Consider the following 144,179-nt stretch of genomic DNA (forward strand, 5'->3'; position numbering starts at 1 on the left):
TAAAAGAAATTGGCTTATCATGGGCTGTATGTCTTCACTGTAAGGACTATTTTAGCGATGCCGAAAAGAATAATTGTCAATCTGATGTTATTACATGTTGTTATAAGGTTTTGGAAATAAACAAAATGTGTTAAGGCACAACATAATACCTAATAACAAATTTGTTTGCATGGCTGTTATCCGCAGCAAGCATGGAAATATTCGTTTTGTAAATAACAAACGCCTTTTTCTTGCTCAGGTGCATTTTATTTGTTCCAGACGCTTGTGGCCTTTTACTTCAAGGCCTATTTAGTGGAATCGAGAATGATAAAGTTTTGTTTTAATATGCGATATTTGTAGATTATTTTAGTGACCCGCCAGGTTAGCCGAGTGCGCTAATGCGGTGCTTCCTGAACTCGGGTAGCCGCGCCGGCCCCGGATCGAATACGTCTGGCGGATTAAAGGTGTGCCGGCCAGCCTGGATGTGGTTTTTAGGCGGTTTTTCACATCCCCTAGGTGAATATCGGGCTGGTCCCCATGTCCCGCCTTAGTTACACCACTCGCAGACATCTGAACACATTCACACTATTCCATGGATTACACTGGATGCAGACAGCTGGGGTACAGTAATTCCATTCTGGGGGGTATGGGGTGGCGCCAGGAAGGGCATCCGGTCACTCCTTAACATTAAACTTGCCAAATCCGATCCTAACCATGCCGACCCTACGAAACCGCGGGATATAGACGCAAGAAAAAGAAAGAATTTGTTGATTATTTTAGCAAACACTGTCTTAAAGTCGTAAATACTATGTGTTCAGTTTAGGACTTTTCTTATTTGGTTTGTTTATGTACATGTTTTCCAACCTAATGAAGTGTATGCTGAAAGCTAATGTCTGTTCATGTCTCTCTCTCTTTCTCTCTCTCTCTCTCTCTCTCTCTCTCTCGAACGTGGTAGTCTTCAGAGGTTGTTTGAAAGTTTTGGTGTACAGCTGATCTGAGTTTTGATCTAAATGTTTTGTGGCTTATTCATGCAAGAGTGAGGAGAAAGGGGTTGGGTGCTAAGATTCTCATAATAATAACCTGTTGAAGCGTTATTCTACTATTTTATTTAGTCATGTAAACAGTGAGTTTACTCTTACATGAACCCTTCCACAAACGCCGGCCGCGGTGGCGGAGTGGTTCTAGGCGCTTCAATCTGGAACCGCGCGACTGCTACGCTTGCAGGTTCGAATCCTGCCTCGAGCATAGATGTGTGTGATGTCTTTAGGTTGGTTAGGTTTAAGTAGCTCTAAGTTCTAGGGGACTGATGACCTCAGATGTTAAGTCCCATAGTGCTCAGAGCCATTTGAACCTTCCACAAAATTTTAAACGAGAATTCAAATCATCTGAACACCAAAACTTTCAACCACTCTCTGACAGCTGTTGCATTCACATAGAGCTTTCTACAACTGACAATAAATAACCACGCAACACAGATACATTGCGAACAGAAATGAACAGACGTTAGTTTACAGTACATATATCATTGTGTTGGCAACATGTACATAAACAAAACAAATAGAAAGAGACATAAAGTGAACACACTGTAGTTATAACTGTAAATCACAGTTTTCGGTAAAATGTCTACAGCTAGTGACATAACAATAATAGTGCTTCTCAACAATTAGCACAAAGAACATGAAAATTATGAAGAAGAATTTTTGTAACTGAAAATGTGCTTATGTCTCGTAAGTAAAGTTACAGATTCCTTGTAAGTAGTCACTTATTTACGTAAAAAAATAAGACGTGAACTACTTTGTAATCTACAAATGTCGCATATGAAAACGTCCGAACAAGACACAGCTAGGGCAAAAGCACCACAGGCGCAAGGATAAGAGATGGGGTCAGTGCCATAGAAACTCACCACCTGCACGAGTTCCACCAGCGCCACGGGGGGCGCTTTGGATAAAGATATCGACCTCACCTCGGCCAATTGCCGGCCGAGAATAATCCGCCAATGACCGGATGACAACGGACAGAAGCCTACTCGGAAGGTAGAAGAGCAGCTCTCGCCCACTTGGTTATAGATTATAGTCCAGGGCTGACTTAGACAGAGAATGTAGTTTAGTGAACTCTTAGAAGAGAACATACAGTTGTAACTGTATTTTCTATTTACTCTGAAGTTTATCTAAGATTATTTTCACTCAGACATTGAGGGCCGTTTTTGTCTTATATTACGAGCAGTGTTTCAGACTCACATTTCAAGAAGTCAGAAAGATATGTTATCATTTTTAACTCATTTTTGTGACTTCGTTACTAATTTCTTGGAGTGTTGTAGAATCTTCGTTCTTCTATCCTGTTACCCAACCCTGGGGCATAGCTGTATAATAGTGTTAGGGAAAAATTGTCTTAGCGGTGTACTGCACCAGAAGCCGTTTCACGAACTCGCAAACTCAGCCCCACAGCAATAGCGTCGAGGCCTTTACAAAACTGGCTGGAAAAAAACCGAATCATTCTAGATTCCATTGAATACGCCTTAAAGTAAAAAAGCGAAACACGTCTGGAACAGATAAGATACACTGCAGAAAGAAAAAAAGGGTTTGTTACGTGCAAAACGAAATATTCAATATTTGTAGAAAATTAGCAAATTACATCTTTTGACATACCAGCAAATTAGTTCGGTTTAACTTCTGTAGGTCTGTATAGAATATTGTAAATATTAATGTGTTCTATGTCACTATACGTCTAATTTCACGTGGTATGAAATGTCATTTCTAACAGTTTGTCGATCCAGTGTGAAAAAGTATAGTTACTTTTACATCTAGATAGATAAATAGATTTTGCATACTTATCATGCGTCAAAATGCGTGACTCTTTACGAGCTATCATTTGCAATAAACCACGTTTAGATATCTCGAACCTTTTATGAAATCTGGGTTTGACGTAACCACATGATCTACGGTGAACAACGGTATTGGTCGCACCGCGCGCAACCCGCGCGTGGTGCAACCGCAGCCCTTCCACCGACGAGTCATCCAATATCACCAGAACGGTAATAACTATCTGTGGTGTCACCGCCAGACACCACACTTGCTAGGTGGTAGCCTTTAAATCGGCCGCGGTCCGTTAGTATACGTCGGACCCGCGTGTCGCCACTATCAGTGATCGCAGACCGAGCGCCGCCACACGGCAGGTCTAGTCTAGAGACTTCCTAGCACTCGCCCCAGTTGTACAGCTGACTTTGCTGGCGATAGTTCACTGACTACATACACTCTCATTTGCCGAGACGACCGTTTAGCATAGCCTTCAGCTACGTCATTTGTTACGACCTAGCAAGGCGCCATATTCAGTTACTATAATCTGAACAGATAATATTGTGAATCATGTACCGTCAAGAGCGACGTTCATCATTAATGGATTAAAGTTAAGTATCAACTAGCTACGTCCGTTTTCTGAATTCTAATTCCTTGTAATGTTCCAGACCTCACGTCAGTATAGCCCTTCCCTCCTCACGCCAGTCTGCGTGAGCTAAACGCGTGCATTTCGGCCTCCAATAGTAACACGGTGTTGGCTCTTCAGCCAACACAACACTATCGATCTGCTTTCAACTTTAGTTTCGATATGTTGGCTGAATTTCATACGCAATAATGTATTACCTAAAATTAACCATACGCAGAGTCTACGCAATGTGTTTTTATCCCTGCACACTCAATAAAATTTCATGTAGTGGTTTACTTTAAAGTGATATAGGAAGTAGCCACGACGAATAACGAAAATGAATTCAGTCCTTTATCGAGCGAAAATATCAGGCTGTAAGATGCAGAAGAATCAAATTTTCTCACCAAATAGTTTCCTCGAAATCGGATGATAAGTATTTCATAACTGCCGCAGCGCCCACGCCAGCGCTATGACGTATGTTCGAATAGCTGGGGGTTCTGCAGGGTCTTCGAGATATACAGGCTCTTCACTGAACTTGCAACCTCACATTGGTCGGCTTGGACGCCACTCTTCGCGAACGTTCAGCTCCCAGCGGGGCCCACGGGAAATCGATATTTAATTGGAAAGATACTCTCTAAAGGCCTTAATTTTGTCGTGTGCTGTAGAGAACTTGCATGCCTTGAAACATGCACTCAAGAATTATTAAACTCGTCTGAAACAGTTACTCGCTCTCCACCGGAGAAGGCTGCTGGCACTAGTAAGATCTGTCGTGTCATGTACTGTGATGTACGCGCCACGGTCTGTCTTTCTCTTAGGCTAAGGAGTTCTGCACCTGACGTCACGCTCAGCGCGTTCTGTGACTGGCGGCGCGGACTTGCAGCGCGGCACGCAGCAGCGGTCGCGGTTTGACAAGGGGAACGCGCGACGGCGTTTCCATGGCAACCAATGCCCTGCCCCACAGCTTTGCCACTCGGTAGCCCTAAAGCCGTCAGCACACGGACCTTGCTGTCGAACGTTAACGTTGAGCGTGCCAAGTTCAACGTGCTGCTGAACGCTCAGGCACGATGCGACTTGTGCGTACGGAACGTAGGTCCCAACGTGGTATACGCGATCGTAACGCACTCCAGCGACAGTTGAAGGATGGCTCAAATGGCTCTGAGCACTATGGGACTTAACATCTGTGGTCATCAGTCCCCTAGAACTTAGAACTACTTAAACCTAACTAACCTAAGGACATCACACATACCCGAGACAGGATTCGAATCTGCGACCGTAGCGGTCACGCGGTTCCAGACTGAAGCGCCTAGAACCGCACGGCCACATCGGCCGGCGTTGAGGGATGTTTCTAGTTCGTAAATTACACTGTTTACTCAAAGGACGCGCATAAAATTCCCACGTTACCTCTATTAAAACGCACATTTCTTCCATCGTCCACTAAAAGGAAAGTACCATGTCCAATCAATAAGGACATAGGCTTATAAAAGTTCCAATACAAACATTTTAGTAAATCCCCAAGGTCAGTCTTACTTGATCACTGTTCCTATCCAGTAGCAGAATCTTTGCAACATGTGAATTACGAAGCGTAAAAGAAGAAGGAGCAAAATATCTTTATACAAGTAGCGCAAGCTGTCCTTTAGATTAAGTCAATCGAACAAAGTCATACATAAAAAATGGTGAACTTGTATTTACATAACATCAAATATTATAGTCTATACTTATATTAAACTAATAATAAAGTATCAGAACCTAATAAAAACGCGAATGTTAGGGGAAAAAATTGGTTGTGTCAGGACGCGAACCAACGCTCAAACAAAAGAACTCATTGTGGGACAGTGACGCTATTCATTACGCTAAACCAACATCACATCTTTAGTATCTAATCATAGTATCTTACCGCTTGCTAAAAACCTTAATCGTAGATATGTTACTAACTGAAATTTAATTATAACAAATTGTACCAAGAACAATGCGTTTTGGGTGGATCTTCAATGTGTTGCTGCCTTCAAATGGCCTACTCTCATTATATGCAAGTTACAATAATTCTTTTGCCACGAATATGATGTTTCTCATTATTTTATTGGAACGAATCACACAGTTAACAACGGGTTTTGCAGTGATTCTCAATTTGATGGTGCTCGGAACGGCATGTATACATACAGGCTTGAAATGAATGCCAATATGGCGCCTCACAACTCTGTACTGAAGGGAGACGGCGTGCGTGTGACGTAGGTGGCGTTGTGCCATCTCATTGGTCAACGCTCAGACGCACGCTCAGAATATCTGACATGCCAGATATTGCACTGCACGATCGGAAAGACTCTCGAGCGTTGTATTCCATGCTGTGACGTCAGAAACTCGGCACGCTCAACGTTCAACGTTCCGAATCACGGTCCGTGTGCCGACGGCTTTATGGTAATCGGGCCTGACAGCGATGGCGACAGCGATGAAGGAAGCGGGCGGACAGCTGCGGCGGCGGCGGCGGTGGCGACAATGGAAAGACACCTGAACACGAGGGCGACGACAACGGTGACAGCGAGAAGAAAACGGGGACACGCAACATGATGACGGACACACACACACACACACACACACACACACACACAGAAGACAGCCTCAATGACACAAGCAAACTACGTAGGCGAACACACGCGGACGCAAAGCTTATGGAAGTCGCCCCTGGCAGTCTATGTGCAAGAAGAATAGCACCAAGAAGCAGATGCTTTCAGTCGGTTGGTATTGATGCTGTGTCTTTACTGTAAGAAAAACAAATAATACTGAAAATTAGTTTTGTTTGTCTTCTATGTTTTTCAGAAATATCAAAGATTGGCTGCAGTTCTCGGCGTTGCTCAGGATGTTCATCAGCCACAAGAAGTGACTCGCCCTGTGCCTTTTATAATACTCTTAGCGAATGCAAGCTGCATGGGAAACTGCAATCTCTGTAAATCGAACAGGGTGGTCCAGTGATAGTGACCGGGCGAAATATCTCACGAAATAAGCATCATATTTCTTTACTTCCTACACGAATATGTAATAAAAAATGGGGGTTCCTATTTAAAAAAAACGCAGTTGATATCCGTTTGACCTATGGCAGTGCCATCTAGCAGGCCAACCACAGTGCCATCTGCTTTCCCCCTTCAGGCTAGACAAGTTTCGTTCTTAGTAGTTTTTTCGTTTGACGCTTATTTGTGAGATATTTGGCCCAGTCACGATCAATGGACCACCCTGTATATTTGAATCACTTGGTGCCAGAGGAATGTGACCAATGAAAAGATGATTAGTTGCGCCTATCTGTTGTAACATTTTACGTTAAGTGCCTTATGTTTTGGGAGAATTCGTCTTATTTCAGTTTTGACTGTTTCAAGCAGGACTGTGTTTGAGCACGACTCGAACAGTTCACGTCGCAGTACGGGAAACATCCAGTTCTGTTCGATTTTTTGATCAGCCCTTGATCTAGTGACTTTTGTTGGTACTATATCCACGACCTGCCTTAGCGTTTGTATGACGCTGTGGATTTTAATAATAAAAAAACTTCAAACACAGACTAAAATGTCTTCTAGGATTAAGTTATATGTAAAAATGGCAACTAATCAATAAAATAGTTACATATTTCAATCATGTGTCTGTTAAATTCTCCAGCTGTCACTTGTTCCGCGATCTTGTGACGTCAGATGGTACCACCTCCAAGAAAGGTATTGCTGATGTAATTTATTCTCGGGATGGGAACTATAGTTAGTTTACCACAATATATTTCGTTTGTCCGGCTATAATTTTTTACTAATTTTTTTCATTGTTTCATCTGCATGTAGAAATTTGAAGTAACATACCAAGAATTTCAAAGTAAATCGGTCAAGTACTTCTTGAGATGTTTGGTAACAACATTTCTCCTAGCCTATGTCCACCCACATTTTTCAATAGGGGATTGTGAAGAAATTTGAAGTAAGTATGCAAACTGTATTCAGGGATGGAATAAAACAGTAGATTTGTATGAATTACAAACAAGCAAACAGATACTCTTATATATATATATATATATATATATATATATATATATATATATATATATATATATAGACGAAACCAAGTCGTATAGATTCTGGCTGTACTGCCATTTAAATGCACCTGCCGCCTCCTCACGCTACAGCGTCATGTAGTGGTGGGGGGAGAGTGCACCCAGAGGAGAGAGCTATGCACGCTTGCAAGAGCACTCATCGTGTGCTAAACTGTTGGCCATTCCTGCTGTTGGGGAAGACAGGACACTTACGACAAGTAACTGATGACGCTGGGTGGAGGTGCTACTCTAAGATGAAGAGGTTGACTCAGAAGTGAAAGTGACGGTGTGTCTCATCAAGCCAATCAGAAGACTGGCGACCCAAAAGAAAGCTAGATCCCATATTTTATGTTGGGATGTTGAAAGCTGACCATCTGTTCGTTAACCTATACATGTAATTGCAACGCAATTGGAACTCACCTCTTCCTTCAACCTGTACTGGAATAATGGACATTGACGAACAGGTATTCAGGAATCATTTACATACGTAATTTAACGCGCTTTGAGGCTGTGTTGCTAGCAATGTACTTTGACGGTTACCATCTCTATACTGTGACTCACGAACAGCAGTGAAGCCACTGAGTTTCGGCAGGCACTTGGACTGCAGAGCAGCTGCTGAAAGACGGCTGCAGAAAGGAAGGCGAGAAAGTTTGGGGCGTCAATTACTGAAGTTCATGGGACGTGGCTTAGGTGCACTGATTCTCCCCACGAACCTCTCTTCGCAGAACGGCGCTTTCTAGGAGATATTGCAGGGAAGTTAAGCTTGAAAACATTTAGGTGTGCTCCAGAAACCAAGCTGGGTTCCAGAAGTATAGGATCGCTGTCGATTGCAGTGGTCTGTAATGAAGACTGTGGCTGCATGTTACATTCTGTGTAGAGAGGGATGGAGAATACTTTTCCAACAGTTTGCTGTCTGTCTCTGTCCCACGTCACATACTCCATCCATTATCTTCTTTGATAACTAGCAAAGAAGGGATAAGTTCTTCACAGGGCCAATGTTTCTGCTTCTCATTTTCCTCATGCTCATAAAACCATAACTGTAGATTCTTATCGTAATACATTGCCTGTGTGCCTTATGTCGCCCTACAGTGGCTAACACTCAAATATCCAGAGGCCAGCCAGATCGGTACCAAACGTTCTATACGGATAGAGTATCAACCAAAACACCAATATAGTTTGCACTATCCGTTGCCATCCATTAGAATGTGGATAAACATTAAGTAACACCTGACTTACAGAGCACAGGAAAAGCACACTGTGAGCGTCTGTCGGGCAGAGCCCCTGTGAGGAGGTCAGTAGAGCATTAGTTTGTCGTAACAAGGGTGCCCCGTTCGAGCCCTAGTCATGCCAGTTTTTGTACTATAGTGTGAATCTATAGATCATTGCTATAACTCTGAGCAGACCCTTCACATGTCAGGAACAAGTTGTTCCTATAGGAGTTTCACACGTACTGCAGTACAACTACTAGCGTGACTAGGGCTCGAGTGGGGGACCCTTGGTACGACAAACTAACGCTCAACTGGCTTCCCCACTGGAGCTCTGCACGAATGACGCTCGCAGTATGCTTTCCTGGTCTCCGTTCGTCAGGTGTTATTTGTTACTTACTGTTCATATGCATCCTACCGGACGACACATGCTATATCGGTGTACAATTTCTTCCTGTGTTATTGACTCGAGTGGTCTATTATTTGTGAGTCTGCTTTCGTCGTTCGTCTAAGCCTCGCGCCTCAGTAGTGTGTTCACATTTTGCGGCGTGCACTGCAGCTGTAGCGGTTATAAGCTAAGTATTGACAAACTTATTTGTGCTTTTTAATACAGTTATTAAATTTAATAGATTTCAGCGGTGTTGCGTGCCGTTTGTGGCGAAATAACGACTTAATAAACTTTTGTAATCGTTCGCTCTCTGTGTTTTATAGAGTTTTCAGTGTGTTGAAGTCGTTTAGTAAATTTCGTGCTTTAGTTTTCAACTGACGTTTCTAGTGAAATATTTCAGTAAAATTTTCATTTAGTGTTTTAACTTCGCTTAGTGTTACAGTGGTCGTTTTAATTTTTTGGTTTTAACTAATAATTTTGTGAAGTTTTGCTGGTATTGGTATCGGCTGTGTTGTAGTAGGATTAATACAAGTAGCTGCTTTCTTAGTAGGCAGAGAATTTCGAGATCATTATTGTTAGTTCTTAAATAGTTCTACAGGTGTAACTGGTGAACTTTGGTAACGTAGACGTATAGTTTTTTTCAGTAACTGTAAAATTTTATCATGAGTGAAAAGTGTGGGCTCTGTCGTAGGTTTGTGAGTAGCGGATTACGGTGTGGGATTTGTTCAAAGTATTTTCATTGGGGGGAATGCAGTGGGGAAGCCAGTGGTCATTTTAGGGAGATCCTCTCCTGGGAATGTAGAATCTGTAGTAGAAACAAGTTAATAGAGGAGCAGGAGCGTAAGATCTGTGCCCTTCAGGTGCAGTTACAATGCGCAAAGGAGGAACTAGATAGATTGAGGAGGGTGAAGGGTGGTGGGGAATGGGAACTGGCAGTTGGCAAGAAGGTAGCTAGGAAGAGGAGGTATTCAGATAGTTTCACTTTGCATACATGCAATAGATACGACCAACTGTTAGAGTTGAGTGGAGAGGAGTCTCGTGTAGCCGTAGATGTAGGTAACTTGCAGCAGTCCTCAGCAATTAGGAGGCCTAGGTTAGTTGCAAAGTCTAGCAGAAAGAAGGTTCTGCTGCTAGGTAGTTCCCACGGTAGAGGTGTGGGCCAACAGTTGCAGGAAGTGCTTGGGAGTAAGTACCAGGTCACCAGCATTGAGAAGCGTAGTGCAGGGTTGGCTCAGGTGACTGAAAGCATAGGGGAGTTATGTAAGAATTTTACGAAAGAGGATCAGGTGGTGATAGTGGGTGGAGCAGGGAACAGTCTCGATAGGGACGGGGAATATGATGTCAGTGGTGACTTGGTTACAATAGCTACTCAAACTGGTGGCACTAATGTGCATTTCGTGCAACTGTTTGAGCGTCATGAACGGCCTCACCTTAATGCGGCTGTTAGGCGCGTTAATGTGGGGCTGGGGAGGGCACTGATGGCGGAGGGCATGGATCACATTTCAGTGGTGCCAGTTGGGTCTACCAGTAGATGGGGTTTCACTAGGCATGGCCTGCACCTCAATAGGTATGGGAAGGGGAGGCTGGCTAAGCTTATAGGTGACAGTGTAGTGGGTGGTGGTGGTGGTAGTGGTATTACTCATGGAAAAATTCCTGTAGTAGTTGGTGTTAGAGCTGCACCTTTTTTAGACTGAAGTCAGCTGATAGGTATACCTGCTTAAAGGAAGTGCCTCTAATTAAGGGCTCACCTCCAGAGGATGTAATGCTTCCAAGTAGAGAAGGAATTAGCATATTTCATCAAAATATAAGAGGTATTAGAGATAAAGTTAGTGAACTGCTAATAGATGTTAACTCTGAAATTATTGGTATATCAGAGCACCACTTAAATAATTTGATAATTCAGAGGCTTCCTTTACCAGGCTACAGATTAGCTCGCTATTTCTTGAGGAGTTCCTTGCGGGGTGGGGGAGTGGCTCTGTACGTAAAAAACAGTATCTCATTTGAGTCCATAGACGTATCACGACACTGCACTGAACAGATATGTGAAAGTTGTGCAGCATTAGTTGAATTTAGTGAAGCTAAACTTTTAATTGCTGTTGTTTATAGGTCCCCTAACTCCGACTTCAGAGCATTTTTGCTTAAGCTAGAGAGGGTTCTTGATTCACTTTGTAGGAAGTACCAGAAAGTAGTTATATGTGGTGACTTCAGTATTAATTTTGTACATGATTGTGTAAGAAAACGGATGTTGGTAGATCTCCTAAATTCATATGATCTGATGCAAACTGTGTTTTTTCCAACTAGGGTGCAGGGGAACAGTAGCACAGTCATAGACAATATTTTTATTCATTCTTCATTACTAGATGGGCATTCTGTTAGTAAAAGGGTGAATGGCCTTTCAGACCATGATGCACAAATTTTAACACTAAAAGGTTTTTGTGCTCAAACCAATGTCGTATTTAATTACAAACTACGTAGGAAAGTAAATCCAACAGCAATAGAGAGTTTTTCAAAACTTGTCAAGGAACAAGAGTGGCAAGATGTTTATAGTGCCGATAATATAGATGATAAATACAATGCTTTCCATAACACATTTCTCATGCTCTTTGAGAGTTGCTTTCCATTAGAACATTCTAAATGGCGTACTAGCAGTAATGGACAGCCCGGCTGGCTGACTAGTGGGATAAGGATATCATGTAGAACAAAGCGGGAATTATATCAAAATGTTAGAAGTAGTCACAATCAAGCTACAGTAGCCCATTACAAACAGTATTGTAAGGTGCTTCAAAAAGTTATTAGTAAGGCAAAAAGTATGTGGTATGCAAATAGAATAGCTAATTCACAGGATAAAATTAAAGCCATATGGTCAGTTGTGAAGGAAGTGTCTGGTTAGCAGCAGAAGGTTGATGACATAAAGTCAGTTCGCAGTAATAATATTTCTGTTACTGATAAATCAGATATATGTACAGTATTTAACAACCATTTTCTGAGCATTGCTGGTGAATTAAATAAAAATTTAGTTTCTACCAGAAATCATATAAATTTCTTAACAAATGCCTTTCCGAGATTGACGTCTGAAATACTCCTCTGTGATACAGACAAGAGGAAGATTGAGTCAATAATTAAATCACTGAAGTTTAAGGACTCTCATGGTTATGATGGAGTGTCTAGTAGAATATTAAAGGACTGTGCTGCACATGTTAGCCCTGTATTTAGCCATATTTGTAATTTTTCCTTTAGGAATGGTCAGTTTCCTGAGCGATTAAAGTACTCAGTAGTAAAGCCGCTTTATAAAAAGGGAGAAAGGGATAATGTAGATAATTTTAGACCTATTTCTATGCCATCAGTGTTTGCAAAAGTTATCGAAAAGGCTGTGTATGTAAGGTTAATTGATCATTTTATATCACACGATTTGCTATCAAATGTACAGTTCGGCTTTAGAAGTCGTTTGACAACTGAAAATGCTATATTCTCTTTTCTCTGTGAGGTACTGGATGGGATAAACAAAAAGTTTCGAACGCTTGGCGTATTTTTTGATTTAACAACGGCATTTGACTGTGTTGATCTCACAATATTGCTCCAGAAGTTGGACCATTACGAAATAAGGGGAGTAGCTCACAATTGATTCACCTCTTACTTCAGCAGCAGGCAGCAAAAGGTCATTATTCACAATGTAGATAACGGCTGTGATGTGGGATCTGAGTTGGGTACTGTCAAGTGGGGGGTGCCCCAGGGATCAGTGTTGGGGCCTCTCCTGTTCCTTATTTATATAAATGATATGCCCTCTAGTATTATGGGTAACTCTAAAATATTTCTGTTTGCTGATGACACTAGCTTGGTAGTAAAGGATGTTGTGTGCAACATTGACTCGGTTTCAAGTAGTACAGTACATGACCTCAGTTCATTGCTTGTAGAAAAGAAACTAGCGTTAAATCACAGTAAGACTGAGTTTTTACAGTTTCTAACACACAATTCAACAAAACCTGACTTTTTAATCTCACAGAATGGGCACATGTTTAGTGAAACTGAACAGTTCAAATTCCTAGGTGTTCAGATAGATAGTAAGCTGTAGTGGAAAGCCCACGTTCAGGATTTTGTTGAAAGACTTAATACTGCCATTTTCACTATTCGAACGGTATCGAAAGTGAGTGATACTTCGACACGTAAATTAGTCTACTTTGCTTATTTTCATTCACTTATGTCGTATGGTATTATGTTTTGGGGTAACTCTTTCCATTCTAGAAGGATATTTTTGGCTCAGAAACGGGCGGTTCGGGCAATAAGTGGTGTGAGTTCACGAACCTCTTGTCGACATCTGTTCACGAGTCTGGGTATTTTGACATTGGCCTCTCAATATGTATATTCTTTACAATAAAAGGATGACAGCCAAAAACAGTTGCAGGACAAAATTTTTTTATTAAAATTCTTGACCAAGGTTTCGGTACATATAAATATACATCATGCAATGGAGAATAATTGTTTTATTATTCTCCATTGCATGATGTAATTTTAAAAGTTTTACTTCTGATGAAGGTATATTTATATGTACTGAAACCTTGGTCAAGAATTTTAATAAAAAAATTTTATCCTGCAACTGTTTTTGGCTGTCCTCCTTTTATTGTGAAGAATTTTAACAGGTGCTGCTACAGCCATGTTTAAAATCTTGAGATGTATATTCTTTATTGTCGTTTCTTGTTACCAGTATTAGTTTATTTCCAACAATAAGCAGCTTTCACTCGGTTAATACTCGGCAGAAATCAAACCTCCATTTGGATCGGACTTCCTTAACTCTCGTGCAAAAAGGTGTGCAGTATACTGTTGCATCCTTTTTCAATACGCTGCCACTCGAATTCAAAAATCTTAGCAGTAATCCACTCGCTTTCAGATTGAAACTGAAGAGTTTCCTTATGGGTCACTCCTTCTATTCTGTCGAAGAGTTCCTTGAAAAATTAAGCTGATTCTCATTGTATAGCTGATAGCGTTTGCTTAAACTTATGGACTGATTTTCTTGCAGGTTCATGAACATTTACTTTTATCTGTTATTACTTTTATGTTGTATGTTCATGTACTGACACGTTCCATGACCTTGGAGATTTGCTCCTCAATTTGGTCCTACGGAACTTGACGTGTAAATAAAAATAAAATAAAAATAAAACAACGTTTGGTACTCACTAGACAGTCTGGCATCTGGAGTTTTGGGTGTAAATACCCTCACCGTACTTGCACTAACATGAAAATCTGCGCAGACATACTACACAGACTCCAAAACTCACGCTACACAGCAGACTAACCATATTAGCTGAAGTGGTACAACGCTGTTTGCCACTGTACATCGCCCCTCTATCTGCCGTCTTCTCTGCACACCACGTGGTATCTCTTGCACTGTAACAGTAGATAATCCTACTCAAGCGCAGAGAACTAATTATCGAATCAACATACATATACACCGACGTCTCTTCTACGTAAGCCACCTTACGGTGTGTGGTTGAGGGTACGTCTACAACCACAATCATTTCCCCTCTTCCCTGTTCCATTCTCGAATGCCGCACGGGAAGAATGACTGCCATGAGAAGTGTGTGGGAGTAAGTAATTTGTTCTACGACTCCTATTCGAACATACACTCTAGGAATTTGAGCAACAAACCTCTCTATGATACAAAACGCTTTTCTTATAATGTCTGGCACTAGAGTTTGTTGAGCATCTTCGTAAACTTTTCACGTGTACAAACCGGTTCCATATCAAACGCTCCATTCTTTGTTGGATCTTCTTTGCCGGTTTAGTTAAAGCACAGAATAATCTAAACTGACAGAAAAAAATCGCAACACAAAGAAGTAAGCAATGTTGAGTAATGAAATTTCGGGAATAAATTTGTCTGGGTAACATATTTGATTAACATTGCAAGATTATAGATTAATGTACACACGAGATAAGCCATCGCAAATGTGAAATGCTGGAACATTAATAACCAGTGGAAGTGCAAAAGATGATATTAGCTTAAACTGCTTGGGATTCGCTGATGATCTTGCTCTCCTAGCCAACACCGTTCAAGAAGCCAGGCGACAAGTGAAATCACTACAAGAAATAGCAGAGAAAGTAGTCCTTAGAATATAATTTGAAAAAACGAAGATTATGCTAACTGATCCACCACTTGCAAATAAAATTACAATAGGAGAACAGGAAATCAAAATTGTTGATAAATTTAAATATTTAGGTGAAATAATAACATACACTCTAAATGAGAAGCCATCATGGCAGAATAGAATAAAAAACTGAACTACGCGAATTACATTACCAAAAATACATACAACAAAAAAAGCCTATGTATTGTTGCAAAATTAAAGCACTATAAAACAGTTACACAACCAGAAATAACGTTTTCAGCTTAAACTACCTTCAAAACAACTAATAGAGCAGAAATTGACAGAATACTAAAAATAGAAAGAAGAATAATTAGGGCATGCATAAATAAACAGTATAAAATAAATGGACATTCGAGAATAGCATCAAATGAAACAGTATATAAGAAAATAGAACCAGTCATGAGCACGATCAGGAAGAAACGCGTCTCATTCTTTGGACATCTGATGAGAACTCCAGAAAACAGAATTAGTAAAAAAATAATAAAAAAAATGTGGAATAGCAAGAGCGACATTAAATGAATCACAGAAATTAAGGAAGATATAAAAGAACTCCAAATTACAGTAGATGACCTAAAAAACAAGACAGAGAAAACCAGAATACTGCAAGACCCGCAAACCAGACTACAAATGAAAATCAATAAAAGGAGTACAGAAAGAGTGGTCTCAGATGAAGAAAGAATGATAATATCTGAAAGAATGAAGAAATATTGGGCAGACAGAAGAGCAAAAGACCTTTCATATAAGAATAGACTCTAATAATTATATTACCTAAATATCATATTAAGTTATTGTTGAGCTGCATTGTATCCCTGTGTAACAACTTGTTTACAACTTTGTATTTTTGACTAGAGTGGTCCAATGAAGGCCATAAAATAAATCATAATAATAAAAAAATAATATCCAATGTAACCGGAAGAATGTTGAATGGAAGCATGAAAACGTGAATGCACTGTGTTGTACAGGAGCCAGATGTCACTTTGTGGGATGGAATTCCAAGCCTGTTGCACTTGGTCAGTCAATACAGTGACAGTTAATGATGGTTGTGGATGACGCTGGAGTGTCATCCGATGGTGTCCCATGCATGCTCAATTGGTGTCAGATCTGGTGATTGATTGGGCCAACACAAGATGCGGAGCATTTGGGTTACACTCTGTTGAGCATGTTAGGTTACATCAGCGGTATGTGGACGAGTGTTATCTTGTTGGAAAAAACACCCTCTGGAACGCTGTTGATGAATGGCAGTACAAGAAGTCGAAACAGCAGATTGACGTACAAATTAGCAGCAAGATGCGTGAGATAACCAATAGAGTACTCTTGCTGTCACACGAAAGTGCACCCGAGATCCGCAAATCCAAGTGTAGTTCCAGTGTGTGTAGCATGCAAACAGGCTGTTTACAAGCCCTCAATTGGCCTCTTTTCTATCCAACACACGGCCATCGCTGATACATGGCAGAACCATCTTTCATCAGAAGATACAACAGACCTCCATCCTGCCCTCCGTTGAGCTCTCACTTAACACCACTGAGGTCGGAAATGGTTGTGGTTGGAGGTCAGTGGAATGCACGAAACAGTGCGTCTGGCTTGGAGCTGTCCTTGAAGATACCGATTTGCAGCAACTCGTTGTGTCACTGTAGTTCAACTGTTGCTCAAATTGCTGCTGCAGATGCAGAACAATGCGCCAGAGGCATGCACTGAACACAATGGTCATGCTTCTCGGGAGTGCCACCTGGCCATCCAGATGGTGGTCTACTTTCAGCTGTACATTTTCACAACCACCGCTGCCAGCAATCATGTATAGTGTTCACATTCCTGCCAAGTCTTTCTGCAATACTGCAGAGGGAAAATCCGGCTTCTTGCAGCCCTATCACACAACCTCGATCAAACTGAGTGAGGTGTTGATAGTGGTAACTTTGTCACCTTAAAGATATTCTTGACTAACATCAGCTCACCATTTCCAGTCTCAAAGGTAACCAACGCTCATAACCGTTACAGCGTGAATTTAAAGCAAACCTGATTTGCATCCTAATTAATAGAGAGGCCACTAGCACCACCCTTATGCGACTAGTGCGAAATTAGAAGGGGCGTCATTTTTCTGATCTTTCGCACAACTCCTCCTTGGTGTTGTGATTTTTTTCCATCAATGTATTTACATGTCGTAATGTGCAGCACACTAGATTTTTTGATGAAAAGGTAAACGAGACCCGAGTAGAATCAACGTGGCACATTAATGGCTGTGGCTGCTGCACAGGTTAGCCATTGTGGTTTTTGGGTGGTGTCCTTCGTCAGTTTAGGTGAATGCTGGGCTGGTCGCCAACTTCCATCTCGGAAAATGTGATAAACTAACAGTTAAAATACGGGAGCACATGGAACAAAGTTTACATGATGCACAGACTGATGACACACAGGACTTCCGTCCCTTAGGCAACTGATGGATGTAGTGACAGCAAGGATATCTGTCCGTTTATTGTAGATAAACTTGAGACTCATATGTCTAAAGGAAAATTTAAAAAATGTACAGGCAGGACGTCCCCATTACATCCAAAGCTGGGGTGGTGTTCCAATACCAGATAGCCTCGGCAATATTTCTTCAGCTTGTCGTATGTCTGACTTTTATATCTGCACAGTGAGTGTACTAATGTGTTCAAACTTAGTTTACAACTTAGCGCGCAAATGGACAAAACATCTGAACTGTCTTCTGAAGCCCAGGGTGTCAAACAGACATCCTAAATAAATATGACTCTGGCCCTGTAAGGCAGATCATATCAGGTGCATATCGTAACAAAAATCATTAGAAATGCTGCTGTCACGTACCTAGAACGCATGAATTAATAAAATTGAAAGTTTGAGGTCTATTCTAGAAAGACAAAACAGCTATTCCCTTTTTATTCTAGATATAATTTATCAACTGTTGCTTTCACGAGTCAAGTGATAAACAACAATCATGTTCAATTACTTTTGACACTCAATAAGAAAATATTTAAATCTTGCGCATAATGAAATGACGTTTATTAAAAGCGTTTTCTCTACACATGAAAATTGTTTTTTATCACAGGAAAGAATGATTATTAAAAATCCTCATCAGCTCATTTAAATCTACGTTGTCGTAGCTGGCCAACACATTGAGCTGGTGGAGAATAAATTTACTTTTTGAACCTGCGAAAAAAACTCTCATGTACTCAATGTGAGGGTAGTTAGTATCCTAGCTTTTGATATTCAATGGTCAAAGCTTACGCAAGTTTGAGTGACCAAAATCTAGACTCAACATATACTGTGGCCTAATATGCGATGGTACTTTGTCAAATAGCATCTGCAACGGAATTGTCTCTGAGCTGTATCTGAAATGCTAATTCCCAGCTATGGTCTTGACTCAATTCACTCAGTCACAACTTTCCTGCGTTCAGCAGAACTTTAATCTTTCCCTAGTCGAAATAATGGCTATTGCACATTCGCTATGGGTTGGAATTACACTCCTGGAAATGGAAAAAAGAACACATTGACACCGGTGTGTCAGACCCACCATACTTGCTCTGGACACTGCGAGAGGGCTGTACAAGCAATGATCACACGCACGGCACAGCGGACACACCAGGAACCGCGGTGTTGGCCGTCGAATGGCGCTAGCTGCGCAGCATTTGTGCACCGCCGCCGTCAGTGTCAGCCAGTTTGCCGTGGCATACGGAGCTCCATCGCAGTCTTTAACACTGGTAGCATGCCGCGACAGCGTGGACGTGAACCGTATGTGCAGTTGACGGACTTTGAGCGAGGGCGTATAGTGGGCATGCGGGAGGCCGGGTGGACGTACCGCCGAATTGCTCAACACGTGGGGCGTGAGGTCTCCACAGTACATCGATGTTGCCGCCAGTGGTCGGCGGAAGGTGCACGTGCCCGTCGACCTGGGACCGGACCGCAGCGACGCACGGATGCACGCCAAGACCGTAGGATCCTACGCAGTGCCGTAGGGGACCGCACCGCCACTTCCCAGCAAATTAGGGACACTGTTGCTGCTGGGGTATCGGCGAGGACCATTCGCAACCGTCTCCATGAAGCTGGGCTACGGTCCCGCACACCGTTAGGCAGTCTTCCGCTCACGCCCCAACATCGTGCAGCCCGCCTCCAGTGGTGTCGCGACAGGCGTGAATGGAGGGACGAATGGAGACGTGTCGTCTTCAACGATGAGAGTCGCTTCTGCCTTGGTGCCAATGATGGTCGTATGCGTGTTTGGCGCCGTGCAGGTGGGCGCCACAATCAGGACTGCATACGACTGAGGCACACAGGGCCAACACCCGGCATCATGGTGTGGGGAGCGATCTCCTACACTGGCCGTACACCACTGGTGATCGTCGAGGGGACACTGAATCGTGCACGGTACATCCAAACCGTCATCGAACCCATCGTTCAACCATTCCTAAACCGGCAAGGGAACTTGCTGTTCCAACAGGACAATGCACGTCCGCATGTATCCCGTGCCACCCAACGTGCTCTAGAAGGTGTAAGTCAACTACCCTGGCCAGCAAGATCTCCGGATCTGTCCCCCATTGAGCATGTTTGGGACTGGATGAAGCGTCGTCTCACGCAGTCTGCACGTCCAGCACGAACGCTGGTCCACCTGAGGCGCCAGGTGGAAATGGCATGGCAAGCCGTTCCACAGGACTACATCCAGCATCTCTACGATCGTCTCCATGGGAGAATAGCAGCCTGCATTGCTGCGAAAGGTGGATATACACTGCACTAGTGCCGACATTGTGCATGCTCTGTTGCCTGTGTCTATGTGCCTGTGGTTCTGTCAGTGTGATCATGTGATGTATCTGACCCCAGGAATGTGTCAATAAAGTTTCCCCTTCCTGGGACAATGAATTCACGGTGTTCTTATTTCAATTTCCAGGAGTGCATATGCGCAATTTCTTTGCCGCAAAAATTCCTGAAGGAATAATTAACTACCGCTTTGCTATTTGTCACCACGTGATACGTGATGCATATCGTCCTCAATTCGCATAAAGCAAAGGTCTGAACACCCTCGTTTATTTCCACACAGTTGTGTGACCCGCCGCAAGACGAGAAAGAGAGAGAGATATTAGGTCTCAAAATGCTTTTATGTAATGGCATCACCAAGTATGGATTCAGCCAATCACTGTCTCGATAGAGGTGAAAACATTTTTATTTTTCTTGCCCTGTTAAAGACGTGCAGCAACTTACACTCGCTCCCGGCCTTATTTACGTTAAACGGAATAATGCATTGTTCTGGCCTTATCCCTTCCTGCAATGAAGCTCGTCGTTCTCTTGCTAAATGGAAGTTTTATGATATCATTAGCCACCTGCTTGGTTTGTCTCCGAAATGCGTTTCGCTTTAACTTGTTTGTTGATGGCAGTCCATATATTGGTAGATATTGTTTTGTTAGTTTTCGGTACATGAGATTAACTGCAATTGCCTTTTGTTAATGTAAGATAATTATTATTTTCTGAGGATCTCATACTGTATCGTACTGCCGTTATGTATCAAGCTCATGTAAGGTCTGTAAAATCTGGACACCTTACAAGTTTCTAACATCATTAAATGCATTTACGATTTTCTGAGTACAGCAGACCTTGTACTAGACGGGATCAACTAAGGACATTACTAGTGTACATGAACCTGTCACCTATGTTCGATGTCAATGTGCAATAAGCACTCACAAAGGGCTGGTGGCAGAAGTAGCAGTGGATGGTATATAAACCGTGTTGGGGAGTAGTGGAAAACAGTGTAGTCATTGCATAATGCGGAAACTGAGTGGTTTATCTGACTTCCAAAACGGCGTGATCATTTGCTTCTGGGCCAGGAGTGGCAGTATTTCCGTAAAGGCAAAGTCTGCAAAATGGCTATGTCGTTAAAGTATACCGTGCATGACGAAATGGTGCCATCCAAATCCGGTGCTGGGGCAAATGTGCTGCACCATGGACCATAGATGACAGGGTGAATGACAGCTGCGGAGGTGTGTACGAGCGAATAGACGTGCAACAGTCGAGCAGCTGACTGTCCAGATGAACCGAGAGGCTACCAACACTGTCTCCTCAGCGACTGTCCAGCAAATGTTGCTGCATATAGGCATCCACAGCAGGTGTGTGGTTCATGCGCCCTTGCTGACTACAGTTCATCTGCAATGAAGGGTGGAATATGCACTCCAGTACCGCAACTGAAGCCGGCCGGAGTGGCCGAGCGGTTAAAGGCGCTACAGTCTGGAACCGCACGACCGCTACGGTCGCAGGTTCGAATCCTGCCTCGGGCATGGATGTGTGTGATGTCCTTAGGTTAGTTAGGTTTAAGTAGTTCTAAGTTCTAGGGGACTTATGACCACAGCAGTTGAGTCCCATAGTGCTCAGAGCCATTTTGAACCGCAACTGAATCCCCAATGAGTGCTGACAGATGTCCTTTTCAGATGACTCACGTTTTCGAACAGACGGCCATTGGCATGTTGAAAGGTGGCTACACTGTGCCACTGCGCCAGAGATTGCGCCAAAGAGTACTATTAAGCCGCCTCCACAGTGCGTGTCGAGAGTTCATGGCAGTCAGTGATTGTCGAGAGCTCGTAGCAGTCAGTGCTAGTAGAGAGCTCGTAGAGGACTGTGTGTGTTAAGAGTCCGTAGCAGTCAGTGCTTGTCGTGAAGTCGGAGCGATATGTTGTAGTAAAGAGTGTTGTTCCATGTTTTATGCAGTTATTTGGATGGGAGAGATAGCAGATGTTGTTGTAATGATCAGAGTGCATTTCGTGAATATATATGAAGGTAAAAACCATAATGTTCTTTTATTATTTGTGTGTCTGAAATAATGCGTAACTACAGGTTCAGTCAACAAAGCATCTGGTTTGTGTTCTTGGATTAGAGTGTAATTGTGATTCTCTTGAGTAATTATGGTATTTTTACTTTCTTTAATTAATTCAGTATAAATGTTAATTAAAAATTCTTGTGTTATTGAAGAATAACCGTGCCAGATGCGTACGTTGAGTCACACTCCCACATACAGAACAGTTACTCTTGTGCTTATTGGTGTTGTAGGTTTTATAGTTGCTGGGGACTTAATTAATTAACTGTGTTCACGAAAATTTTCTTACATTGTTTGTTGCAGTCAGATTGCGTAATAATACTAGTCAGGGCCAACCGATTACGAGACACTGCGTAATCGGACATACTAAAACTAAAAATATTTTCAATTAATAATTTAATTAAGCCCCCATGCACGTGGCGACCGCTGCTTCGGATCGTCCCTTGGATTCTTCTGATTGTGAAAATTGTAGACTGTAGTATTGTTGTAGTAATTTGTAGTTAGTAATTGTAGTCTATTTTGCATGTGTAGATTTGGTAATTGTCATTCTTCTAATGGTATTTTTTCTCAGAATTAAATTTGTTGTCTTGTCAACGGGTTTGACAATTTAGTGCAATTATTTCAATTGTTCGATTGATCGTGTTTGAGGGAGTCATTGCATTTGAATGGTATTGTTGAGATAAAGAGTCACCGTGTGTAATTTTCGTACAGTGACGAATTTTTTTGTATATTTTGTAAATGATTACGCGGTCAATGAAACAGGCAAAAATGATGAATAGTCAGAATAACGAAATTGTTAACATGGCGAACTCGCCAACAGAGGAAAACAGTGTCATGAATAATGTAGTGGAAAACAATTTAATAAGCAGGGAAAATAGTCCGGAAACAGTTCAAAATGTTTCACAATCGAAAAATTCTCAGATTGCGTGGTTAACGACAGAAGAAATAGGGCAGTTGATGGGTGCAATATTAAATTTGGGATCACAGTTGGAATCTGCATTAAAAACAGAGATAAAAACATTTAGAACTGAGATGAAAGCAATGACAACACGGTTTTGCTCAAAAATAGGAACAATTGAAAAAGAAATAGGAACAACTAAAACCGAGATGAAAGCAGTGGGATCACAGTTACGATCTGAATTAGAAACTGATAGGGGAACAATGGAAACTCAGTTAGGCTCACGAACAGGGACATGTTTCAAAAACATGAAAGATGAATCAAAGGAAGAAATTAGAGAAGTACAACCGATTTTGAATGCTCACAATAATAATTTAATTTCAACAGAAACCAGACAAGAGGAACAGGACAGAGAACAGGAAGAAAAAGATTGCGTGATAGGACAGAAATTTTCAGAGTTAAATTTACAACGTGCAAAAGATAAGGAAGAAATATTTGAGAGAATCGAGGAATCCGTACCAAATGACTTAACGCAACAGTGTGAACACTTAACTACTAAAAGTGACAACACCGAAACCCGAGTCGCGACATTTACAGAAGACGTAAATAAACAGAAAGAACAATTAAGTGACTCATCGGAAAGAGTTGAGATGATCTCAGATAAATTGACAAGTGTTAGTTTAGCAGTAGGGTGTGAAGAAAGTAATTTGTTTCATTTACGAGAAGCAACAAGAGAGCGCCAGGCGCGTGAATTTAACAATAGTCGTCATTGTGACTGGGACAGACGCGGTAGGTCTTTGTCGCCACGAGGCGAAAATATTGACTGTAAACACTTCTTAACTGTTCGGACATTTAAGATCTTCCGCAATTCTAAGAATGACATACATCCATGTGCATGGTTAGATCAATTTATGTACGCACTTCCACCAAATTTGCCACAAAGTCACAAACTAGAAATTATGTGCAGCTATTAAAGTCCTCAGGGGATTCACTACTCTAAAGTGAATATGTGCCGTAGCGAGCATAGGGCCCCGAGCTGTAGTGGTGCTATTTCTCTTTTAGTTTTCTGTACCGCTGCCTACTCTTTTACTATTCTTTGCATCTGTCAAAACAACACTTCGACTATCAATCTATCTAGTGAGTAATTAAACAATAACCGGATTTGACTAATGTACCCAAAAGTGACTTCGGAAATTACCGTTTGGACTTACAGCATCTTCAGCAGCATTCATTCGTAGCTTAAATGAAATTTTACCTGTTTATCTTCGTGACAATATTACTTCATATGTTGACGATATTCTTATTGCTAAACGTTCTTGGAGTGAACACAACAAAATTTTGGACTCATTATTACGTATCTTTGCAAAAGTTGGCATTACAGTGAACTTGGAAAAATCTGAATTTGGTCGTTCTCAGGTGAAATTTCTCGGTCACATTATTTCTACAGAAGGTATTCTTCCTGATCCAGAGAAACTAGATGCTATTCAGTTCGCAATGACATTCTTTTTAAATGAAAATCGGTCGACAACTCCGTTTGGTTAGTTTGTATTCCTGATGAGTGGGTCAATAAATTGATTTGGTACACACATTTCAGTTATGCACACTTTGGTCCCAGAAAATGCTTTCACAAATTACGAGAAAATTGTTACTTCAGTAATATGGAAAAACGTATTCGATCTGTTCTTGCCAAATGCAAATTATGTCAAATGGCTAAGCCTCCAACGATTTCTCACAGAGCACCGTTGTTTCCCATCATTCCAGCGAAATTAAAGGAGATGGCTGCAGTCGATTTGTTCGGTCCAGTGGTTCGTTCTACTAATGGTTTTGCGTACATTTTCGTAGCAGTGGAACTGACATCAAAATATGTGTGTTTTACACCTTTACGCAAAGCAACAGCTCGTTCAGTATCTAACGCTTTTATCAAACATTTTCTTAAAGAAGTCGGTCATGTTGACAAGGTTATATCAGATAATGGATCACAGTTTCGTTCTAAAATTTGGCTTCGTACTCTACAGCGTCGTAAAATTAAACCAATCTTCATTTCACTTTTTCACCCTCAATCTAACGCTTCAGAGAGATGGATGAAGGAAATCAATAAATTGTGCCGTCTTTATTGTCATCAGAATCACAGAACGTGGGATCAGTATCTACATATTTTTCAAAACATTCTGAATGATCTCCCTAATGATTCAACTTCTTTACCGCCTCTATTGATATTAAAAAATAAAGTACCAACAAATCGCATTTCTGAAATCGTTCCTTTTCCGCCTTCACGGAAACTGCGGCATTCTGAAGTTGTCAACCTGGCTCTACAAAATATTGCATCTGCGGCTGCTAGAAGAGAGAAATCAGCTAAGCGTCCTGGTCGTTCAAAATTCTTGTCAGTTGGTCAGAAGGTATTAATTAAGTCCCACCGTTTGTCTCACAAAGGAAAAGGCTTGTGTCGCAAATTTTTTCTGCTTTATAACGGTCCATATAGAATTCGCAAAATTATTCATGACAACACTGTCGAAGTAGAAACTCTTAAATCTCGACGCTCTAAAGGAATACATCATATATCAAACGTCAAAATTTTTGTGGAATGACATACTTGTGAGAAACTAACAGCTAGATGTAAACATGCGGAGAGTACAAGGATACCGCGCTGTGTTTTGGCGGCGGCACATACTCAATGCAACAGTCAAGTCTGCGCGCCGCACAAGGCAGTCGTTGACCGCGAACAATAGCTTCCTACGTCACGCGCCCACAGCTGATCGAGCGCTCAGTGCGAATGCACTGACAGCCGTAAACAAACACACAGTCTAATTTCTCCGATTAAATTCAGTATAAAGCTATAAGGACTTGTTGAATTGTGTTATTAACATTCAGTATTTTGCAGGATACGGTTGTATAAAATATTTAAGAACTTCAGGTAAACTCTGTGTGTCTCCGACGTTAAGACGACTTGCTATCGAGAAAATTTCAGAAAGAATGTAATTTCCAAGAAGAAACTAATAAACTAAAAAGGTAACTATTAATTGAGTTTATTTTTCAGGTAACATAAATTCACTTAGGTACGTACTTTAGACGTAATTTGCTGCTTGCGATTACGTGATTCATACTTTGTGCTAATTTCATGTTCTATGAATTTACGTGTGAAGCGACGTGCTTGCGTACGTTAACTGATTTTGACAATGATTATTAATGAACTGGGTATATATTATGCATCGCTTGGCTGCACTGCTTTTTCACTGATGTCATATTTTTTTATTATGTGTCTGCTGTGCTTATTTATTTAAATTATAATTGTAACCTGATTTATTGTGCTGATGTGTTTAGGTATGTAAGTTATTCTTTGTGATTTATCTGCTTGCGCCTTCATGTTTACTTATTAAGATGACATATGAACATTTATTTGCTTATGCTGATATGATGCTAATGGCCTGTTTGCTGCTATGCGTATATATTGTATATTTATACATTTCTGTTTTGTTGTCATAACTACTCTTCAATTTAGAATATAGCAATGCTGATGTACAGTGTACGAACATAGAGTTTAGGTCACACTACTGTATTAATTATAGATTATTCGCTTGGCAGAGCCTCGTTGTAAGAATTGTGCTGCATCCACTTCTTGACATTCTGTTCTCTACTGGTATATTTACTCGCTAATGCAAGTTTTGCTTACGCTCAGTGCCTTATATTTTTAAGATAAGAAAATGAACTGCTATAATTCGACGAACGATATTAGTACAAGAAAGTCATAGAAGTCACATGAGCTGAGGTTTTATGGAAGCTGTATAATTTATGCTAATAAGAAGGAGGCTGACGACATGACATACCAAAAATAGGTTTAGACCATTGACAGTTATTACACTGCATTTTTTCGTGAGCAATTGAAATAGGAAGTGACACTTGACATAAGAAATACTCCACATGTTTGCTTCTGTTTGCCAGAATTCTTGAAGTGGTGTACACACTGTGAAATATTATGATCATTCACACTCCGTAATTGTACTTAATTACTGAGAGTTATTCGAACTAAGTCTGTTAGAGGTCAGGTATGCATTTCTTTTATTTAATGATGGACAAGGAACCAAAATGTATCTTATAATTTATAATGAGTAGAAGATTGGGCTCAGATGGATTATACAGAGGTTGTGTGTTGACAATGTGTCTTCGGATTGTATGGGATGCTGAATTGAAGTTGCATTAGGATTTTATCTGTACTTGTTCGAGGAGACTGACTAGAGGAAAGAGTTGTTATGGAAGTGAAATGATATTGGTGCTGAGGTTTATATGTAGCGACGTATTATTGAGGTATAGAGATCATATGAAGTTGATGATTATTGGAGTTTTTGTGGACAAGAGGTAAGGTAAATGATATTGATGATAAGACGTATTGAAGAGGTATTAGTGACGTATTGAGATTATGTGATGCTGATGATTATTGGAGTTTTGGTGCATAAGAGGTAAAGTAAGTGAGGAGCATATTTTTTTTTGTTGGTCTTATGGAACAAGGAGGATGAAGATAGCAGACTAGAACATTAAAATAGAAGGAAGATAGTCTATACACACACTTTGTTAAATCACTAAGCAGTATATACTTTTTTTTTGGAGAGAGGAAGTAATTGCATATCTTGGCTCACTGACAGTTCTTCAACAACAGTACATTTTGATCTGGCCTGGCAATCATTGGTCTTGACATGATGACTATGACGTTGACTAACTATTATTGACTGTTATACATTGCTGCCACTACTACTTGATACACATGATGAACATCAGATTTTGACAGAATTACATTTACACAGTTAACACTATTCAGTTACACAGTAGTACTTAATGTGGATGAGAGATGAGTGAGTGTGTTCTGTGTGTTTTCCTTACTAATCATACCCACCTATCTCCTAGATATTATTTTAATTGTTTGTTGGTAGTGGCTTGCACTGACACCCATGAATATTATAGGTTTACTGGTATTTGTGTATTGTAATAGTTAATAGGACAATTATCTGACATCATTTGTGTGTTTGTTATGATTTGTATGTTACTGTAAAAGCATTTGTATGTGCATTCAAACTATTGTTCATGCCTGAACTGTCTGATTAGTGAAGATAAATATTCTGAACTGTTACCTGCACTTTTCAACATGATGTGTGACATTTGGTCGTGTTTAATTTCTACTGATGAACTGTTTCTACTGAAATGAAGTCACTTGTTGCTGTCTGCACCTACTCAATATTGCTGGGTGCCACTGATGGACTGCGTCTACTGAAGAGATGTCCCCTGTTGCTGTGTGCACCTGATCAACATTGCTGATGCCACTAATGGACTGTTTTTACTGAAAGGTGTCACTTGTTGGTGTTTGCACCAACTCAACATTGCTGGGTGCCACTGATGAACTGCTTCTACTGAACTAATGTGACTTGTTGCTGTGTGTACCTCTTGAACTTTACTGGGTGCCACAGATGGAACTGCTTCTACTGAAATAATGTCACTTGTTGCTGTCTGCACCTGCTCAATATTGCTGGGTGCCACTGATGGATTGCTTCTACTGGAATGGTGTCACTTGTTGGTGTCTGCACCTGCTTAACATTGCTGGGTACCTCTGATGGATTGCTTCTACTGAACTAATGTGACTTGTTGCTGGGTGTACCTGCTAAACTTTACTGGGTGCAACTTATGGACTGCTTCTACTGAAATAATGTCACTTGTTGCTGTCTGCACCTGCTCAATATTGCTGGGTGCCACTGATGGACTGCTTCTACTGGAATGGTGTCACTTGTTGGTGTCTGCACCTGCTCTCAACATTGCTGGGTGCAACTGATGATCTGTTTTTACTGAAATGAAGTCACTTGTTGCTGTCTGCACCAACTCAACATTGCTGGGTGCCACTGATGAACTGCTTCTACTGAACTAATGTGACTTGTTGCTGTGTGTACCTCTGCAACTTTACTGGGTGCCACAGGTGGACTGCTTCTACTGAAATGATGTCACTTGTTGGTGTCTGCACCTGCTCAACATTACTGGGTGCAACTGATGGACTGCTTCTACTGAAATAATGTCACTTGTTGCTGTCTGCACCTGCTCAATATTGCTGGGTGCCACTGATGGATTGCTTCTACTGGAATGGTGTCACTTGTTGGTGTCTGCACCTGCTCTCAACATTGCTGGGTGCAACTGATGAACTGTTTTTACTGAAATGAAGTCACTTGTTGCTGTCTGCACCAACTCAACATTGCTGGGTGCCACTGATGAACTGCTTCTACTGAACTAATGTGACTTGTTGCTGTGTGTACCTCTGCAACTTTACTGGGTGCCACAGGTGGACTGCTTCTACTGAAATGATGTCACTTGTTGGTGTCTGCACCTGCTCAACATTGCTGGGTGCAACTGATGGACTGCTTCTACTGAAATGATGTCACTTGCTGGTGTCTGCACCTGCTCAACATTGCTGGGTGCAACTGATGGACTGTTTTTACTGAAATGATGTCACTTGTTGGTGTCTGCACCTGCTCTCAACATTGCTGGGTGCAACTGATGGATTGCTTCTACTGAACTAATGTGACTTGTTGCTGGGTGTACCTGATAAACTTTGCTGGGTGCAACTGATGAACTGTTTCTACTGAAATGAAGTCACTTGTTGCTGTCTGCACCTACTCAACATTGCTGGGTACCTCTGATGGATTGCTTCTACTGAAGTAATGTGACTTGTTGCTGGGTGTACCTGCTAAACTTTACTGGGTGCAACTGATGGACTGCTTCTACTGAAAAGATGTCACCTGTTAGTATTTTTTTTTTGTATATCTAATCATTGAAAGCATTATATGTGAGCATTTGTATAAACTGATTTTTTGTATATTGTGTAAACTATTATGTAAGTCACATGTATGAAAAGAAGTTGTATTGCTTACTGTATTTCATATATTAGGTTAGTGAAAGGTCAGTGCAAAGCCAAAATTTTTAACTAATTATGTGACATTTAGGTATTAATATTATCTTTTATTTTTGTCTGTATTTTTGTGGACGAATTTGGTGGTATTTTCACCACCAATGCTGGCAAAAATACCATCAAATTCTGGCCTGTGGAGGAGGGGCATATGAAAGGTGGCTACACTGTGCCACTGCGCCAGAGATTGCGCCAAAGAGTACTATTAAGCCGCCTCCACAGTGCGTGTCGAGAGTTCATGGCAGTCAGTGATTGTCGAGAGCTCGTAGCAGTCAGTGCTAGTAGAGAGCTCGTAGAGGACTGTGTGTGTTAAGAGTCCGTAGCAGTCAGTGCTTGTCGTGAAGTCGGAGCGATATGTTGTAGTAAAGAGTGTTGTTCCATGTTTTATGCAGTTATTTGGATGGGAGAGATAGCAGATGTTGTTGTAATGATCAGAGTGCATTTCGTGAATATATATGAAGGTAAAAACCATAATGTTCTTTTATTATTTGTGTGTCTGAAATAATGCGTAACTACAGGTTCAGTCAACAAAGCATCTGGTTTGTGTTCTTGGATTAGAGTGTAATTGTGATTCTCTTGAGTAATTATGGTATTTTTACTTTCTTTAATTAATTCAGTATAAATGTTAATTAAAAATTCTTGTGTTATTGAAGAATAACCGTGCCAGATGCGTACGTTGAGTCACACTCCCACATACAGAACAGTTACTCTTGTGCTTATTGGTGTTGTAGGTTTTATAGTTGCTGGGGACTTAATTAATTAACTGTGTTCACGAAAATTTTCTTACATTGTTTGTTGCAGTCAGATTGCGTAATAATACTAGTCAGGGCCAACCGATTACGAGACACTGCGTAATCGGACATACTAAAACTAAAAATATTTTCAATCGTATATTTAAATAAGCCCCCATGCAATGTACGCCGTAAAAGTCTGAAAGCAAATATCCAGCAACAATCGAGGGAGTATTGTAGTCTGGTGAATGTTTACGTGCCATTCCCTGAGTAATGTCGTCATTCTGAAAGGAACAGTGGATCAACAGATGTATGCATCAATCAACATCCGCTTCTACATAAATTTACTTTTTCCTCGGTATGATGGCATCTACACGCAGGACAATGGAATGCGTCGCACAGCTCGCAGTGTGTGTGCCTGGTTCGAAGAGATCGAAAATGGATTTACCGGACTTCCTGGCTACCAAACTCCCTAGTTTTAAACCCAGTCGTGAATCTCTGGGACCACCTCGATCGGGCTGTACGCACCATGGATCCTCAACCGAGGAACCTAGCGCAGCTAACCACGGCACCGGACTCTGCATAGCTCTATATCCCTGCCAGTACCTCTCAGAACCTCACTGACTCTTCCTGCACGTCTCGTAGCGGTGCACTCTGTAATCGCTAGTGGTCCAGACTTCTGACAGGTGATCACATTAATGTGACTAGAAGGTGTATATGACTTTGCGAAGAGAGGGAGTAAGAGCATACAGTGAAATGGCCATCTCTTCGTTTAAAACAGGATGTGGCGACACGTTGGGCAATTATACATTCATCGAAACTATCTGAAAGATATCTTTGATCTGCTCTGTTTCACCACACTCAACGGCAAAGAAAACATATAAGTAGTTTAATAGTCACTGTATGGTACAGTATAACCCAATGTTACCAACATTTTTTTCCTCTCTTCTAGGTAAGCATTGCTCTACGCTTCTGGAATGCAGTGTGGCTCCTGAAGAAATGTTTTCCGTACTTAATAACTCGTATTAGAGGTGAGTGTATGTTAATTCTATCTTGTTATCTCCTTATCTCACTATAAGCATGCATTTAGAATGATAGTTATTTGCTATACTCCTGTTATACTAAACACTCAGTCTTTTCCTTCATATGGTTACTGAAACTCCGCTCGCACAGTCAGCGTAAAAACAACAGAACTGTCAGCTACTCTGAATGGAATGAGAATTTCCAGTCAGAAGTTTTATGTCCTTGAGAAACACACAGAATATAAAAATACCGGGTGATCAAAAAGTCGGTATAAATTTGAAAACTGAATAAATCACGGAATAATGTAGATAGAGAGGTACAAATTGACACACATGCTTGAAATGACATGGGGTTTTATTAGAACCAAAGAAATACAAACGTTCAAAAAATGTCCGACAGATGGCGCTTCATCTGATCACAATAGCAATAATTAGCATAACAAAGTAAGACAAAGCAAAGATGACGTTCTTTACAGGAAATGCTCAATATGTCCACCATCATTCCTCAACAATAGCTGTAGTCGAGTAATAATGTTGTGAACAGCACCGTAAAGCATGTCCGGAGTTATGGTGAGGCATTGGCGTCGGATGTTGTCTTTCAGCATCCCTAGAGATGTCTGTCGATCACGATACACTTGCAACTTCAGGTAACCCCAAAGCCAATAATCGCACGGACTGAGGTCTGGGGACCTGGGAGGCCAAGCATGACGAAAGTGGTGGCTGAGCACATCTTTTACGCGTCTATCAATACTTTTTTTTGGTTCCAATAAAACCCCATGTCATTCCAAGCATGTGTTTAAATTTTTACCTCTCTATCTACATTATTCCGTGGTTTATTAAGTTTTCAAATTTATACTGACTTTTTGATCACCCGGTATTTTAGAGTTGATTGCGAATTTCATTTTATGGTGCTATGAACAAAAGTAGTATTACTATATTACGCTAATTTGTTGCGAGTCAAATGTTTGCGCATTTTTTTATTCTCTTATGGAAGATCAAATCCAGAAAAACTTTACCTTTACACAAATGAATCGATTGCATTAACGTATGTGACCATGCAACGAACACAGTAAATATTTATCAAAACTCAGTAAACTGTATCTTCACTCATCATGTCTCCAATGAGTGTGCAAATATTTCAACAGTTAAATAAATTGAAGCAAAATTTCTCTGACATCTGCACATACGCGTCCATGCACTGCTTATGTGTTGAGCAGTACAAATAAAAGGAAACTTCCAGCCAGAAAGCAACATAAAAGAATTATGATGTAATGGAATACTTTCTATGTGTTATGCAAACATGAAAATTACATAATGATGCAAAAAAATTTAATTCAAAACTACACTATCTTTATTCATACGTAAACTTGCAAAGACGTTTTCCTCTTACGGGTCCCTTTGAAACTGCCTCGTTTTGCTCTTGCTTTCTGTTCAATAAATTGATTCTTGCAGCCAATGTCTGCCACATCTTTCATTAGAACATCATTGCCCTGAGACAACTGACGCAGAGCACAGGTATGACGAGAAATCGTTGAACTTTTTTCTCATTATGAATGCAAGTTCCAAAATCAACTTCTTTTTCGTTGGCCTTCTGTAAGTTACTGTTGTTTTCATTAACATTACGCTAGTTACAGGTGATTCTACAAAATTCTTATTTTTTAATACTGTTCTAAAATGTTCGTGTGTCCTCTAACAGGACCATAATCAAGACGGTCAGACGTAGGGTTTTGAGACGCGGGAGTCCAGATTACAAGTTTATTGTCTTTTATGTTGTGCGTCCTCGGTCATTTTCAAACCGTAACGTAAGGAGCTGAGCGTTGCACTGATGATATCACATTGTTTCACCAAGAAACCACAAGAAAGTCAGCTGAAACAATATAGTTTTTTATTGTTTGTAGCACGTATAGTGGAGTCCCTGAGTGCTGCATGTCTTTTTTAATCGTTGTTGACTTTTTCAATAAATTACATATGCTCCTTGTGCACCACAGGCGACAATATTGCTGATTACTACTGTTTCTACTTTTTCGTCGGGTTGTTGCACATGTATTCGGCTCTTTCTATAGAGTAAATATGTATCATTCTACACATGTTCATAAGCATCCAGTGGTTCCTTTAGAACTGTGACCGATTATTTTTGCAAAGTATTACTTCAGTCACAGGGTACTGAAAAGTTGGCGTGTTGTTTCGTCTCCCTGAAATACATGAAGCGCATATGAGCTCTGGGAAGACAAGTTACGAAGTGGCTTAGTGGATGCAGAACGATCTCGGTTAGCGGTTGGAGAGGTGTCTGCTAATGGAGTCCAGTCTCCTCCAGAACTGCGTTATTTGCCACCAGCATCCATGGCTGCGATTCTGGGAGAGATACGGTTTTCAGGCACAATTAAGGCGAAAGAGCTCTTCGCGGAAGGTCAATACTACTACCATACTGGCAGTACAGACATACTTTCCTCTGAAAATTCTGCCAGAGTGTTGCAGCATTATAAATTCCATTACGCTGTCTTGTTGAAAATAAAATTGTTCATGAATGTGTAATATTGAATGACGCGTAAGAAGAATGTATGTAACATGGTGCAGTATAGTAGAAGGAGAGTGCAAATGGACATCCTAAATAACGATGCTCACATATATTAATTCCGGGAAAATTTGTTCCATACTGTTATAAATAAGCAAATTTTCTCCACGCATTGGACAAACTTGCTCTTACTTTCACTTTACTACGACTAACCGGAACAAAAGCTTTCTCGAGTCGTACTGACTGAGCGAGGTGGCTCGCTGGTTCTCACTCTGGACACGCATTCGGAAGGACGACGGTTCAGACCAGCGTCCGACCATTCTGACTTAGGTCTTCCGTGATTTCTTTAAATCACTTCAGGACAATGCCGGGATCGTTCCTTTGAAAGGGTACTGCCGATTTCCTTCACCATCCTTCCCCAATCCGAACTTGTGCTCCGTCACTAATGACCTCGTTGTCGACAGGATGTTAAACAATAATTTTGTCCTCCTCCTCACGTCATACTCACGTATGATGCACTCTTGATTTTATTCTAAAATGAGAAGATTCAGCCAATTGCGATTGTGATGCCCAGCTGACCGTAGCCCATATAAAGGGTTTGTTCAAAAATATGGGAACAGAGACACAACATATTACCACGCCTAATACGGTCTAGAGAAACCGTTTCCATTCAAAACAGTTTTCAGTCGTCTTGGAACGGATAAATACAGTTCCTGCATGATTTTCAAGGGAATTGCATTCTTCCTGCAAAATAGTGACTAATCTAGGTAACGATGATGGAAGTTGACAGCCATCACGCACCCTTGTCTCCAAAGTAGACCACAAAGGCTCAATAACAGAGATATCTGGTAACTGTGATGGCCAGGGGAGATGCGACAGTTCATCCTCGTGCTCACAAAACCAGTACTGAACGATGCGACCTGTGTGAATATTGGTCCTGTCGTCTTCGAACATACCATCACTATTGGGGAACAAACATTGCACCATGGGATGGATCTGATCAGACAAAAATGGTCAAATAATTCTTGACAGTAATGCGCCCTTGCACAGTAACGACGGGGCCCACGATATGGCTGCCAAAATCATCACCGAAACCCCGTAATATTTCGCTCTTGGGATATACACTCGGCCAGAAGTTGGGGATAGTGCGCAACAAGATTCGCCCGACCAAATTATTTTCATCAATTGCCCCATATTCCATGTTTTATGGTTTCCGCAGCACGTTTTCCTGTTACAGCTATTTGCATCACTTATGAGTGGTTTTGGAATTCCAACTCGCCCTGTAATTTCCTACTTATGGAGCTTCCTGTTGTTATGGTGCTGACAGAGTTCGCGAGTGCGACATTCAGTTCCGCAACGACTTTTGCAGCTGTCATCCTCTTATTTTTCGTCACAATCGTCTTCAGTGACAGTCTGTCACGATCACATGATACACTTTCGTTGGTATACGACTTAGCGAATGACTCTCTTCCTTTCCCTGTATTCAGCATGAAAATTCGATACGGCGCCTCTTCAAAAACCAAACACTTCAGATACATTTGGTACAGAAGCACCCGCCATACGGGCACCAAAATGTTTGAATTCACTTAATGCCGACATAATTCACTCACAATAACATAAAACACTGTATGCATTTCTCGCGGTGTTTCCACATTTTTTCCAACCATAGCCCATGGAGTGAACTGCATACTAAAAACGTACTAGTGGAAAAGATGACTCCTAATAACTGTTTGGATAAACAGGACGCGATCATAGTATAAATTTTTGCTAAAAAGAGGAAGAGATATAGATAGATGGGAAACTAAATTATTCCACTTCATAAGAACTTAAATTCTGAATGTTGTTATGAAAACATGGATGAGATGAACGAGCCAAATAAATATGAGGGCAGCAAAAAGAAGAAATTGAATGACTTCGAAGGTAATAATAGAGGGTATTACAGAAGGGGAAGCCGCAAGTGGTAAACGAACTCCCGCAACAGTATAGGCCAGTGCTGCATTGGACCAAGCTTTAGGGCCAATCAGTGTTACAGGTCGCCATGAGGAAATAGAAAACCAAATAGTTTGTAGTTACAGTAGTAGTAGTAGTAGTAGTAGTAGTAGTAACAACGCTAATAGTAAATTATGTGGAAGTCGGAATCTAATGATTGAGTGTAATTTGCCTCAGGTTAGTTATAGAATAATATATAGTTATTAGAGGCAAGTATGGAAATGTTTTCCCATATGTATGATACTGCAAAAGAATATGATGATCACTAAGAAGACGATAGAAAGGAAAAATATACGAAGTAGGAGTGATAATAGTAGAGTGGAAGATATTAGTCTAGCAGCAGTAGTGGAGAGTATGATGTATGACTAGTAATCAATGAGTAATCTAACATTAATTTGTGACTGTAGATATAAGAGAAAAATAAAAAGAAGGAAAATCAGTTAAGCTGTCCACATTCACCGCCATTGGGGACTTGGTAATAGAGAAACACGATAAAGTGTAAGTTCGAATGTAAATAAGGTTGATAGCGTGCATCTCAGAACTGCAGCAAACATAAAAATATACGACTTTAATAGTATCGGAGGTTACAGTATTGCAAGAGTTTGATGATGAAGATAATGATTGTTGTTTTCATAGGATCAGACAGTGTGATCATCTGTTCCTTCGACAGCGGAATGCTCAACTTTTGTAAACGATGCTAAGGAAGAAAAACGACTGTTTCCCCGGCCAGGTTACTATAGATGCAACAATATGTTGCAGCTCTTTCGAAGAACGGATTGGTAAGTAGGATGGCCGGTTTTCCTTGATAGACTGTGGTAGTAGTGCAGTGGTGTTCTGTTAAGCAGTGTCTGCGCAATGGTAGCTGTGTGGGAGGGGAGTGTGGTTGGCGCCTTCTTGCCCCCTTCGAGCTGAAATTGATGGAAGTGGCTCACACTTGCCCTCACCCCCTACAACAACACAGAACTGCTGTTTTATTGCCTGCGTCTGTGAAATGAAGGGAAGAATCAAACTCCAATTCCTTCATCATCCGTGGGCTATCCAAATGTTTTAACTTACTGATCAGCCTTTTACACTAATCCTTCATACTTTCCTAAGTTGTCTTGTTATACCATGGCGCTTTCTTAAATGATCCAATTATTTCATTTTGTTTTCCTTTAGACCAGCAGTCTTCTAGAATAACTCGAAGTAAAATCTTCAAGAAACTCACATCTATCTGGTGCATCTGCTCCCCAGTTCAAACTTCCTCCCTTTATGCAAGCACTTGTCCTTCTCGGTTTAGCTTTCTCTCACCTCCTGTACTAAACTAACGCCTTAAACTGTTTATAAAAAAATCAGGGTGCACTTTCTCATTTGGATAAAAAAAAACTGTATTATTAAAACTGCTAGCATCTCTTACACGAGTTACCACAGGTGTTCCTGAGAAATTTTGTTTCTAAATTACCAACCATACTCTCAATCTCAGAAGTGGACACCATATTTTCCTCTCCTTCTGCCACATTCTTCCATCTATGTTCCTGGACACACTCATCATGATAGTTCTTTATTTGAGCTTTCCCTTGTTTACACTCAAACTTTTGTGCTTCAAACTTTGTATTCAGACATCCTTCATTTTTATTTATGACCTTCACAAAATTTCTTTGTTTCATGATATCTCGAATCTAACCTCTTTAACTATTTCTGGAACTTCATTTCTTAATTTCCCAAAATCTTAATTTACCTCTAATTTTTACCTCAGAAGTTTTCTAGATCAGATTCCTATTCCTGTTAAAATTCCTTCCGTTTTTATCTAGCTTTCCTATTTTAAAGCCCATTTCTTTTCGTGATTCTCCAACAGCAGCTTCCATCCTTTCGCCTTCTTCGTTTTCCACAATTTCAAATTTAGCTTGTGATTCTTCGTGGTTCTATATTTTTGCCCACTTATTTTTGTGATTCGTTCACTTTTTCCAGTATTAATTGCAATATATTTTCTGTTCAAGCCTGTACGCTTTGTTCCTTTGTAACGGTGCATCTGGTTCTGATTTAATAACTAACACTTCTTTCCATGCTTACCATGACAAGTTACATTACTTTTTCCCTAACCTGTTGGCTTCCTCATATTTGAAAACTTGCTCCACACTCGTCGTTGGTAGTCGTGTTGCAGAGCAAAAACATAGCATACCAAAAGAAAATGTCACCCACCAGTCTATAGAATGGTTCCGCAAAATTTCGCTTTAAAAACCATTTTATTTGTAACGGGAAGCAAACCGTGGTTTCGGTTGACACTGGGCGTCGCTTGAAAGACGTGACGAGCAGCGTTTGTGTAGGCTGACTCCAGGTACACATTGCAAAAACATAATTGGAAACATGTGGCGAAACAGCAGAGAAAATACGTCTGCCGACCGTTAGTAGAGTCACGCTATATAATGATAAAATAAGGTAAAAAATTTTGTGCCCGTTAACGACCAGATGAATTGCAGCTCGAACTGTTTATCCTTGCAAATTCTCTGCAAGGTAATTTGCTCCACACATTTTTGGGAATGTTGTCCAACACATTGATGCAGGGCTCTACAGATGAGTAATGTGCTGTCCACAGACTTTTTCGTAATGTTACGGACACAGCTCTAATGGTTTTATAGGTTCGTTTATGGCATAAAACCCCGAGATAAAATGTATATACACCACGTGGGAAGTGAAGAAGTCGACGCTTTTTGCTGCTGGGCATCTTGTAATTAGTAGAGAATATTTTTTTTAGTTCGGATGCTGTTCAATAGTTTTTATATTTTATTTTATTTTTTCCATCTGAGCACCACTTACTATTGAGCAGTTAGTGTGAGTTGATTTTATAGAAGTAAAGTAGTCATTTGTCCGATATTCGTGAAGAATGCGTGATTATCTTCTCACAAGAGGGATTCCTCTCATATTTCTGAACGTAATAATGTCAAGAGAATGTCGGTGACCGTCTTGCAGCTTTTGGATGGGTCTTGAGGCGTAGTAAGATGACGTATCTGGACTGTATTGCACACGGATTCCAAAGACCCAATTTGGATTCCTCGTCTGGTAACAGTTTTAATATCCCAGATAGGTTGGTATTTCCTTTTATATCCACGTACTGTTTTACGAACCTGGGAACATTATTTGCACGCCCGGGTTCCCGGGTTCGATTCCCGGCGGGGTCAGGGATTTTCTCTGCCTCGTGAAGACTGGGTGTTCTGTGCTGTCCTTAGGTTAGTTGGGTTTAAGTAGTTCTAAGTTCTAGGGGACTGATGACCATAGATGTTAAGTCCCATAGAGCTCAGAGCCATTTTTTGAACATTATTTGCTTTCTCGTCACTTTTCTTGCATTATTGTTTAATTGCAGGCGAGTGAATCGAACAAATTTGTTTCAAGACAAGACCCATAGCGCATGCCATCAGCAGTTGGTTTGCTGTGAAGGGTGAGAAAGCAAACGAAATACAATTTCTGTGTAACGAGCCACCGCGTTCCTTAAACCAAATGACTAATAATGCAATATTTTTTATCCATGAACAACAAGCGAAATTTTTTTCGGTGGGGTTCGGGCTGTAGTATATATTCTTGGCACGAAAGTCGTTTTCACCGTAACGTTTTGTGCTTCCAAGTGTGTTTTCTGCACAGACAATCTCAACAAAAAACTTTCAAGTGAGTTAAATATCACAGTGTTCAGGAGTGAACTGTAGTAAACAGTTTGAGTCATACAGGAGGGATCTATCCTTGCATGTGCAAGTTACGGAAGATAAAGCTTCAGTTGATACTGACGTAGATTATAAGATCCTTTTAAAAATGACAGTCATTATAGAGGCCTGGTGGCAGCGCAGATCATATTTCTCAATCTGTATTGGGTATTCTAGGTGTACCCTAATGGGACAGATTTTAGAATGTGATATCTGTGTAAAGATTTATAAGAACGGTATCCTTCACTGTACCGTATACAGTACGTTGTGGTCTATAGCATTATTCTTCTTTACGAATTCTCTTCTTTGTGAATTATTGATAAACGTGCTCTTTTTTTCTATTACTTTCATTTAAGAATGGCCCTTTCAATAACACTTATCTTTTAATCATCAGTCGTACATCCTCTTAAGAATTATCACGTTTATTCGTCGATATATTATTTCGTTGTTAAGGTTATCGCATCTTTCCATCTCTGAAATAGATGATGCGTTTCTCCACAATTTCGAACAGTATTTTGTAGTTTTTATTTTACAGCCAGCGTGTGCTGAGAATTCTGCCGTAACAAATCTTAATAAAACCAGTATATGAAATTGTTAACAATCCCGGGAGGGAAAGTATTCCAACGACGAGCTGTGACTGTTCCATCGCCTTTTACTGTCTAAACAGCTTTCTATGGCAACTCTCGCCCTCTGCCGAAACCGGTCGTTAGACAACCTCATTATCAATCCATTCAAGAATTTCTTGCTTCCTTCAAGGTTTTTAATTATACAAATTCTCTGGGTGAGTTCTTCATAAATCGGCAGTATATGTTTGCCATTAAACAAAGAAACCACTGTATCTAATGGCAGAAGACTCATTCCCTCGCTGTAAATGGGAGGCTTTATATCATGACTGAGGGCAGTAACGTTCTGGTCAGAGGGTCATTCATAAATACAGGGGCAGTTCGTACTTAACTTCTCTTCCACATGACTACAATTGGAGTCAAGATGATGTTGCTGTGGTCTGTAGTCCGAAGACTGGTTCTAGATGCAGTTCTTCATGCTAGTCAATCCCGTGTAAGCCTCTTCATCTCGTCATAACTGCCGCCACACACATCCGTTTCTGTCTATTTACGGTAGTCAAGCCCTGGAATCCCTCTACAACCCCCCCCCCTCCCACCTCCTCCAAACACACATTCTTTCCCCCATTACCAAAAGCACGATCCCTTGATGCCTGGCCTGCCGGGTAGCAGAGCGGTTCTGGGCGCTACAGTCTGGAGCCGCGCGACTGCTACAGTCGCAGGTTCGAATCCTGCCTCGGACATGGATGTGTGTGATGTCTTTAGGTTAGTTAGGTTTAAGTAGTTCTAAGTTCTCAGAAGTTAAGTCCCATAGTGCTCAGAGTCATTTGAACCATTTTTGAACCTTGATGCCTGAGCATCGTCCATGCTTCACTTCGGTACAAGGCTGTTCGATATTAACGAATTTCTCTTTTTCAGAAACGCATTTCTTCCTGCTGCCAGTCTGCATTTTATATCCTCGCAACTTTGGCCATTTTCAGTAATTTTACTTTGCAAATAAACTAATCTGTTAATTTAAGTGTCTCATTTTGCTAATCCACTGTGACGAACAAAGAGTCGTATCACCAAGGAGGAGTTGTTCGACCTAAACACAAGTTGTTAGGCGTGGTTTCTACATCTGAAAGACGATGTCTATCCAAATTTTCCCCCAGTCGTATAAGAGTGGGGCTGCTAGGGCCACTATGAGGATGCAAATCAAATGTGCTTTAAACACGCACTGTAACGGTCGTGAGCGATAGTTACCTTTGAGATTAGACGTGGTGATCTGATGTTAGTCAATAACGCCTTTAAGGCGACAAAGACGCCGTTATCAGCAGCTCGCTGAGTTTGAACGGGTTCGTGTAATACAGTTACGAGAAGCTGGGTGTTCTTCCTGTGATACTGCAAAAAGTCTTGGCAGGAATGTAGCCACTGTCCATAACTGCTAACAGCGGTGGTCCAGAGACTGTACGGCCCCAGAAGGAGGGGTCCAGACGGCCATGTGGCACTAGCGAGAGGGAAGACAATCGTGTTCGGCGTATGGCTCCGGTGCATCGTACTGCATCTGCAGCAGCAATTTAGCAGCAGTTGGTACCTCAGTGACACTACGAACTGTTGCAAATTGGTTACTTCAAGGACTGCTCCGAGCCAGACACCCTGTAGCGTGTACTCCACTGACCCCAAACCACCATCATTTGCGACCTCAGTGGTGTCAAGCGAGAGATCATGGGAGGGTAGGGTGGCAGGGTGGAGGTGTGTTGTATTTTCTGAAGAAAGCTGGTTCTTCTTCGTTAACAATGATGGCCGTGTGTTATTTAGAAGCAGGCCGGTTGAGGGGGCCTGTAACGAACCTGTCTGCGCGCTACACACACCGAATCTACAGCTGGTCTTATGGTTCTGGGTGCGCTTTCGTATGACAGTAGAAGCACTCTCGTGTTTATCCCACACACCCTGACTGCAAATTTGTACGTTAATTTGGTGATTCGAGCTGTGAAGCTGCCATTCATGAGCAGAATTCCAGGTGGTGTTTTACAACAGGGTAACGCTTACCCACATACCGTTGTTGTAATCGAACATTCCTTGCAGAGTATCGACGTCATGTCTCGGTCTGGTCGGTCACCAGATCTGTCTCCAATCAAGCACGTATGGGACATCATCGAATGACAACTTCAGCATCATCCACAAATAGAATTAACCGTCCCTATATTGATCGACCAGGTGCAACAGGCATGGAACTCCATCCCACAATGTGACAACTTTCATCTGGCGTCTGTACAACAGAATGCATACAAGTTTTCATGCCTACGTTCAATTTTCTGGCTGTTACACCGATAATTAATGTAACAGCATTTCACATTTTCAATGACTTATCTCACGCTTACATTGATCTGTGATCGTGCGCTGTTAATCACTTAAATATGTTACCTAGACAAATGTATTCCCAAAATTTCATTACTACACATCAATTATTTTTTGGTACTACAAATTTTTGCTTCATTGTAATTTACTTGGTATCCCCTGATTCAATTCGACTACATTCCAACACTTTTTTTCACTTTTCAGTACACTACCCACTCTATTCATCTGTTCTTCCACGTCCTTTGCCATCTCTGAGATTCAGCGTCATAGGTAAATGCGAAAGATATTATTACATCTCCCTGTAACTTAAATCCTTCCACAAGTTTCTTAGGGGTCTCCTTTATTGTTTACTCAGTGTGCAGATTGAATAACGTCGGGGCAGACTGCAAATTTCTCACCCCCTTCTCGACCACTGCTACCATTTCATGTCGTACGACTCTACAGTATGGTTTCTGAACAAGATGTAGATAACCTTTCGCTCCCTGTATTTTACTGCTGCTACCTTCAGAATTTCGAAGAGTGTATTTTAGGGAGACGGAGAACTTGCTCGAATTGGTGGATAGAAGTGAAAGGAATCTGCGATGGGCTCATTGAAGATCCGGTCCGACTATCTGGTAAATATCAAATTAAGAAGGTATGGGTGGTTCGTTGTGCGTCCGAACGGCGTTCCTCTCGAGCACGAGCCCTCTGACCTACCTTACCCATTGGACCAAACAAGAATATCCTGAATTGACAGAAAATTGAATTTACGACGTAATGAACAGTTCTGTCTGTTCTCGGCAGCATTTCGTACAAAGTATGGATTATTTCTAACACAAAAATATTTAAAAGTATCTATAGGTTGAGTTTTGACGTGTGAAACACATTTTTCATGACTTAATGGAGTTATCCACTCACAAAATGTATTCTCTAGTCGCTAATGGGTCGTAAAAGCACACCTTACATGATACAACAATGGTGATCTATTTAGATATTTACTTCTTTTTCAGTCGGAAATTTGTGGTAAGTTACTCTGGGACCAAACTGCTGAGATCATCGGTCCGTAGGCTTACACACTACTTAATCTAACTTAACCAAACTTACGCTAAGGACAACACACACACACACACACACACACACACACACACACACACACACACACACACACAGAGAGAGAGAGACAGAGAGAGAGAGAGAGAGAGAGAGAGAGAGAGAGAGAGAGAGAGTCATGCCCGAGGGAGGACTCGAACCTCCGACGGGGGAAGGCGCGCGAACCGTGGCCAGGGGCCTTAGGCCCCGCGGCTACCCCGCGCGGCTTTTCTTTTTCAGATGAATGTAATAACAACAATAATAATACAAGGGCAAATTTAAAAAGTAAACAAATGGAAAAATAATTCAATATAGAAATTAAATTAACTAAGATAAAATCCTTCACTTACCTCACTATAAAATGCTCTGAAATTATTTATAAATTTAAGCTGTGCAATCCACCTGGCTCTATAAAACCCCGATACTACCTATTTGGGATTCCTAATTTCCGAACGAAGCCCAATAAATTTTTGAAACTCGGTAGAACTCGAGTTTCTACGTCCTGTTTGGGTTGTCAGTTGTTATGTTTTATGATACTCTACATGAACAAAAATAGCAAAGTTAACTGAATCTGCCTATATCAACAATAACCGCCATTCCAATTTCAATTACAAACAATTAAACCAAATTGTTCTAATGTCTCTGAGCACTATGGGACTTAACTTCTGAGGTCATCAGTCCCCTATAACCTAGAACTACTTAAACCTAACTAACCTAAGGACATCACACACACGCATGCCCGAGGCAGGATTCGAACCTGCGACCGTAGCGGTCGCGCGGTTCCAGACTGTAGCACCATAACCGCTCGGCCACCAGGCTGGCAATTAAACCAAATATAAAATGAATATGAAAAGTAACAATATTTGTATTTAATTATATCTGAACATGGAAGTGAAGTAACCTAAGGAGGATTTGAACCTTCTACTATTTACGTTCCTTTGTGTCCTAAATCTTTGCAGGTCACAGTCGGATGTTTAGTTGCACTGGAATGAAGGTTTTGGACTGTAATAGTAAATATCCACACGAAAAGCAGTGTTACCTCGAATACCACAGTTGAGAGAATTTTGCAGTACATTATGACCTCTCCATATTTCGATGTCAACTACATTGTGTAAACGTCAAATGAAGAGTCTGAAAGGAAATCTTCCCAACATAACTGGTTATAAACAGACAGTCCAGTCCCAGGCACTTACTCGTAGAGCTTGTACTTTAGCATCATTCTACTCTGCAGTAAAATATACTTGTCATGTTTGGCATAGTGCCATAAATAAACAAGCACACACTGCATTTAACAAAAAATACATGCTGATTACTAGTTATATCCGACACCATGTAAGAAAGTTTAATATCTGGCAGACTTTTCACCCTCAGTCACAAGGCAGGATGTCATAATCATGTAGGACGCAGCCACATTAATTACATATATATCAGGCTAACCGGTCACAATTAAATGTCTGGTGAAGCTTTCTATCATACGTTTGACTAATCCATATTGGTGTACCGAACTCCCAGAGATTATCGTTCAGGAAGACCAGAGGATTCCAGACTGCTGGATAGTTGACTTCTATAAAGGGGATAGCCTTATATAAATTTAAATCTGTCATTTACACATCCGAATCAGATATCCAGAAATGAGACATTCGCAGTGAGACGACTCTCAGCGCAGCGAGATAGAATAAATGACGGCTCATCTGCGGAATTGCCTCTCATACCGTTTGCACAACACCAAATAGTCATAATCTCGCTAAATACTGGCCTACTGTACTTTTCACAGTATTTTCACAAAGTACAATGTCTGTTTCTACAAAGTAATATTTCGGTGGATACGTTACACATTTGTTCTTGTTATAATTTATTTGGTCCATAATTTTTTGCATGTGATGTACAGGGTGACCCAAAAGTAGTTAACATTTGAAAATTCAGTATTTCACGGAATAATGTAGGTAGAGACGTAAAAATCGACCCACACGCATGAAATGACATGAGGTTTTGCTGAAGCCAGAAAATTGCAATGAACGGCTAACAGATGGTGCTTTACATGATACAAAAGCAGTAATCAGCGCAACAATTGATTTTTAGCAAAGACGACGTTCTTTATTACTGATGCTCAGCATGTCGGCCGTCATTCACCAATAATATCTACAGGGTGGTTCATTGATAGTGACCGGGCCAAATATCTCACGAAAGAAGCGTCAAACGAAAAAACTACAAGGAACGAATCTTGTCTAGCTTGAAGGGGGAAACCAGATGGCGTTATGGTTGGCCCGCTAGATGGCGCTGCCATAGGTCAAACGAATATCAACTGCGTATTTTAAATAGGAACCCCCATTTTATTACATATTCGTGTAGTACGTAAAGAAATGTGAATGTTTTAGTTGGGCCACTTTTTTTGCTTTGTGATAGATGGCGCTGTAATAGTTACAAACGTATAAGAACGTGGTATCACGTAACATTCCGCCAGTGCGGACGATATTTGCCTCGTGATACATTACCCGTGTTAAAATGGACCATTTACCAATTGCGGAAAAGGTCGATATCGTGTTGACGTATGCTTATTGTGAGCACAATGCCCAACGGGTGTGTGCTGCTCGGTATCCTGGACGACATCATCCAAGTGCCCGGACCGTTCACCGGATAGTTACGTTATTTAAGGAAACAGGGAGTGTTAAGCCACATGTGAAACGTCAACCACGACCTGCAACAAATGATGATGCCCAAGTAGGTGTTTTAGCTGCTGTTGCTGCTAATCCGCACATCAGTAGCAGACAAACTGCGTGAGAATCGGGAATCTCAAAATCGTCGGATTTTCATGGCGACGACTTTGAACGTAGTGTACAGTTCTGCCACTGGGCACAAGAGAAATTACGGGACGATGACAGGTTTTTGCACGCGTTCTGTTTAGCGATGAACCGTCATTCACCAACAGCGGTAGCGTAAACCGGCATAATATGCACTATTGGGCAACCAAAAATTCACGATGGCTGCGACAAGTGGAACACCAGAGACCTTGGCAGGTTAATGTTTGGTGCGTCATTATGGGAGGAAGGATAATTGGCCCCCATTTTATCGATGGCACTCTATAATGTGCAATGTATTCTGATTTCCTACGTAATGTTCTACCGATGTTACTACAAGATGTTTCACTGCATGACAGAATGGCGATGTACTTCCAACATGATGGATATCCGGCACACAGCTCGCGTGGGGTTGAAGCGATATTGAATAGCATGTTTCATGACAGGTGGATTGGTCGTCGAAGCACCATACCATGGCCCGCACGTTCACCGGATCTGACGTCTCCGGATATCTTTCTGTGGGGAAAGTTGAAGGATATTTTCTATCGTGATCCACCGACAACGCCTGACAACATGTGTCAGCGCATTGTCAATGCATGTGCGAACATTACGGAAGGTGAACTACACGCTGTTGAGAGGAATATCGTTACACGTATTGCCAAATGAATTGAGGTTGACGGACATCATTTTGAGCATTTGTTGCATTAATGTGGTATTTACAGGTAATCACGCTGTAACAGCATGCGTTCTCCGATATGACAAGTTCACAAAGGTCCATGTATCACATTGGAACAACCGAAATAAAATGATCAAACGTACTTCCGTTCTGTATTTTAATTTAAAAAACCTACAAGTTACCACATGTTCGTCTAAAATTGTGAGCCATATGTTTGTGACTATTACAGCGCCATCTATCACAAAGCGAAAAAAGTGGTCCAACTAAAACATTCATATTTCTTTACGTACTACATGAATATGTAATAAAAATGGGGGTTGCTATTTAAAAGAACGCAGTTTATATCCGTTTGACCTATGGCAGCGCCATCTAGCGGGACAACTATAGTATCATCTGGTTTCCCTCTTCAAGATAAGTTTAACCAGATAAATGCTCAGCCTGTTGAGAATGGTCTTTCTGATCATGGTGCACAGCTAGTTACAATATATGACATAGCTCCATTCAGCAGTACTAAACAGTCCTCCAAAGTAGTACGTTCAGTCAACGATTTAACAATTGCAAATTTCAGGGAAAGCCTACAGCAGTTAGACTGGGATTAGGTGTACCGTGAACCTGATGCCAATTTAAAATATAATTTATTTCATGACACTTTTGTAAATGCATTTGAAAACTGCTTCCCCAAGAAAATAGTTAAATATACTCGTAAGAAACCATGTAACAAACCATGGCTTACTAAGGGTATAAAAATATCTTCTAACCGGAAAAGGGAAATGTATCTGACAGTGTAGTGACCCATAAACTATCAAACATTATAAAAACTACTGTGCTATATTAAGAAAAGTTATTAAAAAATCCAGAAGTATGTGTATCATGTCTGAAATCAGCAACTCTGATAATAAAATTTAAATAGTTTGGAATATTATTAAAAGAGAAACAGGTCAATCAAGAGCACAGGAAGACAGTATTACCATCAAATTGAATGCAAACTTTACTAACAAAAAGTCAGAAGTCGAAAATATTTTTAATAATCATTTTCTAACTGTTGTGGTTATAGTAGGATCCAGTTGTTCATTAGAAGATGCTAGGCTGTTAATGGAAGAGGCCATACCTATGGAATTTCATACAACTGAAATCTCACCCACTTCTCCCTCTGAAATTAGGAAAATAATAAACTTGCTTAAAAGCAAAAACTCACATGGAATTGATGGCATTTCCAGCAAAATACTAAAAGCTTGTTCTCAACAGATAAGTAAGATTCTCAGCCACCTGTGTAATAGCTCTCTGGAACCGGGCATTTTCCCTGACAAACTGAAATATGCTATTGTTATAGCTTTGCACAAAAAAAGGGAATAGATCTGATGTCAACAATTACCGTCCAATCTCCCTTCTAACAGCTTTATCCAAAATTTTTGAGAAAGTAATGTATTCAAGAGTAGCTTCACATATCTGTAAAAATGAAGTACTAAAAAAATGTCAGTTTGGTTTCCAGAAAGGTTTTTCAACAGAAAAGGCCATATATGCTTTCACCGATCAAATTTTGAATGATCTGAATAACCGAACACCACCCATTGGGATTTTTTGTGATCTCTCAAAGGCTTTTGATTGTGTAAATAATGAAATTCTGCTAGACAAGCTCAAGTATTGTGGCATGAGTGGGACAGTGCACAAATTGTTTAATTCGTACCTATTTGCAAGAGTGCAGAAAGTTGAAATAAGCAATTCTCATAATATGCAAAGATCAGTACATACCTCAAACTGGGGAACTATCAAGAATGGGGTTCCACAAGGGACGGTCTTGGACCCTTTGTTGTTCTTAATATATATTAATGACTTGCCATTCTATATTCATGAAGAGGCAAAGTTAGTTCTCTTTGCTGATGATACAAGTATAGTAATCACACCTGACAAACAAGAATTAACTGATGAAATTGTCAATTATGTCTTTCAGAAAATTACTAAGTGGTTCCTTGTAAACGGACTCTCACTGAATTTTGATAAGACACAGTACATACAGTTCTGTACAGTAAATGGTATGACGCCATTAATAAATATAGACCTTAATCAGAAGCAAATAGCTATGGTAGAATATTCAAAATTTTTAGGTGTGTCCATTGATGAGAGATTAAAATTGGAAGAAACACATTGATGATCTGCTGAAACGTTTGAGTTCAGCTACTTATGCAATAAGGGTCATTGCAAATTTTGGTGATAAACATCTTAGTAAATTAGCTTACTACGCCAATTTTCACTCATTGCTTACATATGGCATCATATTTTGGGGTAATTCATCACTGAGGAATAGAGTATTTATTGCAAAAAACCGTGTAATCAGAATAATAGCTGGAGTCCACCCAAGATCTTCCTGCAGACATTTATTTAAGGATCTACAGATATTCACAGTAGCTTCTCAGTATATATAGTCTATTATGAAATTTGTTATTAACAACCAAACCCAATTCAAAAGTAATAGCAGTGTGCATAACTACAATACTAGGAGAAAGGATGATCTTCACTATTCAAGATTAAATCCAACCTTGGGACAGAAAGGGGTTAATTATACTGCCACTAAAGTCTTTGGTCACTTACCAAATAGTATCAAAAATCTGACAGATAACCAACAAGTATTTAAGAAATTCTGAATGACAACTCCTTCTACTTCATAGGTGAATTTTTAGATATAAATTAAGAAAAAAAGGAAATAAACCAAACAAAACATTATTGAAAAAAATAAAAAAGTTGTTATATTAACTTAATTATGTTGTTAAATTAACTTAATTATGTCATGTATTGGAAAATTTGACCCGTTCCACATCACTACGAAATATCGTATTCATGATCCATGGGACTAGTATTAATCTAATCTAATAAAGTTTAGTTCTTTGTAGTTTTTTCGTTGGACGCTTATTTCGTGAGGTATTTGGCCCTGTCACGATCAATGGACCACCCTGTATAGTCGAGGGACAACGTTATGAACAGCACTGTACGGCATATCAGTAGGCATCGTGAGAAACGGACGTCGGATGTTGTCTTTCAGCTTTCGGACGATCACGTTTGACTTGTAACTTTAGCAAACCACGCAACCAATAATAGCAAGGACTGAGGTCTGGGGAGCTGGAAGGCCAAGCATGACGGACGTGGCGGCTCAGAACGCGATCCTCAGCAAACGATGTGCACAATGGATCTTTCATAATACGGAGTGGAACACCATCCTGCATAAAAGTCATGTCATCCAGCTGGTGTTCATCAGCCAGGCGAGGGATGACCCCCCCTCTCACTACAGCTCATTTCATACATGATTCTCTTGCAGCACCACTGACATACTGCTGTCCACCGACATCTGTTGGTCCTTTTTTGCACTCTTTTTCGATTTCAATAAAACACAATTTCATTTTAGGCACGTGCGTCAATTTTTATTTTCTACCTACATTATTCAGTGAATAAGTGCATTTTAAAATGTTAACGGACTTTTGGGACACCTTGTATGTTATCAATATAGAAACAGCACCAATTACCTTGCTCCTAACAAGCACAATTAAAAGTTAATTCATGCGCAACCAACTAAATGACGTAATTATGTACCTGATAACAGCACACCGTTATTTCCTGATTGACAATTAGATACTTCCAAAAGGATTATGGATATAAAGTAACAGCGAATATGAAAGAGGATTCTTGCGAAATTGCCGCTGTAACAAGATTAAAAAGCTGTTTTACCACCTTAGGGGCAACTTGCCTTTTTTTTATCGAGAAATGCAATTCAATAACACTCACACCCTCCTACGCCGTCTGAAAACCGGTTGATAACCGATCCCAGTTACCTGATGGCACATTATCCTCGTTGTAATTAACCAGAATACTATAATTAGAATTTATATCATTTCACTCTCATGAAGAGCAGAATTTAAAATGAAGTGAATGTTCACATGTCACAATTATTCACACACATTGTATCCCACACCATTCAATTGTTTTGCAACAGAAGTTGTAATGATTTGAATCGGAAGTCTTTCTTTTGAGCAGAGACGGTAAGATATCAAAGGTAGACGTAAATTACGTAGTGTGACTTGTAGATTTTCGAACTCCTTTGTTTTACAGGAACATAATAGGTTTTTATTTCCACTGATTGACAATACAAAGGAAAAATGGGTTGAAAAAGATATTCCAGTTTCTCCTATGTATAAACTGCGTACGTTAATTCAAACGTGATGATTCCTTTTGATTCACTTGGGCTAACACGAACGGATAGGATTTTGTGTGTTAAGAATCTTCGAGGTTAATGGGCCGCGTATGCAACCAAAAAGCTACGTGATTTTCGCATCTAAGATCCCTGAGACCTACTAAGAAATATCTACGTGCTAAGAATTAGAGACCAATTTGATACCAGTTGCGTCAGTTCCACGTAAGCTGTGTTCATTCTCCTACAGATTATGGCCGTGTAGTTACTGAATAGCCACACTGTTGTACTCAAAAATTTTGTATTCGGCAAATCGGAAGGGCTTGGCACCGACCGCACGGGTTTATTGGACATATGTAAACAGATAATACGAGGGCAGTTCAATAAGTAATGCAACACATTTTTTTTCTGAAACAGGGGTTGTTTTATTCAGCATTGAAATACACCAGGTTATTCCCCAATCTTTTAGCTACACAACACTATTTTTCAACGTAACCTCCATTCAATGCTACGGCCTTACGCCACCTTGAAATGAGGGCCTGTATGCCTGCACGGTACCATTCCACTGGTCGATGTCGGAGCCAACGTCGTACTGCATCAATAACTTCTTCATCATCCGCGTAGTGCCTCCCACGGATTGCGTCCTTCATTGGGCCAAACATATGGAAATCCGACGGTGCGAGATCGGGACTGTAGGGTGCATGAGGAAGAACAGTCCACTGAAGTTTTGTGAGCTCCTCTCGGGTGCGAAGACTTGTGTGAGGTCTTGCGTTGTCATGAAGAAGGAGAAGTTCGTTCAGATTTTTGTGCCTACGAACACGCTGAAGTCGTTTCTTCAATTTCTGAAGAGTAGCACAATACACTTCAGAGTTGATCGTTTGACCATGGGGAAGGACATCGAACAGAATAACCCCTTCAGCGTCCCAGAAGACTGTAACCATGACTTTACCGGCTGAGGGTATGGCTTTAAACTTTTTCTTGGTAGGGGAGTGGGTGTGGCGCCACTCCATTGATTGCCGTTTTGTTTCAGGTTCGAAGTGATGAACCCATGTTTCATCGCCTGTAACAATCTTTGACAAGAAATTGTCACCCTCAGCCACATGACGAGCAAGAAATTCCGCACAGATGGTTCTCCTTTGCTCTTTATGGTGTTCGGTTAGACAACGAGGGACACAGCGGGAACAAACCTTTGAATATCCCAAGTGGTGAACAATTGTGACAGCACTACCAACAGAGATGTCAAGCTGAGCACTGAGTTGTTTGATGGTGATCCGTCGATCATCTCGAACGAGTGTGTTCGCACGCTCCGCCATTGCAGGAGTCACAGCTGTGCACGGCCGGCCCGCATGAAGGAGATCAGTCAGTCTTGCTTGACCTTGCGGCGATGATGACACACGCTTTGCCCAACGACTCACCGTGCTTTTGTCCACTGCCAGATCACCGTAGACATTCTGCAAGCGCCTATGAATATCTGAGATGCCCTGGTTTTCCGCCAAAAGAAACTCGATCACTGCCCGTTGTTTGCAATGCACATCCGTTACAGACGCCATTTTAACAGCTCCGTACAGCGCTGCCACCTGTCGGAAGTCAATGAAACTATACGAGACGAAGCGGGAATGTTTGAAAATATTCCACAAGAAATTTCCGGTTTTTTCAACCAAAATTGGCCGAGAAAAAAAATGTGTTGCATTACTTATTGAACTGCCCTCGTACATAAAAAAATTAGCTGTATTCCTAGGGGGGAATTTTTTTCAGTCGTCAGTCCTCTGCCTGGTTTGATATGGCCTGCCAAGAATTTCTTTCATGTGCGAACCTTTTCATCTCGGAGCAGGACTTGCAACTCACGTCCTCAATAATTTTCTGGATGTATTCCAGTCTCCGTCTTCCTCTACAGTTTCTACTCTCTACAGCTCCCTCTAGTACCACAGAGATTATTCCTTGATATTTTAACAGATATCCTACAATCGTGTCCTTTTTCTTGTCAACGTATTCCATATATTCCTTTCTTAGTCGATTATGCGGAGAACCTGCCTTATCAGTCCACCTGATTTTCAGCATTGAGCTTGACTTATCCATTTATCATGCGAGTCATCAACCAACAGCACTTTACGATCTACTGATTCAGTCTTACGATCTATTTCTGTATTCAGCTTATGTGCAGAGACAAGATAGCCACCACGACCAGAGAGAAAGCTCTGTGTGACTAAACAGGCGTAAAAATCCAGAACTTAACGGATTCACCAGGGCCATGCAATTTTTGTTTCAAAAATTTCACCCACTATTAAAGTTACCATTGAAATCAGTTTATAATTAATGTTGATCCCTATGTGACTCTGAAAGCTTTTTGCCACATGAGAAATGATCAGAGGTTGAAACTACCCATATGTTCTAATTCTCTCAGTTAAATTGTTTATATTATTTAATCTTTCTTTGTTATTAGTTCCACATGGAAGATAATACAATGCAAAATGCTGAAAATGCAGTTGCACAGACAGAGGAAAGAGGCGTCACATTTATGGGTTAAAGAGCTTGTGTGTACACGTCGGAACAAATCAACAGATAGTGCTGCCAAAGATCCATGCATGCTCTTCATTGTGAGTCAACGTGCTTACCGTCTCTTTGTTGATAGGTCTGTGATGGGTTTTTGGAGTGAATAGCGTCACGTTGTGAGGGATAAGAAACTTTGATTAATAAAATTTATTGCAGGTCCATATAATATTTCCTTCGAAGTTAAACCATTTTGACATGTTTAGCACATCGAACTCTGTGACACGAGGAGCCAGCAGGCTGTGGCTCTTACATCTTACAGATGGCTATTTCTGTCTTGACAGTTTTTCAACTGATCTGCGCACTATATCATTCAGCATACAATGAAAAATATTCACCCACATATGCAGGGTCATCCACAATGATTGTCCACAGAGGTTAGATGTGAAATCTACATTAAAACATAAACTAAAAGTGTCTTTACAACTTATTGTTCAGAATGCTTAGATACAGGAAGAGACAATCGTAAAAGTATTTTATTCTCCATGCAGATGGCCACATTTCACATTTACAGATATACAGAAAACCTAAATGAGTTGCTCAAAATATAACGGGATGTCTAGGCCGGCTTAGTGTGGGCAGAGATTCTCTACCGGAGATGGATGTCGGTGCAGCAGAAAGGCAACTCGTGGATACAAGAAGCTCTTTATTACTGGTTATTTACATTGATCACTCTTCGATGCTGCGTCGGCACTTGGCTGTGGTTGTGCCTTGCACTACTACAAAAGTATCCATCATTGCATTCAGAACAAGCTCTGCCCTTCTACACTAGGACTGTCGTACATGTTGGGATATCTGTTATACACCCCAAATCGCATTTGCAACAGATTCTGTCTTGTGTTATGCTTGTGGGAGTAAAGTTTTTTCATGTGGTCCCACAACCTGAAGTCACAGATTGTGATATCAAGAGATCGTTCTGGCCATACAATAGGATCATTACGCCCAGTCCACATTCTGAGGTAATGTTCATTCAAATAGTGAGCCACAGAAACGCTGATGATGAGCAGGGACCTCATCATCCAGCATCCACATATTATGTCACGTTTCCAGCTGGACATCCTCCAGTAGAACAGGAAGAATAATTTGAAGAAACTGCAAGTAGTTGACATCTTGTAATCATCTAGGCAGTTCAAACCGGCTAAGTAGGGAGTCATCCCTGCGCAAACTTTGATGAACGACTGATACTATGAGTGGACTTCCAAGATGGCATGTGGATTTTCGTCAGCCCAAACATGGTAATGGTGTTGATGAAAATGCCATTTGTGGTAAATGTTACTACTTCCACTTTCACTGAGGAACTAATCTGCCACGTGTTGCTCCAGCAGCCAATCACAGTTTTTACTTCCACATTGAAAATCAGGATGTGTGTTCAGCTACTGCAGATGTCACACATGGAAGGGATACAGTAATTGTTCTTATACTCTCCTGTAATAAAGACTGCTGTGACGGTTGACGGCGTCCTGCTAATCTCAGAGTATGAGCATTCGGTGAGCATTCCACAGAATGGTGAATAACTTCCTACACTAAAACTGTCGTCCGACGTCGCAGCCTACCGGCATTGACCATCACAGGTGCATAACGACCTCTGTCTCTCAAAAGACGAGTTACTGACGCAACTCGGCAACTAATGGGATGTCGTCTACCAGGAAACAGTGCAGCATATGTATGAACAGCACCAACAACAAAATTCTGATGTTTTTGACCGTAAATCAAAACCTTATCGGTCAGTTATGATGTCCATAATCCATCGTCTTCTGTGAACCACAGCAACAAGCTGCCTGAATGTTTCCAGTCCATGCCAGCGTGCTGCATCTGTGTGTTCCAACACTGCACGCAGTACCAACGACTTTGCCGTATCTCACAAAGTGTTTCCAGCTATAAGTTTTAATGACATTTTTAGTTTACTATTTAGTGCATGTACATTTGTAGTCACACATTAAGCATCACCCTATGTACACAATGACAATGGGGTGATATTTTCCTGTGTCTATGTTGTGTACATAGTTCCGCGTAGTCAGCGCATACACAACTTTCCCACTAGAGCACGCCGTGCTAAGCACAACAGCGCAGGCGCAGCGCTCGTCCGTCTTCGCACAACGAGATCGCGCTGCCTTAGAGACAGACCAAATTCTGCTTCCGCCGATCCGCGTTTTAATATGTAACGCAGCCAATGAGATTGCTGCTAACGAAGAACCTTTTCTCCTCGCGGATCACACTCGTGCAGTGATATCTGAATGCGCGAGGTATTACAACGAGTGTACAGACCTCCGATTAGTCAGTCTGCATTTGTCTGCACCAATCTGTACCAGTCTGCATTAGTCTGTACCTGTCTATAGTCAAGTTTCAGTCTGCACCTAAGAAGATTATCATATTCCTGTACATAGCCATGAAGATAAATGTATAGACACTTTATCAAGTATCAGAGATATGTGAGAATAAGATTAACATACTAAGACCAAAGGAACTTCAGATTGTCAATTGTAAATAGCATCCAGAATCGAGTTATGTAATGTTTATGCTTGTTATTATTTTAATAAATGTGTGTGAAAATTAATCAAGTTCTGTTTAAAGTTGGTCACTGTCAATCTGCTACTCTAAGTGTGCAAGTGGCATTTCCATCATCTGACCTAATGGCAGAAGATAAACACGCCACGATAAGACCACGAGACATATTGCACTCGCCTACTTCGTTAGAGCGACAGTCAAATAATCTGATGGTGTGGGTACTGAAGGTCTTACAGTACACACACCACAGTCTACAAACAAAATCTAGTTATAGCTGCTATGTTCTCGTATTTACTGTGAATGAATATCTTCTCTGATACCAATATTGACGGAGTGGCAACTACGACATGTATTAAGGGCACTCAGCAATTAATTTTCATAGTCTTGTGGACGTTGTATGTGATAAACAACGGAATAAAAATCAATAATTTCTTAACTTAAGACTACAGATTTTACTGGTTTTTTCGTTTTTTTTCCCCTCAGAGTTCGGTATATGTCCAGAAGCAATCCGTAATATCTTTCTCTAATTTATATTTCTCAGCTTGACTGAACAATTTCTTTTGCACGCGCGTTTACTTTACAAAACTTCGCTGCTTCGTCTTCACGCTCCCACCAGATTTTAAGATTACATTTTTCATATTTTTGTCTGTGTTTGCGAGCCACTTCATCTCAAACAGCTTGTTAAGACTTACATTTGTCGATTGGCAAATGAGGTTCTTTGGCGAATGAGATTGCACAGTTTTATGTTTAACTCATCGTTTACGGCAATGAGATTGATATATCCATTTAAAAAGACAAAGAATTTCTGCACACCTGAATATGGAAGCGTCCTCACATCGCATCTTCCCAATGTTTTTTTTAGAAAATAAATATAAAAAAGTGATTGAATAATAAAAGTGTGATTTTTGATACTGTCCCAAACCTCAAACTATTCCTTTGCAGAAAATATAAATATAAGTCTGACAATGAATTTATAGATCGTGCCTGAATTGTATTATTCTAGACAATACTGAATCACAGTAGTAATCTCCATTTTCTAAAGCCGTGCGTTCTTAGGACTGCCTCATTTCCGTCAGTTCTACAAAAATGTAGCTCCAGTGCGAGCACATACGAGTTGAAATGTGTTTTTCCGGAGAACATTCATACAGTTCTTACAAAAGATGAAAAGAATTCTACCCTGCCCATGATGAAAAACGGCCCTATTCTCAAAAGGAAGAGTAGGACTGCGCAGAGTTGCTTTCAGATTTGCTTCTTCACTTAGGACACTGTGGCTTTGTTTCCCGTGTGGACTGTGCTTTGATAGTAGGGAAACGCCCTGCAGGGACGACAGTATTTCCCTACGTCACGACGTACCACGTCACGTCACGTCACACTGCTGGATGCCTCGCATCACGCTGTTCGCGTTGCCCGAAGGCCGTACATTCTCCCCTGACATTCTGTTGATGAGTCCGACTTTGTCTGGCGAGCGCCATTCCAAGTGTATGCTGACAAGCCTTTTTTCTCGCTTTTCGTGAGCCAGTCGTTATGACGTACAAAATAAACGTGAGTATAAAGCGTTACGATGTAGACAGACAACTTGATAGCACTTCTCCGCAGTTTATAAACAGAAACATATCCGAATAACAAGTTGTGACATGTGAAAATCTGTGCCATAATTCGACTCAAGCCCGAATTTCCTGTTCATTGCGAGCAGTCTCTTCAACCACTATATACTATCTACGCACGCCTCGAGTTTTCCATCTAATTATTTCTGAACACTTCAACCAGAGGTTCTCTCACGGGGCGTATGCCATGATCTTTCACTAAAATTCCCTATCTGCGTTAGTCTCACATACCCGGTAAGAAATTCTCTTGTTGTATTGTTCGGAAATCTTAGATAATAACGTCACCGGCAATGAAAGTTTGAGTCAAGCCTGGAGATGTGGTAAAATAGCCTAACTGTTGCAATGCTGAGTAAGCTTAAACCACATTATGAAAGTAGCAGGGATAAAATTCAGGAAACAAAAGGTTCTGTACTACTTGTGCGGAAAGCAAACTGCAGATATAAGTTCCAATTGACCTGAAAGGTAGGCAGAGGTTGAAAGGAAGTGAGAGAAGCTTTAAACCCCCCTTCGTGTTATTCAACCTGTATATTGTAAAAGCACTGAAGGAAACGATAGAGAAATTTGTAAAGGGAATGGGACTGCAAAGAACCTGTTATATCAATTGAACAGAATACATAGTGTCTTGAAAAGACGTTAAAAGATGAACATGAACATAAGTAAACCAAGGTTTCTAGGTTATAGTAGAATGAAATCGGGTGATGCTGAGGGAAGTTGATTAGCAAAAGAGACATTAAAGCAGATGAGTATCACTGTTTGTGGAACACAGTAGCTAATGATGTCCGAAGAAGAGAGAACATAAAGTCGGAATGGTAGTAGCAAGAAAAGTATTTGTAAAAAGAGAATTTTGTTATGTAATATAAATTTAAGTGGCAGAATTTTTATCAGACGGCATTTGACTGGAGTAAAGCGCTGTATTTTAATGGAAAGAGGGCTGTAAGCGCTACGGACAAGAAAGGAATAGAATCTTTTGAAATGTGGTGCTGCAGAAGAATATAAAAGATTAGGTGGCTAGATCGTATAACTAGTGAAGGGGGTAGCAAATTGAGCCGAGGGGAAAAGTAATTTATGGTAGTACCTGACTAAAAAGAAAGGATTGGATGATAATACAAATCCCGAGGCAAGAGCAAGAGATTATTTTGTTATGAAAGTAAATGGGGGACTAACAACTGTAGAGGGGAAACAAGGCCTGGCTAAAGGAAACAGGTTCAAACGAATGTACGAAGGGCGTTCGATAAGTAATGAAGCACATTTTTTTCTGTCACTTTCCATTGAAGAAATGCGGTATTTGTTGTGGTGATTCTCGGAATATTTCCTCTTCAGCCCCTATAGTTTCATGAGGTTCCGATAAGTGACGGCGCTATACCAGTCTTCACAATGGCGTCAGTAATGATGATGCGTTCCAAGAAGGAAGCTGTCATTGAGTTTTTTTCAGCGGAATACCAAAGCAACGCAGATATTCATGGGCGCTTGCTTAAAGTCTACGGAGACCTGGCAGTGAACAAAAGTAGGATGTCTCGTTGGACGAGGCGTCTGTCGTCATCGCAACGAGGTCGCGCTAACATGTCCAATCTCCGCCCGCCCCCGGGCACACACAGCGTCATTCCTGCAATGTTGGAACGCACGGACACTCTCATTCGAGGCGACTGACGGATCACAATCAGACACTTCGCTGCACAACGGGACGTCTCTGTTCGTAGCGCTGACACACTTGTCCACCAGGTGTTCCCCCTGGGTTCCTCGCCGCCTACTAGAAGACCAAAAAGAGCAACGAAAGACCACCTGTGCGGCATTGCTTGCGCGTTACGAGGCTGATCGTGACAGTTTTTTTAACTCTGACATGGTCACAGGCGAAGAAACAAGGGGTTCATCACGTGACAGTTTTTTTTTAACTCAGACATGGTCACAGGCGAAGAAACAGGGGGTTCATCACGTGACAGTTTTTTTAACTCAGACATGGTCACAGGCGAAGAAACAGGGGGTTCATCACGTGACAGTTTTTTTAACTCAGACATGGTCACAGGCGAAGAAACAAGGGGTTCATCACTACGGAGCGCAAACCGCAAACAAAACGACAATCCGTGGAGTGGCGCCACGCCTCCTCTCCTCCGAAGGAAAAACTCAAAGCTGCACCTTCAGCTGATAAAATCATGGCGACGGTCTTGTGGGCTCGCTGAATGGGTTATTCTGCTCCCTTATGGTACAGCGATCACCTCACAAGTGTGTTTTGCTACCCTCAGGAAATTGAAGAAATGGCTTCAGCGTGGTCATCATCACAAAAATGCAAACCTGTCCTTCTCCATGACAACACAAGCCCTCTGAGAAGTCTACGCACCGCAGGGGAGCTCACAAAACTTTATTGGACTGTTCTTCTTCTCATCTGTCCTATAGCCCGGACCTCACACTTGCCGAATTCCATTTGTGTGGCCCAATGAAGCATGCAGTCGACGGGAAGCGGTATGCGAATGATGACGAGGTTACTGATGCAGAAAAACGTTGACGAGCACTCCCCCCCCCCCTCTCTCTCTCTCTCTCTCTCTCTCTCTCTCTCTCTCTCTCTCTCTCTCTCTCTCTCTCTCTCCCCCTCACACACACACACACACACACACACACACACACACATACACACACACACACACACACACTAACACGACCTTGAATGTGGGCCTCTGAGTTTGAGCTGCACCTAAAGAAGAATTATGACTTGGTTAATCTTGCTTTGTAACTACAACATATGAATAGAATTGTTTTTCATTTCTTTCAGTCATTATAGTTTTTTCAGCCATTTCCACATTTATTGTCTAGGTAAGTGTGACCAAGTATTTTGTGCCTAGTTAGCCCCAGCGGTGAAAGACCTATACGAAAAGGATAAGTAGCTGCAGAAATAGTTTTTAAGAGAATTACGACATTCTTTTCAATCTTTTAAACAAGCCCATTCGTCGTAAATGAGAACATATTTTCATATAAGCTTCATTTGTTATTTTCCCTGTTGACAGTCCTTCCTTTAGCTTTGACAATAATGCACGTCTTCCAGACGCAAAGGATGGGTAAACAACATTATTAAACGTATGATACAAATAGAGGGAAATTTCTAATAAACGTAATACGTAATGGATCTCCATGCTTGTAAAATGGGTCAAAGAGAGCTAATAAATTACTGAAATAAGATTTTCACTCTGCAGCGGAGTGTGCGCTGATATTAAATTTCCTGGCAGATTAAAACTGTGTGCCGGACCGAGACTCGAACTCGGGACCTTTGCCTTTCGCTTTACTGGCGGAAGTAAAGCTGTGGGGACGGGCCGTGAGTCGTTCTTGGGTAGCTCAGATGGTGCCGGTACGGCAGCTCAGCGTGTTCGGTCAGAGAGCTGGTTGGCCTCTGCAATAAAAAAAAATGAGTGGAAGAATCAACAAACGAACTTTAACAGATGTCATGTGACGTCCGCAACGGCCAAACACAACGATCAACTACGAAAAAAACGAAGAAAAAGATGGTAGAGCAGTTGCCCGCGAAGGCAAAGGTCCCGAGTTCGAGTCTCAGTCCGGCACACAGTTTTAATCTGCTCGGAAGTTTCAAATAAATTTCTACACAAACTAATAGAAATACGAATGTTCAAAATAAAAGGGAATTCTTCCAGCAGAGGTAGCGGAAATGATAAAATAGCTATACAGTGAGACAGCTGAGTGTATCTGAATACATACAACTTACTACGTAGCGCAACAACGCCACAAAGCGAAGATCACGTTCGATGCGATTACTCAGGAAAAGAAAATGATACCTTTAAATTTATACAGTTTGTTTCATCACATTCAGAACTGTAAGGACAGTGAGGCAAGGGAATGAAAGTAAATTCTCTCTCTCCCTACAAGTGAACGATATGGTTGTTCGAACATTACTTGCATTTCAGAGTCTCGTGAATAAAGAGGAAAACAAAATCAAGATGTGACGGGAGAAAGGTCTTCTATGAACGACTTGAACATATATTAACGGACTGAACAAACATTTTATTGTTTGCGTGTTCGAATTGTCTGCACATCCACCTCTTGTAATTTCAAACCATACGAGCATGTTACTTACAGCAAGACCGCATAAATACGCGATCAAGAATATGAATAATAAATGAAAGACAAGACTATTATAATATTCCACCCAATACATGCCTGAAGATTGGACTTTGCTCAATGCGCTACTCTCACCTGCCAGCTCCAGAAGATAGACACCAAGTTTCAACTGACTAGCAGCAGAAAGCTCAAACATAAGCTTGCCAAAAGTCCAATCAGTCACGGGATTTTGCAACACCACTACCTATATCTGCTTACAGAGATGGAGGGAACAACATTACTGTTTTAAGTTGAAATGAATACATGAAATTGTATTAGCAGTTGCGAATAAGAACAACTATCAGCTTTATGAGGTGTAAGGTGGCGTGGTCTCCTGACCTTCATTTCTTACATATTCCGTCCTCACAATCGTATTCCGCACATCAAGACGCTTCATTCAAACCCAAACTCGATAAGGTAGAGTCAATTTTGTATGAATTCATGTAAGCAATATGCAAGTCTAATAAGAAATCGCAAGTGCACACCGAGCTTGAAACAGTCGAGGCTGACGTATACAACACGATGGCCACAGGAATTTTCGTTCTAAAGAGGCAACCAGCCCTCTGAGAGGCCCGTCCCTTTTGTAGGGGTGAGTCAACATAGAGGACAGTATACGCCTAACTGAGATGCTACATATTTCTGCATTGGTCGACTTAAATGAAACATCATTCTCCTGTTTAAAAGAGCAACGCTGATTGGCGGAATATTTCTGATGCAAAGAGAAAGAGGAGTGAGGGAAGACAGCAAAGGATATCCCTTGCAACTGTTCCAGAAAAAGAAGCCGTTGCATTGTCGCTCTTGGAGCGGGAACATGTAACGAGAGTGAGTGCGCTCGTACGTCTACGCAAAGAGCGAGGAACAAAGTCTCTCCTCAGTACTTCACTGGGAGAGCACCTCTGTCGTTAGCGAATCGGAGTGATACTCTATATTGAGTCGCTCGCGATTAAGCGTTGTTCACTGAGTTGGCCGCCAGAATTATTGTGCGGTGTGAACACGAACAGAGTCCTAGTTAAACGCCTGCGAGCGAATATTGAGTGGCATCGCGGTGGACTGGTTATCTGACCGGTGTACCACGCCAGTAGTTAGACTAGGGGCGGATAGGAGTCCTTGACGTAATCAAGGCGTAGGGAGAGTTTGATTGGCGAAGGTCAATCCAGATAGAGATAGTTGCGTTATTTGACAGCGGCGAGCGATGCAGGCAACAGTCGTCGCAGCTCATGGTGTTGTGCGCTACAGCGTATGCAAGCCCCATCTGTCCTCCATAACAGTACACTCCCTTACATTTATCATGCAACAGCCTTGACCATACCTAGAAAAGTTATTCAAGTTGTGTAATTGCGGCTCTCAGCCATTCTGCCGAGTAAATAACATTATTAAAGAAAAGGGAGAAAAGAACCGTTCCATACTTTGTAAAATAATAGCATTCCTATCCATAAGAGGCAATCTGCTTTTCCGAAAAGAAACCAGAAATTTACTATAAGAAAAAGTTTCACTTGATTTCTCAGAATTTTTTTTGCAATGAATAATATTTTTCGTTCGTTCAATGTTATTCTTATATTAACTAGCAATACTCCAGTACCCAAGTATTCCACTAGTTACGTAAGAATATAGAATATTTTTGTGTCTTTTTCTTACGGCGGACGACTCCAGAAGATATTTGTTGCTGAATGTTTTTCAAATAATTCTTGTTAGTACATTAGGAGCGTCTGTCTGACTTCTGTAGTAGTGTGAGGTGGAAATTGTTTCTTGCAGGAGCTAAAGGGTACTTGTTGGATCAATCCATTGTGCAACTTCAAAAAATAAAACCCACAAATTCACAAAGGAAGTGATGAAAATGAAAAATTGTGCCTGGCCGGGACTCAAAACCGGATTTCTCGCTTTGGCCGTCCGATCACGTTCCACAGCCAGACACATACTTCCATATGTCGGCGTTGCTTTGCCAGAGCCTGTACTCGTACACACGTTGTGTAATTCCCGTGCAGTTCTTATACAAATCTATTACAATCTCATTTCCGTGTAGAATAATTACATCTCACGTTTCCTGTGCAAATAAACGTGACAGAAAAAAGCGGACCGAACACTAAGACTCGGGGACCCCCTTCTCTTTTTCTGCTCATATTCCACATGTGTATCCGTCCGCACCGCAGAATTTGTGATCGCCAATTGATCACAAACTTTGACTGGTGGTTGCAAGAATGCACAAAACGTGTGTAGGCGGAATGAGAAGCAGTAGTCTAGCTTCAAAAGAGAGCGAGTCGCATTAAGACAGACGAGTGAGCTGGTAGTGGTGGTGGTGGTGGTGGTAGTGGTAGTGGTGGTGATGGTGGTGGTGGTGGTGGTGGTGGTGGTGATGTACGAGTGGGACAGGCAGCAGCGGCCGGCTATCGACCCACACAGTCCTGTCCTGGTGTGGTGTGGTGTGGTGTGGTGCTACCACTGACGCCCGCAGAGCCCTTTTCAATTATCGCACTCGCCGCTGCGCTGCGGGACTCTGCGACTAGCAGCGGCTGTTCACCGCCTACGGGACACCAATAAATCTCCACTGCCCATTGGAGTCTCTCTCTCTCTCTCTCTCTCTCTCTCTCTCTCTCTCGTAATTACTGTTCTGTACTTTAATCCACGTAACGACTGCACGAATCGGCACAGTAAGTCCTGTACAGTTTGAAGTAATAACGTCTCAGCTCCCAAAAAAATTGCCGTTACAAGGCTATAATCGTTTCGTCGTTTGACAAATTAATTTGAATCTGTTTTAATAGTAGGACCTAGTGGCACTTTTATTTACATTTCGACAGCGAATGGACTCAAGTTCTGCACCCACACTTAGAGAGTTGTAAATACCGCACACATGTAGATGTGCCCACCAGAATGAGTGTGGTTTATAGGCAGTTTCCCAGCTCGTTTAGGGAAACAGTGGGCTGGTTCACAATCGCCGCCCCAGCAAATATTGTTGGCAAACATTTAAAATACGATAACGCACAGAATGAAGTGTACACGATTCACACGCAGATCGAGGACACGACTTCCATCCCCTCACGTTAAATGACGACTGTGGGTTCGTGGTGAGCGTCAGGTCACAAAGTTAAAACAAAATAAATTTGCCAAACCATGAAAATAGCGGAATCCTTACGAAGGGGTACTCGACAGGAAAGAGGAACGGGAAAGACTACTGACTGTCATCAACACATACAATTAAAAAGAAAAATTCTTACAAATGCCTGACTATTAACTACGAATTCTGACACTGTTAGCCTTCTGAGTAGATACTGTAAACATATGCACAATAACTTGGAAGTGTAAGTTAACTGTGGCTGTTTTACCTCTGCTAAACTGCAGGACCTTCCCGGTAGCAACTCTTCAGCAGACACTTAACAAATACGCATATAGCAGAATATCTGACCGTATTCTTTCCAAACTGGACGATACCCCAACCTGCGTAACGGTGCAGCACCCGTACTATGCTAAATAAAATGGGCTAGAGTGCACTCGTAAATGACTAATTTCTAGAAAATACGGTGCATTTATTCTGACGGAATAGTACACGGTTATAGGTGCAACGTTCGTTCTGCAACACTTTTCGCGTGGTAATGCCGATGCATTCTTGTAACGTCTACGTAATCTTCTGGTTTTATAATTAATAACACAGATAATTAACTAGGGAGATTTTAGTGGCGAGATTGCTTGAAGCTACCATTACATTAGATATTAATGTAATGATGATTTTTTCATAAACAAGTGTGACCCTTTCATACAAGCACACTGTCTATATTTCATGCTTGAAATGAATTTTTGTTTACAATACAGGTTAAACAACAAATATTAAAAGAAATTTTAAGGTTTTCCATTTGGGATTTTTTAGATAAGTGTTCACTTTATTAAATCTTGCACGATTGTCCAAATTTAGCCTTGCATGCCATTTTTCAGGGGCAGTCTACTAGGAAACAATATGAACTCACAGCAGGTATGTGATTGACTTACTCACATACAAAACTAATAGTTTGCAACTAACGCTTAAAATTGTTCTAATAGGTGTCAATAATTTGTAAAAATATCTGATAGTATAACAGCGGTCATGACGATCCGATAGCGGTTCAAGCGTTAAAATTAAAACCAGGATTCTCACTAAGTGCTATAATAGTCTTCTTCATATCTAACGCCACGATATATAGGATGTTCCAAAAGAAAGTTTATATTCAATGCGTCAAAATAAAATAGAGATTGACGTCTATCGACAAAATCTTTATTTATAAATTTACCTTTCAAAAATAATTTCATTTAAATGTAGTTCAGCACATCTATGGCATTCATTTGAACGATGAACATAATTTTGTATGACGGCTTGGCATGTAGAAACTGAGATGGGTGCCACTTCGCTATGCATATTTTCTTTCAGCTTCTCCAGAGAAGTCGGATTATTGACGTACACTTTATATTTGACATATCCCCATAAAAAAAATTCCATGGAGCTTGAATCTAGACTGCGTGGGTACCAATTTATGTGGCCCTTCCTAGAGATAAATTTGCCAGGGAAAATTTCACGAACTCGCAGCATAGTCGCATTGCAGGTGTGTGCTTTGGTTCCGTCTTGCTGGAATCATGTTCCGTCATTAAAACTAGGGAACGTTTATAATTCGGGCTCTAAAAACTCATTTGTGTCTGCGGAGAGGGGTGAAATCCGGAGAAAGGACAAAGGTAGTCTTTATTGCATTTTGGACGTAAAGTGATTAGAAATATAACTCTCCCAAACTTGCGTCATTAAAAACATAAACACGTGATGGCATTACTACACAAATATGACAAATAAGGTTTTCATGAGTTAGAAAGCAACATTTATATGAGTGAAGATAGTTTGCATTAGAGTCTGAACACTTGCTATAATACATGACTGCAAGATGGCACATAAACGTAAAAATTTACACAAATGACAAACATGAAGACATATTTAGAAAAAGTGACACCAACCGTTTGATTTGGCAAAGGAATGACATGCTGAAAAAAGTTAATATACCATGAAGTGATGATCAGTTTACAATCTAGCATTATGGCCTTAATGTGATCTTACGTAAAAACAGCTACTAGCAGCTAAAACATTGCAGATGATGTATCAAGTAAAAACACACAAATGCCTAAACTATATGATTGTCAGTATTTTAAAAAATGAACAGTATTACTACAGTTAATTTTCAGACTTCCACGTTTATCTGCTCGCTCTCTGATCGGCTACGTCTGCGTCTTTATAATCGTATATTTTTTCAATATATTAACTCTTTTAAATACTGTTTTAGGCAGTCCATTGCAAAATAGTTTTTTTGCACATCAGTAAGCCAAACATATATTTGTTGTATTTTTGTTTTGTTTCTTTACAGACTGCACTTGGAAATGACCTGCAAGGCCGAAATTGATCAGTCGTGCTAGACGTAATAAAGTTAACGCTTGTCAATAACAGCCAAAGGGGGAACGTTTAAAATGTCTTTTGTGGTATCCCACATGACGAAAATGGACAACAAGTATTACTTAAAGTCATTGTTTCCTGGTTTCTTAAACTTTTTTTGATACGTGTTTGAGGAGCACACACATTTTTCGCTTAACAACACTTTCATTATACCTGTCCTCATATGTGGAACCTCATTGTTCCTCGAACATGTATGAGGCCATGTTTTTTTCTTCAGACCCCTGCAGTTCCTCTTTTACTTTTCTTGTCATGGCCAACTGTTCAGTTGGAGTTTGAATGTTACTACGTAAACAATGTTAAACTGTCGACTTTTCCACACAGTGTTAGTCCATAGTGTAATGCCATGAGCAACAGGCGCAGCCCAGTGTCGTAACTAGTACGTTAGCTGCTGTCTCCAGCAGCCCTGGTCATCGACCTGCTGATGCAGCTATCTTCCACTGTGTGCCAACTACTATGTGAACCTCGTTTCCCATGATGACAGCTGGGAGTCGGGACACTGCCCCTTGTTGGAGACGTGTCCTATGAAAGAAGCATCTTCGGCATGGTTAACGGTAGCTCTATTTAAATCCCGTGAGTCTGGCCTCTCATTGTCGAATAGCTGGAATGTATTGTGAGGTCCAGTTTGTGCCAGTACAAACGTAATATGTTGATTAATGTAAGCGGACCGTCTTGATGAGGCATTGATTAGCGACATTAATCTGGCTATCGTCTAACAAATACACTCCTGGAAATTGAAATAAGAACACCGTGAATTCATTGTCCCAGGAAGGGGAAACTTTATTGACACATTCCTGGGGTCAGATACATCACATGATCACACTGACAGAACCACAGGCACATAGACACAGGCAACAGAGCATGCACAATGTCGGCACTAGTACAGTGTATATCCACCTTTCGCAGCAATGCAGGCTGCTATTCTCCCATGGAGACGATCGTAGAGATGCTGGATGTAGTCCTGTGGAACGGCTTGCCATGCCATTTCCACCTGGCGCCTCAGTTGGACCAGCGTTCGTGCTGGACGTGCAGACCGCGTGAGACGACGCTTCATCCAGTCCCAAACATGCTCAATGGGGGACAGATCCGGAGATCTTGCTGGCCAGGGTAGTTGACTTACACCTTCTAGAGCACGTTGGGTGGCACGGGATACATGCGGACGTGCATTGTCCTGTTGGAACAGCAAGTTCCCTTGCCGGTCTAGGAATGGTAGAACGATGGGTTCGATGACGGTTTGGATGTACCGTGCACTATTCAGTGTCCCCTCGACGATCACCAGTGGTGTACGGCCAGTGTAGGAGATCGCTCCCCACACCATGATGCCGGGTGTTGGCCCTGTGTGCCTCGGTCGTATGCAGTCCTGATTGTGGCGCTCACCTGCACGGCGCAAAACACGCATACGACCATCATTGGCACCAAGGCAGAAGCGACTCTCATCGCTGAAGACGACACGTCTCCATTCGTCCCTCCATTCACGCCTGTCGCGACACCACTGGAGGCGGGCTGCACGATGTTGGGGCGTGAGCGGAAGACGGCCTAACGGTGTGCGGGACCGTAGCCCAGCTTCATGGAGACGGTTGCGAATGGTCCTCGCCGATACCCCAGGAGCAACAGTGTCCCTAATTTGCTGGGAAGTGGCGGTGCGGTCCCCTACGGCACTGCGTAGGATCCTACGGTTTTGGCGTGCATCCGTGCGTCGCTGCGGTCCGGTCCCAGGTCGACGGGCACCTGCACCTTCCGCCGACCACTGGCGACAACATCGATGTACTGTGGAGACCTCACGCCCCACGTGTTGAGCAATTCGGCGGTACGTCCACCCGGTCTCCCGCATGCCCACTATACGCCCTCGCTCAAAGTCCGTCAACTGCACATACGGTTCACGTCCACGCTGTCGCGGCATGTTACCAGTGTTAAAGACTGCGATGGAGCTCCGTATGCCACGGCAAACTGGCTGACACTGACGGCGGCGGTGCACAAATGCTGCGCAGCTAGCGCCATTCGACGGCCAACACCGCGGTTCCTGGTGTGTCCGCTGTGCCATGCGTGTGATCATTGCTTGTACAGCCCTCTCGTAGTGTCCGGAGCAAGTATGGTGGGTCTGACACACCGGTGTCAATGTGTTCTTTTTTCCATGTCCAGGAGTGTAGTTATCAGAATGAGGCAGAGGCACAGTACTGTCAGCCGCTGAAAACAGCAATTGTAGGAATGATAGAAACTAACAAAATTTTACTTATTGTGAGTAAGCAATGTAGAAGGAAGAATAAATAAGTTCTGGGTGATCTGGAGATATTCAGGGTCCGAAATTCATAATATATCTTCCAACTCTGTCAGCATAATGGGCTAACCTGGATCGACAAGGAGCCGAACAGAGTCTGAATTACAAATAAATCTGCTCATTCGATGCTGCTTCAACTTCCTGCCAGAGTTTATCAAACACAGTGGCTGGTGAGTGGTGGTCGATTAGTCTCTCGCCAACTCGTGCATCGATGTAGGTCTAAACAACATAGGCAACATGGAATCTTGCGAGATCTTGTCAAAAGATCGTCATGCACACCTCAGGATAGTGTTGTGTGCCTGTACCCAACACCATCATACTAGGTGCTGACGATAATATAAGCATTCTAGCAATGTTCAATGTCCTCGTAGCCTCCTCACATTTATACACTGATCGTCATTCTGTACGCGGAACCGAGACTTGTCTGAATATATGACGTTCGTCCACCATCAAGCATCAAGAGAACTCTCAACAATGGTCACCATACTAACAGTCTGCGGTCCTCCAGAGGTCGCCATACTGTTAGTGTGGGTACTTGTCTTGCTGTAAATACTCTGAGATGGCAAAAGTCATGGGATAGCGATGTGCACATATACAGGTGGCGGTAGTACCGAGCACACAAGGTATAAAAGGGGGAGCGCATTGTCGGACCTGTCATTTGTACTCAGGTAATTAATGTGAAAAGGTTTCCGACGTGATTATGGCTACAGGACGGGAATTAACAGACTTTGAACGCGTAATTTCGGATGTCATTAGGGAATTCAACATTCAGAGGTCCACAGTGTCAAGAGTATGCGGAGAATACCAAATTTCAGGCATTACCTCTCACCACAGACAACGCAGTGGCCGACGAAGTTCACCTAAGGACCGAGAGCAGCGGCGTTTGCGTAGAGAGGTCAGTGCTAACAGGCAAGCAACACTAAGTGAAACAACCGCAGAAATCAAAGCGGGACGTACGACAAACATATCCGATAGGACAGTGCGACATCGCCTGTACCGCCTATCCTGAGCTCGTGACCATATCGATTGGACCCTAGCCGACTGGAAAAACCTGGCCTGGTCAGATGAGTACTAATTTCAGTAGGTAGTGTTTGAGCGTTACGTAGACCTCACGAAGCCACAGACCCAAGTTGTCAACAAGGCAATGTGCAAGCTGGTGACGTCTCCATAATGTTTTGGAGTGTGTTTATGTGCGATGGATGGGTACTCTGGTCCAACTGAACCGATCATTGATGGAAATGGTTATGTTTGGCTACTTGTATACCATTTACAGTCATTCATGGAGTTCATGTTCCTACACGACGATGGAATTTTTATGGATGACAATGGGACCTTTCACCAAGCCTGGTGAACATTCTGTACAATTCGAGTGAATTATCCGGCTGTCCAGGTCCCCCTTCATAAATCCCATCGAAAATTTATAGGGCATTAGCGAGACGTCATTTATTGCTCAAAATCCTGCACAGGCAACTCATTCGCAATTGTGGACAGCTATAGAGGCAGTATGACTCATTATTTCTGCAGAGGACTTCTAACGACTTGTTCAGTCCATGTATGTCGGCCGCGGTGGTCTAGCGGTTCAGGCACTCAGTCCGGAACCGCGCGACTGCTACGGTCGCAGGTTCGAATCCTGCCTCGGGCATGGATGTATGTAATGTCCTTAGGTTACTTAGGTTTAAGTAGTTCTAAGTTCTAGGGGACTGATGACCTCAACTTTTAAGTCCCATAGTGCTCAGAGCCATTTGAACCATTTTAGCCAGTCCATGCAATGTCGAAGTGCTGCACAACTCTGGGCAAATGCTAATTAGAGTAGAGGGGCTATGGCTTAAGTTCTGGATGCTCCACCCACCACATATCACATTACATCAATAAAAGCCAATCAGGCATATAGCGCGTAAAAAGCGTTATGAAAGGAATATACACAAAAACTGTTGTATAAAAATTAATAAAAAAACTACGTAGCACCACATAAATAGCTGATATATAAATAAGGTTGCCAAAATACACTTAAATCAACACAGATGAATATGCAGGAGAATAAGCAATTGTAATCAGCCGCAGCTACGTTTGTTATGTAAAATTTTTTATTAATTTTTGTACAACTGTTTTAAGTGTACTGTATTTTAATGAGGTTTTTTACTAACTATATGTCTGACTTGCTTTTATTGACGTAATGGGATAAGTGGGTGGAGTATACAGTACTTAACCCGTAGCCCCCTCTACCCTAATCAGCAGCTGACATTCGTCTATCCACGATACCTGCTCTATTTACCCCCAATACCTGCCATCATGAGTATAACTTATTTTAATTTTGGTCATACTTCACCTATTTTACATTAACTGTTGTTATTAGGTTACCTCTAAATCAATATTTTACTTACATTGCATAGGGTCTGAAGATGGTCGCTATTTCACCAAAACCGACTGCCATTTTTCAATATATTTGCTGTTGCGATCCAGATAATTTTAATTTTAAAATATTCCCTTAAGATCGCTGTTTTATTTTCCATAAAAATGCTCTCGATATCTCTAAAAGAAATACTTGGCTCTAACTTGAGATATACGTATCCTATTTTATATGGATATTTATTTAAGAAGCAATATATCCCAAAAAATGTTTGTTTAGTATGGGATATTTGTTAATAATTATGAATACCTGAGATGAGAAACCACTTCAACAATTTGAGACAGTTGTAGTAACAAAATTGAGTAAATATCCTCTCACAAAATTACTACATTGAAGTGAAAGAAACTGAAGAATTTTCCGCTTTTCTACAATTTCTTATAAAAATTATCAAATTTACACAAACCATACACTAAATTATAATGAGAAAAGAACATAACGATAGGTATCACTAGAGTACATAGATTAAGTGCTATAAACACTTTTAACATCAGCGTTCTAACCTGACAACTGTAGAATTTCTGGTCAAACGGTAAGTCTGCTGCGCATTTCCGTTCGGCTTCTGGGTTATAAGTTACACCAGGAGATTCCCCAGCAATAATTTAACACTAGCCCGCCAGAATAGTAGGGGGCTGGTTCCCCAAATACCTCTTCTCCTGACAGCAATATGCCGATGAGATCGCACGACACGTTCGTCAGAAACTGCTCTGCAATTATTAGGAAATAAGTCGGACTAGACAAGAAGAGACTGTATTTCAAAAATATATTAGACCCAATTATTCACTACATAACATCATTTCATCCACAGACTCTTATATTCCTGTGCTCTATTATTTCCTGATATTTCCTGATATTCTGAAATTAACGTATTTAAAACTTTTCCCATGCAGCCTTCTCGTCATCGTGTTACATTTCATCGAAGTTCTTGTCTCTGAAAAGTTCTCTAATCTGTAGGAGAAGGAATATACCGTCTTTGACTTTTGATTCACTCCGTCGTGCGTATTTTTCGCTCGAGTGCCTACAGGCCTCGCCTTCGTGATTAATTTTCATTACAAAATTTATGGTGTGTTACATAAAATCAATTTACAAAAAAATGTCAAATTGCGGTCAACACCATCTACAATATCAAGTATTAATATTGAACTGGTATGATCTGAGCGTTAAACAAAAATTTTATTTTATTGCTCCATTCTTGTTATATGTAACAGTTAAACGCACAGTGACAATAAATTTCTTGTCTTTTCCTTTATGGACCAAAACCAGAGCTAAGTTTCCGTTTTCTTCGCCGGATTCGGTATCAGCAAAATGGAACTGATAAGCTTTAGCAAGTTCCGTGCAGTTTATATTTTCACTGTTGTATATTGTAGTCTTTCGTGATATCTATTCAAAGAAGGATGCAAATGTTCCTTTCTTTAAAATCGTATATCTCTGAAAGTTCGTGACAAACTGCTTTGAAATTTTAACAGAACAGGCTTCTTACCTTAAAAGAAGCCTGTTCTGATAAAATTTTAAAGCAGTTTGTCACGAACTTTCAGAGATACACGATATATATATACATCTGAAGTGAATTGGAAAGGTTCATTTTACAAAATTTCAAAATGTACCTTTCCAATTCACTTCAGATTTTCAGACGTTACTGTAATGAACGTTTAGGCACATACCGACTATATATTTTTTAATATTTAAATGTATGTATAAAATACACAACAGTGAAATGTTGTTAGCAAACAATGTTGTGATTAGAATACTGCTACAGAATCTGAATTTCAAAAGCAATAAACGAGACTGAAGTTCGGAGATAGGGGGTAAGAGGAGGTGAAGCGAGGTGTTGGAGGAAATGGACATAGAAAACAAGAAAGAGGAGATGGACAGAGAGAGGGGCAGGAGGAGATGAAGAGAGGTGAGTGTAGAAGAAGGTGGAAGGGGAGGGAAGAGAAGGTGATGAACTGTGAGTGGGGGGAGAGAAGGGCAGGAGGAGGTGGAGATGGGGGGGGGGGGGAGAAGAAGATGGATAGAGAGAGGAGGAAGGAAGAGGAGATGGCCAAAGAAAGGGTGTGGGGTCTTGCCTACTCGTCGCGTATAGGGTGCCTAAGTGATGCTGCGTTCTCGGAATGCTAGACAACAATTCAAGCAAATAACATTCGTAATTTTATTTCAGTAAAACAGATTGACAATACTTTACTTGGAGATTTACAATGAGTAGTCGCAAGGGATGGGCGACTTGCAAACTTATGTTCTTCGCTATAGACAAAGTCCAAACAAAAAAATTGATATGCTTCTAACTGCAGTCGTAGCTCTCTCTGCTAGGCCGTGCTAACACTCTGCGAATACTGTGCACTTAAGTCCGACAGAGGTTGTTGGCAGGAGCGGCGCTTATATTCACTTCGGCTAGAAGCCGCTCCTATCGTGGTGCGGTCCTATTCAGCGCACCATTGGCCAACGTCGTTTCACCGCCTTACGTTCTTCATCTTCGTTCTGGTGCTTGGGGTTACGTCACAACTAAGGGGAAGGGGGAGATGGACAGAGACGGGAGGGAAGGAGATTCTCTTTTCTTTTTTCTTTTTCTTTTTTTTTCTCAATTCAAGTAGAGTAAGCCACAGCAAAGTGTGAACAGGTACAGCTAGTAAAGAATGTGGATGATGTTACTCGTACCTTTCCTGTGCAATTGCAGTGAAGCACTAATATTTTGCATGTCCAAGTACATAGTACACTTCATGCCAATTGTGAGTTTGTTACATGCTTCCTTCGTGGTGGTGCAATTACAATGGACGGGAGTGTAGTTAATGAGCCGCTATTTAATCTGAGGCAGGGACGTACGTGGCTAGGGAAGGAGGGGAGAGGTGTCGTGCGACGCATTGACGCAGATTATGGACATGGTAGTGGGACAAGTAATGTGTGTGCTTTGTTTGCCGACAAAGGTGTAATGTCAGATCCTGTAACAGGTGGAGGACGCAGACGGCATAATGGAGGAAGCTGCAGTAATTTGTACAGAGTCACCATCCACTTGTGGGACGGGTGCTCTGCTTAACGGTCAAACGGCGGACTTTATTGGATGCTAGTCTGGATCCGACCTCCAGAGCAATCTCGGGCGCCGCCGCTACGCTCCCCGGCTACACATCCTGAATACAAACGACCGCACGCCACGCCCCTCACCCCCATGTCGGCCGCGGTAATGGCTAATGGCCATTTGGCCAGCTGAGCCGTGTGTCGAGTGGTAAACCCGTGCGGCGCCTATGGGTCACAAACAGCCACCAGGTCATCTGTGACCGGTAGCCGCACAAAAGCGCTCTCTCTCTCTCTCTCTCTCTCTCTCTCTCTCTCTCTCTCTCTCTCTCACACACACACACACACACACACACACACACACACACACATATAACGCTCCAGGCTAAGATATCAGTACAGCTCTGCGCCTTCTCACGTGTCCCAGTTAAGCTCATCTGGAAAAATATACTACTGGCTATTAAAACTGCTACACCAAGAAGAAATGCAAATGATAAACGGGTATTCAATGGACAAAATATATTATACTAGAACTAACATGTGATTACATTTTCACTCAATTTGACTGCATAGACCCTGAGAAATCAATACCCAGAATAACCACCTCTGGCCGTAATAATGGCCATGATACGCCTGGGCATTGAGTCAAACAGAGCTTGGATGGCGTGTACAGGTACAGCTGTGCTGCCCATGCACCTTCAACACGATACCACAGTTCGTCAAGAGTAGTGACTGGCCTATTGTGACGAGCCAGTCGCTCAGCCACCATTGACCAGACGTTTTCAATTGGTGAGAGATCTGCAGAATGTGCTGGCCAGGGCAAAAATCGAACATTTTCTGTATCCAGAAAGGCCCGTACAGGACCTGCAACATGCGGTCGTACATTATCCTGCTGAAACGTATGGTTTCGCAGGGATCGAATGAAGGGTAGAGTCACGGGTCGTAGCACTCTAAACTGAAACGTCCACTGTTCAAAGTGCCGTCAATGCGAACAAGAGGTGACCGAGATGTGTAACCAATGGCACCCCACACCATCACGCCGGGTGATACGCCAGTATGGTGATGACGAGTACACGCTTTCAATGTGCGTTCACCGCGATGTCGCGAAACACGGGTGCAACCAACATGATGCTGTAAACAGATCCTGGATTCATTCGAAAGAATGAGGTTTTGTCATTTGTGCACCCAGGTTCGTCGTTGAGTACACCATCGCAGGAGCTCCTGTCTGTGATGCAGCGTCAAGGGTAACCGCAGCCATGGTCTCCGAGCTGATAGTCCATGCTGCTGCAAACGTCGTCGAACTGTTCGTGCAGATGGTTGTTACCTTGTAAACGTCCCTATCTGTTGACTCAGGGATCGAGACGTGGCTGCACGATCCGTTACAGCCATGCGGATAAGATGCCTGTCATCTCGACTGCTAGTCATACGAGGCCGTTGGGATCTGGCACGGTGTTCCGTATAACCCTCCTGAACCCACCGATTCCATATTCTGCTAACAGTCATTGGATCCCGACCATTCGACCAACGCGAGCAGCAATGTCGTGACACGATAAACCGCAATCGCGATAGGCTACAATCCGACCTTTATCAAATTCTGAAACGTGATGGTACGCATTTCTCCTCCTTACACGAGGCGTCACAACAACGTTTCACCAGGGAACGCCGGTCAACTGCTGTTTGTGCATGAGAAATCGGTTGGAAACTTTCTTCATGTCAGCACGTTGTTGGTGTCACCACCGGTGCCAACCTTGTGTGAATGCTCTGAGAAGCTAATCATTTACATACCACACCATCCTCTTCCTGTCGGTTAAATTTCGCGTCTGTAGTACGTCATCTTCGTGGTGTAGCGATTTTAATAGCCAGTAGTGCACACTGCTCTGCCCAACTTCAGTGCGGGATAGTTATAGGAACACACTAAGAAATAATTGCAACTGTGAGCCCGTGTTGCCAGAGGTCTCCGAGCCGTGTACACTAAGCTGGACGTAACATCCGGTTCTACGAGAAATGCGAGCCCCTTACCGAAATTGTGACCTCATACTAGTCTGCTTGCCCGTCAAACTTCGCGAACACTCGGCTCCATGTAGGGCCCACGGGAATTAAATATGTAATTAAAAATGTACCAAGTGGAGGTCTTAACTTCGTCGTGTGCTGTCGCGAGCTTGCATGCATTTAAATGTGCAGTCAGGAATTATTAAACTCGTCTGTAATAGTTACTCGCTCCCCGACGGAGAAGCTGCTGGCAGTCGTAAGACCTGCAGTGTCACGTGGTGTGACGTACGCGACGCGGCCGATCTTTCTCATGCTTCTCGCGTCATACAGTGTGAGATCAGTGTGACCACAGAGCCAAATGGGGCCGGTCCCGTAACACGAGGCAGCTGAAGGAACAAGAAAAGATGTATTTCATTCAACGAGTCGTGATGGCGCACTATCGTGGTGGTATTCATTACAGCATGGCCGCAGGACAATATGTAGATGACTTCTCCCGGGGAAGAATCATCGGCAGACTGGAAGTAGGACGAAATGTGACCAGTGAGTCCAAGAGTTTGGTGTGGCTCACAGCATTGTGTCACATGCATGGGAGGCGTTCCTTACCACAGGCACTGCTGCCCGAAGACAGTTGGGGGACCAAGATCAAGTACAGCAGCAGATAACCACTACTTTGTGGAGATGGCAAGAAGGGACCCACATCAAACAACGGGTGTAACTGCAGCTACATTCAACATGATTAAAAGGCACGAATTTAACGCTCCACTGTGGCACGCTGACTGCAAGGGGATGGTCTCTTGTTTAATGCATTATTATAAACATAAAATTGCAGTTGAATCATTTTAAAAACTGAACTGCTCTTCGAGCAAGAAGGCCTATCGAAGGCGATACAATCTTAGATATAGAGCATGCCGGTAAACAGTAACCGAAGGTGCCCAGAGGCTATCGGAGGCGGCTTGTAGCGTTGTATCTGCGTGTGCAGTCAAAAAAAGTGAGACTGACATCCCATTCTCCATCATATTTGTTTAATGGGGCTGAGTACAAACCAGTGCGATGTAGAGGCCTTCTGTAACAGCTGCGGTTGAATGTAAGGCGCCGTGCACATGTAACGTTCGTGAATCTTCTGAGGCGTCAATTTTTATCATACCAGAAATCAGGAATTAGCACTGGGTTCATTTTGGCGTATTCTTTGCCTCTGTATTTGGAGGTCTCTTTCCTATCTGTATTCCACTTCTGTCTGATTCTTACCGTAATAACGTTAAAAATAGCTGCACCTAGTAATTTTATGAGATCTCTCACTTCGTGATACATATCTACTTTGCCTAGCTTGTGTTTTCATCCAGAACATGATAAGATCCTGATTCCTTTTTGTGATCTCTAACATTACATTAGCGTTGTCATATCCCATTGGACGATTGGATTGTCCGCTGTGCGAATGCCTTATAGTTTCATCGTTGTTCTAAAATCAGAAACGATAAACACAAAGTAGAAATATTTTACCACGGTCTAAATGGTGAGGTAAATTGCTTTTTTTTTTTTTTTAAAAAAAAAGAAAAGAAACCAGAACAAAATAACTTTGATGATGATCATAATATACTTCCCTAAGTAAGATATACTGTCGATCAAGTATCATTCAGATAATACAGAGTTGTAATTGGTAATTATTGTTTTGGAAACACGCGATACACAGATACGATGTTTTTATTTTTATTATACTGAAGCGCCAAAGAAACTGGTATAGGTATGCGTATTCGAATACAGAGATATGTAAACAGGCAGAATACGGCCCTGCGGTCAGCAAGTGTCTGGCGCAGTTGTTAGATCAGTTACTGCTGCTACAGTGAGAGGTTATCAAGACTTAAGTGAGTTTGAACGTGGTGTTATAGTCGGCGCTCGAGCGATGGGACACAGCATCTTCGAGGCAGCGATGGAGTGGGGACTTTCCCGTACGACCATTTCGCGAGTGTACCATGAATATCAGGAATCCGGTAAAATATCAAGTCTCCCTCCAGCACTACTTTAGACATATGTCAAGTACATGGCACGTCGTGTTGACGCACTTCTGCGTGTACGCGGGGGCTATGCGCGTTATTAGGCAGGTGTACCAGTTTCTTTGGCTCTTCATTGCATTTGCGAATAAGATCGTTACTGATACGCAGAGTACATAGAGGTTGGAATTTGGCTTCCTTTGTGCTCATATTTCTTTCAGTCTCTTCCTGTGGGCTTCCTTACTCTCTTCAGACCATGTTGTTTCAATTTTCTTCTCGTGGTTTTCCTCTTGGTCAACTTACCGTTTGGAATTTTGGACCCAAAGTATTCACGGTTTTGGACTTCTTTTGCTAATACCTGCTATTCTCAGCTCATTTCAGAACAGTTTTGACCTCGCCAGTTCGCCTCTGACTCGGTATTATTAGTTGACAAGTATTTTTTCTTACGATTCTGCGTTCCTTTTTGCTAATAGTTTTTAGTTTCTGTTTTTCTGTTCAAAATTAGTATTCCTGGTTCATAGAGGCATTCTGGTTTAATTACTGTATTGTAATGTCTTAGACTTGTGTGCTTGGAGATACATTTCTTGTTGTCGATATTCTGAGTAAGTCAGTATGCAGTTTCCATCTTTTGGCAACTAATGTAGTTTGTTTTTGAGGTGCCTTCCGAAGAACGACGTCGCATGTCAAAAGTGGTACATCACGACGGAACTACATGTAAGTACAGCCGCTGTCTGTCGCAGCAACGAATGAGAAACGTCAGTGTAGACACGATTTCAGGAGGTTCCATACTCCGCCGCTGCCGGAAGATTACTTACGTGAGAACACAGCACCGCTCGGCCCCATCGGTAATTAGCGCCTACGGCTTGTCTTAGCTCAACGGATTAGGCTGTGAGCTAACAGAACTATTAGTCAGACTCTGTTCGAAGTTACAGTCAATTATACATTGAGAAAAGACTTAAAATATATTCCATTCCTGTGGACATGAATTGTTTCCAAGTTAAGGGTTTTATGTTGTTCGAACTTCAGTAAAGTGATCTAATATTCTCTGCTACAAAAATCTACCATGTCTGCGAGGATCGTTGCTACAGTTTTTGTTTCGATTCCAGTCTCACACAAACTGAAGAATTCATTTCATTTTGTCACGTTTCTCCGTGAATTTTGGTATTCGTTTGTTGGATGGCCTGTATTCTAACTTCTCAGAAGATATCTCGAGACACCGTCTTTTCTCTGCAGTTTCTTTCAAGAATTCAGTCTGATTTTGGGCTGATGAAATGTCACGAGTTAAAATTATTAAATTGTCTGCCAGTGCTAGGCAGTCTATAGATAACTTGCCTGTGCCTAGAGGGATTGGTTGGTCAATTTTGATTATTGATTTTTGCATGCGCCATTCTTCTGTGGCTTTCTCTGGGATGCAGTTGATAAGTAATCAAGACAGCTCATCTCCTCGTCTTATTACCGTTTGGATTTTGAAAGGATCTGATGTTCCCCCCATAAATTTGACCTTGGACTTTGCGTGTGTCAGTGTCTGTTTTATAATAGCATGTGTTTTCCGAAATATACCTTGATCTTTTAATATTTGGGAGAGTGATTCGCAGTGATCAGGGTCGTACATTTTTTTGAAATCAACAAGTGTGGAAACTAAAATTTTGCTACAAATACTGTGATGTCTTGGGGTAAATTTTAGGTTGAAGATTTACTCAGAACACGAACGGCCTGGTCGAATCCTACCCGATGCTCTCCAATTTTTGGTTCAGGTTATTTCTCTGATTTATCGAGAGAACACTGGAGTACAATTTTGTACGTAACTAAATTTAGTGAGATCCCTCGTTTCTGTTTACATCTCCGCTGTCTCCCTTCTCGTACAACGGTGATGACTGGGTGTTGTGTGATGTCCTTAGGTTAGTTAGGTTTAAGTAGTTCTAAGTTTTAGGGGACTGATGACCTCAGATGTTAAGTCCCATAGTGCTCAGAGCCATTTGAACCATTTTTTTCTCGTACAACGCGTGAATTTTCGCATTTTAATTTCTTTCTAATTTGTTTTTATTTCTTTTGCTCTCTGCGACGAGCTTCGTCGTCGTAGTCTCATTTTCAAGCAATCATCTGTTCGAGGCCAAGTTGTCAGACTGCAAATCGGCATCACTATTGGTCATCGCTCTGACGTACAGCGGTTGGACAAACATATGGAAACACCCAGAGAAATGCATACTTGAACATAAATGCAGATTTTATCGAACCTGAAGGGCACGCTATTGTATTTGAACACAAACAGTAGCAGTAAGATGTCCTCAATACATTCCAAGTGTCAGTCGCGTCCGCCTCGGTAGCTGCGCGGTCAGTCACGCAGCTTGCTGTATGCATCCACTCCGAAATGACTGGATGCTGTTGTGAAAGTTAATGGGCATGGTAATGTGCTGTTCCTACGCTGTTTTCATGGTTTTGTCTGGCCTCTGCAGCTTTCTTTACACTGCAGTGGTATACGCTCTGTTTTGTTGCCCTTCCTGGCAAGCCATCCTGTGCTTCTCATTGAACTAGATAATGGCCGCCTGCACACTGCGAGAGTTTCTGCAGCTTGTTTTTCTGCTTATCAAACCCAATCTTGGTCGGGAAGGTTGCTGAACCTTTCCCCAATTGATAACGTTGGCAGCAATATTGGCAGGGCCCATCAACCATCTTGGGAATTTGACGTTATAAAGCGCCAATTATCTCTCAGCAGAACATCCAACAACTCTATCAATCGATGCCAAGTCGAATAATTGCTTGTATAAGGGTCAATGGTGGACTAACCCGTTATTAAACCGCCCAGCTTGTGAAGGTCTATCCGAATAACATCTACATCTACATTTATACTCCGCAAGCCGCCTGACGGTGTGTAGCGGAGGGCACTTTACGTACCACTGTCATTACATCCCTTTCCGGTTCCAGTCGCGTATGGTTCACGGGAAGAACGACTGCCAGAAAGCCTCCGTGCGCGCTCAAATCTCTTCAATTTTAGATTCGTGATCTCCTCGGGAGGTATAAGTAGGGGGAAGCAATATATTCGATACCTCAACCAGAAACGCACCCTCTCAAAACCTGGACAGCAAGCTACACCGCGATGCAGAGCGCCTCTCTTGCAGAGTCTGCCCCTGGAGTTTGCTAAACATCTCCGTAACGCTATCACGCTTACCAAATAACCGTGTGACGAAACGCGTCCCTCTTCTTTGGATCTTCTCTATCCCCTCCATCAACTCTACCTGGTACGGATCCCACACTGATGAGCAATACTGAAGTATAGGTTGAACGAGTGTTTTGTAAGCCACCTCCTTTGTTGATGGACTACATTTTCTAAGGACTCTCCCAATGAATCTCAACCTGGTACCCGACTTACCAACAATTAATTTTTTTTGATCATTCCACTTCAAATCGTTCCGCACGCATACTCCCAGATATTCTACGGAAGTAACTGCTACCAGTGTTTGTTCCTCTATCATATAATCATACAATAAAGGATCCTTCTTTCTATGTATTCGCAACACTTTACATTTGTCTATGTTAAGGGTCAGTTGCCACTCCCTGCACCAAGTGTCTATCCGCTGCAGATCTGCCTGCATTTCGCTACAATTTTCTAATGCTGCAACTTCTCTGTATATTACAGCATCATCCGCGAAACGCCGCATGGAACTTCCGACACTATCTACTAGGTCATTTATATATATTGTGAAAATCAATGGTCCCATAACACACTCCTGTGGCACGCCAGAGGTTACTTTAACGTCTGTAGACGTCTCTCCATTGATAACAACATGCTGTGTTCTGTTTGCTAAAAACTCTTTAATCCAGCCACACAGCTGGTCTGATATTCCGTAGGCTCTTACTTTGTTTATCAAGCGACAGTGCGGAACTGTATCGAACGCCTTCCGGAAGTCAAGGAAAATTGCATCTATCTGGGAGCCTGTATCTAATATTTTCTGGGTCTCATGAACAAATAACACGAGTTGGGTCTCACACGATCGCTGTTTCAGGAATCCATGTTGATCCCTACAGATTAGATTCTGGGTTTCCAGAAACGACATGATACGTGAGCTAAAAACATGTTCAAAAATTCTACAACAAATCGACGTCAGAGATATAGGTCTATAGTTTTGCGTGTCTGCTCGACGACCCTTCTTGAAGACTGGGACTACCTGTGTTCTTTTCCTATCATTTGGAACCTTCCGTTCCTCTAGAGACTTGAGGTACACGGCTGTTAGAAGGGGGGCAAGTTCTTTCGCGCACTCTGTGTAGAATCGAATTGGTATCCCGTCCGGTCCAGTGGACTTTCCTCTGTTGAGTGATTCCAGTTGCTTTTCTATTCCTTGGACACTTATTTCGATGTCAGACATTTTTTCGTTTGTGCGAGGATTTAGAGAAGGAACTGCAGTGCGGTCTTCCTCTGTGAAACAGCTTTGGAAAAAGGTGTTTAGTATTTCAGCTTCACGCGTGTCATCTTCTGTTTCAATGCCATCATCATCCCGGAGTATCTGGATATGCTGTTTCGAGCCACTTACTCATTTAACGTAAGACCAGAACTTCCTAGGATTTTCTGTCAAGTCGGTACACAGAATTTTACTTTCGAATTCACTGAACGCTTCACGCATAGCCCTCTTTACGCTAACTTCGACATCGTTTAACTTCTGTTTGTCTGAGAGGTTTTCGTTGCGTTTACACTTGCAGTGAAGCTCTCTTTGCTTTCGCAGTAGTTTCCTAACTTTGTTGTTGAACCACGGTGGGTTTTTCCCGTCCCTCACAGTTTTAGTCGGCACGTACCTGTGTAAAACGCATTTTACTATTGCCTTGAACTTTTTCCATAAACACTCAACATTGTCAGTGTCGGAACAGAAATTTTCGTTTTGATCTATTAGGTAGTCTGAAATCTGCCTTCTATTACTTTTGCTAAACAGATAAAACTTCCCCCCTTTCTTTATATTCCTATTTACTTCCATATTCAGGGATGCTGCAACGGCCTTATGATCACTGATTCCTTGTTCTGCGCTTACAGAGTCGAAAAGTTCGGGTATGTTTGTTATCAGTAGGTACACCGGCCGGCCGGTGTGGCTACGTGGTCCTGGGCGCTTCAGTCTGGAACAGGGCGACCGCTACCGTCGCAGGTTCGAATCCTGCCTCGGGCATGGATGTGTGTGATGTCCTTAGGTTAGTTAGGTTTAAGTAGTCTTAAGTTGCAAGGCACTAATGACCTCAGATGTTAAGTCTCATAGAGCTCGGAGCCATTTGAGCTAGATTCCTTTACTTGCGCCAAAGGGTGATTAGGTTTCGGGTTCTGCTGAATAGGTCAAGAGTCCACTATATGTAGGAGGCGGCTACACGGGTAGCAGGTGATGTGTGGCGTGGACTGGTCGATTTTGTTAGCTCAAAGGGTCTCGGGGAAACACAAAAAGGGCTTCAGTCACAAAGCATGCATGCCGAACACAGGAAGAACGTATATACAGGAACCATACGTATAACCGTTGTCTTCAAGGGCTAATAGAAAGTACTGATGCTCAAATCGTTATAGGCACTGAAAGCTGGCTAAAACCGGAGATAAGCTTAGGCGAAATTTTTGCGAAGAACCTAACGTTGTTCCGAAAGGATAGCCTAAACACGGTTGGCGGTGACGTGTTTGTTGCTGTTAGAAGTAGTTTATCTTGTCGTGAAATGGAAGTAGATAAGTCCTGTGAGATAGTATGGGCAGAGGTCATTATTGGCAACTGGAATAAAATAATAATTGGATTATTTAACCGACCTCCCAATTCAGATGATACAATTGCTGAAAGGTCTAAAGAAAACTTGACTTTAATTTCAAACAGGTACCCGACTCATATGATTATCGTTGGAGGTGACTTTAATTAACCCTGCTTACATGCTTAATTCGCGAGGTACGCATAAAACATTATCATAAATTGTGCTAAACGCATTCTCTGAAAATTGTTTCAAGCAGTTAGTTCATGAGCCCACTATAATAATTCACTTGACGCCTTCCTGAGAGACAATCTTCACTCCTTACAAATTAGCAATATAAGCGTAGGCCAGACGTGGCTTGAATTTAGAGAAATAGTATCGGCAGCAATTGAGAGATTTATACGAAATAAATTTTCAATTGACGGAGCTGATCCTCCTTGGCGCACAAAACGGGTGAAAACACTGTTGCAGAAACAACGAAACAAACATGTAAAATTTAAACAGACGCAAAATCCCCAAAATTGGCGATCTTTTGCAGGAGCTCGAAATTTAGCGCGGGCTTCAGTGCGAGATGTTTATAATTATTTCCACAATGAAATTTTGTCTCGAAACCTGGCCGAAAATCCAAAGAGATTTTGGTCGTATGTGAAGTATGCTAGCGGTAAGACACAATTAGTGCCTTCCCTGCGCGATAGCAATGTAGATACTATCGAAGACAGTGCTGTCAAAGCAGAGTTACTAAACGCAGACTTCCGAAATGCCTTCACAAAAGAAGACGAAGTAAATATTCCAGAATTCGAATCAAGAACAGCTGTCAATATGAGTAACATAGAAGAAGATATCCTCGGAGTATTGAACGAACTTAAACCACTTAACAAAAGCAAGTCTTCTTGTCCAGACTAATTAGGTTCGCTAGACGAAAGATCCGTACCCAAAGACTGGAAAGTTGCACAGGTCACACCAATATTCAAGGAATGTAGTAGGAGTAATCCTCTAAATTATAGGTCCATATCATTTAACGTCGAAATGCAGCAGGACTCTGGAACATATATTGTGTTCAAACATTATGAATTACCGCGGAGAAAACGCTCTATTGGCACTCAGTCAACATGGATTTAGAATACGTCGTTCTTATGAATTACAACTAGCTGTTTACTCGCATGAAGTATTGAGTGCTATTGAAAAATTTCAAATTGATTCCGTATTTATGGATTTCCAGAAGGCTTTTGACACTATACCACACAAGCGGCTTGTAGTGAAATTGCATGATTATGGATATCATCTCACTTACGTGACTTGATTCGTGATTTCCTGTCAGAAAAGTCACAGATCGTAGTAAATGCCGGAAAGTCATCGAGTAAAACGGAAGTGATACCAGGTATTCCCCAAGATAATGTTGTAGGCCCTTTGCTGTTCCTTATCTATACAAACGATTTTGGGGACAAAATGAGCAGCCGTCTTAGTTTGTTTGCAGATGACGCTGTCATTTATCGACTAATAAAGTCATCAGGAGATAAAAAAAAATTGCAAAACGATTTAGAAAAGGTATCTGTATGGTGCGAGAGTTGGCAATTTACCCTAAAAGACGAAAAGTGTGAGGTCATCCACACTAGTGCTAAAATGAATCCGTTTAACTTCGGTTACACGATACGTCAGTCAAATCTAAAGGCCGTTAATTCAGTTAAGTACCTAGAAATTGCAGATACGAAATACTTAAATTGGAAATAACACGCTGGATATGTTGTGGGGTAGACTGACTAAAGACTGAGTATTTTTGGCAGGACACCTAGAAAATGTAACAGATCTGCTAAAGAGAGTGCCTGCACTATGCTTGTCCGTCCTCTTTCTAGAATACTGCTGCTTACCAGATAGGAATGAAGGAGTACATCGAAAACATTCAAAGAAGGACCGCACGCTTTTTACTATCTCAAAATCGGGGAGAGAGTATCACTGATATAATACAAGAGTTGGGGGTGAACATCATTAAAACAAAGGTGTTTTTCGTTGCGGAGAAATCTTCTCACGAAATTCCAATCACCAACTTTCTCCTCCGAATATGAAAATATTTTGTTGACACCATCCTGCGTAGGGAGCAACAATCACCATGGTAAAATAAGGTAAATCGGAGCTCGTTGGGGAGGGTATAGGTGTTTGTTCTTTCTGCGCTCTGTACGAGATTGGAACAATAAAGAATTGTGAAGGTGGTTCGATGAACCATCCGCCAGGTATTTATCTGTGGTTTGCAAAGTATGCATGTAGGTGTAGATTCAGATGTATGTTTAAGTGAAGAATAGATGAGTAATGACTGTTAAAATATATTTTTTTAAAAGACACCGATGCAAATATTTTCTGCCATTACAACAATGGCAAAATATTCTTTATTATCGCTAAACATCGCCACACAGAGGGCATAGTGTTCTGTGGATGAAGAACCTACTTACAAACTAGTATAGCTTTACACGGTACACCCCCAGATGCGTGAACTAGTTATTATCGTGTAATGGCGTTGCCTCAACGTGGAGACTATCTCCAAAATCACTTCAAAGGTTACTGACTGCAATCATGTATTGAATAAAACCTCCTTGAAATAGAGTCGATAAAGACTATAAATGATACGACTGGACCTGTTTCAGCACTGTCAAGCATAGCGCTATTGGTAAGGTGTTTCAAGAAACGTGTATGAGTAGTCTTTCCCGAACATTGCACGGGACTTTGATTTATTTCTTGATAGTTTGTAATAAGTGTCTGAGCAGTAAAAACTCCCAGGAGAATCTAAATTCGGTTGGTCTGTGTAGTAGGGCGTTCAGACATTTTGTCCTAGACGGATACACTCAGTATTTCATATACGTTAACAAGTCAAGGAGCCCATAATACCAAAAGAAGACAATACCAGAGGCCAGCGGAAGCATTTATAGCACGCTACGAATTAATGCTGCCCTAGTAATAATACACGAGGGAATGGAGTGAAGCAGGCGCTCTGGAAATGAAAGTGGAGTAGCTTTAAAAATAAACAGCAGTATGCAGTTAGAGTACATTAATATTTAAAAATTAACTATGTTATTTCAAACACATTTTAATTCACTGGAAATGCGACGCTCTTTTAAGTCGAACTTCGTTAGCTGTATGAGCTCCCAATCGGAAAAGTACTTGTTTTTACAGTCCCTGGAACTCTTCGTAATACTAATCTCCGAAGCACATCATGAAAAGTCTGCTTTTAGATATCATAACGGATTGATACTGATTTATTCGAATATATATCTGAAAGAATTAATTTAAAAACTTTAGTTTACTTATAAATCTCCGCTACTTCTCTGGTGAGGTATTTTGAACGGTTTTCAATATATGCCTCTTCCTCGTGGAGGTTTGTTATGATTTCTGTTTCCTAATTTTGGTTCATATTCAGAATGACTAATCTGCGGAATGATAGCGAAAATCAATAATGTTTTCATTAGCAGACACAACTACTACTTTTCACGCCAGCTTACCTCTGCAGCACAATTAGCAGATCAGCATTAATAATAATTGCAGCTGTTGTTCAATGTCCCGAAAATATAATTCATGTAGCAAACAGGACCATAAAGTGAGGCGCGCAAATAAAAACTTACAAAATTTGTGTTTCCCTATGCATTAATGCGAACCACGCTCACTGAATAACTGTTGAGAGGATTCCTCAATCTTTATTTTATTGACAGCTTCATCAGCATACTATTTTTGATCCCGTGTTAATTCAGTTTTTTGCCGATGTTAGATCTCTTCGTAAAGATAATTAACAGGTAGATACGTGGAAAATACCTACAATAACAAACAGTCTTACTGTACCTTTCTTCATTTTTGCGATGCAAACTTTTTCGTAGCAAATCATAATAAGGCTGTCGTTCAAAAATAAAAGTTCAAATGGCTCTGAGCACTATGGGACTTAACATCTGAGGTCATCAGTCCCCTAGAACTTAGAACTACTTAAACCTAACTAACCTAAGGACATCACACACATCCATGCTCGAGGCAGTATCTGAACCTGCGACCGTAGCGGTCGCGCGGTTCCATACTGAAGCGCCTAGAACCCCTCGGCCACACCGGCCGGCGGTTGTCGTTCTTCAGTCGATTACCTACTTCAGTTTCTCAAACAGATTTTACTTTGACACCATCCATCAGCTGTGACCGTGTCCACATTTACGTGTAAAACATAAACATGGTTGGGGACCCCGAATTCATTTCCCAAGTTTCATACTTCATCATTCGACAATGACAAATTCCGTATGTACTATTTCTATACGTCAAATAAATTTTTGTTGTGATCGGAAGGACATATTTTCATTTTGTTTCATATGGTACGATAAGGATGCAGAAAGTACGTAAAACTGTGTGTACGTCAGAAATAAACAGTGTAAGTCGAGCATCAGCTTTACTACAATGGAGTGTCACAGTTTAAGATCCAGACAATGAGCCAGCTCACTGTGGTGTCACATGCTATATGTAGTTCTCCTACCCTCCCTGCAAACACAAAACCAGCTATTCTGTCACCATAGAGTGTCTCACAAAAGTATTCGGTCACCAGTGTTATGTTTTATATACAGGCATCACATATTACAGGAGTAATCTCACCACAAAATTGTTTAGGGCTATGTAAGATTCCTGCTGGAAGTCGAATGTAGTTGTGCGTCTGCACTGAAAATGGTCGAATCATTTACCCATCGCTGCGAATCAAGTACACTTACTGGCCATTAAAATTCCTACACCAAGAAAAAATGCAGATGATAAACGGGTATTCATTGAACAAATATATTATACTAGAACTGACACGTGATTACATTTTCACCCAATTTGGGTGCATAGATCCTGAGAAATCAGTACCCAGAACATCCACCTCTGGCCGTGATAACGGCCTTGATACGCCTGGGCATTGAGTCAGACAGAGCTTGGATGGCGTGTACAGGTACAGCTGCCCATGCAGCTTCAACACAATACCACAGTTCATCAAGAGTAGTGACTGGCGTATTGTGACGAGCCAGTTGCTCGGCCGCCATTGACCAGACGTTTTCAATTGGTGAGAGATCTGGAGAATGTGCTGGCGAGGACAGCAGTCGGACCTGCAATATGCGGTCTTGCATTATCCTGCTGAAATGTAAGGTTTTGCAGGGATCGAATAAAGGGCAGAGCGACGGTCGTAACACGTCTGAAATGTAACATACATTGTTCATCGTGCCGTCAATGTGAACAAGAGGTGACCGAGACGTGTAACCAATGACACCCCATACCATCACGCCGGGTGATAACGCCAGTATGGTGATGACGAATACACGCTTCCAATGTGCGTTCACCGCGATGTCACCAAACACGGATGCGACCATCATGATGCTGTAAACAGAACCTGGATTCATCCGAAAAAATGACGTTTTGCCATTCGTGCACCCAGGTTCGTCGTTGAGTACACCATCGCAGGAGCTCCTGTCTGTGATGCAGCGTCAAGGGTAACCGCAGCCATGGTCTCCATGCTGCTGCAAACGTCGTCGAACTGTTCGTGCAGATGGTTGTTGTCTTGCCAACGTCTCCATCTGTTGACTTAGGGATCGAAACGTGACTGCACGATTCGTTACAGCCATGCGGATAAGATGCCTGTCATCTCGACTGCTAGTGATACGAGGCTGTTGGGATCTGGCACGGTGTTCCGTATAACCCTCCTGAACCCACCGATTCCATATTCTGCTAACAGTCATTGGATCCCGACCATTCGACCAACGCGAGCAGCAATGTCGTGACACGATAAACCGCAATCGCGATAGGCTACAATCCGACCTTTATCAAAGGCGGAAACGTGATGGTACGCATTCCTCCTCCTTACACGAGGCGTCACAACAACGTTTCACCAGGCAACGCCGATCAGCTGCTGTTTGTGTATGAGAAATCGGCTGGAAACTTTCCTCATGTCATCACGTTGTAGGTGTCGTCACCGGCGCTAACCTTGTGTGAATGCTCTGAGAAGCTAATCATTTACATATCACAGCATCTTCTTGTTCTCGGTTAAATTTCGTGTCTGTAGCACAACATCTTTGTGGTGTAGCAATTTTAATGGCCAGTTGTGTATATTAATGCGTGATACCAGTCTATAGCTTCTTCATGTAAGTTATATGTACACACAACTTTTTACATATGTTCAGCGATTTCATTTCTGTTACAGTGTACAGATAAGTGACATTGGTATGACGTGTTACCTGCATTTCATTGGCACTGGCTGCTAAGGTCATTTGTTATCTGATTGATAAATGATTTAACCTGTTATTTTCCAAACCAACCACATGGTATTAGCCGAGCTAGAGACGCAACAGATTTTTAGCAAATGCAGCGTCTACATTATACAAAGTAATTGGTTGGGTGTTGTCGTCTTGAAATACACTGCTCTGCAAAAACAAAGGTCGTGATAGATAAAGTAACATAACTTATTGAGAAGTCTTTGAAAATGAATGAAGTGCCGGAGCACGTTGCCAGAGCTGTGCCAGACGGGCACAGAAGTCTGGATGTCACATGGCGTGAAGTCAGCGTGGCTGGAGCCAAATGGGGTCGGCCCGGCGACACGAGGCTGTTGAAGGAACGGGAAGACAGGGTGTGTCAATCAGCTAGCGGTTACGCTGCGCTGTGGTGGTGGTCTTCACTACAACATGGGCTATAGACGACATTTGGATGACTTCACAAGGAGAAGAATAATCGGGAAACTGAAGGGAGGACGCTGCGTGACAAGTGTAGCCCATGCGTTTGTTATTGCTCTCGGCATTGTTTCATGCTCCACATCTTTCGAGACTTAAATTTCGGATGTATTGTTCGAGTTTGACACCATTACATGTAATTCTGTGCTTACTATCTAATAGCCTAGATACCACATTCGCAACTGGCAACGACACTTTCAACAAACCTACCACTTTTGGTCAAATGTTTGTGTTAAGTGAGAACAAAAGTCCCCAGAAATGAAACAGTGGGTTCCTGTCTTAATTTTGACAGCCAATCGAAGAGTGGAAAATTGAGGAAGGGGTATAAAATTTGTAAATCGGCTGTTTAGGTTTTTATGTTGGCAACGCCACGTAGCGCTCTATATGAAAATCACTGACTGTGCTGTGTGAAGTCTGTGGCTGGTTTGCATTGTTGGAATTTTTGCTATTGTAGTGTTGGGCAGTTGGATGTCAACAGCGCGTAGCGTTGCGCAGTTGGAGGTGAGCCACCAGCAGTGGTGGGTTTGGGGAGAGAAATGGCAGAATTTTGAGAGCGGACGATCTGGCCGTGTGTCCATCAGAAACAGTAAATTTGTAATATTGGATATCATGAGCTGATATATATATATATATGATGACTTTTGAGTACTATTAAGATAAATACATTGTTTGTTCTCTATCAAAATATTTCATTTGCTAAGTATGCCTACCAATAATTAGTGCCTTCAGTAGTTAGAATCGTTTATTCAGCTGGCAATATTGGCGCACGCTGTATTGCAGTACTTTGAGTAACGAAGATTTTTGTGAGGTAAGTGATCAATGAAAAGTATAGGTTATTGTTAGTCATGGCCATTCTTTTGTAGGGATTATTGAAAGTCAGATTGCGTTGCGCTAAAAATATTGTGTGTCAGTTTAGTGTTGATCAGAATAAGTAATGAGATAAATGTCCGAGTACGTTAGTTTTGCACAGCTGTTTGAAAAACAAATAGCGTAAGAGGTTTATCAACACAGTGATTTATTAATTTTTCTAAGGAAGTGTTTCAAATTGATCAGTGGGGTTAAAGATTTGCAACAAAACCATGTAATCACTTGAAAATAACCAAGGTAAATAAGAAGAACTTAACTAGCGAATTTTGAGAAAACTGAAATAATTCACTAACAGTTGCTACCAGCTTAGTAAATGAAATGTCGAAAAGTTCATCTCTTCCGGGCCTTGCTATTTTGCGTGTAAAATGGTACGTTGACAGTTATTTAAGAGTATAAAAACTTGAAAATAAAAAGAAGTGTGAGAAAAGTTCAAACGTTGTGAGAAGTGTCACGCGTTTGAATGATGCCATGAATCATTTAGAGCAAGGGAGCTGCCGATTGAGAATTTAAATTTAAATGTGAAACGTAGAATTTTGTATGATACTTGCGGCTACTTGTCTGGCGGGTGATACAAACGTTGCAGTCTGCTGTTGTGTGGCCTTGAAATGCTATTTCTATGGGAAGTTAAACATTGAACTTTAAATTCTCAGTCGGCACCTCATTTGCTGTACGTGATTCCTAACTTCATTGATAGGCACGTCAAATGTTTCGTTCACCTATTTTAATTCTTACTTGCGGATAAATCATTTCACAAAACTTTTGGCCCCTTTATTTCAATTTTTTGTTATATATAAAGAATATTTCCATAACGTTAGTGTTTCCACGTCTCTTGCCTTTACTGGTCAAACATAAAACGTTTAAAGTAACACAACACAGTGTGGCAGTGATTTGACGCATGATATGAAACGATCGTGATTGTATACGAACCTAGAGCAATGTGAAATCGATGACATACCTGTACATTTCTTTTTTCGACGCTGTTTGCAGGGAATTCTGAACATAACTGTATTCTCCTTTTTGCGCCATTCAAATGATTAACAGAATCAGCCAATATTCGTCCACATTCACATTTCTTTTTTTTGTGACAACTGTGCGTGTCTGTTCGTACAAGGTTCTCATCAAACGCGTAACGAGAACATGGCAGCGAAAATACAGATGGAAAAGCGTTGTAGTTCGTGCAGTATACATCGATCGACCTGAACGAGGTCAGCAGCTCAAAGTGGTGGGGTGCAAATGGCACGCTGACTGACAGATGAAAATTTTTTACTCTTGGACATTTGTAACAAGTGAAAACTGGGCGTTGGTGCGGGAATTGATGTGTTCATCACCTGTTTTCGCTAGTAGTGCTTTTAACCAGAGTACCCCCTCTCGTTTACTGCATCACGCCGGGGCTTAAACTTGTAAGCAGGTCTTCTACCACCACTTCTATCATAGGTTGCTGGAGGAATGAATCATTTCAAGTGATTGTAAAAATGCGCAGGTTGTTCCTGTGTTCAACAAGGGTTGTCGAACAGACATATCCAACTACAGGCCTGTATCGATGACATCGGTATTGTGTAGAATTTTGGAACACGTTTCATGCTCTCGTATCATGATCTAAATGGAGACCGATAATCGTCTTTGTAGGGTTTAACGTGAATTTCGCAAACAACCACCGTGTGAAACCCAGCTCTCCCCGTTCGTCCACCAAAGCCGGTAGATTGATGACGAGTTTATTGACTTCCGGAAGACTTTCGTTGCATTTCCGCACTTTAATAAACAAAGTACATGCGTGCGGAATATCAGGTCCCAGCTTTGTATTTTAATCGAAGAGTTCCTAGTAATACATGGTGTATCAAAAAGAATCATCCGATTTGCCACGTCTATATTTTTGTTTTTTGATGAACGGGAAACTAAAAAAGATTTTTTTCATACCTTTTCAATAGGTGTCCAGCATGCCCCATGCTACAGTCGCAGGTTCGATTCCTGCCTCGGGCATGGATGTGTGTGTGATATCCTTAGGTTAGTTAGGTTTCAGTAGTTCTAAGTTCTAGAGGACTGATGACCTCAGATGTTAAGTCCCATAGTGCTCAGAGCCATTTGAACCATTTGAGCATGCCACACTTGAGATGCACGGCATATGTTAATGCGTGTTGCGAGCATGTCTTTAGTTACACAGCTGATGCGATGTCTCATGACATTGTTAGTAACGGAGGCTCATAAACAGAGTGTTTTACAAAGCCCCAATAATCACATACCGTCAGGTCCGGTGTCCTTGGAGGCCAAAAATGTACGGCCGAATCATTTGGTCCAGTGCGACCGATGAATCGTTCAGTAATCCTTTGATCTAAAAATTTCCGCACTTCTAGATGGCAATGTGATGGTGCCCCATCCTGTTGGTAAATGAAGTTGCTCGAATAAGTCTCCAACTGTGGGAAAAGAAAGTTATCAACCATAACTAGATATGAACTTCCTGTATCACTGTTCTCGGCAAAGAAAACTGGACCATACAACTTTTCCTGTGAAACTTCACAATACACATAAAATTTTGGAGCGTCCCTCTCATGTTGTGAAACTTCATGTGGTTGTTTCGTACCACATATTCTCACATTATGACGGTTCACCTTTTCATTTAAATGGAATGTAGTCCCGTCACTAAACACTAAGCGTGGAAGAAAACTGTCATCCTCCATCTTGCCAAGAACGAAATTACAGAACTCCACACGTTGTTCTTTGTCACCGTCAAGAAGAGCTTGCAGTAGCTGAATTTTGTATGATTTCATGTGTAAACGTCAATGACAGAGGACATCAAGGACATGTTGAGCTGCTGAGTCGTACGGCGAACGGATTTCTGCGGACTCCTTGTGAAACTATGGAGGATGCGTTCGACGTTTGTGTCAGACACTCGGTGACGGCCCGGCGATTTGCCTTTACACAAACAACCTGTATCTCGGAATTGTCTATGCCATCGTACAATGGTCCGTGTTGTGCGAGGATCCAAACCATACCTAGCACCAGAGTCACGCTGAATAGTTATTACTGTTCGACCTACGCCTGAGTACTATTTGTCAATCTGGGATACTTACCACATAGCGTTTGATTGAGAATCCAAAGAACAGCAGCACGTTTTGTCACAGGTTCGTTTATCAAGCGACAAAGCGTCGCGGTTACGCTGACCTAACTTCTTTGCCAGACGCCATAAGAGAGGCGCTGTGCGTTGCGGTCTGGTTTACTGTTAATATACCGAGAGCGATATTCTCAGAAGATTCAACCAATGTGTTGCTGCCTCCTGCTTACGGGTCGGGAATAGCGAATGACGGTAAAATTAAAGAGATTAGACCCCACACGGAGGCTTACCAATTATCATTCTTCCTGCTCACCATTCGCGACTTGTGCAGGAAAAGGGGAAGTTACAGTGTTACACAAATTACCCTCCACCACACACCATTAGATGGTTTGCCGAGTATAGATGTAGATGGAAATATAGACTTCATCTCAGTTTTGTGTGTGTTACTAGAAAATGTGGGAGTCTGTAGAACCTAAATGGTTTCTGGAAGTATATACTGCTAACTTGAATGTTTGAGGCAGACAGACATGCACACACGGATCGTTCTACACGTACATCTTGTAAAGTAGCAAATCTTTACGAGCTGTCCGCAGCTCGTGGTCTTGCGGTGGCGTTCTCGCTTCCCGCGCCCGGGTTCCCGGGTTCGATTCCCGACGGGATCAGGGATTTTCTCTGCCTCGAGATGACTGGGTGTTGTGTGTCCTTCATCATGACTTCATCGTTATTGACTCGCAAGTCGCAGAAGTGGCGTCAACTAAAAAGGACTTGCAGCACGGCGGCCGGACTTCCCCGCATGGGGCCTCCCGGCCAACAATACCATACGATCATTTCATTTCATTACGAGCTCTCATCTTGCATTGAAAGCGTAGCTTCAAGCCTGGAGAAGAGCATATTTTGGTTCTGACGCTGGCTACTAGGCCGAGCACTGGCCTAATGTTGCGTGCTATACGTTGCACATACTATCTATAAATCTGAGGATATGCTATGAAATATTGATCGAACTTCTTCATATTTAGTATACAAAATTCTATGGTTAACACAATTATACTGTTAAAATTTCAAATAAATAGTTTCAATAGTTTAGGAGATATCAAATGCTCAAAAGTGTGTGAATTCCTAACGGACCAACCAGCTAAGGTCATCGGGCCCTAGACTTACACACTACTTAAACTAACTTATGCTAAGGACAACACATACACCCATGCCCGAGGGAGGAGTCGAACCTCCGGCGGGAGGGGCCGCGCAATCCGTGACATGGCGCCTCAAAGCGCGCGGCCACTCCGCTCGGCGGAGATGCCAATGTTTACCTAAAACACATAATAACCGTGCTGTCATTGTGAAACTGAGTCAGGGGCTGTAATTTATGCATCTATAGTATCGATTGAAACTACAACCAAGAGGGCAGCTTCATATAATCTAATTTTTTTTTAGTTTTCCTTAGTTTTATTACCACAGATTTCTGACGTCCTTAAAAGTACTTTGGAAAATTATTATTTCACCGTGTTTTGGTTGTGTAAGTGTGTAGGAGAGACAGAGAGTGAAAAGAGGACATACGTTACGTGAGAGTGTGATGTTTTACTAAAACTATGTAAATGTATGCCTGAGACATTGTGCAATAGAGGAATTTGTGACGTATGGCCGAGTGAGCTTGATTTTGTAAAAGGCAGCCAGAAGAGGCGTTGCGTATTAAATTTAATAATAATTTATTTTGTGGAAAGGAATCGTATTTTTTTTCATCAAGTTTTATTTAGTTTCGGAATTAAGAGATTTCTAGTCCAAATTACTTGTCGTAATCTGATTGGCTGACATTAGAAATATCGCGAGTAGAAGTGCTCGACATGATCTGATTGACTGCTTAACGTGCTAGTCAATAGGAATTCAGCATTTCCCTCACTTCTGAGTAGAGCTTTGCGCCTGTCGTCTAGGAGTTGGGAGCCGTCTTCTGTTATGCACCTTCGTTAAACGACGATGATCAGATTTGAGATAACATGAAGAAATTAGCGCGTTTGATCGGATCTTGTGCCATTGACGAAAAGGGACTACAGTATTCAGTATTTCGTGAAAGTTTGAACTTTGTGTGTGGTTTATTTTAGGAGACATTCGCGTGTGGACATTTCATGTCGTACATAAATTCCGCGTGGCGTGCCGGCCGGAGTGGCCGTGCGGTTCTGGGCGCTACAGTCTGGAACCGAGCGACAGCTACGGTCGCCGGTTCGAATCCTGCCTCGGTCATGGATGTGTGTGATGTCCTTAGGTTAGTTAGGTTTAATTACTTCTAAGTTCTAGGCGACTTATGACCTCAGAAGTTAAGTCGCATAGTGCTCAGAGCCATTTGAACCATTTTTGAACCGCGTGGCGTGTTTCTTGCAGATTACGAGGCATAACAGCGAGCACTTTTTTACAAGAAGGCTAGTGAACGACTGAATATGTTAACTCAAAAGCAGTCGTGAGTTAGTGACTGTTTAGGACGTTCAGAATATCGGGCCGGCCGAAGTGGCCGTGCGGTTCTAGGCGCTGCAGTCTGGAACCGCGAGACCACTACGGTTCGAATCCTGTCTCGGGCATGGATGAGTGTGATGTCCTTAGGTTAGTTAGGTTTAACTAGTTCTAAGTTCTAGGGGACTAATGACCTCAGAAGTTAAGTCCCATAGTGCTCAGAGCCATTTGAACCAACCAGAATATGGGGTCGGACTAAATATGTTCTAGTTCCTCTAGAGTGTGGACTTGTAACAGAGTTAGTCAGACACATTGTATTGATGCCGGTATATTAAATACGGACTTGATAGTCATTTTCCGTATTTTAAAGACAATAAACTAGCTTAAAGAAAATATTAGACATTTTTGTCAAACGAATCATACAAGAAACCTGAACGCTCGATACTTAAACTAACTTTCAGCTACTACCCACCGACTGGAGTTTTGTGACCTTTGTGTGCTAGATATTTAGCCAAATTTTCGTCAACGTTGCTTCTGTCAGCTAAACCAGTGTCTACCACTGCAGAGTGAAGAGGTAGACAACCTGAAGTCTACCCAGGTAGGTGGACTGATTTTTCAAAGGGTAGTGAGAGACCAACCCGTCCCGCCACAATCTGTTATATGAAAATCACCATGAAATATGTAGCAGAGCGAATTTCGCTGTTGCTATTAGTGGATGAATCGAAGGAAAACAGACCACCTGATCAAAAGTATCCAGATACTAATATGTGATATGCAATTGGCCACCAGATGTCACGAGAGGAAGACCCGCCAGTATAAAAGGAGGCGGAGAGTATTGTGTTACCAGTAGGGAAGCAGTATGAAATTCATCAGAGACATTTCATCCCTTCTAAAGCTGCCCAAATCGACTGTTGGTGATGTGGCTGTTAAGTGGAAAAGCGAAGGAACAACCACAGTTCAGGCATACTTCATGTACTGACGAACACTGACCGTCGAGCAGTGCGGAGGGTGGCTGTAAAAACTCTCATGAAATCAGCGGAAGGAACCCCTCCTAAAGGCCAGTAATAGATGTCCAGATACTCTTCATTGAATAGAATACTTCGTACGTCTTGTGTAATTTTGTCTTGAGAAGAGTCGATAATTTAAGGCTTTGTTTCCATGATGAAAGCTGGTTGTGGGAGTTTTTTGAGTGGATTTTCGCGTCTGTCTTGGAATGTGGAGCTGTAAAGATTTCTCAGCATTTCTATTGCACTCTCTTTTCAGACCGAGGGACGTGGCGCAGTAGTTAGCACTCTGGATCCGCATTCGGGAGGACGACGGTTCAAATCCACGTCCGGCCATCCCGACTTAGTTTTTCCGTGATTTCCCTAAATCACTTTAGGCAAATTCCGGGATGCTTCATTTGAAAGGGCACGGCCGACTTCCTTCCCTATCCTTCCGTAAACCGATGGGACCGGTGACCTCGCTGTTTGGTCCCCTCCCCCAAACCAACGAACCAACCAATCTCCTTCCAGTCAAACAAGCCTGTGATCACCCGCGTCGCATTAATGTGTATACTCTGCATACCGACTATCAATCTGACGTTGTGTAGATCCCATATATTCATATGCCATCATGCGCCGTACAAGCGTTTTTGATCCAATGTCTTTCGTAGACAACATGTAGTAAGGCTGTCGTCAATCCGAACGTTCGTTTGAACGCCACTGTACTTTACTATGGTATGTTCCTATAGGATGTGGTGTGCCCTTGCCTTCCTCAAATCAAACTGACAGTTCAACGTGGACTCAGAACCACGTTGCAAACCATCATTTTCCACATTAAAAAAACTTGTCAGATATAAAAGAAGTGGGAACTCTGACAGGGGATAGAACCTCAGATTTTTACATCTACATCTAGATCCATACTCCGCAAGCTACCTGACGGTGTGTGGCGGAGGGTACCTTGAGTACCTCTATCGGTTCTCCCTTCTATTCCAGTCTCGTATTGTTCGTGGAAAGAAGGATTGTCGGTATGCCTCTGTGTGGGCTCTAATCTCTCTGATTTTATCCTCATGGTCTCTTCGCGAGATATACTTAGCAGGGAACAATATACTGCTTGACTCCTCGGTGAAGGTATTATCTCGAAACTTCAACAAAAGCCCGTACCGAGCTACTGAGCGTCTCTCCTGCAGTCTTCCACTGGAGTTTATTTATTATCTCCGTAACGCTTTCGCGATTACTAAATGATCCTGTAACGAAGCGCGCTGCTCTCCGTCGGATCTTCTCTCTCTCTTCTATCACCCCTATCTGGTACGAATCCCACACTGCTGAGCAGTATTCAAGCAGTGGGCGAACAAGTGTACGGTAACCTACTTCCTTTGTTTTCGGATTGCATTTCCTTAGGATTCTTCCAATGAATTTCAGTCTGGCATCTGCTTTACCGACCATCAACTTTATATGATCATTCCATTTTAAATCACTCCTAATGCGTACTCCCAGATAATTTATGGAATTAACTGCTTCCAGTTGCTGACCTGCTATATTGTAGCTAAATGATAAGGGATCTTTCTTTCTATGTATTAGCAGCACATTACACTTGTGTATTTCCGTATTATGTAATATTGTTCGCTTCAAACTTTATAATGTGGAATCGCTTGTTGAAATTCCTTTTTAAAATTGTGTAGTTAGGTGACGGAAGTCTTTTGGGAATTTATGTACGTATCTCCTCCCTTCTCTCTCCACCCCCCTTTCCGCTATTCCCATATTACAACAATTCAGCAACTATACTGAATCGTCAAAGAAACTGGTATAGCTATGCGTATTCAAATACAGAGATACGTAAGCCGGCAAAATACGGCGCTGTGGTCGGCAACGCCTATATAAGACAAGTGTCCGGCGCTGTTGTTAGATCGATTACTGCTGTTACAATGGCAGGTTATCAAAGATTTAAGTGATAATTGATAATATTCTCCTCGGGTGTGTAGATTTAAGTATGTTTGAACGTGGCTTTATAGTCGGCGCACGAACGGTGGGACACAGCATCTCCGAGCTAGCGATGAAGTGGAGATTTCCTAGTACGACCATTTCACGAGTGTACCATGCATATCAGGAATCTGGTACGACATCAGATCTCTGAGATCATTGAGGCCGGAAAAAGAGCCTGCGAGAACGGGACCAACGACGACTGAAAAGAATCATTCAACGTGACAGAAGTGCAAACCTTCAGCAAATTGCTGCAGATTCCAATGCTGGGCCATCAGTAAGCGTCAGCTTGCGAACCATTCAGCGAAACATCATTCATGTGGGTTTCGGGAGCGGAAGACCAACTCGTGTACGCTTGATGACTGCACGTCACAAAGCTTTACGCCTCGCCTGGGTTCGTTAATACCGACATTGGACTTTGATGACTGGAAACATGTTGCCTGGTCGAACGACTCTCGTTTCAAATTGTATCGAGCAGGTGGACATGTACGGGTATGGAGACCACCTCATGAATCCATGGACCCTGCATTTCAGCAGGGGACTGTTCAAGCTGGTGGCGTCTCTGTAATGGTGTATGGCGTGTGCAGTTGGAGTGTTATGGGACCCTGATACGTCTAGATACGACTCTGACAGATGATACGTGCGGAAGCATCCTGTCTGATCACCTGCATCCATTCATGTCAGCTGTGCATCCGATGGACTGCCCAGCAGGACAATGCGACACCCGACACGTCAAGAATTGCTGCAGAGTAGCTCCAGGAACACTCTTCTGGGTTTAAACAAATCCGTTGGCCACCAAAATCTCCAGACATGAAGATTATTGAGCATATCTGAGATGCCTTGCAACGTCCTGTTCAGCAGAGATCTACACCCCTTGTACTCTTACGGATTTATGGACACCCCTGTAGGATTCATGTTGTCAGCGCCCCCCAGCACTACTTCAGATATTAGTCGAGTCCATGCCACGTCGTTTTGCGGCACTTCTGCGTGCACGCGCAGACTCTACAAGATATTAGGCAAGTGTACCAGTTTCTTTGGCTCTTCAGGGTATATACGCTCATAAAAAACAATGTTAAAAGCACTTAAGTCAGAATACATGGATAAACACTGGTAAATGGATAGTTGTTTCACAATGATGCATTATACGTCTCGTTACACTACCGCACATTAGAATGAGAGGTGCAGTACTTTACACATAAAACAGAACTCAACGAAGCAAGTAGAAGAGGGTAACAGCATAGAAGAACAGCTACAGACGTTTTACGACATTTCTGCCCTAGATACGTTGGCACGCTGCATCTCGCTGTGGGTGGCGGCGCCGGACATCATAGGGAAAACCGTACTCACGCGTCACCGTTTTATGGGCTGCCACGAGTTTTATGACTGCGCAGAAGATGCAGTCCGCAGAGGGGACGAGCAACATCAGTCAAAACTTTTCTCTGAATCTCTGTGGCTGTACTCCACTCTGAAAGTTCTCTTGTCACGCATGGGCAATCCCCGCGGGGAAGACCCACTTTCAACGAGATTATAAGGTGAACAGTCATGACTCATTGGTCGGAATACATAGTATATTAGACACTGCCGTGCCTTTGCTGTTACGAAGAACGATGCATCCATGTCCGATGCAACAGGCACTGTTGTGACTGCAGCCGTTATGAAACACGTTAAATGTATTCGCAGTTGCGAATACGAACAACGATAAGCCGTATAAGAGAATGACGACAATGAAAATTTGCGCGCATCAGTATCCGAACTCGAATTTCCCCTCTTTACACCTTAACCGCTTTGGCTATCCGTGCACGATGCATACCCAGACCAAAGCTTCCCTATGTCATCGTTCCTGCTTTACAGCCTTTTACGGTACACATTTTGTGTAATTCACGTACAGGGGAGAATATTTTAATTGAAAATCTCTGCCTGGTACCGGCGGATAAATAAAACACAGACACTGGAGTGTCGTATTTATCCGCTGACAGTAGCAGCGACTGTCAAATAAAATGTCTGCCCCATTACGGGAATTAGATAATGTGTGTGAAAGTACAAATTGAATCACAGGAACGGAGACATACGGAAGTTTGGATCTGCCCGTGAATCGCGCACGGATAGTCACAGCGGTTACGACGAACGCTCACGCACAGCGTGGGATCCGTACCAGATCTGGTTGACGGAGGAGACAGAGAAGATCCAAAGAAGAGCGACGCGTTTCGTCACAGGGTTATTTGGTAAGCGTGATAGCGTTACGGAGATGTTTAGCAAACTCAAGTGGCAGACTCTGCAAGAGAGGCGCTCTGCATCGCGGTGTAGCTTGCTGTCCAGGTTTCGAGAGGGTGCGTTTCTGGATGAGGTATCGAATATATTGCTTCCCCCTACTTATACCTTCCGAGGAGATCACGAATGTAAAATTAAAGAGATTCGAGCGCGCACGGAGGGTTTCCGGCAGTCGATCTTCCCGCGGACCATACGCGACTGGAACAGAAAAGGGGGGTAATGACAGTGGCACGTAAAGTGCCCTCCACCACACACCGTTGGGTGGCTTGCTGAGTATAAATGTAGATGTAGATGTAGATGTAGATATCCGGGTTCAAGCCCCTGTCAGGCACAGAGTTTCATTGTCGTCATTCCATTATACAACTAATGGTTGTTAATATTCCCAACTGCAAATACATTTCATATTCATAGTATTTGTCTTCCCTGAGATTACGATTTCAGTATCAGTGAATGTCCCCTCTTCTGCGCAGACAGCGTGAGCTCTCACGATTTGCAAAAATTTGTGTAGAACACAATTCCTAAACTGAAAAAAAAAGAATATCATGCTGGATGGAGCACGTATTTAGGATCAGAGTTTAACTGAGGCATCGACCCGTCGAACTGAAGCAGGGCCCCGTTTGCTGAGCACTTTCCTGGTGTACTTCGTTTCATCAGTTATGAATCTATATCAAAAAGGTTCTGAATGTGTCGTTCAAGGTCGGAATGAAATGCTACATTCCAGCTTTTACTTTTTAATATGTGTGTTTTTTTCTTCTTTTTTTGTTTTTTTTGTTTGTTTGTTTGTTTCAGTTACTGTTCTTCATTTCCTTCTGCTCTCGTGAATATAAAAGCAGATCTCTACATGCTCTGCAGGCGTTATGTAGCACATGCTTTTCAGACTTCCCCTCCAACCAAAAATGAGAAACTTTCGCTCTCTAAGTTTTCCGCATCATTGTACCATTTAACTAATTTCTGTATACACTAATGAGCCAAAACATTATGTACCGCTGCTCACAGCGAGACTGAGTGCTACCTGATGGCGTTCCAGGCACGTGAAGGGATAAGGAAATTATGTAAGGGGAACAGAGAAGAATGACTAATCAGTATTGAGATAATACTAGCCGCAAATGGGAGTCAGTGGTCCGATGGTTGGATACGAACATCTCGGAAACGGCAAGGCTTTTTCCAGGTCAAATTTTGGTTCTCATGAACGCAATTACCCCGCCTGTCTACCTATTCTCCTATCCTCGCCCCTTCCTACACATACGGTGTCGGAAGTGCGATAGTTGCCATTTTTCGATCGAGTAACAGCAGCTTTTCATGGTTTCTGCCCACTGTTTATTATTAGTGTTCAGTATGGTAAAAGTTTTCTTCTTGTGTCTCACTCTGGAGAAAACAGTGACTACGTGGGACGTCGAGTGTTTGTTGCGGGAGTGGAAATGAGTCCTGTACTGTTGGACTTCCGTGTCTCACTATGAATACAAATTAAGAAATACTGAAGCTCAGAATGAAACCTGTAGACACTGTAATAGGGATTTTGAGATCTTGCCACGGCAGCAGAAGAAAATCGTAGTTGAATGGCTTTAGACAAGTGGAACGTTTGAACCTGATGCTTCGAAGTTCCTGTGACAAGTTCGGCTGCAGCTTCTGACACTTGCGCCAAGGGATTGCGAACTCAAGGTCCTCCTAAATGGGTCAGGCACCACTCGGTGCCACCCTCCACCTTTTTTTACTTTTATTTTTTTTAGCGACTCTCCGTACAGTCCAGATAACGACAGTTGTAGGAGACCCAGAAGTAATAGTGTAAGGCAGAAAGAAATGTCCTCCTCAGGAGACAGTATTAAAATCCTGAGGCTTAACTGCGGAACGATTCGCAAAATGCAGGAGTGAGAAGCGCTTCTAAAACGTCAGTGGAGATCACGTAACATTGGTACAGAATTCTGGTCGAAATACGAAACTCACTGCAGTGAAATTTTTATGGTATAATTTACGCATGTATACAAAGGAAACGCTAATGGGAAATGGATATGCTGTATTTTTCGCAGTAGATAAGGAACTCATATAGACTGATACAGAAACTGAAGCTACATCCAAGATTTTTAGCCAGGAATCACTATCAGAGGTGATCATAAACTTATAGTTGGATCCTTCTATCGACCACCGGACTCACTTCAAAATGGAACCGAAAACTTTAGAAAAAAAGGTTCGTTCGCTGATACACACTTCCCCATACATACTGTAATCACAGGGGAGACGTTAATGATCCAACAATCGATTGGGAAAATTACAGTTTTGTTAGTGTAGGCTTGACACGACATCCCGCGAAACATTACTTAATGTCTTCTCGGAAAATGACTTACAACAGATAGTTCCGTACCCAATTCATGATGGAAATGTATTACGTCTAATGGCAACAAATAGACGTGACCTGTTTGAGAATGTCCCCAAAAGTGAAAGGATTTGACGAGTTGTACCATACCAAAGAACTCTGGCAGCTAGATGTGTTACAAAAAATGGTTCAAATGGCTCTGAGCACTATGGGACTTAATATCTAAGGTCATTAGTCCCCTAGACTTAGAATTACTTAAACCTAACTAACCTAAGGACATCACACACATCCACGCCCGAGGCAAGATTTGAACCTGCGACCGTAGCACCAGCGCGGTTCCTGACTGAAGCGCCTAGATCCGCTCGGTCACAGCGGCCGGCTAGAAGTGTTACATTCAGCATCTCTTTTCTACAGCCCATTGCTTATTTTACACCTACAATGCTATAGAGACTGTAACTTGAAGTTTATTACAGGGACAGTATAATATGGAGGCACCCCCCATCATGACCTGTTCTACTAGACCGATGTTTACCTAGTAGAACTATCCAAGAAGGATAGCTAGTAACATAGGGTTCTGCAGACGACGACCAGTACGTACTCGATAGATTTTTACGTAGTAGAACAGGTCATGATAGGAGAGACATGCATAGTATATAGTCACTGTAATGAACTTCTCAAATAAGCGCTGGGCTATAGAAAAAGATGATGATGTTGTTTGGTTTGTGGGGCGCTCAACTGCGCGGTTACAAATTCCCAACCTTTGCTCAGTCCACTCTCCACTTTCATGAATGATGATGAAATGATGAGGACAACACAAACACTCAGTCATCTCGAGGCAGGTGAAAACCCTGACCCCGCCAGGAATCGAACCCGGGACCCCGTGCTCGGGAAACGAGAACGCAACCGCGAGACCACGAGCTGTGGACTATAGAAAAATAGATGCTCAGTGTAATACGTTTAGCTGCCAAGAGAGCAGTGTGTCGGTCTGACAGCGATTATCGTAGCAGAATATTGTCAAAAATCACAATACTCAAAGATATTCTGGTCATATGTAAAGGCTGCTGGTGGAACAATAGTTAGTTTTCAGACACCGATGGACGAGACGGGAGCGAAACTAGAGGGTAGCGAAACAAAAGTAGAAAAGTTGAACTCCGTTTTCAAATTTTTCTATACAAATGAAAATCCAGGACTACTTCAACATAATTATCGTACCTCTGTAAAGATGATTGAGATAGATATTAATGTTAGTGGCTTTGAGAGACAGCTGAAACCGTTAAAACTGAATAAAGCTCTAGGAGTCGATGGAATCCCTGTTACATTCGATATTGAATTTGCGGCTGTTAGTCCCTCTTTCAATCGTAACATATTGTAGATCCTTCAAACAAAAAACCATGCCCAGTGGTTGGAAGAAAGCGCAGTTGACATGTGTATACAAGAAGGGCGACGGAAGATATCCACAAAACTACCAACATCCTTGACATCCATTTAATGTGGAACTTTTAAATTTTTCTGAGCTTAAAGGTAATAAGGTACCTCAAACAAAATTACCTCCTCCATCCCAGCCATAATGAATTCCGAAAACGTCGCTCATGTGAAATCCAACTTGCATTTTTCGCACATGACGTGCTGAAATACAGTCATGTAGATGCAGTTCTTCTTGATTTCTGAAATGCATTTGATACTGTACGGCAAATATGTTTATTAGCGATAAACTGTCGTATGTTGCATAAAGTTTGTGATTGTATCGTGAATTTCTTGCTAAGGTAGACGCAGCATGTTATCCTGTTATCTTTGGGGGGGGGGGGGGGGGGAAGGGGAGAGGGGGAAGAGACACTGGTAGATTTAGAAATAACTTAATAACCTCACATGTGTCCTAGGAAAATGTGTTATAACCCTTGCAGCTCATGTTGTGCATTAATGACGTTGCAGACAATATTAACACTAGCCTAAACTTTTCACAGATAATGTAGGTATCTATAATGAAGTACTGTCTGAAAAGAAAAAAAATCTGTACAAATATTCGATCACATGTTGATAAGAATTCAGAGTGGTGTAAACATTGTCAGCTTGCTTTGTGTGCTCTGAAATGTCGAATTGTGCACTTCACAACATGAAAAATCGTAGTATCCTATGTCTACAATATAAATGACTCACAGGTGGAACCGCTCCACTCCTATAAATACCTGGATGTAACCATCTGCAGGGATATGAAATGAAATGATCAATTCTTGTGCCACCCACCTTACAATATTGCTCAGCTGTCTAAAACGCGTATCAAAGAAACTAACAGGGGATATTGAACGTATACAGAGAAGGGCAGCTCGAATTGTCACAGGTTTGTCTGACCGATGAAAGTGTATCACAGAGTTGCTGAAGGAACAAAAGTGGCAGATGCTTGAAGATGAACGTAAACTATTTCGTGTAATTCTGGTTGAAAAGTTTCTTAAAACAACTTAAAGTGATGAATTTAGGAATGTACTGCAGCCTCCTACGTATCACTACCGTATAGATCGTGAAGAAGAGGTTAGGCTAACTACAGCAAGCACAGTGGCGTTTAAGCAATAGGTCTTCCCGTGCTCCATACGTAAAAAACAACGCGAAAAAGCACAAATTCTAGATACAATGAGAAGTACCCTCTGCCATGCGCTTCACACTGGTTTGTGGAATACGGCTGTGGATGTAGATGTACCTGTAAAAGCAATTACTAATAATTGGCAAAGTATTTACCGTACAAACGCGTGTAAGTTATATATTCTACTGCAGTTCTTTCCGTGTCAAGTGGCGAAACCAAGTCACAATATTACAGAATATCGAAAAGTTACGAACAATCGAAAAATAACGGAATTTCGTTACGAATATGCGAAACATATTTGTAGCATGAAGTTACACAGCTCAAGGGTGACGAGGCAAATGCTTCTCGCATGCACGTGCAAGTCGATTCGGCGAAACATGACTGCAAGGACTCTATACAAAACAATAAATTGCATTTTCTATCGATGCTCATTTTCTGGAACCATTTACGTGATCTTAGGCGCCATACTACTCCCTAATATGTCAGCTTTTCACAAATCTTAGAACACAGTTACGGTAATATGTTGACGTTTTTTGTCTACTTTCTCTCTTCCCCCGTTTTTATAAAGTGAGTTTACTATGGAGCATTATAATATGTGGAAAACAATCGTTGCTGGTAGACCAGTTCTGCATATGAGCGAATGCACCATTAGTTTGTAGTGCACTGATATTCTGAAAGCCACCCTTTACCGTGTGATTCCTTTCTTCTCAGTGATTTAATTCGAGAGGAGTAGATTATATTCAAAGAATCTATTGTATCGTTAAGCTCTTTTTCATCATTATGCGCGAACTGATAATCCATAAATATTTACCTCACTAAACTCTAGATTGTTGGCCCACTGGCCCACAAGTTCTTTGAAGATAGAGTGCTTTTCGGCTGTAAACTGATCTTCGATGGTTGCTTACAGCCGAAAGCCCTAACTGAAAGTTGGGATTGCTGGCATTCCTTTCCACATCTTGGTGGCGTTCGCATCACCCAACATGCACAGATGCACAGTGCAATGAACTAGCAAGTATAGTGCAGCGATCCGATGTTTGTTGCTCATATTGTTCTTCCAATCAATCGTATCGCATTCGAGGTTTCATTCTGTCGTAGTTTCTAAAATTTGTGAAATCCAGCAAGTAGACATCAAACGTATTGTAACGTTAGACTGATCTGGGCCACGTAGAGTCAGAGAGGGAGAATGGCACGTGAATCAATGTGTTTTGTTTTTAATGAGTCTCCCGTTTGCGTCTCACGATTATTGTTGAAACAACCTAGGCGCCCGGTGGCACTGTTGGAGATCATTATATTTTTATTGCAGGTAAACATTTCTTTAGAGCACGGGTGTTGGATTGTAGGTTCTTGGGGATGAGATGAAGCCAGCTGTTGCAAAATTTATAATTTGTAATATTGCTTCTACTGTTCTCCCATGGAGATCTGAACTAAAAATAATTTTTCTTGATTTTGTATAAGTTGACGTATAACTTGAAGATGACACGGTAAATGTATGGATAAATCCGATTTATAACCACTTAATATGCTTTCCGTATCCTCCACCTATCTAGTGTTTGCGAATTTCTACCCTTATTTAACCTTCCTCCTTGTCTACTTAAACTAGGGTATATCTCGGACTACACAGGTAAGTACATGGTTCAGGGCTCTAAAGCACATGACCCCATAACAGCACTGCATGCAGTGCCTAAAATAACTGCAGGTGCCGTGTACGTACTACTTTCAGAATGTCGAGAAGGAAATTAAAAGTCTTCCTTTTCTGTGTCGTAAGCCCTACTAATTCAAACACGAGACATTCAGCATATTACGATATGAGAAAGTGCTTTAAGATTGCGGAAAAAAAAGATTTAAGCTACACAACCAATAGGTGTCTTGCCAGCCTGCCATGCCTTACGTCAGTTGTATTTTTCGTTTAATAACAGCGATTTATTATTCCTCCATGGCATCAGGCCTCCATTGTCGTTCAATGATGTACTGTAGCAGCCTGAAACGGTTTCCGTATGTGCTCAACCAAGTTCCGTTTACAAACTACATCCAGAATCGAATTTCCTTCTCAACCTGCCCGTAACGATACCTAAAAGAAAAGAACACAAAATTAATGAAGGTTATGTATAGGTACTCAACAAGCTGTATCCAAACGATGGAACGTTTTCAAAACGGATGAAGTTACTAAAATTAAGATACTGAATGAAAACATGCAGAAAAATAGGAGGAATAGTAAGTTTTTAACAGCGGCAGGGAGCGGTATTTTTCTCTGAGACTAATGTTTGCAATTAAAGTGGAAGTTTTCTTGCCCTTCATTCTGAAACGAATACTTCGTTCTTTGTTCTCACTTGTAATTTCCTTCCGAGGTGGTCTCATTATTCTCTTGAAAAATTATGCTCCCCAATATTTCTTTTATTTTTATTTAATTTGGTCATACAAGAGAAGAGATTAACAAGCAACACAGTCCTTTACTTGGGGACAACGCTTGTACACTCTGTAATTTGTAACCTACCGGTAGCGTCTGTAACGTTGTTTTAGTTACTTTCATGCCTCACTGGTCGTTTCTTTCCCTTTGCCGTGTTATTATGCGTAGCAGAAAAGTCAGGGTATTACAATTTCCGATTTAAAATTTCATTTCATTGATGTTCAAATTGTTCGAAGCTCAGTATATAGATTCTGCTCTTTTTTTCTTTCTGTCCTTTCTTTATTTTCACATTCGGCAATGTAAAGTGCTGGAACACCCAGTTCTTCATCCGAATACTCAGTAGCAGCACTAAGGACTGCTTGGAATTTAGAATGTACCCTGTGGCGTGATCGCGTCTCGTAAATGCCATTCTGATTGGCGCGTGCAACTGGATATAAGGTGCAGAGGCCAGTAGAAAGTGCGGCGTGTATCATCAGTGAAGTACCGTACAATTACACGTAGTTGAACGATGACCTCTGTCAGATTCACTAAAATACCAGCCGAGATTCGAATACTTACTTTTACGCCATAGTACAGCCTCACTGGGGGACCCTACAAATCCGTCCAAATTCTACCTCCGCAGCTCCCTGTGTCAGTGACTAGCAGATTGCCAGCTAGGGTAAAATGCCGAGCGAGTTGCGGCAAACATGGAATATACCGCAATACATGGGAACGACCGAGCACACAGATCTGCGAGCGAAGCATAATGACATCATGGAAGCCGAGAGATACCGTCATAATAGTGACAAAGCAGAGTTTCGTAGGAAAAGTTAGGTATAACACAACTTTAAGTATTCGCGTGTCAGCAGGAGAGCTGACTGCTAGGTAAAAGTGGAACACATCCTGTCATAGTCGTCGTCGTCGTCGTCGTCGTCGTCGTATGTCTCACTCTTGCCTGATGCGTGGTGATTGCCCACTGCCCAGTGCTTAGTCTCAGCCTTTGTGTCAGTTGCATCTATCCATTGGGAGGATAGGCTATGGAGGTCGACCATCACTATCTGCGATCGTCTATGGACCCACGAGTTTGGCTGGAAGGACGCTGCTGCCGCCAGCTGCACTATCAACATCCGAGGCCACACGGATGGGGCGCGGAGGCCGCCATCATCCTACAAGATTGCTGAAGGCTTGACCTGCATGACCTGGACGCTGTCTGTCACCGCGTTCTAGAGAGAGGAACCTGGAGTTGCTCACGAATTCCTGTGGCAGACACCGATGTTGCCGGCTCCTGTCTCCTGGACATGGGCTGAGAGCCGCTCCCTGCTAGCCAGCGAGCGCTACAGCTGGACCTGGGCTGAGACTCCTGAGTGCAAATGTCCCACGTCCACGAGAACACCTTGGAGATTGATGAGCAAAGCTGGAGGCCGCTGAGTTCCGCAGTCCCTACCTGACGCTTCGCTGAGCTTGTTATGCTGTCGCGAGTCAAGTGCATGCCTGCTTTGCTCCGCTGAAGAAGCGCTGTTCCGCCGGCCCGGTTGTAGCACGGTGCTTAGGAAGACAATCCTGTATTATTGTCTAATAAATGTTTTATTGTCAGTGATTTTCTCTTGGCGCTCTCGAGCATTAGTGAGCCCACACAACTACATCCGAACCGGCTTTCCTGATGACTGTTGGGGGGACTTGACCCCTGTATTACATCTACGTTCATACTCTGTGTACGCTGTAACTTTTAAGCATGCCTGCGTGAGGCAATTGACGTCTATCTTCAAGTGTCTGCTATTCAAAGTTGTAAACATTTTCATAGCGCTGTGCTGCGTACGTACACTACTGGCCATTAAAATTGTTACACCACTAGGGTGACGTGCTACAGACGCGAAACTTAACCAACAGGAAGAAGATGTTGTGATATGCAAATGATTAACTTTCCAGAGGATTCACACAAGGTTGGCGCCGGTGGCGACACCTACAACGTGCTGACACGAGGAAAGTTTCGAACCGATTTCTCATACACAAACAGCAGTTGACCGACGTTGCCTGGTGAAACGTTGTGGTGATGCCTCGTGTAAGGAGGAGAAATACGTACAGTCACGTTTCCGACTTTGATAAAGGTCGGATTGTAGCCTATCGCGATTGCAGTTTATCGTATCGCGACATTGCTGCTCGCGGTGGTCGAGATCCAAAGACTGTTAGCAGAATATGGAATCGGTGGGTTCAGGAGGGTAAAACGGAACGCCGTGCTGGATCCCAACGGCCTCGTATCACTAGCTGTCGAGATGACAGGTGTCTTATCCGCATTGCTGTAACGGATCGTGCAGCCACGTCTCGATCCCTGAGTCAACAGATGGGGACGTTTGCAAGACAACAACTATCTGCACGAACAGTTCGACGACGTTTGCAGCAGCGTGGACTATCAGCTCGGAGACCATGGCTGCGGTTACCCTTGACGCTGCATCACGGACAGGAGCGCCTGCGAAGCTGTACTCAACGACGAACCTGAGTGCACGAATGGCAAAACGTCATTTTTTCGGATGAATCCAGGATCTGTTTACAGCATCATGATGGTTGCACCCGTGTTTCGCGACATCGCGGTGAACGCACAGTGGAAGCGTGTATTCGTCATCGCCATACTGGCGTATCACCCGGCGTGATGGTATGGGGTGCCGTTGGTTACACGTCTCGGCCACCTCTTGTTCGCATTGACGACACTTTGAACAGTGGACGTTACATTTCAGATGTGTTACGACCCGTGGCTCTACCCTTCATTCGATCCCTGCGAAACCCTACATTTCAGCAGGATAATGTGCGAGCACATGTTGCAGGTCCTGTACGGGTCTTTCTGGATACAGAAAATGTTGACTGCTGCCTTGGCCATCACATTCTCCAGATCTCTCACCAATTGAAAATGTCTGATCAATTGCGGCCGAGCAACTAGCTCGTCACAATACGCCAGTCATTACTCTTTATGAACTGTGGTATCGTGTTGAAGCTGCATGGGCAGCTGTACCTGTACACGACATCCAAGCTCTGTTTGACTCAATGTCCACCTGTACACGACATCCAAGCTCTGTTTGACTCAGTGTCCAGGTGTATCAAGGCCGTTATTAAGGCCAGAGGTGGTTGTTCTAGGTACTGATTTCTCAGGATCTATTCACCCAAGCTGTGTGAAAATGTAATCACATGTCAGTTCTAGTATAATATATTTGTCCAATGAATACTCGTTATCTGCATTTCTTCTTCGTGTAGGAAATTTAATGGCCAGTAGTGTACTTTAAGGGTATTCCACGTACATACATGAACCAATTATAGCGGGAAACCTAAACGCTGTACTCTAATAAAATTTAACAAGATCAGTGATATGGTATTTATTTCTGTGATTATTTTAACATGAAAAATATTTTACTCATCACAGTTTCGTATTAACTGTTCTTCACCGCGTTTCATTGTTTCTATTGCATGGTTACCTTTGTATGACCTAGTGTCCCTTCTTCCTGAAATATCACTTAATTATCGCTGTTTTCTTCTTAACATTTATACTAATTTTAATTCTGCTACGTACTTTTACGTTGACCTCTTCTCAACTTGTGAGCATAAACTATAGTTTTTGAAACACTAAATAATAATTACACAAATTGTGGATTTATCGAATTCAGTTTACTCAGAGCATATGGCATTACTAAATCTCCTCTCTTTGTAGCTTCTCCAACACTGGCGAGAAAAATGTTCATGATTGACTGAAAGCTGTAATTGTATGCCGTTGTAAGGAAACTTCCTCTCAGTTCCGAGATTTCGCCTGCGAGGACGTCACAAAGAGCTTACTCATTTATTAAGGTGCAGATCATTAGAAGTTCCGACAACCACTCGCAAAAAAGTCTTCGCGCTTACTTATCACTGTCAGGCGCAAAATTTGTCACTCACAGTGTGCCACCTTGCATAATGAAATTAAAGTTCAACTTAGAATTCCTTGTAACTGTCGTCGGACAATGCGGACATTTTGTTCTCGTTTGAGAAGGAACACTTTATTATTCAGGAAAGGCACAAAATTCTGCCTGGGAAATTCACAGTCGGTCTGAAGTATTTTCAGATGCTTGCTAATTATGTAGATGCAACATTAGTTGTGATTACAAGATTTTTCACCACGAAATTTTCAGATAGCGGCAGCCGTTCTGTGAACGATTGAAAGAGAAGCAACAAATCTTAACAAAGAGGAACTTTCATGTTACATTATGCTAACGCTACTGAACCAAGTGTCTCCAAGGGAGTAACAAACTTTAAGAAGGTGACAATCTATCATGACTACCCTTACACCAGCAATAGGAGCAGCAATAGCTTCGGTTCTTACCTCATTTTGAGTAAAAACCATTGCTTCCTCTATACGATTTGCAAAAAAAACCTAAGTCTTCGATATGACAGTAGTCACGAACTATCGCATGTAAAAATTTGTGTAGAAATGTTTATTTTGTCATTTATTGCTAACTATTCCAACATCACTCACGAATTAATGGACAACAAATTGTCTTTTGAATATTTAGTACTGACACTATGATTTTCAGAATCTGGAAATTCATACAGCTTCTTCAAGCATCTGATACGTTTACTACATATTTAACTGGAAAATAGCTCATCTCTTTTCGGTTTAATCCACTCTCTAGAGAAGGACATACTTTATTCTTGACGATAAAAACATATTCTTGTACATGAACTGTTTTCAAACAAAATCTGCCCCCGTCTATGCACGCTGCTCGTTTTTGTTTAAAGGTTACTGCTTCCAAAGACAGAAGCTTACGCAGTGCGGTATATTGTTCCCATTGCCTTAACAAGCAGCAATGTACTTTAACCTACAGTAACAGATGAGTATTTTAAGTAAAGATATCACAGAAAAAAATAGGTCAAATACGTTGCTTTGGTAGGCTCAAGAGGAATGTTGTTAATCATGTAGGCCTACTTGAAGCATTGCTCCCCTGCTGTGTCAGGTGCTGGCATAGCCCCACAGCACTTTCTTGCCTGTCATAAGAGGCGACTAGTAGGAGTCTTTTTTATTGGGCCAAGTTTTTTATCTTGGTCTTGTGACTGTTCTTCGAACTTTTGAATGTTCTCGTTCTTTTCACTTTTTAACGCTTTTCCCCTCACCTTTTATGGCTTTTTAAATTCTGGTCACCTTTTTGAGTTCGACTTCCGATTTCCAAATTTTTCCAAAGGGCGAGCCGTTTGAGGAAGGACGCCTTACCTTGGTGCATTAACTCTCCACTGTAGTAACTACCGCCGGCCGGTGTGGCCAAGCGGTTAAAGGCGTACAGTCTGGAACCGCGTGGCCGCTACGGTTGCAGGTTCGAATCCTGCCTCGGGCATGGATGTGTGTGATGTCCTTAGGTTAGTTAGGTTTAGGTAGTTCTAAGTTCTAGGGGACTGATGACCTTAGAAGTTAAGTCCCATAGTGCTCAGAGCCATTTGAACCATTTTTTTTGTAGTAACTACCATCCTCATTTCCTGACTCAGAAACACCTTATTGAGCGCCACCCGCTATCTTTCCGTGCACACGGCTCTCTATCATATAATGTCCCTTTCAATGAACGGGAACTTTCCAGCGCTTTGGCACAGTGTCGAGATATGGCCTCTGGACCTGACATTAGCCACAACCAATTGCTCAAACATCTTCGTGCCGACGCCATGAAGCATTTCCCTCAGGCTTTCTAATAGTATTTGGCGGGAGGGAGTATATCCCTTTCAATGGTGGGAAAGTATTTTTGTTCCTGTCCTAAAACATGGAAGGGACCCACATATTTGAGCTAATTACCGGTCAGTCTCTCGGACGAATGGGCTGTGTAAGCTATTCAAACGAATGGTCAATCGCCATATTTGTTAGTGCTTTGAGGCTGGAGGGCATATATCATTATTGATTTTGGGCTTTCCGATCCACCACAGATCAAATGGTTCGTTTGGAATCTACAGTGTGCAATGCTTTCACGCATCGCCAACATCTGACTGCTGTGTTCTTTGATCTACAGAAGGCATACAATACCACCTGGCGACATCATATCCTATCTACACTGCGTGAGTGGCGTTTCTGGGACAGTTTACCCACTTTTATCAAGAGTTTCCTATCTCTCCGATTTTTTCTGTCCTGGATAGGTTCGAATCTCAACAGCCAATATGTACAGGAAAGTGGAGTCGCACAGGGATCAGTTATGAGAGTAATGCTGTTCGCTATCGCCGTCAATGGTATCGTAATTGCAGTGGGCCCCACAGTCTATGCGTCGCTGTCCATGGATGATCTTTGCCGGGACTATGCCATTTTCAGAGGTCTGTCTGGAGTGTCCACGACTGGGCCCTGAATCATGGCTGTAAACCTTCTCCGGCAAAATCATGCAATCTTGTCGACTCCAGACTGTGCACACACACACACCCAGAAATTTATCTTGGTGACCTGTTACTTGCAGTCATTGAAGCTTTTCAGTTCTTCGGTATTTTATTTGACAACAAGCTAACTTGGCTGCTGCATGTCGCCACTCAAGGCAACTTGCATGAAGAAGCTGAACAAAAAAATGGTTCAAATGGCTCTGAGCACTATGGGACTTAACTTCTGAGGTCATCAGTCCCCTAGAACTTAGAACTACTTAAACCTAACTGACCTAAGGACATCACACACATCCATGCCCGAGGCAGGATTCGAACCTGCGACCGTAGCAGTCGCGCGGTAGAAGCTGAACAGTCTCCATTTTCTTAGTCACTCCTCGTATGGCGTGGACCACATAGTTCTTGTGAGAGTTTACGACGCTCTGATTTTTATCCCAGTTGGACTATGGATGCATTGCCTGTGGGTCGGCAGCACCGTCTGTACTGAGCTTGCTGTACCCTGTTCACCACACTGGCGTGCGGTTGGCAATGGGAGCCTTCTGTCAGAGACCTGTTGACAGCCTTCTGGCGGAAGTTGGTGCCCCACCACTGCGTGTTAGACGATAGCACCTTCTGGCAAGTTATGCAGTCGCAGTTTGTCAGATGCCTTCCCACTCATGTCACTCAACCCTATTCCACCATCAACAGCTCAGACTGTTTGCGCCTTGCCCAGAAGTGGGTACACCAGCTGGGATACGACTTCATATTCTTCTGGAGGACCTCCAACAGCCTGCATTAGTCTGTTTATGTAGAGCTCCCTCTTGACACTCCCTGTGGTCTGTACCCTGTCCTGTGATGGAGATGGACCTCGTTTGTGGCCCCAAGGAGGATGCTGATCCTACGCTTCTCCGAGACCTGTTTGTTTCGATCCTCCACGATCAATCTAATTCCGTATGCATCTACACAGACGGATAGAAAGTGAATGACGCCTTTGCACATGCAAGGGGATATTAGAAGCACTCTCTGCAGAGTGCCTGCAGTGTATACACTGGAGAGTTGGTTGCCATACATCAAGATTTGCTGTTCGTCAAATCCCAGGCCACGACGAACTTCCTGATCTGTAATATTCCATGAGTTGGTTAAAAGGTGTAATGCTGTGCTATCTCAAAAATGGGACTGGCCAATATGCAGACCCTAATGATCGATCCCTACAGCTCTACAACGACAGTGACTTTCATCTGAAAACCGAGCCACATCGGCATCCAGAAAATGAACTTGCTGACCATCTAGCTAAAGCTGCAACTACAGGAGATCAATTTGATAGGCTCTGGGAGTTGGAGTGGCAGGCTACTACGACCCGAAACAAACTGAGTGTCATTAAAGGGTCTGCTAAAGTGTGGCATACTTCTTTCGAGGCATCTCGGAAAGATGTCATTGTGTTGTGCCGACTACGCATCGGCCACACCACACGAGACGCATCCACGAGTTCCTTCTGTGTCAGGAGGATCCTCGTCGCTGCAGCTGCGGTATTCTACTGATGATAGCGCATGTTCTTGTCCACTGCGCTCTGCTGGCCGATCTGCAGCATGCTCTCAGCTTGCCTACCTCACTACCTCAGATGCTTGCAGATGAGAAGACAGCCAGTACCAAAGTGTTGCAGTTCCTGAGGGATAGCGAATTGTACACTAAACTATAATACCACTCCACTTACAGTGTTAGGGGTGGTAGTGGCGGCAGAAGTGGGGCTCCCCATTAGCGGGTAACCCTCCCCCACGTGACCGCAGGTTGCTTTCGTCCTCCCTTACCTTGTTGTGTCTTTAGAACTTCTAGTGCAAGATCCTGCCTGGATTATCTCTGTTTTCTTTTACCTATTGTGTTACAACTATTTTCACGTCGTTTTAAACTCTTTCACTTGCTTATATATTTGCAGCAGCCAAGTCCCCATTTGCTTCGCTTTTTATCTTTTTGCATGTTTGTCTCACGATAAGGAGGGACTGATGTCCCAGCAGTTTAGTCCCGTTAAGTACAGAATCATCTTCATCATCATCATTGTCTTCGTCATCAGTGAAGCATTGCGAGGGCAGTAAGTATAATATTAGATAATTAAAATTATGTTGCTATAAATCGGAACAAAATAGGAATAACAACACGGTATCTCTCAGTGCAAGAAAGCCTATTGATGACTGCAATCCGTTAACTTTACCCTTAAAATACGTGCGGGAAGCGCGAATTTGTGTATGTAATAAAACGCTATACTTCTGATTCAGATACTGATTCAGTTCATCACAAGCTCTTCTTCAACACACGAAAAAGCAGAAAAAGATAGAAAAAGTGGAAATTCACCTAGTTTAAAAACAAATTAGAAGAATCAAAATATACAGTTTTCTAGAAAAGGAATAGTATTACTGACTCAGAAGCAGAAATTTGTTTTACTGAGATGAGATTTGTTATTCGTGGGTAATACACGTTTTCAGCAAGCGAAGAGAGCGTGCGGGACTGACTCACAGCGCCTAATACGTCGAACTCCAGGCGAGCTCTCCTAGATGTCAGTTAGGTTCACCCACAGTATCGATTACTAAAAGAATCTTTCATTCTGCAGTAGAATGAACGTTTTAATAAAAATTCCAGACATAAAAAATTCTGAAATTCTTAGTCTGACGGCACACATAATGGTAAGGAAATGTAAAACGTCTTCCATTGAAAATAGCTCTTACATGAATGTCAAAGAAAACTCATAATGTTATGGAAAAGAAGTGAGATAAATTTCTGTTCACTTGGTGTAATCAAATTCGAAATTGCCATTATAACTCACATATTAGCCCTAGTTTCTGTACTGCAGCTAACGCCCATAATTACGCCTTTTTTCATTAAATATTGAGCCCCACGTATAAGCTGTTGGTGGCACTGTCGTAACTCTCACGACACTGTGTCATCAGGTGATCAAATATATGCCCCACACGTATTCATCACGTAATCAGTAAATTTGTAGCAAGCTAGCGACTTCAGTTCTTAAGAACTGTGACAATGACTCGGTCATGTTGCAAACAACATGTGAAAATTCAAGAAACGTCCTAATAGGAGTCGAATATGTAAGATATCAGTGGGAAGTTTGTAGGGGTTTGAATTTAGTGCCACATTTTTACGACTGCTACATAAAGTGCAGTTGTTTTCTGTGCGAATGGCACATCCATTCTACATGTAAAACACTGTTGTAGGAAAAGAGCCGAATAGGTTGTCATTATCTCCTGGGATGAAAAATGTGTGTATGAACCCTTGGTATAGCCAAAACAAATTCAATACCCGTAAAGTTTGACATTTCAAAAAAATTGTGAAAGTTTTCAATGTAACTGAATCTGCAATCGCGTTCTTAGCTCTACTTTGGACAGAAAATTAAGTATGATGTGCTTGTTGTTCCGAAGCAAACAGAACTTCTTAAATATACCCAGTCTGAATAGCTTCTAAAGGATAAGAAGAAAAGAGTGATGCAGTCCTAGACGAACGTTTCCAACTATTTTCTGGCTAACTTCAAATGAGAAAATTTCAGCGAACTTGCGGTTGATCTGACATGCTCATATGAACAGCTGCAATGCCACAACTGGATTTTTCCGGTCAAATCGAGCTGTTACAAGCGACGGTCATGGTGCGAGTTTTCACCAGGAGGTTTCACTAGTGGATAAAAGGTACAAAAGGAAGTGGAATGCTGTGAAGTTGCATAATAATTGCTGGATGGTCAACTCGGACGCTCCTGCAACACAGTTCCACAGGCAGGCCAGAGAGAGATGCTTCTATTTCATTTCTTCATCTGTTCTTGAACGACGTCTAACCAAATATCATTATCTCGAGCAAGAGAGCAGTCTAAAACTTTAAGCGTAATTTTCAGATTCTGTGGCTCAATAAACATCAAGTAATCACATTTTATTCGCCGTGACATTCAACTCTTCAAAATTTGTAGAACAGTGTATTTTCTCATTGATTACGTTATAATAGATAGGGAGAAGCATAACACAGCGCCTTGAATTCTGATGGTTCAATTAAGATGAACCTCGAATTTGCTAGCTCTAAGTGCACTGGCGTAATTGCAGTGGCGTAATTGATCATCGAGTTGTTGGGAGCTGGTGAGAGAACAGATTTGTCCGGATTTAACCAGCGTCACTTCATGAAAAGTGGTGCAGTTTTTACAACAGTAACAGGAGGATTGTTCAAACACTATATGACGATTCTGTGACGAATATAGGTGATTTTCCTAAATCACTACAGATTATTTCATATTTCTTTCCCTATCCTTATTGTGGTAAGCTAGTACTTTTTCTCTAACACCCATGATATCGATGAGGTATAAAGTGTAACCATTCATTCACATTATCAGCATCTATCGAAAAAGTGCAGAGGTGTTTCATTAACAGCGGAGTTGTAGAAAGAGTTCATTTACCTATAAATAGGTAAATTTTGAACTTCGGTTTTAGATAATGAACCAGTACAATACAGACCGTACCCTTATCCGTATCCAGTGCACAAAACCCCTTACGAAATTCTAAGTTGCACAGAATTCGGTTAGATTCCGAACACACGAAGAGTATGCCGAAGGTACCCCCATTAAAATATATAACTGATAAAGACAGGAATTAATTTTTAGAATGACAACGTTTTCAACCGTATTTATTCACAGTGAAGATTTCGGCTATCGTGCCATTCTCAAGTGACAGTTGACTAAGAAATGTCTCAATGCATAATAGTTCTTTTTAAGAGGAATCTTTACTGTTGTCAGCCATGTTCAAATAATTCATATGCTTGAAAAGACAGGACTCTTCGTCAAGTACTCTGCCTAACCACGGAAGTGAAGCACCAAAAAGACATAGTAGGATGTCGATAATAATAATGTCTTGTGACGAGGGCCTCCCGTCGGGTAGACCGCTTGCCTGGTGCAAGTCTTTCGATGTGACGCCACTTCGGCGACTTGCGCGTCGATGGGGATGAAATGATGATGATTAGGACAACACAACACCCAGTCTCTGAGCGGAGAAAAATCTCCGACCAAGCCGGGAATCGAACACGGGCCCTTACGATTGACAAACTGTCGCGCTGACCACTCAGCTACCGGGGGCGGACAGGATATCGATGTAACTCCGTACAAATTGTACAAATGGCTCTGAGCACTATGGGACTCAACTGCTGAGGTCATCAGTCCCCTAGAACTTAGAACTACTTAAACCTAACTAACCGAAGGACATCACACACATCCATGCCCGAGGCAGGATTCGAACCTGCGACCGTAGCGGTCGCGCGGTTCCAGACTGAAGCGCCTAGTACCGGCAACTCCGTACACATACAGGCTATCAGCGGGTATGTGAATTTTTAGAGTTGCAATTATCTATAATTAGAACAGCCACCAAAGCGCATTAGTGTTGTTTGAGTTTGGTGTTGCACCCAAGCGTTGTCGGGTATATTTAGGGTCATGAACAGCATCAGATGTCATGTAATTACTGTGAAGGGTACGCCGATGCTGTAAACTCGAGTGAGGTAAACTTATCATCAATTAACAGAGTTGGAAGGGGCCTTTTTGAGAGTCTCGATTTGGACGACAGAGTGAATCAAAAATGACAAATGTGTGTGAAATCTTATGGGATTTAACTGCTGTCATCAGTTCCTAAGCCTATACACTACTTAACCTAAATTATCCTAAGGACAAACACACACACACACACACACACACACACACACACACACACCCATGCCCGAGGGAGGACTCGAACCTCCGCCGGGACCAGCCGCACAGTCCATGGCTGCCGCGCCTTATACCGCTCGGCTAATCCCGCGCGGCCAGGGTGAATCGTACAGTATTATATTTGTGGGACATTCCGATGTGACAGTGGCTCAACGTTAGACGGTGTAGAAATGTGAGGCCAGACACACTCATCATCATGGATCTGGTTGACCACGCCTAACCATCACAAGAGAGGATCGCCGAATTGTGCGCCAGGCACACCGTAATCCCTTCACATTGGCGCCTGCCACCAGGGAAGAAGTAATGGACTCCCAGTAACATTCTGTCTCATCGCTCATCATTAGTCGGAGGGTGGCAGCAGTTGGTTCTGGGAATTACCGTCCCATACGTAGGCTGCCGTTACCACAACACAAACAGCTGCGTTTTGGGTGGTGCCGTGACAAGGAAGAATTGACATGATTAATACCATCATATTGTGTTTAGCGATGAATCACAGTTCTGCACTACCCTGGATGACCATCATTGGCGAATATCGCAGAGACTAGTGGAGAGAACCCATGTTTCCACGGTTTCGGAGAGACTCTGCGGTGTTAATCTGGTGTCATGTTGTGCGGCGCCGTTGGGTACGACTTCAAGTAACGGCTGGTGGTGGTTAAAGGAACGTCGCTGGTATCCTGGATTCTCGCGTATTCCCTGTCTCGAGACAGAATAGTGATGTTAGTTTGCAACGGGACAATGTTCGCCCAAACATGGGACTTGTCTCTATGAACTGTCATTGTGCTATAGAGGTAATCGTATTCCTGTGACCAGCAAGATCTCCAGATCCGTTCCCGATAGAGCACGTGTGGAACCAGCTCACACGTCAACTTTGTACATATGGCAGTATCTATAGCATCAAGGACAAATTACAACACTTGTGGGCCAGCTTGCCTCAGACAATACAAAGCTTAATAAGATCATTCCCAGCCGAATCCGATCTTGCATCCAGACCGGAGGCAGAGCAACGTCGTACCGATAAGTGAGCTCATGCTGCCAAATTCTTCGTGAATTTAATTCAATTTTGTAATCACGGCAATAACACCTCATACCTTATCGACATGTGAAGTTTCATTTGATTCCCTGTAGTAATTCCTGTCGAATTTTTGTCACACTGCACTCTTAATTTTCACCAGTGTGGCATCATTGTTTTTATGAAACAGGCACCTATGTAAACATGCCCAAGACAAGGACATTATCGCGTTTATACGAATAAATCTATATTGACGCACTTCATAGTGGGCTGCCACTTGAGAAAGGTACAATAGCCGAAATCTCGATTGCGAACGAAAACAGTTAATAACAGTCGCAAGTAAACAGAAAATGACAATAGTTGCTGCTATTGAGTATTGATAATGTTGTCAGCTTGTTACCGACCCTCTTTGCTTTCGAGCTTAGTCCTTGGCTTCAGGAACAGCCAGCAACAGATTCCAGGCACTGCCTGCAGGGGGCTATGGGTTAATCCGGTTTCCGCTCCTCTGAGGCGTGTAGTCTACTGAGAGCCTGCTTAAGCTTAAATATGCTGACGCCAGGCGCTGTGTTTCGCCATTATGACCGTCGACATCCCTTTACTGGTTGGCAGAATATTACGAGGTCCGCTGTGCCTAGCTTTTCCTAGGAGCCACTTAATGCCATTTCCTGTGTGTCTGGAAATGCGTTGTAAGGTCAGTACATTTGGGATTATCATTGATATTCACAAAGAGTACGGGAGAATATGAGAAAGGGTTCATTTTATGTCAGATGTTCCAAAGCATCTGAGCTCTCCATACAGTTATAACTTCACCAAATAGGAATAAATGTCGTCGGAGTCAATTTGAGGTTGATTTCTAAAGTTATTTGGATATGAGCGTCCATTTTTCGTCCGAGAAGATGAGCTAGAGAGATTTCGCTGATCCTTCCCTTATGTAACTGAAATGAGTGAAGATTTCTTAGGAAACACAGTTTTTGAATAGGAAGTGTTAATTGAAAATATGAGTCAGACTGGGACTCCAGCTCTGAATTCTAGCTTTTCTCATGCAGTCGTCTTAACCATTAGGCTATCTAAGCACATGTCCAGTCATGAACCAAACTGTCATTATCACTTACGTTTGTAACTATGAAACATTAATGTTTATTTTCCCGCGGGCCTTAGGACAAGTATTGAATTGTGGATATGTGGACGTGAAACGGATAGCTTATACTGACAGGTATAGTCCACTTTGTGGCACAGTTTCGACTGTTTGGAAAACACCAGGTAGTAATTTACATGAAGTACTTGCAAAGACTGTTAGATACAGAGAGAAAGAACTAACAGTCTAAAGAGGCGCACATTTTGACACATCTGTATCGATACCCCTAACACCACACACACACACACACACACACACTCACCGATCAGCCAGAACATTATGATCACCTACCAAATTTTGGCACAAATAACAGCAGTGACGTGTCACGACATAGAAGCAATCCAGCCTTAGTAGGTCGCTGGAGAGAACTGCCACCGTATCCGCACACACAAGTCGCTAATTTCCGTAAATTCCGAGGGGGAGGGGGGGGATGAGCTCTGCCACCACAGTCAATCACATATGGGTTCGATCGGGTTCAGATCTGGCTATTTGGGGGCCAGTACATCATTTGGAACTCGCCACTGTGTTCCCTGATCCACTCCATCACTCTCCTGGCGATGTGTTATTGCGCATTATCTTGTTGAAAAATGGCACATCCGTCAGTAAACGTGATCGTCATGAAGGGGTGAACGTGATATGCAACTAGTGTACCATACTTCATGCTATCATGGTGCCTTGCACGAGCTCCACTGGACACATGGATGCCCAAGTGAATGTTCCCCAGAGCATAATAGAGTCGCCACCAGCTAGTCTCCGTTCCGCGGTACAGGTGTGGAAAAGCTGTTCCCCTGGAAGACAATAGATTCGCGCCCAACCATCAGCATGATGAACAAGGTATCGCGACTCATGAGACCGTGCAATGCTCTGCCACTGCGCCAATGTCCAGTGCCGATGGTCACCTGCCCATTCCAGTTGTAGTCGCCGATATCGTGGTGTTAACATTGGCACATGCATATGTTGTCGGCTGTGGAGGCCCATCGTTAGGAGTGTTCGGTGCTCTGTGTTCAGACACACTTGTATGCTGAACTGCATTAAAGTTTGATGTTAATTCAACAACAGTTCGCTGCCTGTTACGTTTTACGAGTCTGCCAAACCTACGACATCTGACATCTGGATGTGGTTTCACCTTGGCTTCGCAAAGTGTTGAAGACCGCCGCCATGGCACTCCTCGAACCATCCTCCAAGTCGTGCGGTTTCCGGAATGCTCGTGCCGAGCCTCCGAGCCATCACAATCTGCTTACGGTTGAACTCAGGTAGATCGCGCGTTTCCCCGTCTTACACACAGACAGCACACTGAATACATGCACAATTCATTTGCCTGACTAGCAGTCATCCCTCGCCAGGTGATGCTGCTGTTAAAACCCCCCGAGCTCAGGGGTTTTACTATGCCAGAACGACCAAGAGGTATGATTTGAGAGAGAGGGTTGGCTCATGCCTAAGTGAGCAGAAAAACAAAGGAAAGTGTGTCGTTGCTGGTGCCCAGCACGTTTATCACCTAAAAAGGTTATTTTGATAGTAAGTCGGTGGTCGCATTGTTCTAGCTGCTCTGTGTAATCAAAAAGAGTTTTGTATCACCCTGGTTCGCAGACCTCCTGAGGATAGACGTTGACAGTGGATATTGTATCACGGACACAGTCCCTTTGACTGTTCAGAGATGCCACTAAACCCACCCAAAGATGTAAACAACCTGCATGAGCAGCGCCTATTAGACGTTAGGGGGTCCGACAGCCGATCATTTCCGGTCATTCCACCACGAAGGAGGTACACGGCTCATTTGTCTGTAGTTCAACCATGCATAGACGGTCAATACCGCGGTTCGATCGCGTCCGCGTTGTTACTTTGCGCCAGGATCGGCTTTCAACAAGGCAAGTGTCGAGCCGTCTGAGAGGGAATCGCCGGCCTAGTTGACCGAGCGGTTCTAGGCGCTTCGGTGCGTAACCGCGAGACTCCTACGGTCGCAGGTTCGAATCCTGCCTCGGGCATGAATGTGTGTATGTCCTTAGGTTAGTTAGGCTTAAGTAGTACTAAGTTCTAGGGGACTGATGATCTCAGATGTTAAGTACCATAGGCCTCAGAGCCATTTTCGGAGTGACTCAAAGCGATGTTGTTCGGGCATGAAGGAGATATAGAGAGACAGGAACTGTCGATGGCATGCCTCGCTCAGGCCGCACAAGGGATACTACTGCAATGGATGAGAGCTACCTACGGATTATGGCTCTGAAAACAACGCCACCTTGTTGAATAATGCTTTTCGTGCAGCCACAGGTTGCTGTGTTACGACTCAAACTGTGCGCAATAGGCTGCGAGATGCGCAACTTCACTCCCGACGTCCATGGCAAGGTCAACCTTTGCAACCACGACACCATACAGAACGGTACAGATGGGCCCAACAGCATGCCGAATGGACCGCTCGGGATTGGCATCACGTTCTCTCCACCGATGAGTGTTGCATATGCCTTCTACCAGACAATCGTCGGAGACGTGTTAGGAGGCAACCCGGTCAGGTTGAACGCATTAGACACACTGTCCAGCGAGTGCAGCAAGGTGGAGGTTTCCTGTTGTCTTGGGGTGGCATTATGTGGGGCCGACGTACGCGGCTGGTGGTCATGGAAGGCGCCGTAACGGATGTACTATACATGAACGCCATCCTCCGACCGATAGTACAACCATATCGGCAGCATAGTGGCGAGGCATTCGCCTTCATTAACGACAATTCGCGCCCCCATCGTGCACATCTTGTGAATGACTTCCTTCAGGATAACGACATCGCTCGACTAGAGTGGCCAGCATGTTCTCCAGACATGAACCCTATCGAACATGCCTGGGATAGCTTTAAGAGGCCTTTTTATGGGCGACGTGATCCACCAATCACTCTGAGATATCTACGCCGAATCGCCGTTAAGGAGTGGGACAATCTGGACCAACAGTGCCTTGATGAATTGTGGACAGTATGTCACGATAAATACAGGCATGCATCAATGCAAGAAGACGTTCTACTGGGTGTTATAGGTACCAGTGTGTACAGCAATCTGGGCCACCACCTCTGAATGTCTCGCTGTATGGTGGTACAACATGCAATGTGTGGTTTCCATGAGCCATAAAAGTTATAGGAAGTTGCCTCAGTTTGCTGTTACTTGATTGTATATATAGCCACGTCACATGATTGCTGGCAGAGGTGGTCTCGAGAATGTACGGTTGCAAGAAGACTGGTCTCTAGGCGGCCACATGGTACTATTGAGAGGGAAGACAGTCATGTTCAGGATGCGACTCTGCTGTCTGCCGTTGCAATCTGAGGAGCAGTTGGTACCACGATGACACAAAGGAGTTACCTGATGGTTACTCCAGAGACAGCCTCGTGCCTGACGCCCTGTGGTGTGTATTTCGCAGATCCTAAATCATCGGGATTTGTGACTACAGTCGTGTGAAGCATGAGCCCATTGGAGGGCGAGGTGATGGTCTGTTCACTGATGAAAGGTGTATCTTCGTCGGTGCCAGGTACGTTGATTAAGAGGGGGCTGGTTGATGGACTGCAATCATCCTGTCTGCATGTTGGACACACTGGACCTACACCTGGAGTTATGGCCTGGGGTGCGATTTCGCATAAAACACCAGCATTCTTGTGGTTATCTCACACACCCTGACTGCAAATTTGCACGTCAGTGTGGTTATACGGCCGCCTGTTGTGCTGCCATTCATGAAAAGCTTTCCTGGTGGTGTTTCGCTCGCCCACATACTGCTGTAGCAACCCAGCATGCTCTAAAGAGTGTTTTCATGTTATCTTGGGCTGCCCAGTCACCAGATTTGTCTCCAATCCGACACATATGGGACATCAAAAAATGGTTCAAATGGCTCTGAGCACTATGCGACTTAACTTCTGAGGTCATCAGTCGCCTAGAACTTAGAACTACTTAAACCTAACTAACCTAAGGACATCACACACATCCATGCCCGAGGCAGAATTCGAACCTGCGACCGTAGCGGTCGCTTGGCTCCAGACTGTAGCGCCTAGAACCGCACGGCATGGGACATCATTGGATGACAACTACAGTGTCATCCACAACCGGCATTAACTGTCGCTGTATTGACCGATCAAGTGCAACAGGCATGGAGCTCCATCCCACAAAATGACATCGGCACCAGTGGAACACAATGCATGCATGTTTGCATGCTTGAACTCAACTTCGTATCGGTTATTAACGCACCAGAATTTCACATTTGCAACTGTTTACCTCGCACGTACATTAACCTGTGATCTTGCAGTGTTAATCACTTAAATACGTATGTTACATAGACAGATGTATTCCTGAAATTTCATCACTCTACAATAATTATTTTGGTGCAGTAGGTATATATATATTCTTCATTTGTGTGGCCATATTGTCCATAGTTGCTTTATAATTCTTGAGGGTACTTTGGTTCTGTCATTGCAACTACAAGAATGCCTGTTTTATTTTTTTACCAAACGCGTTTCACTTCTTTCGGGTAAAGCATCATCAGTGGTCTATAATTAAGTTATTTACGTTTTGATTTGCTTTAAGATCGAAAACAGTTCGTTAACAATACGTTGGTTTGTACTTATGGTGATTTTCGCTTACATCGGGAAATGCCGTCTGCTAGCACATAATTGATACTTTCATGCTTCAGACACTGTCAGTTGTGATGTTATTTTTTGTTATTGTGCAGCAGTATGCATTTCTCATGTTTTTCACAGCACACTTTTTCGCACACAATTGTTTTCTGTTTGTTTTTATACTTCTAAGTATGTGTTGTGGTTTGCGTTTTGTAATTTCGGCAACATAACCTTACCAGTAGTTCATCTTTGTCCTAAATCTATTTTTGGTTTTCATTAGGTTATTTATTGTATGTGTGTCACTCTGTTCAGTTATGTTGCTGTGTATTTATATACTGTGTAAGAGTAGGGAAGGAATAGTGAGGGACTTTCTTTCTAATTTTTTTGGGTGGTGGAGGGAGAAACCATGATGAGTGGGCATAAGGGTATAGTAGTGTAGTGGAGTGGAAGTTAGAGGAGAAGGTGAGGAGCAAGAAGTGAAATGAGATTGGGAGGGTGGCAGAGTAGGAGGGCGTGACGGATGGATAGGGCTCTTTTCTATTTCATGAAATTTCATCAGTTATTTTATATATAGTCTGTTCACCAATATTTGTTTGATCAATAAACAACTGTTTATTTTATTTAAGTGCTTTGCGTATGCAGAAATTTTCTTGGAATGTGAGGAGACGTCTGTCTTTACTGATTCTTATGATATTCATATCTTTCTCGCTATTGATTCGTCTCTGGTCTACGTCTACATCTACATCTACAGTCATCCTCCGCAAGCCACCTGCCGGTGTGTGACGGAGGGTACCTTGAGTACTTTTAGCGGTTCTCCCTTCTACCCCAGTCTCGTATTGTTCTTGGAAAGAACGATTGTCGGTATGCCTCTGTGTGGGCTCTAATCTCTCTGATTTTATCCTCATGGTGTCTTCGCGAGATAAACGTGGGAGGGAGCGATATACTGCTTGACTCCTCGGTGAAGGTATGTTCTCGAAACTTCAACAAAAGCCCGTACCGAGATATTGAGCTTCTCTCTTGCAGAGTCTTCCACCGAAGTTTATTTATTATCTCCGTAACACTTTCGCGATTACTAAATGATCCTGTAACGAAGTACGCTGCTCTCCGTTGGTTCCTCTTACATCTCTTCTATCAGCCCTATCTGGTACAGATCCCACACTGGTGAGCAGTATTCAAGCAGTAGGCGAATAAGTTCACTGTAACCTACTTCCTTTGTTTTCGGACTGCATTTCCTTAGAATTCTTCCAATTAATCTCAGTCTGGCATCTGCTTTACCGACGATTAATTTTATATGGTCATTCCATTTTAATGTTCTTGTTGTAAATGATCTGTAAATGTTGAATGGTTTATACCATATTTAAATACTCTGATGTGTTCTTTATATGTGGTGTTGAACGTCCTGTCACTCATTCCATGTATATCTTTTCACAATCTCTGCAACTGAGCTGAAAATACCAGATTGTTAGTATCTGTATAGTTTTGGGATGTGCTTTGTATTGAGCACATTTATCAAATTATCTACTTTATTCACATTTATGGCCCAAACCACCTGAAAATCGGCATGGCAAATGGGACATCTCCCTTTCATGACCGCTTCATTTTAAACAAGAATTTTGCAGAGTGGTTTCTGCTTATACAACAGCAGGAGGCACTAAAAAAATTCTTGAAAGAAAGAGTCATAGAAACATGTTACAAAACGTGTGGTTACAGATACCTAGGATGGCTGTCGATGTACACAAAATATCAGTGAACAGTCACAAAGTGATACAAATATGGCACGTAAGTTGAAATACAAGTGACAGTATATATATGCTGACAAGTGTACAAAGTTTCCAGTAATAAATCATTTTACATATCTGTCATGATAAGGAAGACATGGCATAACAAGATGCTTGTTGTGAGTAATCACTATTGTAGTTCACTCAGATACAATGACATAATTACATAAAGTTTTACAATAAGGTAATATTCATTACAAAGTCAGTACAATTAACTTTACAAATGTTTGACAAAAGAACCTTTGAGGACAAGTAAGAATTCCTGGCAACTGAGATGAAGTAGGAAAAATACACACATGTGATGCAACATGGTACTGAACTTTACAAAACTGTTAGAATAATTGTGGTATCGATAGTAACGATGCCACATAGTTTCTCAAGTTGGCACTATGAGAGACACAGACGACAGCGCCCTCTAGCCGGTGCTGTCGAGGTCTACGAGCTCCGCGACTGCTTCAACCCATTTCATCAGGTGCAGCCAGCCAGGACCCTTCGCATCAGCATCGCACCACCTTGCAAGTTACGTATTCTTATTGCTTGAGTAAAGGGGATTTAAATTCATACAGCAGTACCGACGTGTTTTACCTTTTCCTGATCCAACCCACGTGCCGCCTTCCAGGCGGGATACAAAAATAATCAGTTCAAATGGTTAAGAAAATCTTATGAAGACAAGTGAATGACCTTGCTTCAAATAAGGCAAGAAAGATACAAATATATACAGTGTGGTACAAAGTACTTAGAATTGTCTCCTAAAAATATTGAGAAAACCTGTGAGGACAATGTCACGCAATGGGAGAGAAAAGATCATAGCAAAATGTCACACACATCACTGTTTAGTCACACATACATGCTCATCACAGTTGCACCAACATAGTAGCGTAACACATATTTGGGGCAGGCTCAGGGAGCACACTACTTTACCTTTAGTATCTCCACTGATTACCCACAGGGCTCAAAACAAGTATGTCATCCAGGCAGATTGAGGGAGGATGAAGTGTCTTGTCATAACCATCAGTGACAACCGAAAATTTGAAGAGCTACAATCATTGCAGTAGAATTACCATAACAAGTAGTGTTTCCATTGGTCCATGTTTCGTAAGATCAGACATGGTATAACACTCACCTTAGAACCACAGCAAATTGTACAAAGTCACAATTATCATTACTTCCATTAAGCGTTGTGTGTGCGCGTTAACCGAGATCATCTCCCATGCATGACCAGAATACATGAAAAAAATTTACAAGCGAATTAGATGGCTAGTTCCATATATCTTAGTGCCAAAATAAATTGATTTGAATAACATGTTAATTTCCTGTGTGTGTGTGGGCGCCTTATTCAAAAATTATTATCTGAGATACATTGTGTAGAAGTGGTTATCTTTTGACATGGGCACCATAAAAATGGATACAGGGCTTGTCAGTGAAGTTGTCATGTCATTTCAGCCGACTGCTTAAACAAACAATCAGTTAATCATCAATTTTGTATAAAATGTTAATCTTGATCATGCATTTTGTAATCTGACCCCTCGTTCCATCTATTGTCCACATTAAACAATGCCCAGTCCAAGTAATTAATAAGCAAAGTCTTTTATGAAGATTTGTGAGGAGTGAAGGTTACAATAAACTTTCAAGTTTACTTAGCCTGTCATGCTGAGAAGACTACAGTTCTTTTCTAGGGGTTTAATACTTGAAGCTGAAAATCTAACATCAGGTACTCATGGCCCTAAATAAATTGGAAGACCGTTGTTGCATAATTTTTTACCTAAATATATTTTCCACTGATTTTCTTACGTTTTAGTATATCATACAGTATTCTGATTTTTCACATTAACAAAGCCGAAATTACTTTTTTCGCGCCTATTATACAAAAATACGTCCGATCACATCAGAGGCAAGCATACTGTTCCCACACTATGCGACAATAATATTTCAAAGGGTTTACAATTATTCTTAACAAATGAATCCCTACTTACACTATTGATTTCGATTCTTATTTCATAAATGAATCCAGAAATAAACATAGTAAACAGTACATCACTGCATAATTAGTAATAGAAATTTTAAGTGTGCAAAAATGCGTAATTTCAAATGTGTCTAAAAATAATTTTAACTGTACAATCAGAACTAGTATTTATTAATTATAACATCGAAACTAAAATATTTTATAAAGTAATTCCTTTTATAAATTTTAGCTTTCAATATAACGTACTGTGTATAAAATTAAAGTTTTCTGAAAAGCAACTTAGATAATACTGACCTGTCCAAAATTCGAAAAATAATACTTGTATCGACAACTACAAGTAATTCTAGAGGGGACTGTCCCATTACAATCTCCATTTTTAAAGTACATTACCTGTAAGGTTAATGTTGAGGCATGTACATCACCTTTACTGAGATAAAAATCTTCCTTTACCGCTCATTGGCTACCTGAATCATCACTAGTGAAATAACATCATCTGCTACTCCTAATCGACGACATCAAACAGATATTTTAAAAAATCTCTTCAGCTAAATGCACATCATAGTTCAATAGATATTCCTTCTCTACTGCTCAAAATAAGTACCATTTACATTATTGCATAATATCATCACCTTCCTTCATCACACAAATACAGCTACATAATAAGCTCATCATTCTCACCTTTTGGTCTGAGTAGTTTTTTTACATTAAAGGAGACTTGTATTCAGTCATGATATCAACATGTAATATTATTTGTGTAGTAAGAAGGGCAAATTTAAGAAGTTGGCAGAGAACTGATGGCCTAGGCGAATTAATTGTAACTGATTTGTTGTGTGATGAGTTGTGTCTGTATGTGTGTGTGTGTGTGTGTTTCATGGTTATGTGCTGTTTGCTTTTGTATTTTGTGGTTTATTTTGTCTACTCTCTTAGCGTCATATCCATTTTCCTTTGTTTTATTGTGTTCAGTTCTTGTGTGTAGTGATGCTAGTTCATTGGTATTTTGTTCAGCCTGCGAAGTAAATATCTGAAGCTGGCTTCTTTGTGGGTTATGGGGTGACTGGATTGGTTATGAATAATGGTGCTGGTGAGTGTGGTTTCTTTCTGTAGATTGTGTTTTGAGTAATCGAAAAACTGCATTACCACACGAAGACAGGTAAAGAAGTAAGCCTATATACTTCGGCAACAACACAGGAAAACATACCACAACTTCAAAACTGTAAGTTACAGAAAGAAAACGTGATAGTCTTATTTCCGTTCGTAAATGCATAACAAACAGAACATAAATTACGTATTGCTGTTTGCAGATGACAAGTTGTATATTGTGTAGTAGAACAGTTACAAAACAAGTGGATAATAACATCATGTAAAGTATGTTACTTATGATTACACCCACTTTTCGCCAATTAATTTATAAATGCAGCTTTTACATAATGTTGTAAACGACGCAAATGTTAATATGTTAACAACAAATTTACAGTTAAAAATAAAAATAGAACCCACTGACGATAGCACAAAAGTGCTGAAACATGTATGGGTGAAACAAAAAGAAGAAAGGTGTCTTGCATAAGGCGGAGCTTCTCATCCCATTAACTTCACTATATTTACACTGGGATAATAGGCGAGAGCTATTGACACTTATTACCTAAACAGGGCAGTAGAAGTGGAGTGCACCATGAAATGAGAGAAGAAATAGTAACACCCAGCTCGAGGAGGCATCAGTCGAAAGCTGATGTCACCGTCATAGAGAGGTCGATCATCTGTGTACGACTACTTTGGATCTCATTCTTTCCTCTTTCCTTGTACGCCAATGGAACAGCATGAGGTGGAACGAAAAACTTCGTATATTCCTTGACTTTAAACTCATACAGAAAATTTCGTATCTTATCAGGTTTCTTGACAGACACTCCAGAATGTGACTGTAAGGCAAACGTTCAAATGTGTGTGAATTCCTAAGGGACCAAACTGCTTTAGTCATCGGTCTCTAGATTTACTCATTACTTAAACTAACTTATGCTAAGAATAACACACACACCCATTCCCGAGGGAGGACTCGAGCCTCCGGCGGGAGGGGCCGCGCAGTCCATGACATGACGCCTCAAACCGCGCGGCCATTCCGCGCGGCGACTGTAAGACATCGAATAACTCTTGCCTATCTACAACCTATTTCAGGAAGGTCCTCCACACAGTCTACTTTATCAGATACGATTTCAGAGGTATCAAAAGCTGTTCTATCTCCTGAGAACTACTTTCTTTATTTGTGACCGATAGGTGCACTGGAAGGTCGTGATTTGACAAGATAAAAATTTCAAACAGTGTCTTCTTCCTTCTTTGAAATCCAGTCGTCGAATTGCAAACAGACTAAGTTGTCATCGACTTCAGCTTTCACCTTAGCTTCATTAAAGGAGACTTGTATTCAGTCATGAAATCAACATGTAATATTATTTGTGTAGTAAGAAGGGCAAATTTAAGAAGTTGGCAGAGAACTGATGGCCTAGGCGAATTAATTGTAACGTGTCTTTCTATTAAGCTCTATAGATTTTCCATTAATCACACCCTTAATTTTGGTTCGTTGTAGTGGAAATGTTGGTCAAACAGTTAATTCCTGACAACTGCTGAAAAGTGCCTCACTGACAAACGAAACAGGACTACCTGAGTCTAAAGCCACTGATAAAGACACCAGTCCGACATAAACAGAAAGAGTACGTGCTTTAAGATGTTTTGATTCTCTTCCAACAAGGTGTCTATAATATCATCAGACTGGAAAGAATTATTCATCTCTCCGCTGAATTTATATTATAATATATTTATCTTAAGAAGGTAACACCAAAATCCACTTCCATATCATAAGTAACGTTCCCTACTGTTTGTGGGCGTAAAACTGTTTCACATCATCTGATTTTGACACGTAATTAGATGCCCAGTCAAAAACACAGATTTCCCTTAGTTTTGTGCTTGGTCGTCAACAGTCTGTATATTAACAGGATTATGAAACTTCTTGGCAGACTAAAACTGTGTGCCGGACCGAGACTCGAAATCGGGACCTTTGCCTTTCGCGGGTAAGTGCTCTACCGACTGAGCTACCCAAGCACGACTCAGGCCCGGTCCTCACAGCTTTACTTCCGCCAGTACCTCGTCTCCTACGTTCCAAACTTTACAGAAGCTCTCTTGCGAACCTTGCACAACTAGCACTCCTGAAAGAAAGGATGTTGCGGAGACATGGCTTAGCCACAGCCTGGGGGATGTTTCCAGTATGAGATTTTCACTCTGCAGCGGAGTGTGCACTGATATGAAACTTCTTGGCAGAAGTTCTAATTTGCCAATTAGGACTAAAATTTTTATAATAGCACCTCTCCTGATTATTTCTTTTGTAATAACTGTTACTATCACGAGAGCTGTCTCTTGTTTGGTTGTAATGAGAGTCATGTGACCTGAAATCAGTGTCCTCGGTTTCTCGATTTGAATTATTGTTTCGTATTTCACGCGAATTACTGTTATTTCTTTGACTATACTGATTCCTGTTGTAATCACCACTATTGGCGTAACTTCTTTTGTTCCTAAAACCACGACCTCTGTTTCTGTCTCTGAACATGCCGCGATCGTACGACTGACCTCTAGAACGCCAATTGTTTGAATAATTTTGATCACGAGTATTAGAGAATTGTTATTCTGTTCATATTTCGTTGTGACAGGAAATTTTGTCTGTTGTCGTGTCTGTATTTATTTCGCGAGTAAATTTCCTTACCGTCGACTTCGAGTTCTTGCAATAAATTTTGAAGACCCTCGGTGTCATCTTTACAGCATCTTGCAAGAATAATGTGTCACAAGCGTGTCGGTAGTATAGTCATACAAATTCTTACTAATCCTGAGGGACTGTACGGATTCGATAAGAAGCAATTATTGCTTATCGTGTGCTGAAAATAGTCTGCCGAGCTGGGAAAGTCAAAATTATTTAGCAAAGTGATACTGTTTCTTACTCTGTCTTTTGTTGCTTCAGACCAGTATGTAGACAAGAATGCGTGATGAAATTCACTTTCTGTTTGACATTCTTGTGCGATTGCTCTCATTATTGCGTCTAGTCTACCTTCTAAATAGCCACACATGTATTACAGCTCATGACCAATTGGAATTGCTGTAGCCACTCTCTGTGGTGCATGTCACTGGCAGAATTTCGATAAACCTTAAACTTCCGAGCTGTAGGAAAATGTTTGTAATCGAATGAATTATTATGATGAGAGTGCAAATTGTTTTTTGTGCTGTATGAGGCTTTCGCACTCTTTTGTCTGCGTGACGCACTGTCTTCGCATATCATTCAACTATAAGCCACGAATCAGTAATTTCGACAGAAATATTAAAGCTCACAGTGTGTACGTCGGTATCATCATGCCAGTGGCTAATTTTCCGTTCAGTACGTGGCAAACAGTCATCATGTTTCAGAAATTTTTTCGGCATTGCTAGGCAGATGGGTCACGGTTACGGGAAGTTCGTCTGTCTGTTTGGTAACGGTATTTAACTGTTCTTGGGCAGAAAATTGTGTCTCTTTAGCCTTGAGTGATGCACACAGCTCTTCAAGACTTTGCATTTGGGCTTCAAACTGATTCTCTTGCTGTTTTAACTGTAAAATATCGGCAGTTCCAGTGTGTTCAACTTTCGGCCTTAGATTATTTATTACATCGTTGAGCTCCTGACGTACAACCTGTTCAGTTTTCTCATTTAAATCGACCAAACGTTCCTCTCTGAATTAGTTATTATTCTGTTCTAGATTGTGGGCAAAATCCCATAACTTCTGTCCAGTCTTCTGTCACGTTCTTCAAATAGTTTGTCCAGTCTCTTCCTATGTTCTTCAAATTCTTGATTGTGCTCTGATAATACTTTCAGATCATTTTGCAAAATATCATTGTTCACATCTTTGGCACTACTACAGAAAGGGGTACAGACAGGTCCTATTTGGTCAACAGTTGTGGATGCAAAACCTCGACTTCTAACTCCAGAACATGACTGTTGTGACGAATTTCATCCTACAGACTTAGTTTACAAGGCAGAATCCTCAACATCACTTTCTTTCCCCCTGTTTGATAACGAAAAATTACCCTGAGCAAAAAAAATGGCTCTGAGCACTATGAGACTTAACATCCATGGTCATCAGTCCCCTAGAACTTAGAACTACTTAAACCTAACTAACCTAAGGACAGCACACAACACCCAGTTACCCTGAGCAATTCCGTCAGGCATTGTCCTATCTGTCTAACTTAAATCAATATTGTAAGAGGATCCCTGTTGTCCTTTCTCTGTCTACAGTATTACCGAAAGTTAAATCAGGTGCAACTCTCGCATTTGATCTAGCTCTGGTAGCTTTTGTTATTTTGATGCAATTACTGTAGAACACGCAGAAGATCAACACTACACAGATATCTATTAAAAGTAACTCCCTATAAATGTTCTAAAACAGAAAAATATTTAAATTACCGCTGACAGAATTCACTGAATAAATGCAAATCCAAGCTTCTGGTAATATCAATGTGCAATGAAATACCTACAATTCACTAATGTACTCAAGGTAGCTAATACCATAAAAAAATCATTGTCTGTGTAATCATATAAAACTTTAAGGTTCGGTAAACAAGAATGCCTTTAACTGTGAGTATGTCATTAGTAATAGCAAAGATGAATAGCAAAATCATTTATTCTAAGCACAATATAGCACGACAAATGCATGAAAGGAAGGAATCTCAAATCTCACTTGAACTGTACTCTGTAGTATTTCAAATGTTCACAATTGAGAATAAAGTACTTCACACAAAATCGATGTTCAAAGTTGCAGAGAATACACAATAGTTCTATTCCTGCACAAGAAAACTTTAACTGTATTCCAGAAAATTTTCCTGTAATGTTACCTGGTTATAAATATGCAAAACAAATTGTGTTGGAGTAGTGGCATCCAGTGTGTAATTATTTCAATTGTAGCATCAAAAATCTTGAAAGTAATTACTATATCAAAGCCTATAACTGAAATTTTAATCTGTGGTTTCAGAACAAATCTTTATCTGACTGCAGAAATCAGCAGACTACCACGTACTCGTAATTGTGCATCCTGGCAGATAAGGTCGACCGATGAAAGTTACTTGTTATACTTTAACTCCTGTTTGTGTCATTTTGGTATCGGAGAAATGTGTAAAATTTATTTTGAAATCGATATATGTAAATCACAGTCCAGAGCAACAGAACTACGTGAAAATTAAATTTTGAACGGTAGTATGTGCAGCTGGCGCTCCTCGATGCAAAATCCAGACTAGCCGGTACATCAAACAATTCGTCTGCGTGAGAGAAATCCCTTTTCGATGATATTTCCATATACCATTTGACTGCTAAACGAAATGACGTGGATTAAAAATGGTGGTGCTGAATGTTGTTATCATTTGTCTTTAGTCTTACAATCACACAATCAGAACTGTAATTGTAATTATGCAGAAAATGAACGTAAAAATCAATGCATCTGACTTTCTGATCAAACTGCTTGAAAATTCACAAGATTGCACTCATATTAGTATTAAGCCTCTGAACTGACATGAAATAATTTTCAGAAATATACTCTGACAATCACTATATCTTACAGTGCACATGAACTTTGATGGTAATTAAATTTATTGGTGTACCTGTGCAAGCTTAACACCCATTTGCTCTGCAACCTGCCACTATTAAGATAATGATGACACCGTCAAAAATCAAATTTCATTCGGCGTACTTGCGATGTGCACTGCAAGACGGTATCCAACCAATTTGCATAAAAGTGCTTCTCCACACAGCACTCGAAATGTGCAGTGTGATTATAGAAGCATAGTCATGAAAATAAATGAAAATGAGGAACAAATCTTAACGACTGATAAATGAGAACACGAATTAAGTTTAACTATTCTTCATTATACCATGACAACTACACCTTTTTCATAAAGTTCTCGCAAATAGAAAAATTAGCAGAACATTTCTTAATAACTTTCTTGTGTACAATTGTCTTTCTTGATACTTGTTTCAACTACACAACTATATGTCGCATTATAAGATTTCTACGGCGAATTTGAACCATCCACAATTTCCAACAATAAGAAATTACACGTCTACAAATATAAAAAGACTGTATTACCTCAAAAATTGACTTTTGTCACTCTTCCATTCATATCATCTCATTTCCTCAACATTTTTCCTCAAAATATATTATTACAAAATCTTTTTTAAATAATTCTGCCTCCACTACACAGAAGGCCAGGTTCCATCCTTGTCAAACCAAGTACATTGCCAGTCTGTCCAGGACACACTGCTACAATTATACCAAAAGAAGGAACCTCTCTGACCAACATTTCTGGTCTCTAAACAAAGAATGTAACAGTACAGAGGTTGAGTACATTTATCAAATTCGCAACTTCATTCACATTTATGGCCAAAACTACCTGAAAATCCATCTGGATACAGATGTTGCTCAGGCTTCACATGGAATGGGTACAAGCCCTCGGAAAGTAACGTATGTCACATTCAAGTTTGTGGAGTATCGGGCTGACGGCTAATGCGTCGTGTACTGGTAATTGGGCTCACTTGTACCACTGCAATAATGTCGTCCCTTTTCTCAGCTGACTGGACGGCCTCAAATGTAATCTTTGAAAAATTCTGGGAAATATCCTGGTGTAGGAGGTTCGTCGATCAGGGAAACGTCTCTGGTATTCTTCACAGCCGCATGGGCACTGCTGTTACATACAGTACCCACACCCAGACAACATGTCTGCGTATTCTGCACAGGTGAATGTATGCTGCATGTTCACGGACACTATGGACTTGCTCAATTGAACAACATTCAAGCCTGACACGAACACAGCCTCACCGCTGCCCAATGGTCCAACCCATGATTGAACTCTGGGTAGGTTTGCAGCTGTTGCCTCAGTGAGACGTCACAATGCTGCCATGTGTTGGAGAACCCCGACGCCTCTTGCAGGGTGGATCAGTCATATTTCCCACCACAGCGCCTACACAGCATTTCGCTGAGTAATATTCAAACTTGTTTTCATCTCCAATCATGGATGTGTTAGGAAGACCGCACTGCAGTTCCTTCTCTAAATCCTCGCACAAACGAAAAAATGGCTGACATCGAAATAAGTGTCCAAGGAATAGAAAAGCAACTGGAATCACTTAACAGAGGAAAGTCCACTGGACCTGACGGGATACCTATTCGATTCTACACAGAGTACGCGAAAGAACTTGCCCCCCTTCTAACAGCCGTGTACCTCAAGTCTCTAGAGGAACGGAAGGTTCCAAATGATTGGAAAAGAGCACAGGTAGTCCCAGTCTTCAAGAAGGGTCGTCGAGCAGATGCGCAAAACTATGGACCTATATCTCTCACGTCGATCTGTTGTACAATTTTAGAACATGTTTTTTGCTCACGTATCATGTCGTTTTTGGAAACCCAGAATCTACTCTGTAGGAGTCAACATGGATTCCGGAAACAGCGATCGCGTGAGACCCAACTCGCTTTATTTGTTCATGAGACCCAGAAAATATTAGATACAGGCTCCCAGGTAGATGCTATTTTCCTCGACTTCCGGAAGGCGTTCGATACAGTTCCGCACTGTCGCCTGATAAACAAAGTAAGAGCCTACGGAATATCAGACCAGCTGTGTGGCTGGATTGAAGAGTTTTTAGCAAACAGAACACAGCATGTTGTTATCAATGGACAGGCGTCTACAGACGTTAAAGTAACCTCTGACATGCCACAGGGGAGTGTTATGGGACCATTGCTTTTCACAATATATATAAATGACCTAGTAGATAGTGTCGGAAGTTCCATGCAGCTTTTCGCGGATGATTCTGTAGTATACAGAAAAGTTGCAGCATTAGAAAATTGTAGCGAAATGCAGGAAGATCTGCAGCAGATAGGCACTTGGTGCAGGGAGTGGCAACTGACCCTTAACATATACAAATGTAATGTATTGCGAATACATAAAAAGAAGGATCCTTTATTGTATGATTATATGATAGCGAAACAAACACTGGTAGCAGTTACTTCCGTAAAATATCTGGGAGTATGCTTACGGAACGATTTGAAGTGGAATGATCATATAAAATTAATTGTTGGTAAGGTGGGTACCAGGTTGAGATTCATTGGGAGAGTCCTTAGAAAATGTAATCCATCAATAAAGGAGGTAGCTTACAAAACACTCGTTCGACCTATACTTGAGTATTGCTCATCAGTGTGCGATCCGTACCAGATCGGATTGACAGAGGAAATAGAGAAGATCCAAAGAAGAGCGGCGCGTTTCGTCACAGGGTTATTTGGTAACCGTGATAGCGTTACAGAGATGTTTAGCAAAGTGGCAGACTCTGCAAGAGAGGCGCTCTGCATCGCGGTGTAGCTTGCCCGCCAGGTTTCGAGAGGGTGCGATTCTGGATGATGTATCGAATATATTGCTTCCCCCTACTTATACCTCCCGAGGAGATCACGAATGTAAAATTATAGAGATTCGAGCGCGCACGGAGGCTTTCCGGCAGTCGTTCTTCCCGCGAACCCTCCACCACACACTGTGAGGTGGCTTTCGGAGTATGGATGTAGATGTAGATGAACAATACGCGACTGGAACAGAAAAGGGAGGTAATAATAGTGGCACGTAAAGGGCCCTCCGCCACACACCGTTGGGTGGCTTGCGGAGTATAAATGTAGATGTAGATCTACACTTCAACCCATTTCAGTACTGTGCTGATCGAAAATCGGACAAATTTTGTGGGCCATCGATGGTCGAACCTGAGCTGAAGCTGGGACCTACCGCACCGTCTTTTGTCAGGAGGGCGAGCAAATTCAAAAGCGTCACGGGGCAATGCAGAGTGATACAGCGGTATTCGGAAGTATTCCTTTACTCACATGATTTACAGTGCTACGATAGGTGCAGCGTATTGTTGGTGATCTGCCCGCAGCGCTGTTCCGCATGTCCAGCTGGCTCAGCAACTCCTGCTATGCCGACGCCGCTGTTCCGTCATCAAGGCTGCTCGGCTGGATGCCGGTCGCGCTCTCCCCGGTCGCCGCCCGCTGAGGCATCGCGTCTTGCCTCACGTAGCTGCCCACAATTCCAGAGACTGTTACAGTCCCTGGTCCCCACCACCCTCCACCCTCCACCCTGTTTGGCCTGCTCTGTCCGACCATCGGAGGAAGATGGATGTACTGGTCACCCGTGGCCCTCGGCCACTGCTGCTCCCAGGACAGGACCGGACTCGAGCCCGCGCGCCCTCCTGGATGCGGTGCTGCAACTTGCCGCTAGTGTTGCTTGCCGGATGGCAACACCCGCCACCATCCCTAATGTCTCAGCGGTGCTTCACCTCCCACAGCATATGCCTCGCTCGGACCCTGGTACACCAGGTGGGAAGCGAACGTGGCCTGTCCTGGACCCGCTGCAGACCGCTGTCACTGCCCTCCTTCAGGCAGACCGTGCAGTCTCCAAGTACCCGGCTGTCATTCCGTCCTACCCCAGTGTTGCGTCCCTGGAGGCGGAATACAGCCTGAACAAGTACATAGAAATACAGTACAGGTTTGTATAGAATATTTCCAACATCGCTGCCAGACTGGTCCCTATAAGCATAGACCAGCACGGGTCCGACCCCAGTCTCGACTGACCTGGCACACCCTCTCAAGCTAGAAGTGCCTGACTATATATATTGCTTTTCCCCTCGCTTCTGACATAGTGTCAGAGAGAGACAGAAAATGTGGCATGGGTAAATTCCCATACATCAGCCATTTACACATCGCCACTCCCAGCTCTGGCCTACTGCCTCGCCTCATACATTGCAATAACTTGAAGCAACATTGCAGCTCCCTGCCTCGCTGTTGCTACACTCCAAACAAATCTTACGTGCAATACGCCGCTGTGGCTCCGCGCGTGTTTACCCTGCCTGGCCTAGTGGCCTTTACTGAATTTTAACAAAATTCCTCTTTCCTACGACTAAGACTAATACTAGCGCAACAACATGTTCATAGAATTTTTTTGATTTATTTCCATTTGTAGAATCACCTCACAAATGATGTGACACTCCTCCTGAATTACCCTGTATAGGCGTCTTACTGCCTAAATAGAAACTTGTGTTTCGTGTAGGCTTTAGAATAGACAAAAGGACTTCTCTAAATTTAATGAACATGAGATGAGTCACACTATTAAAACAGCTCCGGAGTATGATTTGACTGTATCCTCAAAGAATAAAAAAATTGTGTGATTTGACTGTATCCTCAAAGAATAAAAAAAATTG

The sequence above is a fragment of the Schistocerca piceifrons genome, chromosome 3, assembly GCF_021461385.2.
Source record: "Schistocerca piceifrons isolate TAMUIC-IGC-003096 chromosome 3, iqSchPice1.1, whole genome shotgun sequence".
NCBI lineage: Eukaryota > Metazoa > Arthropoda > Insecta > Orthoptera > Acrididae > Schistocerca > Schistocerca piceifrons.